Raw genomic sequence first — 144,179 nt, forward strand, 5'->3', positions numbered from 1 at the left:
AGGTGTTAACGCTATACCAGACTTTAAACTATACTACAGATCAACAGTAATGAAAACAGCATGGTATCAGTACCAAAATAGACTGGTAGACCAATGGTACCGAATAGAGGACACAGAGACTAACCCACAAAATCACAATTAAATTAGACATAGGTGCCAAAAACATGCACTGTAGAAATGATAGCATCTTCAACAAATGCTGCTGGGAAAGCTGGAAATCCATATGCAACAAAATGAAATTTAACCCCTAACTCTCACCATGCACAACACTTGACTCAAAATGGATAAAGGACCTAGGAATTAAACCAGAGACTATAGTCTAATAGAAGAAAAAGTAGGCCCTAATCTCCATCATGAGGGATTATGCCCCAACTTCCTTAATATGACTCCCATAGCACAAGAATTAAAATGAAGAATCAATAAATGGAATTGAATCAAACTAAAAAGTTTCTTCTCAGCCAAATAAACGATCTTTGAGGTAAATAGAGAGCCTCCATCCTGGGAGCAATTTTTTTTCTCCTCACATATCAGAGAGAGCACTAATCTCTATGGTATATAAAGAACTCAAAAAGCTAAACACCAAAAAAACAAATAACCCAATCAACAAATGGGCCAAGGACCTGAACAGACACTTCTCAGAAGCAAATATACAATCAATCAACAAATATATGAAAAAATGTTCATCATCTCTAGCAATCAGAGAAATGCAAATCAAGACTACTCTCTTAGAGTAGTTCATCTCACTCGAGTCAGAATGGCAGCTATTATGAAGACAAACAACAATAAGTGTTGGCAAGGATGTGGGGAAAAAGGCACACCTATACATTGCTGGTGGGATTGCAAATTGGTACAGCCAATATGGAAAGCAGGATGGAGACTCCTCAGAAAATTGGTAATGGAACCACCATTTGACCCAGTTATTCCACTCCTTGGTTTATACCCAAAGGACTTAAAAATCAGCATAATATCATGATGCAGCTATATCCATGTTTATAGCAGCTCAATTCACAATAGGTAGACTATGGAAACAACCTAGGTGACCCTCAATAGATGAATGGATAAAGAAAATGTTGTATATATACTCAATGGCATATTACTCAGTTTTAATGAAGAGTAAAATTATGGAATTTGCCAGTAAATGGTTGAATTTGGAGAATATCATGCTAAGCAAAATAATCCAATCCCACAAAACCAAAGGCCAAATGTTTTCTCTAATATGCAGATTCTAATTCACAATAGGTGGGGAGCACTAGGGAAGAATAGAAATACATAGATTAGGTAGAGGGAAGTGATGAAGTGGAGGGGAGAGGATGTGGGGATAGGAAAGATAGTAGAATGAAACAGACATTATTACTGTATGAATATAGGTGAGTGCATGACCAATATGATTCTGCAACATATACACTCAGAAAAATGAATAATTATATCCCATCTAAAAATGATATATCCAAGCACATAAACACATTCATTCTACTGTCATGTATAACTAATTAAAACAATTTTTTTTAAAAAAAGAGAAAAAAGGGAGCTGGAGATGTAGCTTAATAGTAAAGCATCACTGGATTCAGTCCCCATAGCAAATAAAAAAGAAAAAAATGGTGACATGTAGTTTGTGATGGCAAAGAGAATATCACATTCTGTCTCTTCAAATGACCAGATGTCTGTGTCTAGTGTTTTTAAATACAGTTTTGCCTTAATCCCAATGATTTTGATTTCTGCTTTGGTTTAGGTTATTCTTTCCTTCTTTTTTTGGCTCTGGGGATTGGATCAAGGGGCACTTTACCACAGAGCTACATCTCCAAACCTTTGTATTTATCTAATTTTATTTTGAGACATGGTCTTGCTAAGTGTCTTAGAGTCTCATTAAATTGCTTAAGCTGGCCTGTAACTTGATATCCTCCTGCCTCAGCCCAAAGTCACTGGGATTACAGGCATGTGTCACCATGCCATGCTAAATTTTATTATTTTCCCTTTACAAATACGTGTGTGAGTGTTTTACCAGGTATTGAAGCACAGGGATGCTCTTTTAGAGCTACATCCCAGCCTTTTTAATTTTGTATTTTGAGACAATGTCTAGTTAAATTGCCAAGGCTTGCCTTGAACTTGTGATCCTCCTGCCTCAGCCTCCCAGATAGCTGGAATTACAGGTGCAGGTCAACAAACCTGGAACTACACAATATTTTTCATAGGCTGGACTCTATTTTGATCTATTTCATTCCCTGGACTCCATTGCAAAGTGGGACGCTTTCACGTGTACAAGATACACATGACAATCGGGCCTTCTCTCAGAGTTAGCATTTTACATGTCTTACTTCCAAATGCTCTCAAATACTATATGTGGCTTTTAGCATTGCTTACATTTAACATAAGCATGGTGGCACCTGTCTATAATTCAGCTATTCAAGAGTTAAGACAGGAGGATCATGAGTTTGAGACTAGTCTGGACAACTTAGTGAGATCCTGTTTAAAAATAAAATATGGCTGAGTCATATGTGGTGGCAAGTGTCTATAATCCCAGTGGCTTGGGAGGCTAAGGCAGCAAAATTCTGAGTTCAAATGCAGCTTTAGCAAGTGAGCAAGGCCCCAAGCAGCTCAGTAAGACCCTTCCTCAATGAAAAATAAAAAGAGCCAGGATGTGGCTCAGTGCTTAAGCACCCCTGAGTTCAATGCACAGTACCAAGAGAGAAGATGATAAAGAAGGGCAAAAAAGTGGCACAAGGAGAATAAGGAGGAAGAGGATGACAAGAAAGGAAAGAAAAATAAACCAGCTATGGGCAAATGGACAACCCAGACCTAAGGCATAGTGCATCCATGAGCTGACCATTCCCTCTACTTGGCACCATGACATCTGACTCTAGAAACAAGCAGTAAAAAATTGCTTGCGCAAGAGGGGACACACTGGGCCAAGTCTGCCACCTAGTGGCTGATTTACAGGTGGCTCTGGCTTCAGATTTCTTTTTTCTGTGTTTGGTATTGACTCATCAAAGCAAACTTGAAAATTAATCAAAAACTAGATCTCCCCCACGCCAGAAAGTGATTTTCTGTTTGTTTCTTTCTGTTTTTGGACACAGTGGGGGGGAGCACTGTTGGTGCACCTGGGTAGTGTCCTGATGCTTGGAGAGCTTGAATTTTAATGCAAACCAATGTTGGCCTTCGAGTCTTCTGGGGCTCGAAGATCTGTCAGCTAGATATGAAGGTTCTCATCATACCCTGGAGCCTTGGTTTCTCCATCTTAGTAATGGGGCATCTTGGAGGTCGCTGAGGTGATGAAACTAGAAAACTGAATCCTGGTGGCTGGTGAATCTAGCTTTCCTGCTGGGTTTTGTTTCTTCCTGGACTAGAGCTCCTGTGACTCCTGCTGCATGTGGTCTCTGGGAACCCAGGGCCTCCACTCCCCATCTCCTTGCATGGCCAGTCTTGCTACCTTTGTCACTACAGAAATATGCCTGACCCAAGAGAAGCTTTACTTCTCTGTGTGCTGCAAAACATCAGCCTTGGGTTCAGTTGCCCAGGACCACCACAGAGTGCACCAAGCTGCCCATTGTAACTCAAGGGTAGGACAGTCTTTTCCATTTGGCAGCACTGAGTTTTCTGATAATGTCCCTGCTTCTTGTTAATTCCCTCAGGGAACTTGTTCTTCTCAACAGCTTTCTGAAAATGAAAACAACCCTCAGGCCATGTTGCAACACTACCAAAGCCTGCCAATTCCCTCTTGGCAAGTCCTGCCCTGGGGGAACCTCTCCAGCCTCACCTCCCTGCTCTCCTCTAGTTCACGGTGATGAGTTTCTGTTACCATAATTAAAACCAGAGGACTTTAGCAGGCAAAGAGTCCAGTCTCTATAATCCACTGAGGGTGGGAACTGTTTGCCCTTTGAGAAGTGGGGGAGAAATGGACATGGGCCAAATGCATGTGTCCCTGTCATGGTTTGTATCTGTTGTGTCCTTCAAAAGCTGCTGTGTTCATGCAAGTTGTGAAATGATCAAATCAAGAAAGCTATAATCTAATCAGTGGATTAATTTATCCAATGAATTAATTAGCCCTTTTCCAAGCACACTCAATTATTTTCTAAGTATTTTCTGATAACTAGCATTTCTCCCTCATATGTAACACTAAAAATAAAATAAGAACACAACTATGGTATTGTCAACCTCACATAAGAAAACTAACAAGAAGACATTGTTTCAAAGTAAATTCTAGAAAAATATATAATCTCTCTCTATAAGATAAACTATAGTTTTCTCTATGGTATGGATAGTGATAAACCCAGCCTGATTCTATCTTAAGATTGAGAGCCATCTTGTCACAAAGTCATGAAAAGTTAACTTTTGTTTTACTATAAATTACTGTAATTTCTAAACTTGTTTGGAATTCCTGCCTGTTCTTTGAACTCACCCATTCTGGGCTTTCCCCGACCAGATAACAACACTCTCTAAAATCTTAGTTGAGCCTCCTAAATCCTGGCTCTTCCCTAACCAGATAAGAAATCCTCTCTGAAACCTCAGTTGCACCTCATAAAGTCTAATGTTGGGATTTGAATTTACTCCCTACTTTGAAATGCCATGCCATGTAGATCATTAATCTACTATCTGTTTTTGTATTATGTTTGTCAAAATCCTGTTAGCAGTAAGTTCTAAGACACCCCCTTTGCAACGTTTCCTTGTTCCTGGAATTCTGGGGGCTGGTCTTTAGCATGTGTTGGGAGAGACAGCCGCTGATCAGTCTTATCATGTACACAAACACAAGCTTACTTTAATAAAATTTAAAATTGGAATTGGTGGTCTTTTTTTTTTGCCTAGGTGTTCAACAATAGATGCTCAGATATATTTGTAGAGGAACCCAATCATGCTTAATTGGCAAAAATATTTGTGGTTTACTTTATCAAATTTATAGAAATGCTTTTGTATGTATCTAACTTAAACTATACATTCATCCTGTCAATGTGCAGAGGCAGATGTGGTAAAGAACTGTGGCATCATACCACCAACAAGGGTTGGATAATGGGATTCACTTTGACCCCTTCTCTCATGAATGCTAGATTATTCACCTTGTGTGACAATTAAAAAATAAAAAAAATAAAATTTTCCACCTAAGTGGGCCGATCCCAGTAGCTCAGCCTATCTCCTTCCTAAAAATGCCAGAGATGCCTCTTAAAAAGCTGGTGAAATCCCTAAATTGAGGTTGTACAGAAATGGACCTCTTATTAGTCTGCCATTAGTTCCCAAGCCCAACTACTATGTGCTTCAGAGAAATGTGGCCCTGTACTACACTCCAGGACCCTTATGGCCCTTGGTAATTGTCTCAAAGCAAATTATGTAACCTTCCAAAGGCAGGTGGGGCCATGACACCAATGCAAGGGACAGACAGACCTAGGATTGCATCCAGTGCTATTTATTGGAGACTACAAGACAGAAGTATGTCTCAGGCACCATCAAGATGCTAGACTTCCACTGGGATAATACCAAGATGATCTCAAAATCTATAATGTGTCTGACACATCAGTGGATATTAAGAAACAGGTCAGGCCAGGCCTGGTGGAGGCATGCCAATAATCCCAGTGGCTGGAGAGCCTGAGGCAGGAGGATGGCGTGTTCAAGGCCAGCCTGGTAACTTAGAAAGAACCTCAGCAACTTAGCCAGATCCTTTATTAAAATAATAAATAAATAAATAAATAAATAAATAAATAAATAAAAATAATGGGGTGTGAAACATCCTTGGTTTCCATCCCCAGTACAAAAGAAATGGCAAAAAAAGGTAAAAGTTTGGGTATCAGTGATGGGCACAACATGTTTGTGTGACTGTCAACAACTTTGTTTGCCTCTAGGGCTCGGGATGTGTGTAGGAATCAAATGGTAGGTAAAATGGTAGTTATGGCACAGATGGCTGTGGTCACATCAATCTCTCTCCCTACACTATGGTTTGGTGCAGCTTATTCTTCAAAGCTTCATGTATTGGACAGATGGACCTCATTGTGGTGATTTTAGAAGGCAAACATACAGGGAGGTCATTGGGTGTGTGTTCTTAGAAAGGGATGGGGGCTGTGGATGTGGCTCAAGCCCTAGCACACTCATCTGGCATGCATGTGGCCTGGGTTCGATCCTCAGCACCACATATGAACAAAGGTGTTGTGTCCACTGAAAACTAAAAAAATAAATGTTAAAAAATTATCTCTCTCTCTCTCTCTCTCTCTCTCTCTCTCTCTCTCTCTCTCTTTTAAAAAAAAGAAAGGGATGGTTCTCCAGTGATGCTGAGTCAGTTCTCCTGAGAGCTGTTTAGAAACCTGAGCCTGAGCCTGATCCCCAGGTTTTTCTCTGGCTTCCTCCCACAGGCCCAACCAAGGGGGCTGCCTGATTTTGGCCTTGTATCTTTCAGAACAATGGGCTAAATAAATCTAATTTAAAAAAAAAAAAAAAACTCAGTCTGTCTCAGGTATTTCATTACAATAACAGAAAATGGACTGAATTACCAATCATTTGAAGGGGTTCAGGATTTCATTCTTTTGGAAGGAAGAGAAATTTTACCTCAGATAGGAATCTCTAAATTAGAAAAATCACTTAATATTTTAGAAACTGTTACAAAAGTTTGCACACTTTGAATTGTCTACTAGCAGTGCAATCTGAAAGAAATTTGGTCTCAGGAGTGCTCCAGAGGAGAAGTGTTCTCTTTTTTCTGCTTTTTATCAGGAAGGAACTTGTGCCCTAACTAATTGAATGTGATATTTCTGGTAAAAATCAAAAACTTTTAAAGAAGAAATGAGAGTCTTTTATCAGTGAGCACACCCTGCATCATTGACATATTCACTTGGTTTCTGGGAAGCTTAATCCAGAGGAATTTTGCAGTCTGAGGCTACTATTCATCTTATAGGTATGGTACTTGCCCCCTGGTGCAAATGAAATCTCTCAAGAGATTTAAATGCTCTATGGCCAGATGCCAAGGTGCACACCTATAATCCCAGCAACTTTGGAGGGTGAGGCAGGAGGATTGAATGTTCCAAGTAATCCTGGGTAACCTAGTGAGATGCTGTCTCAAGTAAAAGAATAAAAAGTGTTCAGAGTGTGATGAACCCAGCCTAATTTCATTTTAAGATTGAGAGCCATCTCGAAACAAAGTCATGAAAATTTAATTGCTGTTTTACTATAAATTACTGTGATTTCTAAACTTGCTTGGAATGCCTGCCTGTGCCTGGAACTCACCCTTGACTGGGTTTCCCTGACCAGATAACAACCCTCTCTGAAACATAATGATGCCTCATAAATTCTGATGTTGGGATCGAATTTACTCCCTAAGTGCAGAACCACTTAGACTATTAACTTACTACCTGCCTTTGTTTAATGCTTGTCAAAATCCTGTTATCTGTACGTTCTCAAGACACCCCCTTTTGCAACTTTTTGTGCTATAAAACTACACTCCTAGAGAGCTGGAGTACTGTCCTCTAACCCACGGATTTCAGGAGAGACAGCCCTGGCTGGTCAGAATTACAAGCTTGCTTTAATTAGATTTAAAATTGGAGTCGGTGGTCTTTTCTTTGCATCGTGATTTAACAGGTGCAGCTTAGTGGTAAAGTGCCGAAGGTTCAATCCCCAGTATTATACACAGACACACACACACACACACACACACACACACACACAGAGTCCAGCAGCCATATGCATACCAAATGATTGCCATCAAATTTAGACAACTCAAGGGAGCAAACTTTGATCATGTAATGGCTGAAGATATTCTATGACCATAGTGTCCCTGCTGATGATGCTACTATGAATGTCTACAGAATTAAAATAAATTTATTTGTACCAAAACCAGACAAAAGGGGAGGCCAGGGGACCATGGAGCAGAAGGACATTAAGCTTGATAGTTTAAACATTCAGGAGGACTCAGCCAAAACCACTACCTTACACAAGACAAATGCCTCCAAACCCCTGACTTTCCAAACAAGGTCATAGGATTTTTATCATTGGCTCTCAAAAGATTAATGAAACACAGAAGGGACCACTAAGTGCCAAGTAATGCCAGGAGAGCCTTTCTTCTGCACTCCAGACGAGACTATTATGGTTCATTCTCAAGCACATTTTGAAATTGGTGGGCAAATGATAACAAAACTAATTAAAAATTGTGATGGCTTTCATGTGAATGTTCCAGATAAACAACTGTCAAAGAGCTGCACTCTAAGAAGTGCATTTTAAGACACATGAAGTAATTCCAGCTTCCCAGGAGGCTGAGGCAAGAGGGTGGCAAGATTCAGAGGGGACTTGACAATTTATCAAGCCTGCTTCAAAATAAAACAAAAATTACTGTGCAGGTACTTAGTGGTAGAGTGCTCCTGGTTCAATGCTCAGTTGGGGGTAGGTAAACTTTTATACTTCAGGTTAATTTTATTTGCAAAAGGAGAGCATACTGGGGATTGAGCTCAGGGGTACTCGACCACAGAGCCCCATCCCCATCCCTATTTTGTATTTTATTTAGAGACAGGGTCTCACTGAGTTACTTATTGCCTCACTTTTGCTGAGGCTGACTTTTAATTCTCAGTCTTCCGGTCTCAGCCTCCCTAGCTTCAGGTTGGTTTTAACAAGGTCTCTGATTGCTTGAGAAAAGAAAATCTTAGTCATCTCTGATAAAAGTTGAAGTACTATTTCCTATGACATAACTTTCTGTATTAGCTTTCAAAATCTTTCATCACTCTGGCTAAAAGACTTATCTTTTATAATGATCAAATCGCCCCTACTTTCATTAAGTGCTTTAAAACTTTTGAGATTGTTGACTAACTTCTCTAGGATCAAATTCTATATTGTCCCTTGACTTTGAGCTAACATTGGGATGTTCCACAGGGCTCCAGAATTTCTCAAGGGATTTCTAGAAGGAAGACATTAAGACAATTAGCCTAATTTAATATAATGGGAAGCCTGTCAAATTTGACATAACTTTTTCAAGTTATATTGATTTGGATGTTTTATTAACATTGGATTCAAAATTGTACTACATTCATAAAAAATCTAGTATGTTTTCAGACATAATTCTGGGCACTATATTAAAATGTATGCCAATGAATTCACCTTGTTAATAGCTGGTAAGAGTAAATTCCAATCTGATTTTTAACCATAGATATCCTCAGTGTTTAGCAGCACATGTTACCATTTATTTTTTTTCCATAAAAGTAATTATAATCAGTTTTATGAAAAGAAAAGAATGAAAGGGAAGAAAAAATAAACACTAATTTGTGTACTTGAACCTAGGACACAGGTTTCTGATTTGTTTGTTTGTTTGTTTGTTTATTTATCAATATATCTGCTTATTTTTTGGTGCCAACTATCAAACCCAGGTCCTTCTACATGCTAGGCTAATGCTCAACCTTTTCAAAATTTTAATTCAAAACAGGGTGTGGTGGTGTACACTTGTAAGTCTATCTAGTTAGAAGGCTAAGACAGGAGGCTCTTAAAATTGAGGCCATTCTCAGCTATTTAGTGAGAACTTTTCTCTCTCTCTCTCTCTCTCTCTCTCTATATATATATATATATATATATATATATATATATATATATATAGATAGATATATATATAGATAGATAGATATAGATAGATAGATAGATAGATAGATATAGATAGATAGATATAGATAGATAGATAGATAGATATAGATAGATAGATAGACAGACAGACAGACAGACAGGCTCGGGATATAGCTCAGTATGTATAGTTCCCCTGGTTCAATCCTCGTGCCAAAAATACATAAATGAATAAATAAATTAATTAATTAAAGTGGAAAGGGCTGGGAATGTAGCTCATTTATAAAGATCCCCTAGGTTTAATCCTCAGTGCCAGAAAAAACATGAAAACTATATAAAGGCAACATATAAATATTTCTAAAACATAACATGTATACTCATAAAATTTCTGCAAAAGTCCAACTACTGAATGAACAGTGGATGCCCAGATCTTGGAGACAATGCTTTTGGAGGAGAAATGATTGGTTTATAGCCTTAACCTAGTCAATCTATTAATATTGATGGGATTAACTGAGTGATAACAGGGGGAAGGTGGGGTGTGGCTGGAGGAAACTTATCATTGGGGGTGTAAATATGGGTGTACATTTTGTATCTGGCAAGTGGCCATCCCCCCCCCCCCCTCTCTCTCTCTCTCTCTCTCTCTCTCTCTCTCTCTCTCAATGTGTGCACATTCCCTCTGCCATAATCTCCCACCATGATGTTCAGCCACACCTTGGAGGTTAGGCCACAAGCAATTGAGCCTGCAGTCTCCTGATTGAGACCTCTGAAACCATGAGTACCCAAATAAACTTTTCCTCCTCTGTAGTTGTTGGGGTTGGGTGTCTTAGTCAGAGCATGAAAAAACTGACTAACACAAAGACAGAACAAAAAAGCAAAAATGCAATTCTGTGACTGCCACCAATCAAACCATTCCTTGTACATCTTCCTTGTAAGTCCTCCCCTCACATGGCTCATCATCCAAGCACTCCCTCTCTTTCTGTCTCCCCTTCCTCAATTCCTGAATTATGTTTTACTCAGACTCTTAAAATTTTCCTCTGCCTATGTACTTCTCACAGCCTAAAGGGCCCTGGAAACTGCCTGGGGCCATGGTTGCCAGGGATATGTGCCCTGGGTAGGTCCCTGATTCTGAAGGAAGACTTTCCAGTTGGTGGCCTCCATGATTCCAGGAACACCTGCTGTCCAACGCTGTGTCTTTCTCTCCAATTCCCAAGTTTCAAACAGTTTCAACCCATGGTGGAATTAAGACTTTTCCAATCTGGTGGGGCATGGTGCCATATGCCTCTGATCCTAGTAACTCAGGAGACTGTGGCAGGAGGATGGCAAGTTTGAGGCCAGCCTCAGCAACTTAGTGGGGCCATAATCAATTTAGTAAGACCATTTCTGCAAATAGAAGAAAAAAAGGAGAAGGGCTGGGGATGGGGCTCAGTAGTAGAGCACCAATGGGTTTAATCCCCAGTACAGACAGACAAACAGTCTTGTCCCAAGACTAAAAGACTGATTCCACCCTTGGTGTCCATTCTTCCTCCTGAGTGGCCCAGATATACTGCAAGGTAACGTCATAACTATGTCACTGTTGTACACCTGTTTGTTTGTTTGTTTGTTTGTTTCATGGATGATACTAATATCCTCAAGAATCTGTTTTCACTATGGAATCTTTAAAAAATATTTTAAAAAATGTTTGGATATGGACAAGTTCCCTTTGAAATGGCATTTTTGGGGTTTTGTTTTTTTGGCTTTCTTGTTTTAGGGATTAAGGGCATTTTTGTCTTACAGGCGGGAACAGGAGGGTCACAAACGGGCAAAATTCAGTCCATGGCATGTAATGCGTGGACGGAGGCAACCCTGCACCTCACACTCTCCATGATTCTGTGATCACACATGAAAACCCGATTCAATCAATTAAGAAAATCTAATCAGGGTTACATGGGTGGAGATTTGGCATTGTCATCAGAAACTGCTTTCTGATTGGACGCTAATCAAAAGGCGCGGTGTGGGAGGTGAATAAAAGTTTCTCCAGAGCCAGAAGAGAAACACCAGAGTCCTGGAGCCCAAGGAGACCCAGCCTGACCTGCCAAGGCTCTGAGAACCCAGCAAACCCAGACAGATCCTGTAAGTCCCTCACCGCCCTGAGCACCAGCGCATTCTCTCCTCACCTGTGCAGTTTCAGGAAAAAAAAAATGGCTTCTGTTTTTTCTCATGAACCAATTTAGGACTTGGATTTTTGCCTCTCAGTGTGGTTTTAACTTTATCCTGAACATCAGGATTTCGACTTTGGTTTATGTCACTTTCAATTTTCTTTCTTCTTCTCTATTTTTATTTTTTTGTTCCAGGATAGAACTCAGGGGCTCCCAACTACTTAGCCGCATCCCCAGAGCTAGATTTCATTTTATTTGGAGACAGGGTTTTACTGAATTGCTTAGAGCCTGTTCTTGCTGAGGCTTGCTTTGAACCCCTGATCCTCCTGTTTCAGTCTCCAGAGCCCCTGAAATTACAGGCTTGCATACGCACTCCCTGCACTTTTTTTTTTTTAATTTTGCGTCTTAAAGTTTATATGGACAAAATACATGTATTTATTCATTAATTTATCTATTTATTTCTTTGGTGGTGCTGATGATTGAACCCAGGGCCTTTTGCATGGGAAGCAAGCACTCTTAACTACAGAGGTATATACCCAGCCCATAATTTATTTATTTTTATGTGCTGCTGAGGATCAAACTCAGTGCCCCACATGTCCAAGGCAAGGATTCTTCCACTAAGCGCCAGCCACAGCTACTTTAAAATTTCATAATCAAGGAGATTGATTGAATTCCTATTTTATTCTAATTTATTGGAATTCTATTTTCTGATAATAAAAATATTTATTTTGAGTTCCCTTAAAATTATACTATTTTGCTAGTCATATTTGTCCATGCTTATAATCCTACCAACTCCAGAGGTTGTGGAAGCAGGAGGATTAGAGTTCAAAGCCAGCCACAGCAACACAATGTGCTAAACGATTCAGTGAGACCCAGGCTCCAACTAAAATACAAAATAGGGCTGGGGAAGAGGTTCAGTAGTTGAATGTCCTGAATTTGTTTCTCAATCCCGCCCCTGCCAAAATTACATATTACAGACTGTGGTTTTGTAACTTTATAATTTGTTTAAAAAATTAAACAAAATGCATAAAACCATCTTATGCAACAATTTACAGACTTTATTCTGATCTGTTCACTTCAACTCCCCACTAAGGTGGCAGAATCCCACATGTGTAACAGATATCCATGAAAAATTCACTTTTAAAATCCAAATGTTTTATAACATGGGCACATGCTTTATAAATCCTCGTTTAATTTTTAAAATTAAAACTAATGTCACCCATGTGAGGACATGTCCAGTCCAAGCCATGGTAGTTGTTGAAGCTGAGGAGGCTACTGCATTAGGTCAAATAACACCCCAACTCCCCTTTTATAAGGACAAAATAATAATAAAAATATTTCTCCCATTAAGGCTGGGGTGTGCTTTTACACTCCCCAGTACCCCCTTCCCAGTAGGTGGAAATGAATGGGATAGTGACCTTTTCTCTGGACAATTTTCCAGGATCCTTCTTCATTCAGACTCCCCAGGATGAGCATCCAGTCCCCACCAGCGCTCCTGGAGCTGGAAGGGAACAGCCTGCTGAGTGACAAGTACACAGCCATCCCGGATATGGAGGACCTTCCCATAGAGCTCTTCCCACCACTCTTTGTGGAGGCCTTCAGCAGGGGACACACGGAGGTTCTGAAGAAAATGGTGCAGGCCTGGCCCTTCACCTGCCTGCCCCTGGGGGCCCTGATGAGGAAGCCACAGCTGGAGATGATCCGAGTGGCACTGCATGGGCTGGACATGCTGCTTGCCCAGCAGGATCACGCCAGGTGAGGGGGACCCAGAAGGACTGGAAGGGAGCACCCTTGGTGCCAGGGAAGGGGATGAGTATAGGAAGGGAGAATGGGTGCTGAAGTGTGCTCCACAGGCTTCCTGGGCTGCCAGTAAGGAGGGGTGGAGAGCCCCATCTGAGAAAGTCTTCCAGATGTGGAGGTGATTGTGGCAGCTTTGGTGACCCATGAAGGACACTGTACCTGCCACTGCCTCAGTCTGTACAAGTGGGGACACCAGGCTGGATTGGAGGGAAGTGGGTAGAGAAAAGTGAGACAGAAGGAAGAGGTGGAGCAGGGATCAGCAGCTGAGAGGAGAAAGAAGGGGCCTCAGGGCTGAGACTCTGCTGTGATCCACGCAGGAGGTGGAAACTGCAGGTGCTGGATTTGTGCAATATGACCCAGAACTTCTGAAGGATGTGGTCTGGAGCCATGGTTGATGCCTGCTCACCAGAGGCCATGAAGAAGAATCAAACATTGAAACTTTGTCCAACAATGGCAGCTAAGATGCCCTTGAAGGTAGTAATAGACTTTTGACCCACAGAAGGACCCCTGGATTAATTCCTTACCCACTTGTTCCTGTGGGTCACACAGAGAAGGGACAGGCTGAACCTGTGTTGCCTTAGGCTAAAGATCTTTGGTAAACTCACCAGCCATACCAGGAAGGTCCTGAGACTGCTGCAGCTGGACTCTGTCCAGAAGGTGGAAGTGCACTGCAACTGGGCGCCCTCCACCTTGGCTGCTTTTGCTCCTTTCTTGGGCCAGATGAGGAACCTGAGGAAGCTTGTCTCCTAGGTCCCTGTGCCTGCCTACACCTCCCCAGAGGACCAGGAGTGGCTGCTCACCCAGCTCACCTTGCAGTTCCTCAGGATGGACTGCCTGCAGAAGTTCTGTGTGGATGCTATCCTCCTCGAGGGCCACCTGGAGCAGGTGCTGTGGTGAGTAAGGGGGGTGTGCATCATATGCAGAGCAGTAACAAGAAATCTAAAGGGCACCTACTGTGTGCCAGCCACTGACACTCTCATTGTGAACAAGACATTGGATGGTAAATAGCACATCATCTGTTCCTACTGTATCCTGAACCTCGATCTCATAACCTATCTTGGAGCAGAGGGCTAAATAACCTGGAGTGCAGTGTCTGGGAAAACAGCTGAGGGGGACAGGAGCTAGTGAGGTGTGTTTGAGGTTCCTTCCATGGGAGACCTGTCTAGCGAAGGTGAAGGGAAGCAGGGTACAGAAGAGGGCTTGGAAGGAGGCAAGCCCCCACACTCACACCCCTCTACAGGGAAACTCTGTGCTCTCCAGCTGGAAGAAACCCACTTCTATGCCCAACTGTGGAAGGCTGTTCTGAGCCTCAGGTGGTGATTCTGCAGTTGAGCGTGAGGAGCAGGGATGGAGGCCTTGCTGATGGTACAGGGTATGAATCCTGCAGAAGGTTAACCCCCATGTGTTTTGTTACATCTTGCCTGGGTTTGTCCTTCATACATGACCCGCCCTGACCTCCTGTGGCCAGACCTGTGATTTTCTGCTTCACAGTAAGGAGGGGAGACAGAGATGTGGACCCATCTGGTCACAGAAGTGGTGTTGAAATGCTCACCCTGAAATGGGGTTATGTGAATGACCAGATTCTGCAAAAGGCAGCATCCTAAATGTGGATCATTGTCAGATCACCAGGGTGACTTTGGGTTTAGGCCAATTTGTCTTCTCCCACCTTGACATCGCTCCTCAGAACTAATTGTCTGGTTTCTACTTAGGCACCTGAAGACTCCCCTGAAGACCCTCTCAGTAACAAACTTCCCACTGTCAGATTCTGACTGGAATTATCTTTCCCTATGTCCAAACACCAGCCAGCTCAAACATCTGGAACTGAGGGACATCAGACAGACCTATTTCAGCCTGGAACCCCTCATAATTCTGCTGGACAGCACTACAACCACCCTGGAGAACCTGGACTTTGAAGCTTGCGGCATCACTGACTTCCAGCTCCAGGCCCTCCTGCCTGCCCTGAGACACTGATCCCAGCTTGTGATCTTGAGCTTCCATGGGAACCACATCTCTATATCATCTCTGAGGGACCTGATGGTTCAAATTGCCAGGCTGAGCCAGTTGAGCATAGAGCTATACCATGCCCCTCTGGAGAGCTATGATGCCGGGGTACCATTTACCCCTGGAGATGTTCCCTACTCTGTGCTGAGCTCACAGCAATAATGAAGGACTTTAGGCAGCCAGACGTCCTTATTTTCAGTAATGTCCCCTGTCTTTAATGTGGCTACAAATTCATCTACAACCAGGGCCTCATTCACTGCTGCTGTCCAATAGCTGCCTAGTTGGGTGTGTATAACAAGCATACTTCTAGGCGATTGGAAGTATAACCAGGATGTAGGGTCATGTTAGAGGGAACCCAGAGCCTACCATTTCAGACACTGCCTGAAGTGTGGATAGGGAAAGAAAGTGTAGGAGGGGGTTACATTGCAGGGAAGCCCCCTGAGGATAGGACCTTCAGGACATGTGTCTTTATAGAGACATACATAGGGACCTGGATTTCTAGAATGGGATTTAGGCTTTATGGGCACAGGAAGAAGATATCTTGTTTCATTTCTGGTTCATAAACAAATAGTCATAAATTAATGGAATCTCAAATTAATTCTCTAGTGTCCTCCATGATGCATTTCCGTTGTGTTCTGATTTAATCATTGGGATTCTCCAGGTGCTGATGAAGAAAGACAGCACTGGCTACTTGATGATCAATGAGGTTCAGCCCTAGGAAGTCAAGTATCAAACTGAAATCTGGTCATTATGTTTGGCTACTGTGTGGCTTAATGCATGCAGGTGCACACAGGTGGCCTGGAACATTCTATGTTCCATGAGCCATTGCAAGTAAATCTCTTCTCAGGGTACCTCAGTGCTACCCAGACATTCAATGTCATCCCTTCCTCGTGGGTCTCCATGTAGACCCAGAAATCTCAGGTCCCAGTCTCTGGGTGTGCTGGGCAAGGGCATCTGTGCATAGGACAGGCCCCATTGTCCTACTCCCAGTGCCTGCAGGAGATGTCCATGCTGTAAATTGATCAGATCCCCTGGGCCTCACCAAACCTTCTCTGTCATCTGCCTAGGTAGTCTCTCCTCAATTAAACTAGCAGTGCATACCATTGAAGGTATCCAAATTACCTTTCAGCAAAATAGTAGAATCCTATAGGTAGATAATGAGAAACTGATGTGACTCCATTTTTGAAAAAAAGCTTCTTCCTCAAGGCCTGTCCTAAGGAAGGGGGCATGACCCTTGTCCTTGGAAAAACCCACAGAGCACTCCTAGGCACATACCTATCCTGCTGAGTTGTTTGTCTGCAAATAACAGGAGAGATCTGTGGTGCCAGGTGTCCCTGACTCAGTTAGGCTAGGTGAGGACCCATAGCAACCCCCTAGCAACCACCAATCAGCATGAGCCTGGGAAAATACCTGGGTTGCCAGATGACCCCCCAGTAATTTATGGTGGTTGATAACATGTTGGGAAACCATGTAGTTTAACATATACACCCCTCATGGATTAAACTAATCAGTTCAAATGAATCCCCCTTTTGTACTAACCAAACACCCCTACCCAACTTGTTTCTGACAGTGAATGTGCTAATCAATGTTAAGAGTTATAGTTTGATTTTTCCTGTGGTGTGAAATGATTTGCTGTGTGATGTTGTGACTCATAGAATATCCCCCACCAAATATAAAATCTCATGGAACAAAGGACCAGAACCGTTGTGAGTCCAGGCTCGAGATTTCAATAAAGATTCTTGGTGATTGCCTCGGATTCTGCTCCTGGAGGTCTACTGGGGTCCCATGAATTTGGCATTACAATAACACTTGCAAATATTTCAAAATCAAACTGAATAAATTACAAGATCTGGTGGGGCAGGGCTACTCATAACTGAAAGATCTTCCTCTAACACTTCCCATCTCTCTCTCTACCACAGGACATAAGGTGGCCTCTTTTGAATTAGATGGCCAGAAGGTGAGTAACCATAGAATAACTCTGGGCAAATGGGTGACCCTGCCTGTGCTACCAGGTCCTAGACCAAGATGCCTACAGAATGGCTCCTGCTGAGGACTCAGGTTGGTGAGGTTGTGCGTCGAACTTGGCCTTAGCTTCCCACCCATGGAGGAGAACAAGGTCCACCCAATCTTCATTTGACTTTTCCTTAAGCAGCCTGTGTATGTGTTTTAATTTGGGCCTGAAGACTTCTCCACACACACTGAACTAGAACCCAGTTTGATGTGTAAGTGGACTCCAGCTCGCTCTTGGAACAGAGACCTAACAGAGTCCAGGTACTACACAACCAGCCCATCTGTCCCCCACACAATGATCTCTGTGGCTCACCCCTTTTTATGACACTTCCTTTCCTCTTGCTCTATGTCTAATGTGCCTGGGTGGTAGTGGGGAAGTTCTGAACAGCATTCATTCTGCTCTGCTGCTGGATTCTAAGACCAAATAAAGGCAAGGAAGATCTGCAGTACAAGATTTGCCATCATTTGTTCTTTTAAGGATCTTAATGACAAAAAAGGGTCTTAAAGATATTCGGGTGCCTCCAGACCCATTAAACAGTACAAGTTGTGTGTGTCCCCACACAGCCATGGGGATAAAGCACCCAGACTGCTCTTTGAGCTCCTCATCTTTTGACTCGAGGTTCAATTGTGCTGTGAGAGAGCACACAACTATAGGATGACATGACAAACAGGACTGGGTCTGTAAGGTTGGCCTGGTCAGAAGAGGACTCAGTTTTACTCCTTAGAGTGGCTACAAAAAGATACAGAATCCTTTGTGCAGCTGCATCAAGATTCTAGATTCCCTTCTGGAACACTGGCCAATTTCACCTGTAAAATCTAGAAACCCAGAACCCATGTTTTCTACAGAAATGAGTTAACTTCTTAAAAGATAACTGAGAGCCTGGGGACATAGCTCAGTGGTAGAGCACTTGCCTAGCATATGGAAGGGCTGGGTTCCATCCCCAGAACCACGAAAGTACATAAACAAATAAATGAATAAATAAATGAATATGGATGTGACTCCAGAGGGAAGTTTTAATTTGAATAAAGTTGTGTATTTGTGAGGATTACTTGAAAAGAAAGAACCAGAACACACATGAAAACAATGGAATGCATTCTTTAATTGATATGCATTCACAGGCATGTAAAATTGATGTCCTTAAATATTCTTTTCCATAAACAACTAAAAAAGCTGGGTTGGTGGTGCTCCTCTGTCATCCCAGCCACTCAGGAGGCTGAGGCAGGAAGATTGTGAGTTCAAAGCCAGCCTCAGCAATTTAGTGAGTCTGTAATCAAGGTAGCAAGACTCTGTCTCAAATCCCAACTGGGGATGTGATTCAGTGGTGAAACCCCCTTGGGTTCAATGCCTGGTACCCAAAACAAAAACAAATATGAAAAGCAGATACAGTGGCACATGCCTGTAATCCCAGCCTCTCCAGAAGCTTTATTATTTTATTCCTTTCCCCTATTTTACTAACTGGGGCATGACCCATCCTTATTATTTTAGTTCCTTGAGATGCAATGTTGGGCCATTTATTTGAAATCTGATTTCCTAATGTAGGTATTTCTTCCTGCAAATGTCCCACCTAGAATTGCTTTTGCTGTTTCCACATGTTTGAATATCTTGTGTGACCCTGTTCATTGGTCTGCAGGATTTTACACTTTCATTTTGATTTCTTCAATGACCCGTTGTTTGTTGGGGAGCACAGTGAAGAATTCCCATGCTTTGTAACTCCCCAGGTGTTCCTCCTGCTATGGACATCTCATGGTATACTGTTATGATCAGGGGAGAGACATGGAATAATTCCATTTCTCTTAAATTCATTGAGATTTATATTGAGAATAAATGGAGAATGTCTCACATGCTGTTATGAAGGATGTTTGCTCTGCAGTGGTTGGGTGGAATGGTGTGTAAATGTCTACTGTGTGCAGAGATGATCTGTCCAGTGCTGAACAGGGGTATTGAAGACTGACTGTTATTATTGTGTTGTAGTCAGCTTCTTCTTTTACATTCCAGTAGTATCTGTTTTGCACATGTGGGTGCTTGGGTTTCAGGTATATGTATGTGTACAATTGCTGTCTCATGTTGCTGAATTGACCACTTTATCATCATATGATCACCTTGTCTCCTTTTATTGTGTTTTAATCTGTAGTCTGTTTTATCTGACAGGTGTCTAGCCATTCCTGCTCTAGGTTGGTGTCCTTCATGTGGAATATCTTTTCCATCCCTCCACTGTCACTCTGTTTGTGTCCTGAGGTGAAGCTACTTTCTTGTAGACAGCAGGTAACTGAGTCCATTAAAAAAGAAAATCCATTCAGTCACTTTACCTCTTATAATTCGGGAGCTTAATCCATTTACATTCAAGGTTTATCTTGAGATGTGCAGGATTATTTATGACTGGTCTTATTTGGTTTTGTTTGTTTTTCTGATTGCTCTTTAGGTCTCTTTCTCTCTTTTCCTCTCTCACTCTCTCGTCTGTCTCTGTGGGTTGGTGTTTTCTTCTGGAATCAGCTTTGATTTCCTTCTTTGTCATTTGGGAACATGCTGTCATTTTTTTTTCTTTGTGGTTACTCTGAGCTTTAGAAATATTTTATAGTTTTTAAAGACAATTTTAAGCTGAACACAACCTAATTCTGTTCACACACAAGTGCTCTGTATTTTGGCCTTTTCCCTGCCATTTGTGTTTGGTTTCCTTGATTTCCTTCTTCTGTTTTTGTGCATTCTTCATCTTTTTACTTTGGCCCTGCTTAACACTCACCATTTTGCCTTTAATTATCCTATTAGTGATTTGAAATTCTAAATATCATTGTTATGTAAGCCAGGCAAAATGTTGTATGCATGTAATCCCTCAGGAGGCTAAGGCAGGAGGATCCTTAGTTCAACGACAGCCTCAGCAACAGTGGGGTGCTAAGAAACTCAGTGAGACCCTGTCTCAAAATAAAATACAAAATAGGGTGGGGATGTGGCTCTGTGGTTGAGTGCCCCTGAGTTCAACCCCTGATACCCCTCTAAAAATAACCATGGTTTCTGGGTGTAAATATGGAGGGCTCCATCTCCCTAGAGGTGAAACCCATAGGTGGAAAGTGTAATCCATAGCCTCAACACACCTGAAGGCGAGTTGTAAGACCTTTGCCACTGCAGCAATTTTCTCCTCCAAGGATAATCTTTACTCCTCTGTGTGGTGCAAAACACCTAAGAAACTGCTGACTACATTTCTGAAAAGAGCTTCTTTCTCAAAGCCTGCCCAAGGAAGGAGGTGTGACCCTTGTCCTTGGAAAAACCCACAGAGCACTCCTAGGCACATACCCACTCTGTTGAGTTGTTTGTCTGCAAATAACAGGAGAGATCTGTGGTGCCAGGTGTCCCTGACTCAGTCAGACTAGGTGGCGACCCATAGCAACCCCCTAGCAACCACCAATCAGCATGAGCCTGGGAAAATACCTGGGATGCCAGATGACCCCCCCAGTAATTTATGGTGGTTGATAACATGTTGGGAAACCATGTAGTTTAGCATGTACACCCCTCGTGGCCTAAACCAGTCATCTCAAAGGAATCCCCCTCTTGTACTAACCAATCACCCCTACCAACTTATTCCTGCCAGGGAATGTGCTAATCAATATTAAGAATTGTTTTTTGACTTTCCCGTGATATGGAATGACTTGCTGTGTGATGTTGTGATGCATAGAGTATTCCCTAAAAACCTATAAATCCTCACTGAAGTAAGGGCCAGGTCTCACTCTCTGGGACTGCTGCATCGGGAATGGTTACGAGTCCAGGCTGGAGCTTTCAATAAAGACTCTTGTTTGATTGCATCAGATTCAGCTCCTGGAGGTCTATTGGGGTCCCATGAATCTGGCATTACACATCAGCCTAGGGCTACCTCCTGGGTGTGCCAAAATGCCCAGTATCATTCAAGTGCAAGCCAGCCTTTTCCACTTCAGTGGTGTTTTTGTTAATTCCTTATAGTGAACATGGTCCTCTCAACAGCCTTCTGGAAATGGAAATAGGTCTCAGGCCATGTTCCAACCCTACCCAAGCCTGCAAATTGTTTCTTAGCAAGCCTTGCCAGGGGGTACCTCTCCAGCCCCACCTCCTTGCTCTCCCCTAGATCAAGGGGATGCGTTGTGTCCCACCTCCCTTCTGGGGAAATCTCCCAGCAGAAAATTCTGAACATCTCCCCACACCCCTTCCCACTCCAGTGGCTTGCTCATAAGATTATTTCAAGAGACCTGATAAAATGTTAGACTGAAAGACTGTAGGACAGAAAGGACAAGACTCTGAATTTGGAAAAGCCCTTGGAAAAAGAAGACCCTTGAGGAGGAAAGTTGAACTGCATCCTGGTTGGGATGGCACCTCCCTGGATTATGGAAACCCAGGTAAAACCAGTCACTTCAGAAGACCTTTGCAGCCAGAGAGGGCTTCTGAAACTGAATTTGGTCAATGGTTATCTAGAATTGAGGAAATGCTAATTATCAGAATATACTTGGAAAATACTTGAGTATGCTTGGAAAAGGGCTAATTAATCCATTGGATGGATTAATCCACTGATTAGATTACAGCTCTCATGATCTGATCATCTCACATCTTACTTTAATACAGGAGCTTTTGGGGGACACCTCATATCTAAATTATGACAGGGACACATACATTTGACCCATGTCTACTTCTCCCTAACTTCCCCAAGAGCTCATATCTCCCACCCTCAGTGGATTATGGAGACTGTTCTCTCTGGCTATTAAGGTCCTCTGACAAGAATGGTTTTAGGTGGATGGGAGGCAACTCATCACCTTGAACTAGGGGAGAGCAGGGAGGTGGTCTGGAGATGTGCCCCTGGCAAGGCTTGCTAAGAGACAATTGATATGCTTGGGAAGTGTTGGAACATGGCCTGAGGTCTGTTTCCATTTCCAGGAAGCTGTTGACAGGACCATGTTCCCCAGATGGTATCAACAAGAAGCTGGGACACCATCAGAGGACTTATTGCCACTGAGGTGGGAAAGACTGGCTTGCACTTGAATGACCTTGAGCAGCTTGGTACACCTGAGGTGGCCCTGGGCAACTTGACCCGAGGTTGCTTTTTTCCACCACACAGAGGAGTAAGGCTTCTCCTGGGCAGGAAAGAAACCTGCAGTGGCATGGGTAGTAAGACTGGCCTTGGGGGGAATTGGGGAGTTGAGGCCCTGTGTTCCCAGAGACCACATGCAGCCAGGCTCTGCCTGCACCAGGAGTCAAAGAAGCTCTACTCCAGGAAGAAACAACACCCAGCAAGAAAGCTAGAATCACCAACAACTGGGGTCCAGTTTTCTAGTTTAATCTTCCCAAGGCCCTCCAAGATGTCTCATTACTCTGATGGAAAAACCAAGGTCCAGAGGCATTGTGAGTGTGCCAGCACTTTCATATCTGGCTGAGACAGACCTCAAAGTGAGCCCCACATGCGTCAAGACTAACAATGGTTTGGCTTTAATTTCAAGCTCTCCAAGCATCAAGACACTGCCCAAGTGCACCACTAGCACCTACACACTGTCCAATAACAAAATCAAACAAAATCACTTTCGGGAGTTGGCGAGGTCTGGTTTTGAATTAACTTTCATGTCTGCTTTCCAGAGTCAGCAGCAGTCACAGAAACCAAATCTGAAGTCAGAGCCACCTGTAAATCAGTGTCAAATGAGCCACTAGGGAGCAGGCTTGTCTCAGGGTGTCCCCTCTCCCCCAAGCAATTTTCTTTCTTTCCTTTTTTTATTGGTTGTTCAAAACATTACGAAGCTCTTGACATATCATATTTCATACATTTGATACAAACGGATTTTGAACTCCCATTTTTACCACGTATACATATTGCAGATTCACATCGGTTACACATCCACTTTTTTACATATACTAGTGTATGTTGTATTCTGCTGCCTTTCCTATCTCCCCAAACAATTTTCTACCGTTGGGTTCTAGTCTAGAGCCAGGTGTCATTGTGCCCACTAAAGAGAATGGTCAGCTCATGAGTGGACTCTGCCTCAGGTCTGGTTGTCCCCTTTGCCCTTAGCTGTTTTCTTTCTCTCTTCTTCTTCTCCTCCTCATTCTCGTTCTGCCCCTCTATCTCCTCCCCCTCCTTCTTTTTTTTTATTTTTTTGGTACTGGGTATTGAACTCAGGGGTACTTAAACACTTAGCCACACCCTCAGTAAGATTTAATTTTTTATTTTGGGACAGGGTCTCCCTAATTGCTTGGGGCCTTACTAAATTATTAATGCTGGCCTTGAAATTGCAATCCTCATGCCTCAGCCTCCTGAGCCCTTGACTGCTGTCATGCCCACTCTGTTGTCTTTGAAAGTCAGACAATAGCAGTCACCATACACAGAGGATATATTATGCATAAAGTTTGGGCTCATTATTTTTATCTGAATTTGACATTACCACATTATCATTGTACCCATTTTATAAGAGGAAGAAACAGATTCAAAGATGGGCAGTGACTCCTTTGAGGCCACACAGTCTGGGAGGAGTGGGACTGAAATTCCCACATCTGTCAACACTCTTGGCTGTTACATTATACTGTCCCTGTCCTCAGCAATGCCTTGCTCATTTTATTGCTTTGTAAGAAAATTTTAGATTCAGGGCTTCCTGCTATAGCTGGAGGAAGACATCAAGGACATCAGGGTCAGTTCTAATGTTTACTATGTTTTCTTCCCTGCAGAACCTGTTACTCCAAAGAAATTATATAAATAGACAAATAGACTCGCTCAGTTTAGTAGAGCGGCTCCCAAAGCGAGGTCCAGCAGCAGCACCTCCTCTGGGAACTTAGAAAAAACGTTTCTCTGCCCACCTCAGACCTGCTGATCCACTCTGGTGGGCCAGTGACCTTGGGTTAACAGACCCCACAGGAGAGTCTGGTGCTTATGGAGGCTGAGTGAGGCAGGGCATAGGAAAAGCCACCTCCTGTGGGAGATGGAAAACCCTCCTTCCTGGTCAAATGGAGCTGCTGCTACTAGTTGTGCACCCAGATTTGTTGATCAGTTGCCATGTCGACTTTTGAACATTTGCTACTCCAGCTCAAGTACTTCTGGCTGCCTTGGTGTTCACGGTCCCTTGTAACATGTGCGTTGAGTGTAAGGCCAAGGAGAGCTGACCACATACAGACAGACATAGTCCATGGTCTCCACTCCTGGCCCTCCCACTGCCCATGACCATCCAGGCTGTCCAGAATGGACAGAGTGTAATGGAGACTAGCAGACCAACAATGTCAAGTGTAGAGAACCCCCATCTTGTCCCTCCTATGATGTCCACATCCTCATCCCTAGAACCTGTGAATATGAGCTTATGTTCAAAAGGGATTCTGCAGGTGTGAATCACTGAGGGATTGTGGGTGGGTGCGAAGATTTTCCTGGAGTGCCCAGTGGGCCCTGGAGGGTCCTTGTGAAGGGAGGCAAAGGGAGAGGAGAGACGCCCTTGCTGACCTCAGAGGTAGGTCAGCCATGAGCCATGGGAGGTAGGTGTCCCCTAGGGGCTGGGAAGGCAAAGGAAGAGCTCAGCCAAGACCCTCCAGAAGGCAGGAAGTCCACAGACCCCTTGCAGACTTTTGGATTCCAGAACCATATGAGAACAGACCAGTGCTTCTTTAAGGTGCTGGGACTGTGGCATTTTGTCACAGTAGCCATAGCAAACTAATACACACTCCTGCTGGGCTTCTCGCATCTCCCAAGTGACTCAGAGCCCAACACGTGCTATTTTAGGGACCTGAGACACCCTCTGGTCTCCTGCCTGTCCCTTCAGTCTTCAGGCCTTGGCCAGAAGTCAATTCCCAGGTAGGCACCTCCAGCCCTTCCTGGCTGGACCAGGCCTCCCCGCCTCCACTGTGGCTCTTTGCTCTGAAGAACAACTTGACCTGATCTCCCTCATTCCCTCCTTCACTGGCCCCAAGGTCTCTAGTCCCCTATGCCTGTCTCCAATGCCTCTGTCCTATATTTATTGACTGTTTCTCTCCTCCTGCTGGGCTGAGGCTTCATGAAATCAGGCCCAGCCTAATTAGCACCACAGCTGTGTATGGAGCCATTGGATGGGGTTGGCCAGGTGAGGAAGGCCAGGGCCACTCTATGCCCAGCTGTTTCCTGGAGCTCTTCTATCACAAGCTTCCTTCACACCCCACTTTTTCCTGTCATTCATTCAGTAAGTCAACAGACATTTATTGAACACCTAGTATGTACCCACCTCTTACTTCCAGTCCCAGGGGATGACAGTGTCCCAAACAGATGAGGACACTCAAAGGAATAAGGAAGGAAGTGGAGTAGGTGCTGAACTAACCTTAGAGCCTGAGGCCAGCAGGTGGCCTGTGAGTGGATGACACAAACCCTGGCTTCCCAGCTCTGAGTCATATTATTTTTCTTTAGTGCAAAATCATTGCTGAGACATGCTCATGCCCATGAGCCAAGCACTCAGGGGGCCAAGGGCTTCCACTGGCTTGTTTGCTGTGAGGCATGAGATACAAGATTGAATCATGCACACCAGTGACCACAGCTCCTGGATCCAAATCCTGGCCCTGGGCATCAGGAGCTGTGCAACCCCAGGCCACTCAATCTTTATGAGCTCATTTCCACATCTGGAGACAGAGGTGACCCAGTAATCTTGGTTCTACCTTAGATAATGGGATCCGATGAAGGATCAGCCTTTTTAGGCCCAGACCCTGGCTCCAATGTATGCTCAATCTGCAATAAATGCCAATCTTGGCTCCCCCCTCCTGCTTATACTTCTTCTTTTGTTGGTCATTTGGTAGAATGCAGTAGCAGGTTCCAAGAAGGTAGGAAAGCCATTCAGAAGAATAGTTCTCTCCATGATCTATTTGTTGTTTTGTTTTGGCAGCAGAACACATTGGCTGAGCTCATCATCAGGTCTGCTTCTCCATTTGGACCAGATGCTCCCTGAGTGTCTGGGACCTGACCAGGGATGTGTGGTGGTGGGTGCTAAGGATAGGAAGGTGGACAGCTGACTTCCTCTCTGACTCTCACAGGAGGAATCCATGGGAGGCACTTTGCTCTGAGTCTGGAGGGCAAGACCCCGAGCCCTGAGAAGTACAAGGATCTTCCAGAACCAGACTGGCTGGACCTAGACATGAAGGTCCACATGTAGTGGAGGCTTATGAGGCACAGTGAGACAGAGACTCAAGGGTATAGAGTGAGGGTCCAGAGAAGATCACTTAGAGAGACCATAGGCCTTTCACAGACACAGCTAATGATCCATGTTAGGTGGACTCCTGGCCTGGGAGAGAGCAGCACCTGAGTTCTTCTGTCAATAGATCTCCCTAATGCCCTGACCTCCTACCAGAAGGCTCCCCCTTCCCCAAATCCCTAAAAAGACTGGAGAGCACAGAGGCACAGGGAGCAATGGTACATGTCATCCCTTCCTGAGAGCCAGCGAGGCCCTCCATAGCCTGGGCAGTGGTTGAAGGATGAGTTAGACTCCAGCCTCACTGCGAGCTCTCAGGGTGGGCTGTCTTCCTCTTGGCCACATGAGCTGCTCCCAGGTCTTCATGGTGGGCTCATCATCATTTCTGCTTCTCTCACTGGACCAGGTGCTAGCTGAGGGTTGGAGCAAGCTGTGAGAGCCTAGAGGACTCCATCCCTCTCTGGACCTCAGGTTGCCCCTGTCCTTGTGAAATGAGAGGTAGAGCTTAAGGGCCCTCCTCACTTTTTCTGACAGCATAAGCCTGTTTCCTGCATGAACCCAGCCCTGCAACCACATCAAAGAGCTTTAGTTGTGGGATGGAGAAGACAGAATATGTGGGTGGGGGATATGCCTGATTCTAGGATCTTCTCCATGGCAAGCTCCAATACTCCATGCTGGCCAGTCCAGTGCTGCCCAGGCTCTCCAGGTGGCTCATGTGAGCTGCTGGTGGGTGGAAGTTCTCAGAAGTGTGGCTTCAGGTGAGGGGGAGGCACTGGGATGTCATGCTCCTGCCTGGACATAGCGCTCAAGGGTAGTCTGGGGTAGGAGGAAGTGTAGACACTCTCCCTCCAGCCAGCCTTGGGGAGCATCCACTGTTGCTTCAGCCACTCATAGAGTCTGTAGTTTGTGGGTGAAGCTGCAAGAGAAAGCAAGTCTGGGTGACACAGAGTTTGGAGGAATCTTTTACAGACTGACAATGTAGGGGACACTGTATGCTTACCCAGGCTGTTATACCATGGACAGAAGCTGGGAGGGCAACCAGAGGTCCATTTTCTTTTCACCCTTTCTGAAATTATCTTATCTACCTTATTGTCAGCTGTTTGGATCATTGATGGTGTATTATCTTTCTCCCCACTGGAACATCACCTCCCAAGGGGCAGAAATCCTCTGTGTTTGTCACCACTGTGTCCCCCGGTGCCACTACAAGATAATGCCAGAGGGGAAATAGTCCCTGCTTGCTGAGAGAATGACTGTGGGAAGGCTCCCTGCCACCTAGGCTCCAGGTAAATGCAGCCTGTGCTGCCCAGGTGAGTGTCATTAGGAGCATGTCCCCAGGTTAAAAAAAGAGTGAGCATGTGGAGGCCCTGAGTGGATGATAGGACTCCTCCTACTGCATTCTTTGAGTCAGAGGCCTCAGGTAATCCTCCTACACAATCCCTGTGCATCTGTGACCCTTTCCAGGCCAACATGGGTGGTGGATTTTGAAATTTGAAAGTTCCAAGAAGGGGGAAATCTACCTTCTCTGGAAGTCACGGCAACTTCTGTCTACTTCAGGTGCGGAGAGCGGGCAAGGCTGGATTGTAATTATGCCTGTTGTAATGGTTGTCATAAGAGTTGATCAGGTAGCAGTGGGAGGGCTCCTGTTGGTGGGTGATCAGGTGTTTGTACAGGATCCCCTGGAAGGACACACAGAGCAGGCACATTAGCCATCAGAGCAAGGTGTCCATCAGTCCAGAGATGGAGGTAGGAGCAGCCCTACATGAAAATGTGGCCTTGATGGAGAGGAGCCCCCCACCCCAGTTGGCAGTAAGTTGCAGAGGCCCCCAAAATGGGAAATACAAGTGTTTTTCCCCCTTTGATGCGGCCTTACTTCCAACACATGTCCCAGCTAGCCACAGGCAGCCTATGCCATGCCCATTCATCCCTGGAATGAGCGATGTTGGCAGATTAAAGTCAGGACCCTGGGTGAGTGGGAAGACTCAGATGCTTACTGTGCTCCCTTGTGATCCGAAATTACACCCTTTGATTTGTCTCAAGTTCACTCACCCAAGTGCCTATTTCCAAGGCCAGTGGCAGATGTTTTATGCCAGCCTGGCGCTGCACCTCACATTTCAATCAGTTATACCGTGGGAAGAACCTGAGGGTGTCCGCAAATCGCCTTCCCTTGCGAAGGATTTACAGCTCCCTCAGCTAGGAAGCAGGGGCACCGACTCTTTGGTGGGGAGTTATTTACGGGGAGAAAAAGGCCAAAATCATATGGAGATGGAAGGTTTGACTGAGTCAGTGGATTTCTTGAAAGAGTCCCCTCGGTCCGGAAGGGAACCCTGAGGAACTGGGATGATTTATGGGGGATGATAATGTGAATTTACATGTCTTTCCTATTGTTTGGAGCAGACAGGAAGGTCTGAGTCAGCCACTGTTGGCTACACCCAAGTGTTCAAGGGGTGACTCCATAAATAAGCCAAATCACAATACCAGAGGGGACAAATGACAGAGGGCACAGACACTAAGCAAGGTTCCCAAGATCTACACCATCAGGTGCCGGGGAGTATTTCCAGTGTGAGGACAGTGAGCCAAGGGTGTCCCTCCAACAGAGCGAATGCAGAGGAGGCCCAAGAGCAGGGAAAGGAGAGGCCACAGTGAGGGTTCTGGACACTTCATTTGGTTCTGATGTGGCCTGCTGGCTTCACTGTGGCTTGTTTTAATCAGGTATGTTAAGGAGGCAGAAATGGGAACAACCACCTATGTATGAAGAATCCATTGCTTTACATTCTCATGTGGAGGGGACAGGCCATAACCATGCAGGGCCACTGTGGGGCAGACTGGGCAAGGTGGCAGGTAGGTGTGGGGGACCCCAGCCACCTCTGGGGTTCCTGTGGGAAGGAGGCAGCTAGGCAGGGTAGAAACCTTCAAGCAAGTTTAGGATTGAATAGTTCAATTTCAAAGGGCTCTGGGACACAGGGGTGGTCTCTAGTTTTCCAGCCCAGGGTCCAATTACAGCAGAGGAAATATTGACCTGGTGTGAAAAAATTAGATAAGTAGGGGAGGTGGGGATGCAGGCTTGGGGTGGTTTGTTTTCACAGGAGAGGTGTACAAGAGGTGTACTCATAAGCAAGTTGCTTGTTAGGGTTCGGAATTAGCTAACCTGGGCCTCTCTCCAGGATTCAAAAGGCCCCTGAGATGTCAAACCAGCATCAAATACAGGAAATTTAAAATGTGACTAGTACACCTCCTGGGGTGTGGGCGGGGTCAGGAAGAGGGCCATCCCTGGGCAATGACTCCACAGTCTATGGTCATTTTGGATACCATAGAATTTGCCCAAAAAGGGAGAAAAGTAAGGTGAGGGTGGCAGAGGAGAAAGACGCTGTCCTAGGAGGAGGAGGGATCTAAATGAAGCTTGGAAATGAAGTAGCTGCTTGGGACAGTGTGTGGACACCCAGGACCCTGGCACACAGACAGGCAATCGTACACTTAGAAATGAGTGTACAATTTTTTTTTTCTATTAATGTGTGTTGGGTTCAGAGGGTTTTTAATTTTAACCAGACTTCCTTAAGCTCTTGAGTCTAGGTTTGTCTGGGTACAAAGATCTTTAGGAAAGGCTTCCCAGTGCTCTGTGTTGAGAGAAAATTGACCCACATGTGGGCAATGGGGACTGGGAGCCCCAGATGTTGGGTTCTGAGAGTGATCCGCTGAGGCAAGGGGCACTCATGCCTTTCATGTACACTAATGGTGACAGACAGAGGTGGCAGAGTGTTAGCATGGCTTGGAGATGCCAGCATCCTCAGCTAGAGATGCTGTGTGATTCAGGGGTGTCCACAGGGCCTAGGAGTGTCAGTGTGGCCCAGGGATGCCTGCAGAGAGCTGAAAAACTGGCACTATTTATCCTGACATGGGCCCCCAGGTGCAGAAGACACGTGGTTGCTTTTCCCAATTTACAGAGCAGACACTTGCTTGTATCCTAACCAACAAGACTCACCCTTTTGGTAGATACCACCTCTGTGTACTGAGCAAAACCATCTCTTTGTCCCTGTGAGCTCCAAAAGGCCCTGATTGTGACAGACATTTACCACCATGTTCCAGGCCTCCCTGCCCCATCCAGGATTAAGCAGGTCAAGGTTTGGGGAATGGGGACTAAGATAACCTCGGGGATTCTGAGCATGATATACCTGGTGGGTGAATGGGGCATGCCTGGCATTAATGCCCACAGCAGTTGATGGAGGAGGCTCCATGCTGATCCTGGAGAAGCCAGGTTCTCTGTGCCCCTGAGGTGTCTCTGATGCCCCCTGTGTTGGAATGTGTCCTGAGGTTGCTTCCTGCTCCCAGAGCACAATGATAGTCCCACGAGCTTTGGAGGGGGCACTCCTAAATGTGGGTTGTGTTCACTCTTACCTCATTTTTTCTCTTCCTATACCACTTGGAGATCCGATAAGGCTTGTGGCCCGGGAAGGGGACATAATCTTTTCTATGAAGGCTCTGGGGTGTCTTCTCAGTGGCTTTGATGAACTAGAAAATAAAAAAAAATATTCAAGAAAATATCTGAGATGTGGCTTCTTAACCTTCTGCTGAGTTCCCTCACATCCTAGGCCATCAGAAAATGGGCCAAGGAAGACAAAGTTCAAAGTCAGGACATTCCACGTGACACAGGAAAGACATGCTTGGGGACTGAGCACCCCCTCATCACCCCTGGAGAGCATCTGCTGCTCCCCAGCTGCCTCTTGGTCTCACTCTGTCCTCTCCTGCGACTCCTCTCTCCTCCTCCTCTCTTTCTCTTCTCCCCTCCTCCTCTCTTCCTCCTTTTTTTTTTCTTTGTTCCTCACTCTTCCCAACTCCACTGTTTCTCTTTTTGTTGTATCATGTTTTCTAATTAGTTTTCTTAAAATTTAGTGTGGCAAGATATTAAACATTTACAACTTTGGGCCATTTAAAGGCATTTCAATGGCATTATGTGTGTTCCCGTTGCTGTGTAATCATCACTGCCTCCAACTCAAGAACTTTCCATCCTAAACTGGGCCTCTGCCCCTGTCAAACACCCCCTTCCCATTCTCCTTTCCCAGCCATTCTACTTCCTGTCTCTATGAAATTGCCTGTTTTGGGCACCCCAATTTAGCAGAATCTTACAATATTATCCTTTGTGTCCAATTTATTCATTTAGATGTTATTAGATTGGTTGGCTGGTTGGTTGGTTGGTACCATGATTGAACCCAAGAGTGATCAACCACTGAGTCCCATCCCTAGTGCTTTTTATTTTTATTTATATTTTTATTTCGAGAGAGGGTCTCACTAAGTTGCTTAGATGCTCACCAAGTTGCTGAGGCTGGCCTCTAACCTGTGATCCTCCTATCTTACTCTCTGGAGTCGCTTGGATTATATACATGCTGTCTTCAAGATTCATTCATCTTGTTGCATATTTCATAGTTTTCTTCCTCTTAAAGGCTGACTAACGTTTTCTTGTGTAATATGCCATATATTGTTTTTCTGTGCACCCATTAATGAGTACCTGGACTGTGCCCACTTTTGGCTGCTATGAATAACATTGCTATGAACATGGAGTCCCTGCTCACCATCTTCTACAGATCCAGAGAATTCCCAGATCATATGGAAATCCTGTGCTTATTTTTTCTACAACTTTTCACAACCCACCAACAATGCACTAGAGTTTCCATGTATCTATGTCCTCTCACCAACACTTGTTCTTGTCCTTTCTTCCATCTTGTGTGTGTGTGTGTGTGTGTGTGTACACACATGCACCCATGCTGCTGGGGTGGGACCCAGGGCCTCACCCTTGCTCTACCACTGATCCACTCCTAGCCCCATTAATTTTCAATGAGTATAGAGTGGTAATTTCATTGTGGTTTTGATTGGTGTTATTCTAATGATACTGGTGTTCAACATTTTTCATATTCTTATTTCATAGTCATTTGTCTATCTTCTTTGAAGAAATGACTATTCAAGTCCAATGCCAATGTTTAACTTGGGTTGTTTGGATTTTTATTGTTGAATTATAGGTATTTCTATCTGTATCTTGGATGTGTAATTGGCAGATATATTCTCCATCCCATAGGCTGCCAATTGTCTCTGTTATTAGTGTTCTCTGATATTGTTTTTTTTTTTTTTTAAATTTTGATGACAGCAACTTAACTGTTTTTGGTTCTGTTGCCTGTGCTTTTGGTGTTATATACAACCATTGCCAAATCCTATCTCATGAAACTTTCCTCCTATATTTTCTTCCAGGAGTTTTATAGTTTGAGGTCTCTTCTGGGTCTTTGCTCTACTTTGAGTTAATTCTTACCTGGTGTTAGGTAAGGGTTCCACCCCACTGTGCTGCCTGTGGATGTACAGTTTTCCCAGGTTCCCATGGTGAAGAGTCCTTTCTCCAGTGAACAGAGTTGACAACCTCATTTGATCATAAATAAAACTGTTTATTTCCAGGCTCTGTCTTGTGTTCCATTGATCTGTGTACCCATCTTATTGCCAGTATCTCATTGTCTTGATCACTGTAGATTCATAGAAACCAGGAAATGTTAGTTCTCAAGTTTTGTTCCTCTTTTTCAAAATTGTTTGGGCTATTTGAGATTCCACGAGTTTTAGGATGGATTTTTTCCCCTATTTCTGCATCTACTGAGATTTTCATAGAGAATGCAATGAATCTATCTAGATATCTTTGTATAGTATTGGCAATTATTTTTTCAGTGCTGGGGATAAAACCCAGGGCCCCACACATGCCAAACAAGTGCTCTGCCACTGAGTCACGTCCCCAGCCCAATACTGGTGTCTTAAGTATTCTGTTTTTTTTCAGTGTTCCATTATATGGAATTGTTTTCTTGATTTCCTTTTCCAGTTTCTCATTGTTAATATATATAAATGCAACTTGACTTTTGTGTGTTGATTTTGTATATTGCAACTTTGCTCAATTAGTTGATTTTACTGTGTGTGTTTGTGCATGAGAGAGAGGGAGAGAGGGCAAGGAGATCTTTAGGATTTCTACATATAAAAATCATATCATCTGCAAAACAGATATCTCTACTGCTTATTTTCCAATTCAAACTCTTTTCTTTACATTTCCTAATTGCTCTTGTTAGAACTTCCAGGACTGTGTTGATTAGAAATCTTTGTCTTATTCCTGATCTTGCAGGAAAAGTTTTCAGTATTTCCCCACTGGTATCAGGCTAGCTTGCTTTCCACATAAAGTCTTTTTATGTTGAGTAATTTTCTTCTGTCCCTAGTCAGTTGAGTGAAAGTGACTTGAAATGTGCCAAATGATTTTTCTGCACCAACTGAGACGATCATGAACTTTTCTTCATTATAATTATTAATTTTCATGTGTTGAGCCCTGTTAGGGTCCAGAAAAAAGTCAAGATGGCGACTGGCACTTTGCCAAGAGGAGTGGTTTGAGAAGTAATGCCAGGGAGCCATTAAGATGATAGAGATTCCTTAATGACTGACTGCTGTGTCTAGATTATGTCAATTAAGTTAAGCTGTGTGTAATCATTAAGATGATGATTCCTTATTGTTTGACTGCTGTACCTAGTTTATATTAATTAAGAACAAGTTGTGTATTCAGTTATGTATATATACCCCTACTGTCCTACAATAAATGGCTCCCACTCTTGCTGTATCAACCTTCAAAAGTTGCTTGACACCCCGGTTAGTTTGCTGCAGCCAGACTGTGGCAGAGCCCTCCTTGAATTCCAGAAATTCCAGAAAATTTCCCACTTGATAATGAATAATGAACAATTCTTTCACTATTCGATTGATTTCAGCTTGGTTGTGTCTTTTTGAGGATTTTGCATGTTCTTAAGAAGGACTGTCTGTACTTTCTTTCCTTGTGATGTCTTTGGCTTAGCATCAGGGTAATTCTGGTCTCATAAAATGATTTAGGAAATGTGTTTTCCTCTTCAGTTTTTTGGAAAAGTTTGAGAAGCATTGGTATTAATTCTTTATTTAAATGTTTGATAAAATTCACCAGTGACATCATCTAGTTCTCAGTTTTTCTTTCACTTTTAAAAATTGGTTCTGTTTACTTATTTATGATAGAATATATTTTGTTATAATTGTACCCCCCTACACACACACACATACATTCTAAATGGTCTATAGTGTTGTTCATGTCCCCTGTTTGCATATTGGCTTTCTACCTGGTTGTTTCATCCAACATTGAAAATGGGGTCTGCGGTCTGGCATTGTATCTCAGTGGTAGAGTGCTTGCCTAGCACATGAGGGGCACTGGGTTCTATCCTCAGTATCACATAAAAATAAAATAAGGTAGAATGTCCAACTACAACTAAAACAAAATATTTTTTAAAAAATAAAGGTGTCTGGATATGGTGGCACATGCCTGTATGTTGTAATTGTATGTTATAATTTTATGGAGTATATCTTATTCTAGTTAGGACCCCATTCTTATGAATGTACATGATGGTGGGATTCACTATAGTGTATTCACATAAAAATATGTGATTATTAATTTAATCTCTTCACTAATTATAGATCTGATTATATTTTCTGTTTCTTCACAATTCAGTCTTGGTAGATTGTGTATTTCTAGTCTGTCCTTTTCATCTAGGTTACCCAATATTTTTGCACACAGGTGTTCATGGTACTCTCTTATAATCCTTTTATTTAGGAAAACTGATAATGATCCCCTGATTTAATTTCCAGTTTGAGTTATTGAGTCTTTTCTCTCCCTTTTTCTTCGTCAATATAGCTAACAGATTATCAATTTTGTTCAAAGAACCAGCTCTTGCTTTCACAGTAAATGTTCTTTTCTTATTCTCTATTCTATTTATCTCTTCTCCAATGTTTATTATTTCCTTCCTTGCTTTGAGACACTTCTTTTTAAAATGTATTTGCAGCTAAAATTTTTCCTCAACACTGTTTTCACTGTATCCCATAAGTTTTGGTATACAGTATTTTCACTATCATTTGTCTCAAGATTTTTTTTCTACTTTTCCTGTGATTTATCATATCATATATATATATTTATATATATTTATATATATATAAATATATATATATATATATATAAATATATAAATATATATATATAAATATATATAAATATATATATATATATATATTTATATATATATTTATATATTTATATATATATATAAATGTATATATATATTTTTAAATATATATATATATATAATTTTACATATATATATATATATATAATTTTACATATTTATTTATTATATAAATATATATATATATATAAATATATATATATATATATATATATATATATATATATATATATATTTATATATATAAAAAAGTGCTTTGGATGTTGCTCAGTGGTTAAGCACCCGTGGGTATAATCCCTGGTATTAAAATAAGTGGGGGTACTGGTCCATCTTACTGTTATTGTAAAGCCATCTCTTTTCATTACAATTCTGTCCTTTTTGCTTCATATAATCTGGAATTCTGATATTTGGTGCACATGTATTTATAACTAGTACACTTACTATTTGAAATAAATTAGAGTTAATTGTGAGTAGGCCCTCCTGTTAATATTTCATGTCCTTTTTTGTCTCATAGCAGTTTTTAACTTACTGTCTCTTTGGCTAACACCATTATAGCCACCTGTACCCTTTTGGCTACTGTTGGCATGGACTATATTTCCATCCTTACCCTTTCAACCCATGAATGTTCTTACACCTAAAGTCAGTCTCTTGTGGACAGTATAGAGTTGCATCCTGTTTTTAAAATCTTTTCCTTCATCCTGTGCCTTTTGATTACTGAGTAATTCATTTACTTTTAAAGTGAACTGATAGGGTTGGATTCACTCTTGCCATTTTGCTGTTTTTCTGTGTGTCTTGTAGATTTTTATTGCTTATTTCGTCCTCCTTGTTTATTTATTTATTTATTTAAATTGCTGGGGGTTTAACCCAGATCCTTGCACACCTTAGGCAGGTACTCAGAAACTGAGCTACTCCCCCCAGCTTTTAGTACCTTCTTTTGTGTTTAGTTGATTTTTTTTTTTTTTAGTGACATGTTTTTTTTTTTCCGTTTTTTGTACATTCCACAGATATTTTCCTTGTGACTATCATGGAGATTACTCATGACATCCCAAAATTATGACAATCTAATTTAAACTGACACCAGCTGAAATTGCAAACCAAAAGTCCAATTCTTCTTAGCTCTGACTCCCTTTATGCTATTGATGTCACAAATTGCATCGTTCTTTATTGCCCTATATTCATTTACATAAGTTTTATAAACTTTTACATGTTTGTCTTCTGAATTCTACAGAAGATAAAAGTTAGAATTACGAATCAAAATTATAATGACATCAGTTTTTATGCTCGTCCATGTATTTACCCTTAGTAGAGAATCTTTATATTTTTCTGTGGCTTCAAATTGCTAACATTCTTCTATTTTAACTTGAAATATTCCCATTAGCATTCCTTGTAAGGCAGGTCTATGGAAGATGAACTCCCTCAGCTTTAATTTATCTGGAGATATCTTAATTTTTGCTTCATTTTTGAAGGACCATTTTGTGGGGTATGGAATTCTCAATTGTTCGTTTTTCTTTTTTTCTGTCATCCCACTGCCTTCCAGTCTTCAAAGTGTCCCCTGAATAAACCACTGATCATCTTTATCTTTGTCAAGTTCCTTTTTTGGGGGGTTTCAATATTCCCTCTGTCTTTGGTTTCCAGTAGCTTGATTATAATGTGGGTCAATGTGGAACTCTTTAAATTTATCCTATTTGGAATTCACTGAGGTTCGTGGATTTTTAGAGCCATGTATTTACTCAAATTTGCAGTTTTCAGTCTTTAACTTTTCAAATAATCTCTTTACACTTTTGTTTTTCTTCTTCTTCTAGAATTTCCTTAAGGCATATATTTAACTACTTGATGGTGCCCCATAAATAAATCTCTTGGGCTCCATTCACTGTCTTCAAGTTTTCTGCATCTTTCTTCTGTCTTTTCTAGCCTGCTGTTGAAACATCTATTGATTTTTTTCAATTATTATTTTCGTGTTTTTCAGATCTCAAATTTATTTCATTCTTTTTATAATCTCAATCTCTTTTTCAATATTCTTATTTTGTTCAAATACTGTTTTTTTAATTTGCTTTTGTTTTGTTTTGTTTTAGTACTGGTGACTAAAAGCAGGGATGCTCTACCACTGAACATGTCTTCAGCCCTTATATCTTTTATTTGAGACACTGGCCTCAAACTTTTGATCCTTCTGCCTCAGACTCCCAAGTTAGCTGAGATTTACATCTTTTTTTCATATATGTATGTGCCATGATACCTGCTGTTGATAGTTAATTTTTTGTTTGTTTTGTTTTCTGTAATGGAGATTGAACCAGTAGTGCTTAACTACTGAGCCACATCTCCAGCCCTTTCTATTATTATTTTTTTTTTATTATTTTTAGATATGGTCTCACTAAGTTGCTGAGGCTGGCCTTGAATTTGCCATCCTTCTGCCTCAGCCTCTTGAGTTCCTGGGATTACAGGCATGTACCACAACACCCATTTTACTTTCATTCTTTGAATGTGCTTTCCTTTAGCTCTTTAAACATATTTAAAAGAGCCATTTTAAAGTCTTTGTCTAGTACTTTGATGCTTGTGTTTCTTAAGAATTTCTAATGCTGTATTTTGTTGCTTTAGCTGAGCCATGTTTTCCTGTTTGTTTGAATGTCTAGCAGTTTGTTGTTGTTTGATTATAATGTGACTCAATATGAAAAACTGGGCATTTGAAAAAACTGCAAACCCTCTCAATATTCATATCCTGGATCTGGGCAAGGGAAGACCTTTTTCAACTAGCAGGTCATGTTCTGAGACTGATGTCAGCCCTTCATGAAGGCTGAAATATCCTCAGACCTTCTCTTGGCATACAACTTGCAGGGGTCTGTACATGCTTTTCAGATCCCCCAAATATGTTTCTCCTTTTAGATGTTTTAATTTCCCCAAAAGTCTCACCCTTCCCTTCTTCTTCTTCTTGGGGCCTTGTGTGTTGTACTCTACTCATAATCTCTTCCCCCAGGCTTATCCAGGTATGTAGCCCCCTGGAAGTTTTCTAGCTATGCCTGCCACTACTTTCCCTGGCTTTTCCTAGTCTGGGCTGTGAACGAGGCTACTCTTCCCCATCTGGGCTCCAAGTTCAGTGAAACAGGCCAATCTCCCAGACAGGTTAGAACGCTGCTTTGCTCCTTCAGATATTAGGGCAGAAAGTGTAAACTGGGTTCTACACCCTCTAGATTACAGACTGCACCATGACATGCTGGGAAGGGGGTAGGTAAAACCTCAAGTAAAAACCTCACAGAAATTCTTTTAATTTGAATGTGGCTTTTTCTTGATTCAGTGTTCAGTTGTTGCTGTAGACCTTTGATTGTTTTCAAGAGCTCCTGTAACATTTTGACCAATTTTTAAAAAAAAAAATGTTCCCATGTGAAATGAGGCCCTGAGTCCTCCTAGTCCACCATCTTCCTGATATCACCCCAACTCCACTTTCTATTTAATATCCCCTAGGTGTGAAAGCAGACCACACTATCACTAAGTGCTGCATCCCCCACACATACCTAAATTTGTTGCTCAGTCTTTCCTTCTTGCCCTTGCATTTTTACACACTTGCTTTCCCAAGAAAGCCATGTGCCATTGAAATATGATGGCCACAGTCCTTGTGTCTGGCCAGAGGGATAGTGACTGCTAATGTTCTCCATGAAAACAGCCCTTTCTGGTACTCAGATGTCACTGTCAAACTTCCTTGAACCAAAACTGCCAATTCTGTCTTATCCTCTGTTATGATTTAGATAAAAGGTATCCTCTGAACAGTTGGGCCAGCAAAGTAAGTACCCAGGGCTTTGAGTATTCTTCGAGAAAAATTTCCTTTTTTCCCAAGCTTTGGCTCTCCTGACGTCAATGTGTGAGTTCAAATATTTGAGGCAAAGCTGTACTCTGATGATCCAATTACCTTTCTCCTTTAAAATTACAAATTTTTTGTAGAAAATGCTTATTTTTCCTGAACACCCCAAGTCTGTTGTCATTAATTGAATTAATTTAAATTGTCTTTGAAAAACACTTTTTGAAAGTTTTCAGTGAACAAAATCATCCTTTGATTGTTTTCAAGAGCTCCTGTAACATTTTGACCAAAATTCCTTTGAAAGTTTGAATACTTCTCATGAAAAAAATAACTTTTCTAAATTATTATAAACTGCTCTTATTACAGAGAAGTCAGTAATGTAATAAAAAATAATTTGATTTTTATTGCTGTTATCATTTTGTTGTTGTTGTGGTTTTTCCTTTCTTTTCTTTTTTTTTTTTTTCGGTTCTGTTTCTAGCAAAACAATGTAAGGCCTCTAACTAGACCCCAGATATGTATGGCTTGTTGTATAAGAAAATAATTTTTTTAAAAACTCAAACTAATATTTCATGTGAGTGTGTATACTCTTAAAATATATTTGTCAGATTTTTCAATTGAAAACAATTCAGAGTAATGACAACCAATATAAATGTATATGCCTCCCATAGAGCTTTAGTTTCCAAATGAGTAGTTTGTGAGAAGTAAATATGGAGAGTGAACTGAGACATCTTTTCTTAGAAAGAAATCAAGGAAGGGATGGAGAGCGAGAGATAAGAAGGAAGTAACCAATGAAATAAGGAAGAAATAAAGTAGAGAAGAGAGAAAGGAAGGAAGACATTTGACTAATGTTTTTTTTTTTTTTTTTCTCATTTGGGAATGAAGATAAGTTAAAGCACCTTCTTCCTGATTACCCAATTACCCCTTCTCATTGTTGTCCATCTTCTCATTCTCTCATTCTAATCATATTAAATATTTAGCAGATATACATTGTCATTATGAACCAATCTGAGCTTGAAGATGATTTCTTCAGCTACTGTACAGTTCAGCTTAGCCCTGACTAAGTAGTTTATGAACTGTGAAAAAATAAATAAACTGTAGATGCCAATCATGCAGGATTTTCTCTTTCACATTCTAGGAACCAAAATGAGAACCTCTTTTCTATTAACTTTGTCTGAACAATGTAAAAGAAGATGTCTTAATTTCCCAAAGAAGGTCCTGAGTAGCCCCGGTCATGTCCACCTCTACTAAATATTGTTGTTAGCATAATGGAACTTAATCTCGACAGATATGACTCACAGACCCTGCTACCTGTTTCTAATAGGTTAGTAACTCCCATAGCTCAGAAATGCAAGATCTACAAGGGAAGGGTTAAGTTATTTAAAAAATATGAAGAAAGAGTACGGAGCTCTCAGTATCACCAAATACCTAGTATTTATCTGATCAATAAGACTCTCTTTCTCAGTAATATCCCCCACAATTTATCTGCCTCTTAATGTGTATCAGCATATCTCTTTACTTGAACTATCTTCATTTATTTCAACCAGAGATTTGTTGGGTAAGAAGAAGAAAGTAATCTTATTTTATAGGTAGTATATTGGAAGTGAGGTGAACATAAAAAATCTCAGATAATTTTCTCATGAATATGAGTGTAGTAAAATAAGTTTAGAACATTTTTTCCTTAATATTCAAAGAATCAGTACCTATGGAGCAGAGTGATAAATAATCATTTTTATTGATGTATAAGCATCTTTTAAATGTAAGGTACTAGTTTATTCACTAAGGGCTTATGTTCACTGTTCTCTAAAAAGATAATGAAAATTGTAAAATTAGATTTTCTTGACATTTTTTTTTAGGAAAACACCAGCAACAGTTCACAGAAAAAATATACAATAGAAAGAAAGAAAGAAAGAAAGAAAGAAAGAAAGAAAGAAAGAAAGAAAGAAAGAAATGCAAAGAAATAAAAACAAGGTTGTTGGAAATTATTAATTCTCAGTACAAATTTTATTGCTGAGGACCAGTCCTAGGCCAGGTATGTTTGAGACTAGAAAAACCACCAAGTCTTCTTTGACTGTTTTAATTAACAGACTTTATTTTAAGAAGACTTGTACATTTACAGGAAAATAAAGCACTTAGTACCATATGCTTTCCATTATTCAGAGTTTTTAATATTTTTTTTCTTTGTGTATTACTGAAAAACATTTTACATAAGCACAAAATCAAAATGTTTTGCCAATAATGATGATATTAAATAATTATTAATAGCAATAAATAGTTTAATTATTTATTAAAACACTAATTTTACAGTTTTTTAATCAGTGACAAAGAGTAATGTCAATTTTCTCCATGATGGAATCTTACAGAGTGAATTCACCATGCCAGAAATCCCTGTTCTTCACCACTTTAACATCTTCTTCTCCCCCTGATTTTTTGGCAATGTTTAACATTTTTAATGTTTTGACTTTTCCAGAATGTCATAAATTTGGAATTTTACAAATATGACATTTCAGACAATATATCTTTTATAGAAGTATATATTTATGATGCCTCCATGTTTTTTAATGTTTGATAGCAAATTTTATTAAAAATGTAATAACCCTCCAGTGTATAGATGTATCACAGTGTTTACATTAATAACAGGTAAATAGCTACTGAATTCTCTCTTAGCTGCTTCCTGTTCTTGGCAATCATGAATGAGGAAGCTGTAGACATACAAAGTATGTGGGTTTTGTGTGAACATAACTTTCAATTCCATTGAATTAACACTGAGAAATATAATTAGTGGGCCCTATTAAGTGTACACCAAACTGTCTTCCAGAGTGGCTTTCCAATTTTGTTATCCCAACAGCAATGTATGAGAGTTTTTTGTTACCCATCTTTTTCAGCTCTTTATATTGTCATGTTTGAAATTTTGTAAATTTTTATAGGTGTGTTTAATTTGTAATTTCTTAATAACATTAATATTCAGCATCTTTTTCTATGCTTTCCAAATATATACATTGTTGTGTGAAGGAACATATTTATTTCTTTCATTCAAATTTAAGACAATTTTATTAGGGTAGTACTAAAATACAATAAACTATACATATGTAAGTCATAATTTTTCATGTTGGATATACCTTTTTACCAGTGTAACAATGACCACAATCAAGTTATTTACATTGTTAGGTTATGCAGATGGTTATTTGTGCCCTGTTGTAATTTCTATCTCTTGCTTTCTCCTCCCACCAGGGGTAAAAAAAAATCCAAACCAAACCAAAACAACAACAACACCGACTGACTTTGAATTGTGATACATAATACAGTAGATTATAAATCACACAAATTAATTTTCAGAGCCTTAGTCTGAATAGATGGTGACCTTGGAACAATCAATAATCCTTCAAACTTACTGTACTCATCTGTTAGATAAGAGATCTTCCAATCAGGACTCAAGATAGTGTAAAGATAAGGACAGAGTAAATAATGAATCAAGAATACTGCCTAACACAGAGAAGGCTCTTGATTTCTGATATCCAGTGTTACAATCCATGCTTTAGTTTGGTGATTCAGAGTACATGTGGGTGACTATAACTCTATAGTTTATTTGTTTTTATTTTATTTGGTTTTTCAGATATGCATGATGATAAATTATATTTTGTCATATTATAAATACATGGAGTATAACTCATTGTATTTAGGATTCTTTTTGTTGTTCTACATAATGCAGTTACTTGGGTCATGTGTTCAAATACAAAGATAAGAAAGTTTTGTCCAATTTTTTTTTTCTTATTGGTGTTATTGAAGTTGATTTCTCATGTCAAGCTTGGGGTATGCAAATAGGTGGGGAAAATTGACCTTTGGCTGAAAGACTATAATATAGAGATGATAATTATGAAATTTGATCTGAAGTTTGGAAGTGCATACATAAAAAGGTGTGGTGGAGGAAATTGAAAGAGTGTCAAGATCAGTAGATGGCAAATCATGGTAAGTCAAGAAGAACAGAGCAAGGTAAGAACCAGAAGGTGGTGGTTGATAATGAGGCAATTCAGGGACTATGTATTCTGGAACATGGGAGAAACAGAAGACAAGAAGAAGGGACCATGGAGCTAAAAGGCCACTATTAATGGGAAAGGGAAGTCACTAAAAATTATTTTGAGTGCTGGTGGGGAGGGTGATGGTGAATTAAGTAAATTCCATGAGGGAGTGGAGGGATCAGCAGGGGATTTTAATGAGCAGCAAGTTGGTGGTGGGTTTTAAAGGAACAGGAATGATCTTCTCCTGTGAGTATGGCTCACAGGCAGTACTGAGAGCAGGGGTTCTTCCCTGAAGGAGAAGGGAGAATGGGCTGGCACAGAGCAATGAGGAGGACATTGGACAGGGAGAAGGATGCAGTTTGTGTAGTCTAGGGAGAAACAGTAGACTTCACTCCTGGGGTAAAGAAGGGCTGAGTTCTCAAAGGAGAGCCATGTAGGTCTCAATCTTGGAGAAAGAAGCTCATGAGCTTTGATGAAAACAGTGGATGAGCAGCAGGGTTAGGCTGTGATGGAGACAGGGCCAAGGAAGAGGATGTGTGGAGACTTGTGGGCTGATAATCTGAGAAAGAAGGAATGAATTGGAACTCTAAGTCTTCTTAAAGATGGTAAGCAAGCTTAGTGTCAAAAATTGCCAGGCAGAGAGTGGTGGTAAAGCTGGGTGTCCTGAGGGCAGAAGAGGGTGGGAGTGTTTTCAAGAGCATAGGGATTTCCAGATTTTCCTTCCTGCATATGATGGTGTCTCTTTCTCCAGGAATTCCAAGGTATCTGCAAGATTCTTCTGACTCCTGGAATGTGAGTAGTGTCACATCTTAAATTATACAACATATTTTTACCTAGAAACTCATCTCCTTTCTTTATGTGAATGCTCAGCTATGGAACTGGGGATTTCCCCTCTTACCAGTGTGCTTTTGCTGCACCTTTATGTATCACACTGTGCAGACCATCTGAGCATCAATAATGTATCAGGCAGCACACTGGTGCTTTGAATGAGGGAGTAGAAGGGAGTGCATAAATGGATAGAATCCTTGTTTAAAGGATTTTATTGTCTAGAGGGGTAGGGAAACATACCAACAAATATCTATAAGGAAAATAGAAGCCTGTGATTGGTACTATGATTGCAATAAATGGCAGGACAGTGATGGGTATTAAGGCAGTAAGAATGATCTGTTCACAGACAGTACTGAGGACCTGGGGGTTTTGGGGATGGGGGTAAGGGAGAAGAGTAGAGAAGCTGTGGTTATTTTTCTGCCAACATGGTAGATAGAACATTCTATCAAGGGGACACATTTTGCACATTTTAGCCAACAGATTAACAGAATTTTACAGTCACCTGTGAAGAATTGGATTTCTGGGAAGTTATATGCCACTTAGCACACAGTTTATACATAATATATCCTAAAAAATTGATTAATAAATGGATGGATGAACAAATAATAAATTCTTCTATAAAATACTTATATCTTCAAGATTATTAACTGGATTGATTATATTGCAGACATTTTTATTCATGTTAAAATTTAAGTACAAAAAGGAACAATTGAACTTCACTACTTTTGATTCCAGAAGGAAGAACAGAGGAGAGGAGAACACTTTTTCTCCTATTAAACATAATAATGTGGAGACTCAAAAAATTTAGTTCTCTTTCTTCATTTTTTTCACAGTAGTGAAGAGGAGCTCCCCTTGGTCTACAGAGTGTCAGATCACATTCAAGTATTTGTTCTAAGTATTTTGGTTTATCTTTTCAATTCCCTGTATTCTACCTGTTGTTTTTAAAGTGTATGTGTGTGTGTGTGTATGTGTGTGTGTATGTGTGTGTGTGAGAGCAATGAGTCTATTCTTGATCTCTCAGGTTACATCAATGAATAGATTGATAATACCCAAACAATCTACACCTTCATTGAGTTTTATTCAATCTGGGTAGACAAGGGGAAACAGACAAAAATAAAATACAGGAGTGTGTTAGAGAAGGGTATATATAGGTACCTCTAGTGTTGGTTATAATCAGTATAATATTTTAAATTTTTCCTTGGGGTCCTTTTTTCCTTGCTCCTGTGCAGTGATTGGTAGCTGTTTGTGGAGGTCTGACCCCATCTTTTACTTTCAAATTTCTTCCATTTCCTTTGAGCATTTTCTCCTTGATATACTAAGATGTTTCAGGAAAGTTTTCCTTTTATAACTTTTTAGTCTTATGACTGTGCTATTCTGTGTTTCTGTGTTTACTATAGTAGATTGAGAATCACAGTAATGTTTCAAAAAAAATTCATCTTTAACATTTCTATAGTTACCAACAGAAGTGACAAATATCAGTTAGTGGTTAGGCAAGTGGGATGATACAATGAAAAGAGGATGAGTTTTAATGAGTTATTATTTTAATGTGTTGATGTTTGTCCAGTGCTTAGAACACATAGTTCTTTATATTAAAATGCAATATGTGTCTTTAATAGAGAATGAGTGGGCAAGATGCTTATACCTGGTTAGCCTCGGCTTTCTCACTGGTAATACAGGGTGGATAGCTAGTGTATGCAGTTGTCCAGAGGATTGGAGGTCCTGTGCATATTCATTCTTCATGGTGCCAGATCCAGAAATAGCAATGGTCTGACATTGCTTGAGGGCCGGTTCCGTCCCAGCCTCTGTGCCAGAGGCGTAAACCCAGCATCATCTGATCTGATCCTCACAAGGACCACTTGCTTGAAAACCCACAGGGAAATGAATCTCAGTTTGTTTTACAGTCATAAGCTAGCATGGGGTGTAGTGCTGAGAATGTGTTTGGTACTGAGTGCACATTTGTTTAATGAGTGGATTTAAATGCCCATTTTTCAGATGAAGAAATGCAGGCTTGGTGAGATATATAAATGACCCATGGGGATGTGTCCAATAAATGGTGGAGTAGAATTGAACCCAGGCAATCTGACCCTAAGGCTCTTAATCTCAACACTGGCAGGCTGCTATCTCTGTTGTGGGGGAGGTTCTAGATAGAGGGTCTCCTGCCTCCATTCCTCATTTTCACAGCTTTTTCTCTATACTTTTGTCTGACAGTGAAGGGACACTTAAATCTCATGTTGTTATTATTGTCCCTGGTTGGAAAAACATTGTAATGTCTTATCTTTCCCCACAACATCAGAAAAGGGAACACACAGCAACAAATAAAGCATACGTGTATGCTCCAGTTCATATCAAATGCACATTGACACGCATATACATACATACATGCTGCACACTGGGATCTTCAGAAGATGCATCTGATTTTTATCTTTCTTTGGATCATATTAAGCAGCAGTTTGAGGCTTAGTGAAATAATTCATGATCTGAGTTAAATATAGTTCTATTAGTTTATCTAACAATTGAGAGGAGAGCCAGTTAATCTCAGAACAAGTGTTCAAATCCCTCTAGGTTATGACAACATATTACACATAGGAGGTTATATTTTTTAATATTTCCTGATTGATAGAATATTTGTTATTGTAGGTTATGTATCTTTTTAGATGCTCTAAATTTTAAAAGAATAGAGTAAAACATTTTAGACCTTATTGTTTTTATTTACAAAGAAGTCAATAAGGTTTTTTTTTTATTAAAAAAAAAGACTCCTGGAAAATTTCATCTGATTAATATATTAGTGATATGATTTCACCTAGACTCTAACTCTTAAGCTTAATAATATCATGTCAATGGCTTTTGAATGGTGAAACCAGCCTTTGATGTATTTATTTGTTGGATAACAAGAAAATGAAGAAAAAGGATTTTGGTAATAACAATTACTTGATTCATCAACAGCAAAAACATGATAGCAAAAGAAAAGGGTTAGTGAACATGGAAATATGTTCTTATACTTCTTAGCTACATAATATCTGGGTTTAATTTGACTCCAATTTCCAGGTATTCTTAGGAAAATCTGTGACTAATGCAATTAAAATGGTCTCAAACTGATGTGGAACAATTTTTTTAGTATTTCTTATTATATTGAAATATGTCAAATGTTAATGCAAGTTTTATTTATTTGTTTTTTTGTGTGGTGCTGGGGGTTGAACCCAGAGCCTTGTGCCTGTGAAAAAAGCACTCTACCAACTGAGCTATATACCAACCCCCTCAGGCAATTTTAACAAAAATTTACAAACTGAAATTGCAGCAATATTTTGATACTGGGGATCAAACCCAGGGGTGCTTACCCTATATTCCCAGGCCTGGGATACCAATTACTTGATTTATCAACAGAAAAAAACATGATAGGAAAAGAAAAGGGTTAGTGGACATGGAAATATGTTCTTATAATTCTTAGCTACATACTATCTTGGTTTAATTTGACTCAGATTTCCAGGTATTCTTAGGAAAATCTGTGACTAATGAAATTAAAATGGTCTCAAACTGATGTGGAACAAAATTTTTTAATATTTTTTAATATATTGAAATATTAACATCACTAAGTTGCAGGCATTAAGCTGCTGAAATAATTGCTCCAGGAGCTTGTGGCAATGCTCTGAACATCTTGGCATGACCTTTACAGAAAAATGGATATCTGTGTTCATAAAGTACATTTTAGTTCTCCCATAAGTCACATCTCAAAACCATGAGGTCTTCAGTCCAGTGTGTACTAACCGAAGGGTGCTTCCATCCTTTTGTGTTCTAATGTTTGAGAGTACCTCTGTGGTCCTGTCCTCCTTACACCTGTTTGGGTTTGACCAGTCTTACTTAGGTTGCCATAGGAAATGTGGCCTATTTCTTGAGAAGTCTTGGCTGAAAAAATGTAAAGGTCACTTTTAACTTTTGAGTTTGAAGACAATTAAAATATGAGGTTGTTATGGGGGGGGGGCTGTAAATGAATCTGAACCCATTAATCAGATGAACCATAATTCTATATTAGTTTCATAATGACAATTCACTGGAGATTTAAAGAATACTTATAAACTTAATGCTACTAGTTGTGAACCAGATGTGGACTTTAATTTTGTGGCGTTTATATGCCCTACCAAAGTTTAAAAGACATGTTAAGGTCCAATCAAAATCAGTGAAATGTAAACATAATTGGGCAATGTTCAGATGTTCAACTGCCTGAATTTGTAATCTCACATGCATGCATACACTTTTAAAAAAGTATCAAAAAGCCTAATAACAAAAATGTTTCAGATTTCCACTTACTGGTACTTTAAGATTCATTAATAAATTTAAAAAAATAGTTTATAATGACCTTGAGGGGTATTGCATTTTCAATTCATTAAAATGTAATTCTCTTTATTTGCATTTTTAAATATCTGGGTTTTCTTACATGATTCTTGTAAAATAGATAATTATATGTAGCACAATATGTGTAGTTCTATGGTAATTCTGTGTTAGCCATAAAACTATACACCTTATATATCTGATACTATGGAATTAACATTGTATGTAAAACTCAAATTTCCATATTCTTTCCCTCTCATATATGTTCATGTATATACATATCTACACATATTTCAAATCAGTCACTTATTGATAAAAACTGTGAGGGGCTGGAGATGTGGTTCAAGCTGTAGCGTTCTAGCCTGGCATGCATGCAGCCTGGGTTCGATTCTCAGCACCACATACAAATAAAGATGTTGTGTCCACTGAAAACTAAAAAATAAATATAAAACACTCTCTCTCTCTCTCTCTCTCTCTCTCTCTCTCTCTCTCTCTCTCTCTCTCTTTAAGAAAAAAAAGAAACTGTGATCCACACCAATAAGAGTTTTTTTCACAGCCATGTAGCTGTTTGGCACTCAAGGAGAGACTGTAGTTTTATCTCCTAAGTTGGAAAATATGTGGCCCTAGGTCCACAATGTGTGTGGAGGAGAAATCAAAAATGCTAACATTTTTGAATGACTTAGTTTCTCTATAACTACCCAGATTACAAATTGAGCCCTTGTTCTATAAAGACTTTTTACAAAGTAGCCATAATGGTTCCATGGGGAGTCTATTTCATGTAGTGTTGGTGAAGAATTCAGTGCTAAAGGTGAGTGTGTGTGTGGGGGGGTGGACAAAGGGAACAGGAGAGGAGGCCTTGCTCCTTAAGGGTCTCAAGATGAGCAGTCACCAGCTTCCTTTTTTCATATTGTGAGTTGCTGCTTTCCAGATTTCCATATAACAGGAACCATTGTTAATCCCATTTCAGGGGAAAGATGTAATTATATGGGCTTGGGGCAAGTGGGTGTTTAAAAGATGCTGGTGAGAGAGTCTCCTGTGCACTCTTACTTGCAGATTTAATTTTGAAGATCATTGTGCCTGACAAAGGCACGTTCTGTTCTTTCTCCAACCTCTAATTGTGAATAAACAAACCAAGTTTCTTTCCTTGAAGATTGTGTGAGAGAATGAGTGTCCTATGAAGAGGAAATGGCATAGAAAGACCTAGTGTGAGGCACTGAAGAGGAACTTAATCTAGTCAAATTTTCTGTAGGAAAATGCTATTAGACCACAGCCAATAACACAATTTCAATACAGCTGCAGAGCAGCAGCAGCTGAATGCATGCTGGGGATCTGTGCAGAGTGTCTGCAGGGTCTGGGTCTCAGTCACATCTCCACCTGGATGAACATAGGTGGCCTGCAACATTTCCCCTCAGTTGTTTGTTACCTTTGCTGACCTGTGAGGCTCATGAGTTTTATTCTATTTTTTAATAGTTTTATATGGTGCTTCCCCATGATCCCATTCATTTTGTGCTCAAACTTTGGGTAGTAGAAATTATTCCATCCATTTTTCATTAATGGCATGACTAGGACTCAAACCAAAGACTTCTGATGAACTCCCCAGCCATTATTCTTTGCACTGCTCTATAGCTTTGTAGGTAGTATGTGCATGTGCACACACACAGGCACATGCATGCACTTTGAAAATGGAAATGATGCAGTGTGTGTGTGTGTGTGTGTGTGTGTGTGTGTCTGTTGATGAGCTTTGCAATGTACACTTCAAAACAACCCCAGCAATCTGATTCATACACTTGGAAGTTGCATTCCATTGGCAATTTGAGATATAAGCAAAGTGGCTTCTGTTATTCTATTTATATAGAGACATGTACACACACCCATATACATATGCAAACACATTTGCATACGTGAAATATTTATCATATATATCTATATCTCTTTATAGCTCGTCTATATATCTTTATATCTTTACCATCATCATTTATATATCAATCCCTATCTTCAGCTAGTGCCCTTAGTGTCCTACAGAAAATGGGCAGTGGCTATCCATCATATGTCCATAGAGCTAATTGTCTCAGAACTGCCAAAAGACCCAGCATCTGTTATTTGACTCAAGTACATAGAAATCTCCCCAAATCCACTAATTTCCAGACCTCACTTACATTTAAGTAGCAATGGCAACCCAACACAGTTACATTTGGCTTGTTGAAGTGACAACAAAGTTATTTTTATGTCCCCTGCTTCATGATGCAAGTGCTTGCTGGTTCTGCACATGCTGCCCATCTTTTCCACACAGCTGTCCTATGGTGTCATGTTCATGCTCCCTGCAGGGTGGCTGAGTCCTGGAGAGGCTGAGTGGCATAACCTAGCTCCTGGGAAGGAAGACTGAATGCCTCTAGGACAGTGTTCTGAGGTTTTCTCTTTGCATGCAAGGCTTGGATGTCTTGAGGAGTCCACTGACAGTATGTGAGCACCTGAGCTGAGCAGAGGGCTCATTCCTCAGTCCAGGCATACAGTTTACAACCTTTGCAGAGTGTGATTAGACATGTAATTGTGTACCTAAATTTAGTCTACCATTGCATATGTAATTAATTATAATATAGTTGGTTCTCTCAGGTCTCCCTTTCCTATAAATCAAATTACTCAGGGACTCTTATATGACATTAAAATCTTTTTTTTTTAAAGTACATGTGACATTTTGAAAGATGAAACAAAATGCAATTTATAGTATTTCAACTTCAAATGCATAGCTTTCTGCTGTGATCAGAAAGCAAGGGGGCCGTGATCTGTCAGGAAACAGCCTCAGAAAGCTTTTCAAAACATCAACTTCTCTTTTCAGTAGTGTTTCATGTTCAGTAGTGACCATCAAAACCAAAATACCCCAAAACATGTACTTCTTTGTTGGAACTTACAAAGAGTTATTCATTTATCTATTTCTTTATTTGTATTAAGTACCAAGCACTGTGTGCCAGGCCCTGTTTCAGGTAGTTCATAAGTAGTGGTAGATGTCGTTCTTGATGTTATGCATCAAGATATTGTTCCTTTAAAATTCACATGTTAAAGTCCACACCTAGATATAAATTTATCTGGGAAGTGGGTAGATGCAGATGTTATCAGTTGAGATGAGGACACACTAGAGTGGACTATTTATCCAATATGACTGTTTCCTTTTAGAAAAGGAAAATTTGGACACAGAGACTCCCACAAGATAAATACCATGTGAATACAGAGGCAGAAATAAGAATAGTGATTCCACAAGTCAAGAAATATCAAAGATTGGCAGCAAGCCACCAGAAGGTAGGAGAAGGTATAGATCAGACTCTGCCTCTAAAATAAATGTGTAATACAAAAAAGTACATGGTGAGGTCATAGATGATAGTGGTTAATCATGTGGAATTTTTGTTCACTAATAAAACAGAAACAACAACCCATAGAGTAGTAAGAGAATGTTAATTAGAACATGACAAAAGTTCATTTTAACAATAAGAAATATATACAATAAAAAGTTAAAAATTGGTATTAGATATCTTTCCAAAAAGAGATAAATAGACAGATATGATAAGTCATGCTTGTAGTACCAGGACTGGGGGCTGAGACAGGAGGATCTTAAATTGGAGGCCAGCCTAATCAACTTAAGAAAAAAAAAAAAAAAACCCTCTTTAACTATTAAAAAAATCAAAAGAACTAGGGATGTACTTCAGTGGTAAAAAAAAAAAAAAAACAAAAACAAAAACAAACAAACAAACAAACAAAAAACCCTGGGTTTCACCTGTGTTCCAAAACTACAAAACAGAGAGAGAGAGTGAGAGAAAGATAAAGAGTGAGTTAGGGACAGAGAAAGAGAGAAAGAGAGAGAGAAAGAGAGACAGAGAGAGAGAGAAGAAATGAGAGAGAGAGAGAGAGAGAGAGAGAGAGAGAGAGAGAGAGAGAGAGAGAGAGAGAGAGAACCAAGATTAAAAATGCACTTTTGTACATAGGTTTTGGCAAAACAGTGAAATACCTGCCATGCTTGTGCAAACCTTGGGTTTGATCTCAATCAGTGAACACACACACACACACACACACACATACATACACAGAATGCATATTTATTTACATAAGTATATTAAAAACTTGACAACTTTAAAATAATCATTGATGTATAGACATAGTTTTCTTTTATATTTACCAGGAATTATAAAGCAAAAAGGAAAAACAAAAAAAGCCACAGTATATTCACATAAATGTAAGTGGATCTCATAGTGAAAACTCAGTGATTTTTTTTGAAGAGTAAGCAGTGACATTTTTATTTTCCTATTTTACTAGCTGGGATTTTGGATGCTTTATTCATTGTTTAAATTACTTATCTATTCATTCCTGCAAAGCACATGTGAACTTAAAGTTAACTTTATAAATACTTTCAGGGTATAATTATTTATTATTTGAATATTCTAAATCCCCAAATTTAGTTCCAGAAACTATTTGAGGTGGAAAGAAATTAGTGCTCACTAGCATTTTTTCCTTTGTTTCTTTTTCACACAGCTTTTGGCAATGACTAATCTGTTTTTTGACTTCATGAATCTACTTGTTAAGAAAATTACATATAATATTAATTTTAAAACATATTATATTTTTTCTTCTTACTTTCACTTAGTTGATGGTTTGTAACTTTTAGTGCTCTCATAAAATTACTTTCTCAATATGGCTAGGATTATAACTCAGAGGTAGAGTGCTCTCCTAGCATGTGTGAGACACAAAGATAATATTGCTGAGTAATATTCTGTTTTAAAAAAGAGAGAGGAGAGAGAGAGAGAGAGAGAGAGAGAGAGAGAGAGAGAGAGAGAGAATTTTTGATATTTATTTTTTATTTTTTGGCAGACACAACATCTTTGTTTGTATGTGGTGCTGAGGATTGAACTCGGGCCTCATGCATGCCAGGCAAGTGCGCTACCTCTGGAGCCTCATCCCCAGCCTGCTGAGTAATATTCTACTTTTGGGATTTACAGGTTTTTATTTATCTACTTACCTTGCATTGATTTTACTTTTTGGTTCTTATGAATAGTTCAGCAATAAATATTCCTATATGAATTACAGTCTCAACATATTTCCAGGTACTTTACGTAAATTTTAGAGGTAAGTGACTGTTCATCTAGAAATTCTTTTTTTACCAAAAGAAAAAAAAAACCACAAAGGTAACTTTTCTTTGTATCAAAGAGGCATGAATTTTAAAATTTTATTCATATTTGATGTATTTTTTTATTTTCTGTGTTCATTCATTTTAGGGTATTTTTTGCAAATGTTAATAATTTTTGTTTACATAATATAAGAGAGATGCATTTGGATAGGCAAAAGGAACAAAAGAATACTGACAAAAATAAAGACATAATTGTTTATTCAAAGGCATAACAAAAACAATTTAGAACTGAGGCAGGAATTTTTAAATGTCAAGTACTATGAAATCATTTACATTTTAGGGCTTATCATTGACAGCTTGAAAAATTTGGGGGTCTCTTGGATGTATAACATATTTTAGTGGTTTAGTCCCTTTTGTAGAGTAATTATGAATGGTGCATTTTGGCACTGGAGTGTGAGAGCCAAACAAGAAAAATTGTTTGGGCTGTTGTCTCAATAAGCTTCTCAATAAGGAGAATTAACTGCCCTCTAGCCAAGGTGAAAACTGGGACAGATAGTTTTTTTAGGGGAAAAACTTTATAATTATGTCTTCACTTTCATGGTGAGGTTGTTTTTTGTACAGAAGTTTTTTCAAGTCCAATTTCTTTTTTCTTTTTTTTTGGAAGCATAACTAAAACTCCACAGCTAAATTTGATTTATAAATATGTAATTGAATTTTACTTAATTTATTATAGTTTTAACTCTTATATTCTAGTGTAAGGATACATTTCATGTTAAATATTGTACATAATCTCATGTAAAATCTAATAACATTACTTGAAATATAAATATGCATTTATATCAATCTTGCTTAAGGAAGAGACTACTTATTCTCTATTCATTTTTTTCTGAAAATATTGTCAAAATTAAATTTATCAGAGGTGTGGAGTTTACTTATAGACTTTCAATTTTTTCCATTGTTATGTTGTCTGATTTTATTTGTATATATACTATATAAATATTTAAATAATTATTATGCTTAGTGTGATAGGATTGTCAATTTCAGTAAGGTACACTATGTAGCAAGAGAAAAATTTTACTTAATTTTATGAGACATGAACAAGAACAACTAATGAGAAAAATTGAAGCACAAATTTTTAAGGAAAATAAGATAAAACAAAACGAAAAAGAAAAGAAAACAAAACAAAAACCCTTTCTTTCTTGTACCTGAGATTGAACCAAGGAGTCATTTTTTTTTTTTTTTGTATTGACACAAATTCCGTGTAGCTTCATGTTCTTATATAGAAAAGCCCAGATAACAATCTCATAAGAGAGTTCTAATGTATTCTTTGGTATCTTGTTTAAAAGTGGTTTGTACAGATGTGAGAGTACACTGTCTATTATGGGTTTTCGAGTTTTCATTTTTAGGACTTTGGGGATGCAGATGAAGTATTTTCTTTCTAACATTTTCATAGAATATTTTATCACCATGCCTCTGGAATGCATTGTAGTATTTTCATATTCTTACATGGCAAAAAATTAAAAATGTATTGTTGATTAAGTGTTTTCTAAATTGAGACATCCGCCATTATTCAAAATTATCCCAAGTCCTTTCTAAAAGCTTCAGAAGTACACTCTTGAGTATTATATTTCCACTGGTGATATACACAATATGGACACAGATCCTGCTTTTTTGGTATGATTTTATTCAAAACCTCAGAGAGTAAGAAAATTTGCATGTAATATGTGGTCTAGTGGAAATATTTGGAATTTGGAATCATGTATAATTGATTCTGAATTCTACCTTGTCTGGTTAATAGCTGTGGATATTTGAACATATTTTGTTTTTTCAAACCATTATTTATGTTTCTTGTATAAAATAAGATAGAATGATATAGAGTGAATGATATCATCAATTCTTCCTTCTTTTCTGTATTTATAAACAAGAAATTTTATTTTTTTATCTTTACCTATTAAAATGCAGAATCAGTTTCCAAGTCCTTATATCTAATATTTCTTTCTTTTCTTCTTTGGGGCATTCGAGTACCAGGGATTGAAGTCAGTAGCACTTGGCTACTGAGCCACATCCCCAGCCCTATTTTGTCTTTCATTACAGATAAGGTCTCACAGAGTTTCTTAATTCCTCAACATTGGTGAGGCTCATATTTAACAATCCTTCTGCCTAAGAGTCCTGAGCCACTTGGATTACAGTCATGCACCACTGTGCCTGGCATTTTTTAAAAATTTATTGTGGCTCATATGAACCTGTAAAAATAAAAGTGAATACTATGGTACCTACAATCAAAAAAGGTCTTGATTTATTTTGATTTTGCTTTTCAAACCCTTCTATGTCCAAAATAACAAGCCCACATTAGAGAACGAGTCATCAAAGCAGAGAATCAAGGTGCCCCTGGTGAGGATGATAGCTAACCCTCTAAAGTTCAGCAGTCATCAGCTAAAACTTGTTATAGCAGAAAAACCCAGATATGCCCAGCATGAATTACTAAACCTGCCCAATCATGATCTAATAAGATGTAGAATGACTCATCCACCAATTATAACTGGAAATCAGGATTCTGTCACATATTTTTATAAAATTCTGTTGAAAACAGCAGTTGCCTTATTGGTACTGTTTTTCTTTTCTTTTTTCCCCTAAGTTAAATATGGACATTTATTGAGATGCTATTAACTTATGGAGACATGTATATATTAGATTAACTAAAACTCTCACAGTACCTCATATCAAGTGAGGAAACACTATCATAGCCAAGGCATTAGGTCAAAGGCTAAGTTTCAAAATAATATGTTTGTCTTTCATATATTTAAGTTTTAGAATCAAGGCTATGAAAAGATATACTGAAATGAGATCTCAAACTTTTGAGATTCTTTCTTCCCTTTTCTGCTGTCTTACATCTGAAATTGGTATAAATCTCTTTCTAGCACCTAATATTAAAAAAAATCATTATGTTTTGGACCCTGTCTTGTTTGATCTTCCTTCTCTTTCTCAGGGAATTGCCACTCTTGCTGTTTGGTTTTGTTGAAAAGCATTGATTAAATAGTGTATTGCACACCTCTTATATGGGATGCAGGTGTCCAGGCTCATTGACTCCCAAAGGCCAGAGGAGCCATAGCTCTCAAAATGAAATGTGACCACTATTAACTAAGATGTACTGGTGGCTTAAAATAGAAGGAGTTGTGAGGATGTACTTCTAAATACTTATATATTCTTCATCAGAAATTTTATATTTATCACATAATAATAGTACTTTTGATATATTCAGTTTTGTGATTATAATAAATTTCAACTATATCTTTTATTTTTTATTGTATATACTGAAATAGTTAAAACTACCCCTGTGGCTAACATATTATTTTTATTGGACATTAAGGGAATGCTTCCTAGTTGAGCACTCAAACTGCCTTTTCAGAAAATAGATCATAAAAGTTAAATGAAAAACAAAAAAAAATGCCCATTGTATGGTTTCCAATAATGAACAATATGTATGCATGTAATTCATACAGTGATATTATCCTATATAAAAGGCTAAATTTAAAGATCCTACTGCCAGGATACACTCCAACACTTTAGGAAAAACTTGCCTTTTAAAAAAGCTGCTTCTGTACTCAATTGTCATCACCTAAAAAAATGTAGAGTAAGTGCACCCAAGAACCTGCCTATCTTTACTAATTATGGCCTCATTCATTCCTGAAGTTGATACCATCTACTATCATTTGGATAGAAGGCTAAGTGGATACAGACTATGAGGGCAGCAGTTTCCAATCAGGTGCTCGTGGGTGATAATTGTTCAGTATAACCTATGATCAGTATAAAAGGTATGGCTTAAACTATCTGATCGAGTTTTTGTTTCTGGAGCTTGCTGTTCTTTCAGATATATTTCTAGGCTTCCTTATCAATGCTCAGTTAACTCAGGTTCTGCTTTCACCCAGATGATGAAAAATCTATAGGGAGAATGCAAAGCACCCTGAAAGGCAAGACAAGAGTGACTGTGCATGGTTTTGAGACTGTATCTGTACACTGGAAAGGAAGACCATTTGAAAAAAATTTCAAACAGCAATTGCTATGGCTGGGAGTGGTTTTGGTAGATGTGAACAGCTGAGCAAAGTCTCCAGTACATGCAAAAATAAATCCTCCTATGAAAAAGTTCATTCTCAAGTCTCCTATGGCCAATTTAGTGGGAAATACAGCAGCAGCTGTAAATCCAGACATTCTGTCCTATCCAATCCTGGCTTCTTCAGGTATGGCCTGAAGCATATGTGTACAGCTTTGATCTGGAAGCCTGACATCTCAGACTTTGTGGTACTAATTGGCATGATCATCAGGAGAAAATTCAAAATCCAGATGTAATTTTTTTTCTCTGCATTAAAGTGTTGCTGGCATATAGGTGACTGAGTGTCTTTTTTCTCCTGAGCTTTCTATATTTCTGGGAAGCAGGACCTTAAATTCAGAATGCTGGACATTTCTTTAGTGATATCTTTTGAAGGTCTTACAATGTAATCCTCTATTTTTATTTTTCTGTTCACATTTCCAATGACAACTTTATTACGGCAAAACATAATAAACTGTTTCTCATATTTCAAATAGACTCATTATTTCATAACTATTATTTTGTAACACTAGATGGCACTGTTTATATAATATTCATTTTAATTTTTAGATATAGGTGGACACAATATCTCTATTTTACTTTTATGTGGTGCTGAAGATCAAACCCTGTGCCTCACATACACTAGGTGAACACGCTACCTCTGAACCATAACCCAAGTATTAGGTGGCACGGTATATGTGATTTTTATCATCTGATTTGTGAGAATTTAATATGAGAAGAGGAGAGAGAGAGAGAGAGAGAGAGAGAGAGAGAGAGAGAGAGAGAGAGAGAGAATGACTTGATACTTTGTTATAATATGCTCATTCTTGTTCTCTCTTTTTCTTCCATAGAAACAGATCCCTTACTGGAATATATTTAAGCAGGGATTCCCAATTGGAAACCTCACAGGATGTTAGGTCCTCATGTCACATACTTTCTCTTGGGTCAGTGGTTTCTGAGGTATCCACAGCTATCATGTCTATATAGTTTTGGAGTGTATAGCCCATTTGAATCTCTGTGTCCTCTCTTCTCAAGAGGAAGCAGTCAAAAATATATTATAAAGATTATCTGGGGAGTAGTTGGATGCCCTGAACTGAAAGAAATCTCCTGAGACACCCTGAATTTAAGTCATTATTTTTTCTTTCACTATTGGCAATACTGCTACATGATAATGGGAATGCTGTCATTTCTTTGACTTACTCATGTTAACTCCTTGAATATATACCCAGAATAAATTTAACCATGTTATATGTTAGTTCTGTTTCAAATAGTTCAAGGAGTTTACATTAATTTCACAGATGACTTTCCTAAACTTACATTTTTCACTAACAGTGTGCAAGGGATTCCTTTTTCTCATACCCATGATTTCTTGACTCTAATAAGTTGTTAGCATTTATTAGATTATTGACAAAACTATCATCTCTCTTTTGGGGGGTAGGCACTGGGGATTTAACTCAGGGGCACTCAACCATTGAGCCACATCCCCAGTGCTATGTTGTATTTTATTTAGATACAAGGTCTCACAGAGTTGCTTAATGCCTCACTTTTTCTAAGGCTCAAAGTTCTCAAGGTTCTCCTGCCCCAATTTTCCAAGCTGCTGGGATTATAGGCATATTGCAACCATGCCTGGTGACAAAAGCCACTGTAACACCTGTGCTTAGTATACAAGTGTCCACTGTTTGACTTGTGCATAAAATCTGTCATGGAAGTTTAAAGAGTCAATTCTGTTAAGTAGCCACAGAGAGAATGTGTGGAAATCATTTTTGGGAATTAAAAAATATATGTTCTTTCTAACCTTTTCTATGAACTACTTCTTGGAATTTCACCAGCCCATTGAGATGCTTGCAAACTAATGGAAAACCAATAGTTTGTGATCTGGGGGAGATTTTTCTAAGATCAGAAATCTTTATTCCCAGAACTTCAGCATTTGTAATGACTTTCTTTTTGGAGTGCTTCTGCCTAAGCCTCCTATCTTTCTTTCGAAGAGTGTTTTTTTTTTTTTTTTCATTTCTTTTTTAAATATATTTGAGGTAATTAGTTTCTTCCATTGAATGGAAGATGTTAAGTGATTAAAGCAGTAAATGAAGAAAAATTTTCCTGCTGGGACAAAATTGGCTGTCATGGAATTTTTAGAAAGGCAAGCAGGAGACTGGAGCTCTTTGTGTGATGAACACCCATAAATGCATAAACCAAATTATTTGTGATTTAACTTCTCTTTCCTTATCCCAGGGTTTTTAAGACCAAGGATGACCTTGCAGGCTCATGGTTAACTATCAATTTTTTTGTATTGTTAGGACTTATGAATGTGAAAATCCTTTTTCAACATGAGTAAATTTAAGATCTAAAGCAGAGAAAACTATTTAAAGGTAGGGTAATGTATATATATATATATATATATATATATATATATATATATATATATATATATACATTATATATATATATATATATATATATATATATATATATATATATCAATCTTCCCCTTCTCAGGGTGACACTGGCCACTGGCTGTTGGTAATTATTTTCCAATTACATAGCACATTGCCTAAGGCTGGACTGAGACCCAAGTCTACCATAGCTTTTTAAAATCATCAAGTGTCAGATATTTTCACAGCTTTGCAGTTTATATAAATCTCTCAAATATTTTTTTTTTTTTTTTACTTTTGAGGAACTTAAAACAATATTCGCATTTAATGTATCCATGAATGGAGAGTCAGAAACTCTTATTCATTTATGTTCCAAACATTGACCTCACTTAAGATATGCGTTCTATAGTTGGGCTGAAATTTTAACTCAGTGCTTTGCAGGTTGTATACACAAAGTATTCCAGTGAATTCTGTCCCCTAGTTGATCATTCTTTAGATTTGACCAGGTCAACCATTCACATGTGATGTTTTTATTGAGGTGTTTAAATTTATTTTGGCCTTTCAATTTCTATTAAATATACATAAAGTTTTACATACTTATACATTAATCTATGGACTTTGGTTTGTATTATGATTCCTTGGGTTTTATTATTGTAAAAGAAGTTTTTCTTTTAATTTAAAATTTTGGGGCTGATTTCATGTATAACATTCCAGATGAATTTTAAAATTTTTGCTCTGGCCAATTCTTCCATTAAAAGTAAAATATATTACCCTTTAAATGAGGTGATATTGTAGATTTAGAGGAAATTTTACATCTTGTTAATGATGACTGCTATCATCTAAACAATGATGTGTATGGTCAAGTCTTTTAGGTTCTTTTTTCTATTTTTATTTTATCAAACTACCTATTTTTAAATATGCATGCACGCAAAATATCACATGTATGTTACATCTACATAAAATTATGTGATGACTTACGTATTTGTCAAACTGAATGTATTATGATAAAAATGCACCTGGAAATTATTTTTCTCACCCTAATCTTTTTGTCTTTCTCAACCTATCCTCCTTATATCTTTCTCAATGTAATTTGCCTTTTCTGCATGTCCTGAATTTTATCTGTTTGAACAAATACTGCCATATCCTTATATGTTATTAAGTTTCAGATATGCAGTAATTTTTATAAGCATATGCTTCTGCTGGGAAATGAAGGTGTGTTTTCAACAGCCAGTTTCTTTATAGAATTAACAACTTTTACTCTCTGTTTTGTTCTTGAGAATTTATTTGCTTCATGTGTTTACTGAAACTTTTTAATTCTGTCTCACAGATATAATTTTATTTGCTATTTTCCAATTTCTAAAGCTATTGAGATATTTTATAATTATTGAATACTTATGTTTCCCTTTAAAAGGTGGCTATTGAAGTCTTTTCCCTTTTATTGGTATGCAGAATAAAATCAGAGGCATTTAACCACTGAACAACATACTACATCTTCTTTTTTTAACATTTTCTTTTGATACATGGTTTTACTTAATTGCTTAGGGACTCACTAAATTTCTGTGACTGTATAAGAACTCACAATTCTCCTTCCTGAATATCCTTAGCTGCTTGGAATATAAGATTGTGCCACCATGAATAGCCCTTACCTTCTTTTTCTTAGGAGTTTCTGTTTTTGACATTCTTTTTATTTTTTTCTACTTTTTTGGTGACCATTTTTAAAATCAGGGTTGCTTAACTACTCTGCAACATTCCCTGCTCTTTATATTTTATTTTTTTTGAGACAGGGTCTCTAATTTTCTTATGGTCTGGATGAGTTTCTAAGACTAGCTTTAAACTTGGAATCTTCTTGCCTTAGCTTCTTTTCCTCCTTTTTCATATGTGAGGCATACAATTTGTCATATGTGAGGAAATTATTTTTTTTCCCAAATTTTTACTTATGTTTGTACTCCTTAATGGTATGATATCATAAATATAAATTGCATTTAAGTTTTTTTTTCCATTTTTATAAAGGTGTCATTTAAATTTGAAAATAAAGAACTATACTTATGTCTTTTAATATTATTATTATTATTTTATTATTTTAGATGATTAAAGAAAGGTGTGCCATACTACTCAGGCACATTTAGAGTCCTTTCTAAAATTTGTATTGAGTAAGCAGCACACACATTCATAAACACAGGGACATGAACACATGCACATACCACCATACACACTCTTGAACTTATGCACAACCCATGCACACAGTCATGAACATGAACACTCACAAACACACTCATGAACACAGATATATGAACATTTGAACACAATCATATAAATTCACACACACACATGGACACATGCATATGAAATATGCACAGTCACACAAACAAACTAATAAGAACATGCACTTGAATACATGAACACACAGTCAGAAAGAAACTCACTGAGAAATACAAAACCCTGGTCATGATATTTTCATCTAAACCTTTTCACTAAGAGGGGCCACAAATCTTATCTTGCCAAGCTTTGAAGCTGTCCTTAGGTTGATGCCAACAGCACCCCATCTACCCACTTCCACATCTCCGTAAACCCAACCAAGCTCATCTAACATAGCTTTGATGCTGTATCCTTGGGGTGACCCCAGAAGGCACTACATCCACACTTTCTTTTATTGTCTACCTGAGGAAAATTAAGGGCTGACAGAGAACCAACCATGCCCTAACCAACCCCTGTCCATGAGCCTCTGTCCTCCCTTTTTAAGACCATATTAAGTGGACTTAGACTGGAATATGTGTGCTTCAGGAAGTCCTTGCTCAGAGCTGAGAGTAACTCCTCTCAAACACAACCATACAGAAGAAAAAAAAAACATCAGGCAGAGCCATAGACACAACTACCAGCACCACTGGTCTGGACACACCCACACCAATGATCATTTTATCTTTTTGCACATCACTGACTTCCAAAGTCATATGCTTGATCTCCCTCATTCTCCCTTTGAAAAATCCCAAATCACCTCTTCACAGGTGAAAAGAAAGCTCACCTCCTTCTTCTACCATAAATAGTTACTGAATAAAATCTCTTCCCACTCCATAATCTTTTGTCTGGCTATTTATCTTTGACATCACTGAAAGTGGAAACTCAGAAAAAAGAAAAGAAAGTAAATTAAAGACAGGAGAAAATTTGAGTTTGGGGTCCTTCTTAAGATGCTAATACTTGAGCAGGCCAAGCACTGCTGTGGCCTGGGGATGGACAACAGCAAAGTCATAAAATACCAGGTCCTGGGTGGCCATTTACACCTGCACAGAGAACTTGACTGGTCATACATGTTTCCTTTGCCCAAAAGGCCAAAACAGAAGCCAGCAAAAAGCCTCCTGTAAATATTATCTTTAAGGTAGAGTGACAGACAGGGAATGGTCTCAAGACCATGGGTTTTAAGAAAAGATAAATACCAGCACATGAAAAACAGTTGAGGTGAAGAAAACATTTTACACTGCACTGTACTCACCTGTGTTTCCTCTTCTATAGAAATGCCATATTTGCATCTGAGTCATGTAAGAGTTTACTACATACAGTTCTCAATACTGTTTAAGTATATTAACACTTAGAAAATAAGCAACTGAAGCATGAATAAACGCAAGTGATAAGGTGGCATTAGACCTCCCCCTAATGACCCAGTGTGGCTCAGGGCCTGGGAACCCTGGGGCATTCTCTGTACCATTCAGAGAGTGTGTCTCAGAGTTTCCCCTTTCTATTTCCTGGATTTCTCTCTGGAAACACACAATCAACAAGAACAAAATACTGTGATAATGAACCTTAGGGATTCAATAATAAGCCCTGCAAAAATATAACCTAAGGCAGTCAAAAACACTGCCAGCTTCCTTCTCTGCCCACAGGCAGATTACACAGCTGTTTCCTCCATCTTTCTTCCTTTGTTTCAGGCTGACCTCAGTTCTGAGCTACAGCAGCTTCTACAGAGACAGGGGCCCAGGAAAAGTTCTGCTCCTCTCCAAGGACCTTATGGGTAAAGTTAACACTCAGTGGTTTAGTGGTGTATAGGATCATCTACCCCAAACCTTCTCCAAACATACACCTTAGCCCAAGCCCTAATTCTAACACTGCCACTGTCCACACATAGAGCTTAACCCTCTCTGGCACCAACAGTAACTCAAACTCTAATAATCTGATGTTAATTCTCTAGTCCTAGACAAACCCCACAATCCTTACCCTTAAGCATACCCAAACCTAACCCTCATATTCCCTTTAAGTCTTTTGTGATGGGGTGGTTTCCCTTTAATGCCAGACTCCCTGAAAAGGCTCTGTGGCCACCACAAGATCTAGAGAGAGGGCTTCAGACCCTGGGATCTAATGTCTTCAGTCCTCCCAACCCAGGCAGTGTTCCCATCCTGGATGACTGGAGCCTTCCCTTCCTAAGGGTTAGTGGGGTCATGCCGTGCCTACAGCTCTCTGAAAGGCCCAGGGCTGCAAGCCACCCAAGAGCCAGCTCAATTTAAATAAAATACAGCTCTTTTTCTGCTTTCTCTGCCTCATTCTTTCCATTAACTGGCTTTGTTATACTCCAACATGCCCAGTTTTGACAGGGCAGTGAAATGGGTCCAGGGTGTGCACCTGAGGGCTAGCACACTGGGACTTCTCAGGATTCCAGTTTTAGACCTTTTAACTTAACTGTCATTGACTATTCCACCTACTTGGTCTAATAGGAGATAATAGAGGAGAAAACTCACTTCTTTGCATATCATTTCTATCATTCTGTGCTATTTAGAAATAATTCAGGATGAATATATAAAGACTAAACCCTGTAGCCACATTCTATGGTGCTGGAAGAAACCCACCCCTTGTGGCAGAGGGAAGATAATCTTGTGGAGTTGGAGTAAAGAGCACCAGTGGTGGACTGGTTGAAGTTGTCTGGTAACAGGCACAGAGCCTGGCACTGCCAAGCTCAACAACATGATGAGGCCCAGGTGAAACATGAAAATACTGAGCAGCAGACACTCATCTTACCATGCTTTACACAAGAGCAGAAGCCAACAGCTACAGATTTTTCTGCAACTCTTCACTATAGTGTACTGGTCACAAAGTGTCCCACTACAAACTATGTGTCTTAATGTCCCAAAAGCTTGAAGCTCAGTGTGCAGACTCTGCCCATCCAAGAAGCTCACCCGAAGAAGCTCAGAGCTGTGTGTGGATGATTGTGCAATATTTTGAAATTTCAAAATATTATCTACTTATCTTTCAACATTATATCAAACATCAATTTATCAATATTTTATTTATATTAAGTTTCTAGAAAAATTGGAAAACACAACTGGTTTTCTTTGAAGCTATGTTATATCACATAAGTGATGACAATATACACCTACTTCTAATGTATTTTACTACATTAATTCTGCTGCTACTGTTGTAAAGTTTAAAATGGGCAGCTCCAGACTTGATCATGTGTGGTGAAGGTGACAGAGTAAATTTGAACTTAACAGCTGGTCCCAGGAAATATAAGCACACATTGTGTGTATGAAGAGACTCCTGAGTTTCTTTCTTTCTTTCTTCCTTTCTTCCTTCCTTTCTTTCTTTCTTTTTTCTTTTTAAATTAGAAGTCCTTAGTTGCTTCATTAAAATGGCACAAATTGGTCTGATAATCTGAGAACTTGTATCTGTAGGTGGACAGCTCTTGAACCTTATTCTTCAGCTGCTCAAGTAACCCTTCTTGAAAAACATAGATTTTTTCTGACATCCTGATTTTTGCTTTTGTTGCTTGTAGGATCACATCAGTTTAATTAGAAACAGGTCTAATTTATTTTATTCAAGAAAAAATTCATCTTTCTGGGCTTGAGACACTAAACAATCATCTGCTGGCCTGGCTGAAGAAATCATCTTGCAAAAAACCCAATGTAAAACCTTACTGGGATCCTGTGACTCCAGAAAATTTTTCACATGAGAGCAAGCCCTACACTGATGACAGTGTGGGCCTGGGAACCCTGGAGCATTCTCTGTACCATTCTGAGAGTGTATCTCAGAGTTTCCTCTTTCTATTTCCTGGATTCCTCCCTGGAAACACCCAATAAACAACAACAATATGCTATGATAATGAGCCATAGGTCCGCAATTTTCTGGGACACCAGTTTTCTGGGGCCTGTCACCATGATGGTATATACCTTCAGAGTTATCTAATGACTCCTGAAAACCCTCAGTGTACAGTGGACTGCTGACCTTGCTCTTCTCCCTTGTATTAACCAGGAGGAATGGTTGACTAATTTCTTCTACTCCTGCAGGTCTGGGGGGCAGGCCAAGCTCATTCAAGCTGTGGCTTGAATATATATATAAGCATTTAATGCTTCATTTTTAAAAAAAAGATTTCTTTCTTCTTCTGTGTTTTTGTTTTTTCTATTTCAGGCAATTTAAATGCAAAAGAGTCTTAGAAATATATTTCCATGCTTATGACTTATCGCTAAGTCTTCAGACAAAAATGTCCTTGCTGCTGACATGAGGACACTATCACCATCAGTGATAGACAGCTCTCAGCTGGATCTCTTTTGTTGATCTTGGTCTTATGAATGTTATGTGCAATATGTGACAGTGCTGTGAGCTAAAGAGGTGTGGAGGTGAGAGCACACACTAACATCGCTGATGAGAACAAATTGTAACAAAACATGTTGATGTGCTGATCTTTCACCAAAATTCTACATCCCTGAGCCTTGATGCTACCAGAGGAAACTGCAGAGGTGTAAACAGATCTTTTGTAGGATGCTTGGGGACAAATAATCAGAAAGTGCTATATCACATGTATGATGTGCTCCTAACACAGAAGATCACACAGGTCTGTAACAATAATCTGTGGAAGTGGCTCCTATGTGAGCTGCTACTCAGATCTGCATTGTTGGTGTGTTCTGCAGATGTCTTGGAAACACTGGCCTCACAGACATCATTAGCATTGTGGGGATCAGAGCCCCAACTTGGGAATATGGTCTAGTGATATTTGTAGAGATTTTTTTTCAAGGATTTGGTGCCATGTTTAGAATGCATATACTTTAAAGAAATGTGACACAAGAGTGATTGAACACACACCTGGGATAAGAAGCTGGTTTATTTTCAGGAGCATGAGAAGATGCTCTGTGCAGAGAGAAAGAAAATAGTAGAAATTCACCCTTTAATGTTACTTTTTATACGCTGTGATCATGACAGTGCATTAAGAGCGGATGTAGTTATGATTGACATAGCAAGCATCCCTTGATTTTGTGGAAATAAATTTTTTTATTAGGAAATAAACAGTCAGTTTTCCTATATCTCAAAAGGGGGAATGAAGTTATTGACACATCATTTATCATCTCAAAGAGAGAACGGATAAACCAGCATTTCTCCATCTCAAACGCTGGTAACTCATCTCCTGTCTCTCAGTGAGAGAAAAGAGAAAGACAAATTACCAGACAAGTAGGTTTAATCTTGAGCTTGTTTCTTTTTCGTGAGAATAAAAATAATATTTATAAAGTATGTGTGGTGGAAAGAAAGTTGTAATTATGCCAACAATTGTCATCTATCTTTTCTGAACCACTTTTTTAAAAACTTAGGATATTTCTGTAATATATTGCTCTTACTATTGCTGAAAGTATATTATTCTTGATTTGATTTTAACACACTGTTTACAAAAAAAACATTGTACCTTATTTCTAAATTGAACAAGATTTTAAGTCTCTGGATATTGCTCAATAAAAATATTTTTAAATAGAAAAGTCAGTTTATAATAATCTAGAACACTGAAAATTTAGTGCACTAATTGGATAATCTTATTATATATAATTAATACTAAATCTGATTTAAGAATGAATATTTTTAAGAGCTGCCTTTGTACTCTCCAATTATTTTCTTTTATTCTTCATCTTCTTATAAGTTATTTCAATTGCATTGTAAGTTTATATGCCTAATAAAAATAAATTTTACATGCTGTAAATAATTCTTAAAAAAAGAAACTAGAAACTACCAATGATGTATAAAACAATATTAGCTAAAATGCACAGAATCTATTTTATAAGTTATAAATAGAGGCTGAAGTATAGCTCTGTGGTAGCCCTTGGTCCAATTCCCTGCATGAAAACATGGCAAATGATAAATTGTGCAGTGCTACTAGCATGGCCTTTGGCATCAAACTTGCTGAAGTCAGTAACAAGAACTTGAAATCTAGAGGCTACTATGAACATTATTTTATTGGTTTACCAGTTCAAGTTCATATTTTTTTTCAGAAATTGTAAAAACTACTGGTGAGATCTTTATCTTCATAGAATTTGGATTTTTATTTTCATAAGATTTGAATGAGGTTATATTTCTCTTTCCAATTAAGTTTTGCTCATTTTAAAAAAGAAAAACTTTAAAAACTACATTATGCTTACAAACACTTCATTAAGCAGGCTTTATTTTAAATTTCTTTAGAGGTCTCAAGCACATAAATAGATTATAAACATCAAAGATATGCCACTGACAAATAATTATGTTTAGTAATAAATATTTTTGTTAAGACTTCAGAATCACTGTTAAAAGAAAGTTAAAGTTAAACAGAGGAGTTCAAATAGTTAAAAAAATTCACAATCTGGGAGTACCAGAGTAAAGGTGCAGGATCACACCACACTTTCAGTATTTTATTTTTTTTTCTTAACTACAGCGATCTATGTGGTGTGACTTGTGAAAGTATTCTCTCTATCCTTCTTACAACTTCTCATTACTTATTTTTTTTGTAAAATATTTTGTTATTAAATAAATTTGAATACATTTTATTATTTTCAGTGTTCCATAGTGTAGGACTTATTCTGACAAATTTCTTAATCAAAGATGTTCTTTTTATTTTTGAATATTTGCAGATTTCTTTATGTCTTCTCTATTATAATTAATTGAAAACAGAAAATTTGTTGGTTCACATTTCTTTCATTTATTTTCCTTAGTAGGTGTATTTGTGTTTGTTTGATAGTCTTTTTTTTTTCTTTTCCCTGAATTCAAGGTTTGTGAGATTTGCACCAATGTTTTCGATATGGTGAAAACAACATACTTACAAAGTAACTTCTTTAGGTCTCTTGCTTTCTTAATTTTGTCCTTTCCCCAAATGCAAAATAATGGAGCTTGAAAAGTAGATATTTTCAAGGTTACCAAAATTGAAATGACTAAAAATAGGAAAAAATAGATAAAATGAAATAGCCAACAAAACATACACACTTGGGCTTCTGATTAATGTGTACAATGTGGTGAATTTCTGACTGAATGTTCTCTAAGGTGTGTTGTCATCATGTAGATAGAAAATAGAGTCAAGACTTAAAATCAGTCTATCCACATAAAACTGTTTTTTTTCATCTTTAACACATTTTAGAGTTGTCACCAGAGTTGTTAAGTGATCTCTATACTTTTTATTGTGTAGTTTTTAGTGACTTTGAAACCATACTTGAATTCAATTTCCTTAAACTTTAAAAAGCTTAGAGAAAAGTACTCTGTAAAACATAAAAGAATCAGTATAAAAATAATATATGTTTTGTTTATATGGTATCTCAGCCTATAAATAATGACATTGGAATTTTATACTTTAGACTATGTGGCATGTAACAATGAAAATTTACCAAAAACAACATATCTACTAATATTGTAGCAAAAATGTCATTAACAATATATCATAATTTATCTGTATTATCTAGTAAATTCTGTACATCTTATATAATTATCAAAATTTTACCACACTTCAAAATTCTGTAATATAGATTTTTTTTTTGTAGCATTGATTGAACCTAGGGACATATAAGCACTAAACCACATCATGAGCTCCCCAGCCATTTTTTATATTTTTATTAGATGCAGAGTTTTTCTGAATGGCTTAGATCTTTGCTAAGTAACAGAGGCAGTATTTGGACTTGTAATCCTTCTGCCTCAACCTCTAAAGACACTAAACTTATAGGTGTGTACCACCATGGCTGGCACATGTTAGCAATCTTATGATCAATACTTTTTCTTCTTTGTTGTATAATAATCTATAATTGTTTTGTACAAAAACCATGCAGTGCATTTTATTATGTATAATTTCTAGATAAATATTTGTAGTAGTTGCAAAAAGCATACAATAAAAAAAAACAGTCTTTGTTAAGGTTTTTATTTTGTATTTAGTAAACTCATATAATATTAACTCTAATTAAATTGAAATGATAAGATGGGAATTATAATTCTCATAGCATCCAGTAAAAAAAATACAGTTTCATTGAAACACTAGGAAAGAAGCTGAGTGGAATAGCTTTTTGTTAAAGAATAGTGATGAACCCAGTAGTCCTAATGATTCAAATTAAGAAATGACTCAAAAGTTCTTGAATGTTGATATAAACAATTTTTAGTGCATCCATAAAATACAAAAACAGTCATCAATACAAAAGAACACATTACTGAAGTACACATGCTTACTGACTCTCACAGATACTGTATAGTTAATCAGCTGTATTTAAAATTATATTGCATGATGACAAGCAAAATAAAATTATGGTTAAATACCAATTACACTAACATCTTTCTGGAAATAAAATTTGCATGTAAGAGAATATAGTTTTATTGGGATGATGTAAATATTCTGTGTTTTAAAAACAGTGAAGATTTTTATCATTATATTTTTCAAAACCACATAATTAATATCTGTGACATTCAAGACAAGTAGACATGACCTCACCAAAAAGTAAATATACAAGAAGGGGTATGGTCTACTTGGAGAATTAGTAAAAGCACAGAAAAAAATAAAAATAAGCATAAAATACCTGTAGTAAGCAGGTATCAAATCTGGGTAACTGGTATAATCTCATTTATATACATTGTACATTCTTGTAACAAAACATTTCTATGCTAATTATTTTAAAAATCTCTTTTCTTTGAAGAAAATGCTATAAAAGTCAAAGGTATGTTCAGGAAAGAACTGCCTTCTCCTTAGGCCTATATTGGGTTCATCTGGGAATTTATTTCAAAGATTTTTTTTTTATCTTGATAAGGTAAATGACAAATTGTCAGATCAATTAATTCTATGCCATTTCAGTATTCTGTAGTCCATCTTTGATCAATATGGTATACCACATGATTGCTCAATATGATTCATATAAAAAGTGATAGTATACAAACTTGCATCAGAAATAAACATACACTAAATTGCATAAGATTATGAGAAATACAGATTGCTCATTTTTACTCTAAACTTTATAATAACTTCAGCTGTTACTGCTGTAGAGTCCCTTTGGTCCCACAGCATAAGAGAGAAACATTGGCAGTTTCCTCAAGTGCTGGGGGACTAATTAAATATTTGTATTTATTTCATCATTAGCTCTTAGACAAAATATGTCCCCAATCTTTGAAACAGAAACAGGCTTTTTGTAGACATAGGGGACAGAAAGAAGCACCCAGTCTCTGTACATTATTTAACATCAAACTACTGTTTCAACACAATACTGAGGAAGACAATGTTTCCAAGGCAAATATTAACCAGCAGACATATTCCATGTATATAGGCAGCTCAGTTCCAATCATTTAGTCCTTTTTCCTCAACTAATTTAATTCCCACATATAAATTTAAAGTTCTCCCTACCTCAGCCTTTTGTAAAATACTTATCGTTTCAAGTTTAATTTTTTTGCAACCCAATTCCCAGTATTCTATTTCCTCATTCATCTCAAATTATCTGTTTAACTTGTTTTACTTATTGTTGTATCCCCACCCAAAGTCTTTACCTCAGGATAAGGTACAATTTAAAAAGACTACCCCATACATTGGAGTTTAACCACAGATGCCCACAATACCATTTTCCTTGCTTAGGTTTAGGAAGGATATATTTTAACTAAAATTTCATTATCATAAATTCCTTCCCTACATTTCTCCTATTCCTCCTTCTGTTTTACACACAATAACAATGTAGCAAACTCTCTCTATATATATATATATTCATACAAAGTCTTCCTAAAAATATATAACTGTAAGTATGCCACAAATACCATTTAAAATTCCAATGTTAGGGATACAGTATAAAAAATACACTGAAGTTTTCTTATAAGTTGTGTTTGTTGTTTGTTTTCAGGGGTAAAAAGGGCATAGAGGATTGAGGGCCTTCATATACGAACCAATTGCTTCACCTGAAACTACAAACTGTATTGCAGCAGAATTCCAATGAAGACTAAAACTTTTTATTTCTGTAAAAAAAAAAAGTTGAAATTGCACAAATAAAAAAGAAAGTCTCTGTACCTTGCCCACCAGGATACAAAATATTAAATAACTTATTTTCCCACTTGAGAAACAGGCTTCATGTACCAAACTAGAGCACTATGAAGTATGTATTAATGAATAATGAAAAAAGTCATCTCCACTTTCTACCTTTTAAAGACTTAATACCACGGTAAAATGCTTTTAGAGAATGCCCATTAATTTGGTTATCAATTCAGAATACAACCTAAGGGATAATTTTCAAGTGCCATCTAGGATCCAGGTAGCCTCATCAACAAAAATAAAACTTGTTGAGATCATCCAAATTTAAAATTCACATATATTTTTACATCTGGATTGAATTAATCTTTTCTTGGTACTGGCTTCCATGTAAAAAAAATAATTGTTTGCAGGTTTTATTAAAAAAAAACAAATATTTTAAAATTAAAATGTGCAATGTTCAAGTTGAAAACCATAAAAAGAATTTCTTTATCAAAAAAGTGAGTTGTGAGACAGGATTCATTTGCATTAAACTCTAAAACTGACAAATCAGTCAAAAACAATTCTGATTGAAACTCTCATTCCAAGTATATGCCACAAAAGGGTACACAGTCTATTGTGTCCAAATTTGTGAAATCCAAAAGCTTTGTAAACATAGTTAAAGGTGGAAACACGATCCAGAATCTATAAAAGGCTCTAATTCACCTGTAATTCAGCTAGCCAAGTTTAATGATAGATTCTAAGAAACTTGGAGCTAAAATCTGTTACCTGGCACCCTGGATTTTTTTTTCAAAAGCAGTGTCTGTATCTTAGCCATTGTTGTTTTCAGGTATTTTCCTGTATAACTAGTGGTATCTTAAATTTGCAAGTTCAAATTGTGTATTTACTCCTGATACCCACCAAAAGGAGAAAGTGGATATAGAGAAAGATTTACTGTCCCCTAAAATGTTTTGAGCATTGCAAGAATTGCTGATTACTGTGTCCTATCAATATCAAATCTCAGGGATCATTATAAGCAATTCAAAGGGGGATATGGCAGGGTGGGTTAGTTCATATTATAGCCAGTCTGCATTCTGAAGAAGATATGCTGCAGATAACCTGATATGAGATATACCCTCAAGGAACATTTAAATCTAATAATCCTATCAAAAGTCCATTTTAATATGAAATGTGAATCCAATATGTTTCAAAACATACTCAAAAGGCATTCAAATGTCAGTTGTCTCATATTGTGAAGTATTTCCTTTTAAATATAAACCTTTTATTTCCCCAAAGTAAATCCCCAAAAATGATAAGTGCTACAAGTTTTATACTACAAAGGACAAAAGCAAAGGTATCCTGCCCTTTTCTGGTCTTCTCTCCTCCCCCATTCTACATCCTGCACACCATTTGTAGGTCTTGATTGTTAAAATTTATTTCTACAGTAGTCTTATAATGCTCTGAATGCTGAAAAACTTCTTATCCTTTAACATGGCTTGGCTTAAATTTATGCACTACTCTTAGGAACGAAACCCAAAAGTCTTTTTAATGACAGATGCATTACAGAAAATTTTCCCCACAAAGTTCTGCTGCTGTAAAATATCAACTCCCTGAAATCACAGAAAGGAAATGGCTTACATTCTTGGAAAATGAAGTCACTAGCAGCTTTCTCCAACAGCATTTTCTAATCCTCAAACTACACCTGTGGCAACTGGGAGTATTTCATACAAAAACTACATTTAAATAGATGCTTATAAAACCAATAAATAAATATCACTGGGTCCTTGAGAATAAGGGAAGGAATTACACATGGAAAATACAGCAAGAAATGATTTTCCTCTACATTTAGAAGTGCAAGAGAACAGACTTTAAGTCAAAAGCAACCTGATAATTTTAAGTTTGTCTTACCTGCTGTGAGTAATGCACAGCTCCTGAGGAAAATGTTGGCAAAACATATACTTTGCTAAAATAAAATAAAAACTAAAACTAAAAGGGTAGAAGGGAGTCAATGACCTAATATTTCTTTATGCACTAGGTACACAACTGTACAGTCCCAAAATTTTGCAAACTTCATTTCAATTTTAAAATATACAAGTTTTGGCAATTTTCCATCTCTTCATATCTTTTAGAAAATGCCCCACCCTTAGGCCCTGCCATCCCGGGACTGAAGGTGTTGTTTTCATCCTTTTGATCTCCCACGGGTAGCCCCAGGTGTCCCTACCTGACAGTGTCTGGCTGGCCAGCCCAGGGGGTAAACTGGGGGGTCTTCTTTGCTGTCGCCTGGCCTACAGGCCACAAACTCCTCCGGAGATGAACATTCTGCAGGCCGCCCCCAACTCATATGGCCCTGAGATCCCTCCAGGCGCCCAGGAGCTCCACATTGGAGTCGGGTTTCCCCAATGAGGCACTTTCATGGAGTAGATGCTGCACTCCAGTCCTATCTGGAAGCTGGGCTGCCTGGCCTCCAGGGCACACAGAAGGGGGCACACACATCCCCCAGGAATGTGGGTTCAGAAGATAGTCTGTTCACAGTGATGGAGAGAGACAGACAAGAGCCCTAGAAAAGAGCATTGGAGACCACCACCCAGCCCTGCAACCTCCGGAGCCCAGAGATCCGGGGAAAAGGCCCGGCGCACAGAACCCAGGAGTGCAGCCTGCAGTCGCCACCAGCCTCCCGCCCTCGCCACAGAGGTGGCCTGGGAGCTTGGGCCTCCATTGCTGCCAGACTCTTCTGCCCTGGGGCCCGGTCCTCCCGCCCTGGCGTGGGTGAGCTCCAACTCCCGAGGCCACCTGCTCGCCTGGTCCCCGACCCTAGACCCCAGCATGGTAGAAGAAGAAGAAAGACTGAGATGGGGACAGTGCCCTCACTGGGACTAGTGACCTCCTAAAACCTGTCCCGTCTTGGTGGCCACAGTCCAGCTGACAGTGGGACCCAGCTGGTCGCCGGGCACGGTGCCCAGACGAGGGGGTGGACTAGGAGGCCCCAGGTGCTGTGTTCCTGCTCTTACCTCTAGAAAGTCCCCAGCGCCAGGCGTTGGAGCCTCTTCAGCTGTCAACTTCTTCCTGCTTGCGGGGAGTCTGCCTGCTTCTTCCCTGAGTCTCTCTTAATGATAAGTCTTCTCTGGATTCTGTGACTTTTTGCACCACTGAAACTTGGGGAGCAAGACAGAACACTTAGCCTGTTTTTTTTTTTCTATTTATAAGTTGTGGATGAACACAATACTTTACTTATTTATGTAATGTGATGCTGAGGATCGAAACCAGGACCTCACACATGCTAGGTAAGTGCTCTACCACTGAGCCAGGATCCCAGCCCCACTTAGCTCTGTTTTGATACAGATCAACTCTGTTTGCATAAGAAAAAGCAGGCTGGGGTGAGCAGTCATGATGCTGTTATTTATTTATTTATTCACCTTGAAAAGCACAGAGTGTTAAGCTACTATTTAGAATTAACACCTGGTAGTGGCTTTGCAGGTTTTGTAAGAAGACAGGTGAGTGCCCAATGCCTGGGATCCACATGACTTACCTGGAAACCAGGCAAGCACCAAGGTTGATCTTTCTTTGTGAAAGGCTGCCATCATGAGGCCACTGCAGATATTTCTGACCAATCAACTACTGAGCCCGAGTGCCCAGCTGGGATTCACATAATTCTGAGCTGACTCAACTCTTCTGTAATGATTGTTGTTTTCTGCCTCCAGGCAGAAAGACATCTCAAGATATTGATTAATTTCAGATGGAGGAAAATAAGGCTATATTGCTGCCATCCAGGTCCACATCTTCTCCAGGGCACCTGTTAGGCCTTGCTGTGAGCCTCCATCAAAAGAATCAGGAATTCATTGCAAATTTCAAAGCAGCTGAATGGTCATCACTGTTTGTATAATTTTGGATTGATTAATATTAGCATAAATAACACAAACCTGACAAAGGTGGAAGGTATGAAGCAAACCTCTCATTGGCAACCTTTTCTTTATTCAGTATTCAGCAGTAGAGTCAAGCAGTGGTTTACCTAGCATGGCTTATTTTGGGGGCAGAAAATGGCTTAAGTAAGGATCTGGGTTACATAAGCTTCTTTCACCATGTCACTTTTCTTTCAGAAGCTTACAACATTCTTATCATGGGCACTCATATCATCCACAACTCCAAATACAATATGTCAATTATTTTTCTGAAATCTACATTCTATTTTTTGATGTTTCATAGTCCTACCAGTCATTATATTTTCCACCTTGGTCTCCTTTTTCCTCTATGATATATATATATATATATATATATATATATATATATATATATATATATATATATATATATATATATATATATATCAACAAATAACAAAGAAAAAAATTCTTCTGCATGCCTATACAGCTAACATTCCTTTTTGTTCTGAAAACATAGGACTTGGTGGTACTTTACATCTCTCTAGACCAGCCTGTTTCTCTAATTAATAAACCTTGATTAAACTTCCAACATATTCAATGTCAACCTATATTTTGTATGTAAAGGGGTGTTGAGATAAATTCTAGATGGTGCTTGTCCTTGATGTAAACTGTGAAGGGTATAGAAAATATGTCCAAGCACATTACTCTAAATCTTTTGTCATTTTAAATTATAGACCTCAGCCAGAGCAAAAGAAGACACACAAAACTTCTTGCACCTGCCTGGTTTCAGAGTCCCCACCCTAATGAAGCAGCTGACCCAACAATAATAAACCCAGGAAATACTCTATTCACATTTCTGTTCCATGCTAATGACTCAGCAGGGATCAATGCAGAGAAGTAGCCAAATATCAAAGTTGCCAGTTTATCTCAAGACATTTCCAGCATATTTTCTCAACTGCTATTGCTGGCAGTATTGTATTGTGTGTGTAATAGTGTAAAATAAAGTAAATCACCAATACCCTGAGTGAGATTTTAGACCTTCCAGAGCCCTGTCTCAACTCTGCTGACCACAGTAATAACTCCACAACTACCAATTGCTCATAAAAGAAATTTGTTTTTGTACTGAGTGTTTCAACTTTAACAAATTTTGTTTGAGTTTCAAGTTTTAGGTGCAAAGGTGACTGGGCATGTGCAAGTATCTGTAAATGGCAAACAAATAAATTTGCATTCTTTTTCTAGGACTATTATGGACTATGGTTTCCAACAGTCATTCACAGAATGACTGTTTATTCCCAAGATATCTTTACACAACACTCTTACACTGGCTTCTTCACATAAACTTGCCTCAGGGATTTAATTCATAAATCAAATGAATTTACTGCAGCCTGTACAGAGCTGTTGGAATTGCTATTATAATAATATAAAATTGTCATTTGTGGTGCCATATGCCTGAAATCCTAGAAGTTCAGGAAAGTGAAACAGGAGAATTGTTAGTTTGAAGACAACCTCATTCACTTAACAAGGCTCCAAGAAACTTAGTGAGAGCCTGTCTCAAAATTTAACATAAAAAGGACAGTGGATGTGGCTCAGTGGAAAGCACCCCTGGGTTCAATACTCAGCACCAAACCAAAAATTTAAAAAAAGGTAAAAATAAGGATTCCAGGGTACAAAAGCATGTAAGAATGTTGGCAACAGCATAAATTTAATAAATATATTTTTGATAAAAGTGTTCAGGTTCTTTAAAAGCCCAAAATAAAAATGCTACATAATCCACTAATAATAATTTGGGGTAGTAGCACAAGATTGTACATGCCTGTACTCCCAGTGCTTACAAGGATGAGACAGGAGGAACTCAAGTTAGAGATCAGACTCAAAACCTTGGCAAGGTCCTAAGCATATCAGTAAACCCTGTCTCAAAAACAAATAAATAAATGAAAGGTGTGGAGACTCGGTATGTAGCACATTGGTAAAGTGCCCATGGGTTAATCCCTAGGTTCAATCCTCGGTACTACAAATAAGTAAATAAATAAAATAAGAGAGAGAGAGAGAGAGAGAGAGAGAGAGAGAGAGAGAGAGAGAGAGAGATTGAACTTGCATGAAATTTAAATTCTAAATAAATAAAAAATTATAGGTGTAAATGTAAAGCAATTGAAATCCTTTTGTTGAAGATATTGCTGCCCTTCCATTTTTATTGTATTTTTATTCACAGTATCTAATAAAAGGAAACAAATGAAGTGTCTTTTAGATAAAAGGTATTATCACAAAATGCCTTCCAGCTGCAGATTATTCAACTATTCCCTTTAGAAATTACACAATTAAAATTAAAACTGGTCCGTAGAAGGCAAGACTCAGATACTAAGTACTCCAAGAGATTTGGTATCTGTGGGCACCTTTTGTCAGACTTTCCTGAAACTCAGAATGAGGTACATAGAGGAGGTCAGAATGAGACCACAACACACAGTAAGTTATTCAGTGGGTAATTTTAACTCAGACACTCTGATAGATGAAACCAGTGTTGGAGATTAAACTAGATTCTCTGTTTCACTGATTTCTGGGTTATGGATTCAATCCAAACATATATTAGAGAAGACTTAAGGCTACTGGTTAAAATCTATTTAAAAGAGGTATTAAAAATATACCAAGGTCTGGGTGTGTTGGTGCAGGCCTATAATCTCAGTTGCAGTAGAGGCTGAGGCAGAAGGATCAAAAGTTTAAAGCCAGCTTTAGCAAAAGTGAAGTGCTAAATGACTCAGTGAAACCTCATCTCTAAATGAAGTAAAAAATAACCCTGAGACTGAGTCTCAGTAGTTGAGTGTTACTGAGTTCAATCTCCAGTATCCACCATAAAAAAATGTACCTGGGGCTTGGGCTCAGTGGTAGCTTATTTGTCTGGCACTGCGTTCAATTCTCAGCACTACATATAAGTAAATAAAATAAAGGTCTATCAACAAAAAAGAAAATAGTTTTTTACATAATGTACCTATTTGTTGAAATAGCCTTTGACCTAATTTGCAGTGAACTTTAGTTTTTGAGATTGAAGTTGGACATGTATTATAGTTAAAGCTTCATCCCAGGGTTTCATAAACTGACTTCCGGACCACTCAGGTATAATCGAATCAAGCCTTTATTGAAGCACACCAGTGGTGGCTGACCAGAACATAAAGCTGTTCCCCTGATTGAAAGAATTCCCCACGCAAAGACACTTCGCCAGGAGAATTCCAATTTTATTGCAAAAAGCAGTGTGCTTATATAGAACTAAGGGGGAGATGGTAGGGCTTAGATAAATGGCAGGCAACCCGTTTATTGGCAAGTTCTTTCAGATATCAGCTCCGGAGCCCAGGAATTAGTTCTCATTGGGGCTAATCCCTGCCAGCGAGATTTGAAATTGGTGCCAGCAGGAGAGTTCACACGGGCAGGAACTTTTCATGCCACTGCAGAAAAGAAGGTAGGAAGAAGAGGTGCTTAGGCACCATGTTGGGGTTTTTTCTCTGGGGTATGGCTGCCATTTATACTTTTCCCAACATTCCTCCCTTTTTGTTTTCTTAGGAAGTGGGGCGTCATTGGTCAGATCCGGCTGCTTCCTGCTGTGTGGGGTCGCTGTGGGGCCTAGAAAGGGAAGTGGAGGAATGCTCTGGGGGGAGGGGGGAAGGTCTGGGGATATCATGGCAGCCAGAAATAAAACCCAGTGGCTATAGACAGCTACTTCCGTAGGGGTGAAGTCTGTGAAAGTTCCCTGAAGCCACAAGTTGTTGATGGCATGGAACCAGTCCTGGATGGAGGAGATTGTTGGTATCAGCCACTGGTCCTGTAACAGAGACTCTAGGAAATACTGGAAGCGTTGCCTGGACATGGCGTTACCAGCACCTAAAGAAGATCAGAGCGAATAAAAACAGAATGAAGATAAAAATTAAAGCAAAGGTCAATTTTTGGCAGAAGTTCCATGTTGGGGGACTAACAGAGAAGAGGCCAAGGGCCATGAGGAAGCTTAGAAGGACATAAAGACTCATGAATCCAGGATGGCAGATTAAGAGGTTCTCCGAGCTCATTGTCTCCTGCTGTCTAATGTCTGTTGCATTCCATCGTGCCTGGTAGTGAGCTTCAGCACTGAGTGAACTGTTCTCTTGGAGATGTTGGGGGTTCATCGGTCATCAGAGGCTGGTAGTGCCTAAGCAGAAGCTGGTTGAAAGTTTGATTAGAAATTTTCTGCAATTGGGTTTGAAGGAACTTCATTATGCAGGGCAAGAGAGCACAAAAAAGGAGCATCCCAATAAGGGGCCCCAAGATAGGTAGTAAGTACGTGGCAAGAGAGGATTGGAAGAACCCCGTTATGGGATTAGAGGAGGTGGGTTTCAGCAGTTGGGTCGATAATTCCTGCAATTTAACACTTTTTTCTATTAGCCCAGACTCATTAACATAGTAGCAACATTCCTCTCTGAGTAACAGGCATGTACCCCCTTTTTCTGCAGTGAGAAGATCAATCGCCCTTCGGTTTTGTAAAGCCACTTGTGCCAATTAAGTAACCTGCCCCTGCAAGGAGCCCAGAGACTCAGCAGTGGTATCGAGTGCTTCCTTCAGTTTTTGTTGCAGGTCATTGGATGCCCATAGAGCATGACCTATAGCTCCACCAGAGAGTCCGAGACTCGCCACTGAGGTTGTTAAAGTGAGGCCTACCAGAACCGGCAGAAAGACTGCCCTTCGGGTGCGGGAAGGTAGGGCCAGCTGCTGGAATTCGGTGGGAGTATACAAAGACAGCTGAGGAACTACAGTAACCAAGAAACAGGTGCCAGAGACATTGATCGTTGAGGTACTTAAAGACCCGTTACTCCAGAGGAAATGTCCAGGTTGCATAAATGCAGGGATTGATGGGGTGCTATAGCTCAAGGAACAAATGGGTAAAGGATTCATTGTTGGCAGGTGGAAAGAGATGAAAGGAAATGAAGTATTGGTGGAATAACTTTCCCACAGTGGGATACGTGTCACATGTAGGGGTTGTCCTTTCATAGAGAAATTGTAGGTTTTTGCTGAAATATTTCCTGCCGCTAATGGGACCGCTGCTAGAAGTGGAAGACTAAGTGAAGCACAGAGAAAGCACTGAGAAGTAGGCACAGAAAGAGGGGTGGAGTTTAATAATCGAAGAGTTTCGTGTAGCAAATTGAGCCATGTGGGAGGGGGGCCTAAGGGGGTTGAGGGCTCTGAATCCTCTTTGGATGGGCTATGGATAAGATCTCGAAGTTTTGATTCTGACTCCTTGATGTGTTCGAATAACTGGATGGTTGCCTTAGGTGGCGTAATCAGGGTGCGGCCAACAGTCATCCACCCTGTGGGTCTGGCTGAGGTTGTCCGAGCATAGACAGCAAACTCAACATAGTCCCAACGTTTGGCCTTGGGGTCAGGTATATCTAAAGTATACCATCCATTGTTATCGGATGAAGAGCCTTTATGCCACTTTAGGTAACTAGAAGTCCACCCTTCAGGGTAACCAAGTGAGTGGTAAGAATAGCTACCACGTTCATCATGGAACCTGCATGACCAATAGGGGCACCCATTATATATCTCAGGCCACCAATGACAATAGTCTTTGGTTTGATCAAAAAAGAAGCAAATGAAAGGCCAATTCCAGCTACCAGGGACGAAGGTCCTTGAAGGTGACAATTTTAGGGAAATAGAGGTGCAGTTGTGGATGAAGCAAGTAGTTGCATCCACTGTGCAGACCTTCTGCATGCCATGTTCTGAGTATCGTTCCCGAAGAGTGAATAAATACATGGTAGGAGAAGAGGGTAAAGACCAGTCCCAACAGAGCACAGAAAATAAGCAGAGCACAAAAAACAAGCAGAGAGAGAAGACTAGGGTGTTGGGAGAGCTCATTGTGCCTTCTTTAAGAGGAATTGGGCTGCGGGGAACACCATGTGAGCCGCAACTTAAAGGGGTGAGATGGGTGTGGAGAGCAGGAGTAAAGGGGAGGTTCAGGAGGTGATTCTTGGAGTTCCTCTGGGGTGGTCCTGTCGTCAGCAGGTGGGGCCTCCTGGTGATATGGCTTCAACCTAGAAATGTGAATCCAGGGAGTGAGACGGTTGTCTGGTAAGGAGAGTTTGGTGGCGGTGGGGGTACAGAGAATGACAGGATAGGGACCTTCCCATTTTGGGGCAAGAGGCCCTTTCTCCTCTGGGGTATTATAATAGACTAGACTCCCAGGTGTTAAGGGAGGAGTGTTTGGAGAGGAGACTGGGTCCGGAAGAAGCCAGTCCTGATATTTCCAGAGTTCCGAGCGGAGATGAAACAAGAGAGGCAAAGACAAATCTCGAGTGAGAGGTCCTTGTGAAACGACCAACCCAGGGAGTATAAGAGGTCTTCCATATTATCTCAAAGGGAGACAGTAAAGATGGTTTCTTAGGGAGAGCTCTGATTTGAAGCAAAGCCAAGGAAAGGAGTTTGACCCAGTCTAAGTTTAATTCCATTGTCAATTTGGTAAGGACTTCCTTTAGAGTACGATTTACCCTATCCACTTTCCCTGAAGCCTGGGGGCAATATGGACAGTGGAAATGCCACTTGAAGGAGAGGGCTTGAGAGACCTTTTGTGTGATCCTAGAAATAAACTCAGGTCCATTGTCAGATTGTAAGGAAGTGGGCATACCAAACCTGGGGATAATGTCTGTCAGTAAGATTGAAGCTGCAGTGGAAGCCTTTTTATTGGAAGTGGGAAATGCCTCAACCCAACCAGAGAAAGTGCCCACAAAGACAAGAGGTATTTAGTGTGCCGTACTGTGGGCATGTTGGTGAAGTCTACCTGCCAGTCAGCAGCAGGAATGTGTCCCTGGGCTTGGTGGGAAGGGAAAGGTTTGGGCCTTAAAGGAGTATGAGTGTTGGTCCACTGACAGATCTGACAATTAGAGGCTATATTTTGTAGCATGGCTTTGTCAGAGGGGGTGAGGGAGAAGAAGCTTTGTAAAATGAGGGTTAAAGACTGAGAATTGGAATGGAATAGAGTATGAAGGAACTTGAAAAGATCCTTGTTCTTACTGGAAGAAGTAGGGGCTTCAGATGAGCTGTCTAAAGTGGCCATTATATGTCCCCCAGGGGGGCCATAATTGGAAGTGGTAGCAGCCATTCATGCTACCTGGTCAGCTTTGGCATTGCTCTCAGTGATAAGAGGGCCGTCCTTCTGATGGGACCTACAATGGACAACTCCCAACTGGGTGGGTAAGTGGGAGGCCTCTATCAGATTGGTTATAAGAGCCAAATTAGTGATCACATTACCTTTGGTGGTAAGTAGGCCTTGCTCCTTCCATATTGCAGCATGGGATAATAAGATATGGAAGACATATTTTGAGTCAGTATAAAGGGTGAGGGATTTGCCTTGTGCTAGAAGGCAGGCACGAGTGGCTGCTATAAGTTCAGCCTGCTGGTTGGTAGTTCCTGAAGGCAGAGCTTTGGCCTCTATAATCTCAGTGGTTGAAACTACAGCATATCCAGAGTAATGAGTGCCATTCTGCCTAAAGGAACTGCCGTCAGTGAACCAGATAAGGTCAGGCTTGGTGAGTGGTCCCTCAGAAATGGAAGAATGACAGGGGAGGAAATCATCTAAGGTTTCCAAGCAATTATGAGTTGGTGTGTTAGACATGGGAGTCACTGGGAGCAGTGAGGCAGGGCTCAGTGCAGAGCAGGGGAGGAAAGTAATATTAGGGTTTTCCAGAAAGGAAGTGAGGAGTGACAGAACTCTGGATGGAGGAAGGGTTTGAAGGCCCTTATAAGCTAAAAGATCCTTCAAGTGATGTGGGGAGTGGATAGTTAAAGGGGCCCCAAAAGTCAGCTTAGAGGCTTCTTTGTGTAAAATTTGTCCAGAAGCCAGAGCTCTTAAGCAAGGGGCCCACCCATGGATGGTAGGGTCTAGTTGCTTGGACAAATATGCCACAGGTGCAAATGTAGGCCCATAGTTTTGACCTAAGACCCCAAGTGCTTGTCCCCCTTTTTCATGGACATATAGATGAAATGGTCTTGAAAGATCAGGAAGGTGAAGGGCGGGTGCCTTTAGGAGGAGTTGCTGAAGCCTGCGGAAGTGGTAGTTGGGGGAGGAGGCAAGAGATTCACTAGGGGGTCACTTTGCTAGGTCATACAGGGGTTTGGCTAGAAGAGAATAATTTGGGATCCAGGCCCTAAAATAACCTGCTAGTCCTAGGAATGATAGTATTTCGGCTTTCGTATGGGGCACTGGAAGATCAGAGAGGAGTTGCCTCCTTCCTTTTTTCTGGGTGTAAGACGAAAACCAAGATAGGTGACAGAAGACTGGGAAACCTGGGCCTTGTGGGGAGACACCCTATATCCCTTATCTGCTAGGAAATTGAGGAGCTGGGCAGTGTGGGATTGAGAGTGTTCCCAAGAGGGACTACTAGAAGAAGGTCATCAACATATTGAAGGAGAGTAGAGTCAGGACAGGTGGGGTGAAAGGATGTGACGTCCTGGGCAAAAACTTGGCCAAAGAGATGGGGGCTATCCCTAAATTCCTGTGGGAGGACAGTCCAGGTAAGCTGACAAGAATGGTGGGTGTGAGGGTCAGTTCACGTGAAAGCAAAGATATCCTGAGATTCTGAGGACAAGGGAATAGAAAAGAATGCATCTTTTAAATCTAGGACTGAGAAGTGGGTAGTAGTAGCAGGGATCTGAGAGAGGAGGGTGTAAAGGTTGGGCACTAGTGGGTGGATGGGGACCACAGAGAAGTTGACAAGGCGAAGGTCTTGAACCAGCCTGTAGGACACGTTAGGTTTCTTAACTGCCATAATGGGGGTGTTGAAAGGAGAGTGTGTAGGCCTAAGATACCCCTTTCATAATAAATCCTGGATGATGGGTTCTAATCCAAGGAGGGCTGTGGTTGTGAGTGGATATTGTGGTTGACTAATATATCTTGAAGGGTCCTGTAAGACAATATGAATAGGACTGCATTTAGCCATAGAGGGTGTAGTTGTGTCCCAAACCTCAGGGTTAACTTGTTTAGATAGTTGTGGAAGAGTGCGTGAAGGAGGTGTATCTGCCCCTAGGAACATCATGAGGAAATGAGAGGTAGGAGAGGTGTGGGGTGATATGTGAATGGTGACTTTCAATAGTGAGAGTATGTCCCTTCCCAGAAGGGGAATGGGGCAATGGCTCATAACGAGAAAGGAGTGTGTGAAGGACAAAAGGGATCCCTGCATATAACATGATAAGGGGGGGGGTTCGAGGGAAAATCTGTTTACCTCCTACCCCTACAATAGGAGTTTTTGAGGGTGTGGTAGGACCCCAATACTCCCTCAAGACTGAAAAAGCAGCACCAGTATCCAAGAGGAAGGTAATGAAGCGTCCATCCACCAGGAAGGTGACCCTAGGCTCTTGCTTCTTGATGGTAATAGTCGGGAGGGAAGGCCCATGTCTCCATCAATCCTCCTCTGCCAAGCCCAGGAGAGGCTGGGGTTGCCAGGTGGCTGACCAACCTCCCTTCCAGGTTGTTGGGCAGTCTGCCCCCCAGTGTCCCCTTTGATGGCATTTTGGGCAGGGGTTGGAGGGTGTCCTCGGCAAAGGACAATCCCTGGCCCAATGTCCCTCCTTACCACATTTGAAGCAAGCTCCAGGGGGTGTCTTATTAGGACGGCATGGTGATGACCTTCTCTGAATGACCTGGGCCAACATTTGGAATTTGGCATTTTCAGCCCTCTGCCTATGGCGTTCACTTTCATCCTCTCTACCATGAAAGACCTTGAAAGTGACAGTGAGGATTTTGGTCTGAGGAGTAGCAGGGCCCTGTTCAAGCTTTTTAAGCTTGGCTTTAATGTCAGGGTAGCTTTGGGCCAGAAAATATGTCATTAAGACATGACGGCCATCAGGGGTTTCTGGGTCGAGGTTTGTGTACTGTTGAAGGGCCTTGGTTAGTCTATCCAGGAATTCTGAAGGTGTTTCCTCCTTCCTTTGAATGACCTCCTGCACCTTTTGAAAGTTAACAGCCTTGCGGGTGGCCTTTTTCAGGCCCGCCAAGAGGCAGGATGTAAAAAGGTCATGAGACTGTAAGCCTTCAGGGGTGTTGTAATCCCATAGGGGATCCTGCTCTGGGACAGCATGAGGGCCCGTGGGGTGGTTGGGATTGGTCCTATGATTTTCATCAGCATGGGATTGGGCTAGCTCCCAGACCCGTCACCTTTCCTCGGGGAGAAGTGTATTGGCCAAGAGCATGTAGATGTCATGATGAGTGAGGCTATATGCTTGTAGGACCCATTGAAACTCCCGAATGTAAGTGGTGGGGTCAGTGGTGAATGAGCCTAACTTCCTCTCTAGCTGAGTAATGTCAGACATGGAGAAGGGCACGTGGACTCTGATGACACCCTCGGGACCAGCTACCTCACAAAGGGGTGTGATTGTCTTGGGGGTGGGAAGGAGTCCCTTAGACCTGGTAACAGGAGGACTGAAAGAGGCAGGCGGTGGACAGGAAGGAGAGGGAGGGGAAGGGAGTGTCTCTGTGGAGGAGGAGGAGGTGGAGCAGGCAGAATAGGGCGGAGAGGAGGGGGATGAAACGGAAGGCTGAGGATCTGTGGAATCAGGCAGAGGAAGAGGAGGATGTAGCGGGAGAGAAGGGGCAGATGGGGCTGGGGGATAAGGTGGGGGTTCATCTGCTGGGTTGAATGAGGAAGAATATGGGAAGTCAGGAGTAGAAGTATGGGAAGAGAGGGGTTTGCAAGCAAGGAGGACCTGAGAGGGAGGGCAGGAGGAGCAGAGAACAGGGTGCTGTGCGAGAAGGCTAAAACCTTCAACGCAGGGAATCTCCCTCAACTTTTTCAGACGCTGGCAATAGTTAAAAAGGTCCCGGAGGAGGTTTGGATCTAAGGAGCCTTCTGGAGGAAAATGATTGCCATTATCTAGTGGATATGTAGGCCAATCTTGGGTACAGAATTTGATTAGGAGTTTGGGCTTGATGTCTGGTGTGAGGGAGAGTGTGGCCAGATTTTTTATTAAACATTTGAGAGGTGAGGCTTCAAGTATAGACGAAGAGGTGCCCATAGTCACAGGAAGAGATGGAAGAGAGAGAGACAGAGAGAGAGAGAGAGAGAGAGAGAGAGAGAGAGAGAGAGAGAGAGAGAGAGAAAATAAGAGTAAGCAAGAGAGACAAAGAGAAAACCTGGGCTGGAATGGCTTCCAGGTAGCTCAGGGCTAACGGGGGTCAGGTGGGCGTCCCCAAAATGACCAGCCGTCACGAGGAAATATAGAGGGCACTACCCGGTCGTCACCAGTGAAGTGCGATCTGTGAGACCCAAATGGGGTCAGAGCCATGGGCAACCTGACGTCAGGAAAGTTTTCGACAGCAGCAGAAGAAGTCAGTAATGAAAACAGAACTCCGGCTCCGGCAGAACGTAGTTCCAGGCCGGGAGTTCAGTTTTCCCCGAGCAGAGAGGCAGCTTCAGCCAGACACAGCAGCCCCGCAGGAAACAGCAACTCTAGCCAGCAGTGGCAGCGGAGGAGGAAAAACCACAAAGCCTCTCGTGTAAACTCAGAAGCCTCACGCCCCAAAGGGAAACGGATCACCAGAGGGTCCACTGTGACCAGTAAAGGTCTTAGTGGGAGGAATCCTCCCCCACTGGGCATCTGGAGTGTGCCGGATGATCACGGTCACAAACCCAGCAGTAGCCCGAAGGGAGTTGGCGAGCCGGGGTCAGGGGAGGCTTACCTATGCCAGATCAGTGGTGAGTGCAGGAAGCCGGTGTCTGAAAAGAGCGGACCAGGGCAGAGTGTCTCGCTGGAGAGGGGGACGCGGCTCTTGTTGGAAAGAGCTCACCCGTATCCTCACAAGGGGCACCAGAATGAAAGAATTCCCCACGCAAAGACACTTTGCCGGGAGAATTCCAATTTTATTGCAAAAAGCAGTGTGCTTATATAGAACTAAGGGGGAGATGATAGGGCTTAGATAAATGGCAGGCAATCCGTTTATTGGCCAGTTCTTTCAGATATCAGCTCCGGAGCCCAGAAATTAGTTCTCATTGGGGCTAAGGTTCCCTGCCAGCTAGATTTGAAATTGGCGCTGGCGGGAGAGTTCACATGGGTGGGAACTTTTCGCGCCACTGCAGAAAAAAGAAGGTAGAAAGAAGAGGTGTTTAGGCGCCATGTTGGGTTTTTTTCTCTGGGGTATGGCTGCCGTTTATACTTTTCCCAACACTGATCAGCCCCGAACAATTGCAAGGGCACTCCTTATAAGCCTGAAAATCACAAAAGGGATGTTCAGGGGGTCTAGCCAATGCAAGCAAGCCAGGTTACAGAAGCGGTACAGTGAAGTCAAGCAGAGGGAAGCCTAACGAATCAAAGTTAGCTCAGTCACTCCAGTTACAGAAACAGAGCCCCGTTACACTAGTTACAGAAACAATACCCCATTAGGTAGTTCCGTGTTCTTAAAGGTTTCTATAGCCAAAGGAAAAGAACATCTTGACCCAGTCATGACTCTTCTACTTGGCATGGTTGTTTTACAGGATGAAGTCATAAAACAAAATGGAGTCACATTTGCTCCTACTATCACACATGCATGGTGGTGCATGCCTGTAATCTCAGCTACTTCAGAGGCTGATATAGGAGGTTCCTGAGTTTGAAGTCAGTCTCAGCAATGGTGAGAAGATAAGCAACTCAGTGAAAACCTTTCTCTAAGTAAAAATAAAAAAATAAGGGTAGGGACATGGCTCAGTGGTGGAGTTCCTATGACTCTAATCCCTGGTTTTGCCTTCCAAAAATGGGACTGGGGATATAGCTCAGCTGGTAGAGTGCTTGCCTTGAGGCTATGGGTTTAATTCCCAGTACCAAAAAAACAAACAAACAAACAAACAAAAGGAAAGAAAGAGAGAGATTGATCTTTCATGTAGTTTAAGTTCAAGTTAGTCCCTTTTATTTTCATGCCACACCAGAGAAAGGTGTTTACTGAAATGTTTGAAATGTTTTTATGGGTCAGGGCCATTTTAATAAAATAGTCTTACATATGAAACAAAATGAAATGAGGACCAATTACAGTTTTGAAAAATCCTTTATTGGGACACATAAACTATACTACCTCATTTAGGACAGATTAATTCTTTTTAATGTCACCTAATTTTATTCATATGTGAAAAGCTCAGATTGTTGTTAAAGATGGTGCCTGGAGCATTTCTCTTCCAGGAGCTCAGGTCCACGACACACAGAATGGTGTGAACTTGGAATGGTGCACTTCCAAATCCTGGAAGTGGTGTGAACTCTCAGCCAATAAATAAGTAACAGCCCACTCTCATCCCCCATTGAGACCATAAATATCAACACCCTCTCCCTCTCCTCTCCTCCTTCCTCCCCCCATCCTCCTTCCCCTCCCTTCCCCACTTCCTCTGCCTCCTTCCCTTTTCCACCCTTCCCCCTTCTCTTCTGTGACAGGCCGCTACAGTCCTGCTAATAAAATCTCAGCTTGTTGAGTTTATGGAGCTTTTCCACCATTCCTACACAGATGATAAATCAAATCTTTTAAAAATGCTCTCAGTTCTTGATGAAAAATGAAATGAAATATGGGAAAAAATCATTGATAATGTTGAAAGTAGAGTTTTGAGATGAAACATAGTTTCTCACTTTGCCAATTGCATCAGGGTGCTTGTCTCACAAATTTTGAAGAATAAAATCTATTTATTTAAGCAAGAAGAAATAGAACTCCCACCGTGTGGGATAGGGAATAATACCAGATAAACACATTTTTTTTTTGTGTGCCATCTTAGAAGTTTACAGATGTTTTTCAGCAGACATGGAAAAAAATTATTTAAAATAGGCTTTGGAAAAGGAATCCTGACTACCATATGGGTTCATTTTCATCTTTTCTGTGACCCATCTTTCCTCTCTCAACTTCACCACAGGACAAAGGACTTTGTTGAAGGTCTTCCCAAAAGTGGGATTTAAGATGTTTTACATTTGAAATAGGCCTTAATGGTGCTCATTAACATATCTTCCAGTTAGCCTCCAGGTGTGGTAGGATGAGGTAAATTATTCTGATTACACTGTCATTTTACTATTTATTCTATTTCATACTTATTCACTATGAACAGAGAATCCTAGATTTGAATATGTGAACAGAGAGCTAGAAAACTAGGGGTTTATTCTCAGACACAGGAAGAGCTAAGTTGAAGTTCTGGAATTTATATTGTTGTTCTGAATTTGTGATACTGCTTCCCCTACATTTAAAAATCTCAGGAGTCATGAGGAGCATGAATTAAAATCCAGCATCACCAACTTAATGAGGCCCTAAGAAACTCAAAGGGATCCTGTCTGCATATAAAAATATTAAAAAAGGGATGGGGATGTGATTCAGTGTCTGAATGCCCCTGGGTTGAATTCCTGGTACCAAAAAGAAAACAAAACACAAAACAAAGCAAAACAGAAAACCTCATGAGTAAATAGCCCTAAAATTACAGCTTCTCTTGTGCAGGAATACAACAAATGGACTTGGGGTTCTTTCCAGATAATTATCCCAGTCTTCACCACACAATCTGGAGACATGCCGGACTCATGGCACATGGATGCCCACAAAGGGCTTTAGAGAGAGGCTGAAAACACCATAAAATTATGGAACAAAATGCCCAGGTTTTAACTGCTTATCTAAGCTTCACTAGACTAGTAAGTGGGGGGTTTGAAGGTTAAGCTGCAACAGAGATCCTCAGAGGAGTCCTGTGAAGGTGTCCTTAGGCCTGAACCTACACAACTCTATTTTAAAAACTCCAGTTTCAAACCTACAGTCTCACCCCAGGCACACACACAGAGCCTTCCAGTATGGCCTCACACAAGTCACTTCCCTTTACCCTGATAAATTTATTGAAGCTTCTGGCAGGCTCTTCTAGCCTGATAAGGGAGAAAGGCAAAAACATCAGGGTGGGGACCACCAGACCAGATTTTTCTGACCCTAGGGTGAATAATGTCATGGAGAAATATGGTGGTAGCTGAAGATGATTGCAAGGAGGGTCAAAAAGCCCAAAATTTATTATAAATAATAGAGATAATTAACAGGGATTCAGCCAGCCAAAACAAGGATGCACTGGAACTGGAGAGCCTGATGAGTACCTGATATCCCATCACTTGTCTTCATTTCCTGATCCTCTGCATCATCCTCACCACTCTCAAACTCTACCCCCTTATATAGACCCTGGTGAGAGCTGCAATTTCTCCCTATAATCACCTCCTCAACCAGTCATTCACTCCACACCAGGAAAGGCCTGCCTTTGTTTTTGACCAGATCACCATGGTCTGAGTGAGTGTGCATATGCTGGACATAAAGCCTAAGGCTTGAAGCTTTTGAACTTAGCATGCAGAGGGAATGTCTGTAATTAGCCTGTCATGATTAAGTGTGTTTTTCAGTGCTTAGAATTAATTTATAATTGTTTCTGTGAATAAATTATGTCTATCGCAGTACCTAGCATTAAGAATTGTTGTTTTCTTGATTAAGAACCTAAAGAGTGAAGTTGTATTGAGTAATTGAGTGTATAAACCACTGAAAGGGGCAGAAGTGGATGATTTTTTTTATTTCTCTCCTGTACTGCATATGTCACAATTGCCCCCTCCCAAAAAGTCCCTAACCACAATTTCCAGTTTCCACCATTCACTCTTGCCAGCTTAAAACAACCTACTTATCCATTCTCAAGATAACAAGGCACACTTACCATTTCCTTGCTTTTAGGGTTTTCAGCATTCTCCCTGTGATTTGTTTTCAGCTTCTTCTTAGCACAGAAACTTGGGTTCCTGATTCAGGAAATAAAGCCTAAAAATGGTTAAAAGAATGGTAGCTGCAGACAAAAAGGGAACAGAAGATTGTAGAAGCCCTCCTCGTCATCACTGGCTAGTGAGGATTGGACAGTTCTCACCTAAGAGACTGATTGGACAAGTCTTCAGGCACTGCCTCCAACCAAAGCCAAGTGGGCCCAGAATCAAGTCCAAAAGGTAGGCTGTTCCATTTTCATTGTTAAAAGACTAAGGATCAGGTCTGGGGATATAGCTTAGTCAGTAGAGTGCTTGTTTTGCTTATATAAATAAGGCCATGGATTCAGTCTCCTGCACACAACACACACACACACATACACACACTCAAAATGATTAATTAAAGGACTGTGGGGACTGAGGTTATGGGTCAGTGGTAGAGCACATTCTTAGCATGTGTGACATACTGGGTTAAACACCTAGAAACACATTAAAAAACCAACCAACCAAAACACTAATAATGGTATTTTGTCCATCCACAACAAAAAGTGTACAAAAAAAGACTGTGCATTTACTTGTTCACCCTCACTACAGAAACCCATAAACACTTTTCACATATATATATATATATATATATATATATATATATATATATATATATATAAATATATATATTTTATATCTTTAGACAGGTTATAAAATTCTCCTATGATGGCTTTTCAAGTAACTTATATTATTACACATATGCTTCACAACCCTGGAATTGCCCTCACCCCGCTTATTATTATTATTTAAGGGGTTGTAAATTGCCTTAAGTGCTTCAGGATGGGGTTATTTTTAAGGCAAAAATTTCTTCCAATAGTACGAACTAACCCAGATAGAAGTGCTTTGACATTTATCACTGTATATAAGGTTAAAGCAATATGTGAATAAATATGTATATATTTATATTTATGGAAACAATATCACAATTATTTTAAAATTTTATTTAACTTTTCTGTTCTCTGGTCTCATAATAAACAAAGCTTGAACTTTAAACTTATTAGCAATTCTTTGAGGCAGCTATATTACCATATTCTTTCCCCTCAAAAAAGTGAGTCACAAATATAATTTTAAAGTTTCTACTATTCACATTAAAAATGGAAAAAAAAATGTTGGGTGAAGTGGCACACACGTGTAATTCCAGTGGCTCAGTAGGTTGAGGCAGGAGGATTGTGAGTCTAAAGTTACCCTCAGTAAAAAGTGAGGCAATAAGAAATTCAGTGAGATCCTGTCTTTAAATGAAAAAGAAGAAGGAGGAGGAGGAAGAAGAGAATAAAATAACAGCTCAAACAATTGTAACAACTAAAAGCCTATATTCAAAATATTATCATGGCTTGACATTATGAATTTACTAAAACATACATGTACTTTTGAAAATCCATCTTAATATTCACTATTTTTTTGAAGTCTCAGGAACATCTCAGTTTACTGCATCCAAATTTCATGTTTGAAAGCTAAAATTCCTTTAACTCAGTGAGGTAACATGCCTGAGCCACTCATTTTATGTCCTATGTGATGTAATACACTTCTTGGACATATTCTCAACAGGGCAATAGAACAGGAAAGACAGTGAATTGTGAGACAACTGACAGCTCCAACCCAGAAGTGTATAAATGTAGGCATTGTTTCTCACTACATTCTGGGCAAAAGATCCATTCTAATTTCAGATATCACATGGTAAACACAAAGAATTGGTGTCCCAGGAGGTGGATGGTGTCAGACCTTTAGATTTGTAAGTAGCCCAGACTCTAGAGTATAAACACATAAAAGGGAAACTTATTTGCAATTTTACCTTGAGACTAGAGGCAGAGTTGAAATATCTAGTTCCCCCACTTTTGGCATGAGGTATTGGTAGAATATTAACACAATTAAAGGCATATATGTAAACAGATATTTTTCTATAGTTCAATATTGTCCATTAAGAGAGACAACATTTTAATAATGAAAAATATAGATCACTATCTATAAAATGACTGCCATTTTCCATACAACTTCTGTACATCATGTGATTGAATCCTGGCATCCAGCCTTTAGTGGGTAGATTAATTAATTATCTGTCACTAGATAACAACTCACTCTAAAACTTATTAGTTCATGTTTGGGCTGGTTATCAATTTAGGCTGGGTTCATTTGAGATCTTTGCCACATGTGATTATCTGATGGTTTGTAAGTTTATTGAACTTTATAGTGTGATCTGGCTGTAAAAAAATCACCCCTACTCTCTTCCCTGGAATAACTAATGATAAAAAAAAAAAAAATATTGTGGGCTTGTTCTCATGGAGGTGACAGTGTTCTGAAAACAAATGTAAAATCATTCAATATGTTTTCTTACTAGGTACCTGAGTAATACTTTTTCATAGCCACAGCATTACATAATCCATACAATAATAAGAGACCAAATTCTACATTTAGCTAGAGTAGAAGAAAAACACATCCTCAATTTTATGTATATAAATAAAGCTGAAGAATTGCTGACTTTTGGCACTCATTATAATTCTGCCTCTTTTTAATGGATGAGGTTTACATAGGTGTTCATTGTGAAAGAACATTTGCTAAGTCTCACAACTACTAAGTAACTTTACTGGAACTCAGAATAAACTCTACCTTATCCCAAAGCCAAAACTCAATTCCTCTAGGCTACATGAGTTTTCAATGTTCTAATATTCTCTTGGATGTTAGATAGTAACACTTAGTCAAAGTACAGATTTTTTTTTTCTTTTGTACCAGAGATTGTACCCAGGAGCACTTAAGCACAACGTTACACATCTGAATCCATTTTGTTGTTTTATTTTATTTTATTTTTGGTACCAGGGATTGAAGGCAAGAATACTTGACCACTGGGCCACATCCCCAGCCCTATTTTGTATTTTACATAGAGACAGAGTCTCATTGAGTTGCCTAGGGTCTCACTTTGGCTGAGGTTGACTTTCAATTTACCATCTTCCTGCCTTATTATCCCATCTTTCTGTAATTACACTTGTGTGCCATCTTGCCCAACACAGTCATATTTTGTTTTTAGACAGTGTCTCACTATATTGCTTTGGAACTTAGTTTCTGAAGCTGGTCTTGAAATCTCCTTGACTCAACCTCCCAAGTCTCTGAAATTACAGAAACACATCACCATATAGGTTCTTTTCAGGTTTGCACACAGGTAGAATTGGTATGTCAAACAAAGAAAGAGCTGAGATAATCACCCCTTTTTTAATGGTGTCTTATTTCCTAAGGCAAGTAGATGGATGATCTGCAGCTGGAAGGAAGCTTTTCATCAATACCTTGCATCTAAAAGGCACTTCATTTGATTCTTTTTATTAGATATTGTGAATAAACCTTAGTTCGTGATAAGGTCCACATATTTTATTTGAAATCCATTATACATGTGTGGTATTTAACAGATGTAACTTCAATATAATACTTATGTGGTATTTTGTACTCTAATGAAACCAAAAATCTTTCTGGGCTCCAGAAACCATTTTTTCTCAAACTTTATTAATTTTATTTTTCTGAATCACCTCCTCTTTCCTCCTAGGCCCCAGATTTCTACTGTATTGTCAAGTATAGCTCTAGTCTTATGCTATCACATACTTGTACACTGTCATGGTACACACATACTATAATTTCTATGGGTCTAAGCTGCTTGGTGAGGAGTATTTCATATATATATATATATATATATATATATATATATATATATATATATATATATATATATAGTTTTCATGATGAAATAACAGCAATTTCTACTCCATCTTTAGTTCATGAAAATTTGTTTTGTGTCCTCATCAATACTTTGTATTCTTTTGTTGTTGATGCTTCTTACTGGAAATTTAAATCAGGGGCACACAGAGACTGGGTCACATATAGTTGCTTAGGGCCTTGCTAAGTTTCTGAGGCTGGCTTTAACTCAGGATTATCTTGCCTTATCCTCACAATCCAATGGGATTAGAGTAGAATAGCTTGAATGAGTAGAGAGATTTAGATACACTGGATATTAGTCTGGTCTTAAGAAATGTACCACATTTGGGACAAAATACCATCATCACCTCTAGTGAACAGAAATGTGAGCTAGGGGCTGAGGATGTAGCTCAGTTTTTAGAGTGCTTTCCTTGTATGCACAAGGCCCTGGTTTCAATCTCAGGCACCACAAAAAAAAAAGAAAGAAAGAAAGAAAGAAAGAAAGAAAGAAAGAAAGAAAGAAAAGAAAAAAGGAAATATGAAAGAATTGATACAAAAAAATGGTGATATCTAGGAGCCATAAAATCCTTCACAAGTGTTTCATCAGCTGTGACCAAGACAAAAAAATACCCAAATATCAAAGCTGTCAGTTTATCTCAAAAAACATCTGCCAGCATATTTTCCCAACTGCTGTGGCTGACAGATGAAGTTCACTCTAGCTTGTATTATAGGTGAAATAGGGGGGAATCCAGTAAACTACTCTTAGCTTGAGTGAGATTTTATCACATCCTGAATCTTGCCCCAACCCTGATACACTAGTAATAAGGCCAGAACTACCAATTCCTCCTAGAAAAAGTATCTTTTTTTTGTATGTGGGTGTGTGTATGTGTGTATTGAATGTTTTGAATTTAATATATTTTGTTTATGTTACTATGTCCCTGATACACTAGTAATAATGCCAAAACTACCAATTGCTCCTAGGAAGGTTTTTTTTTTTTTGGATGTGTGTGTGGATGTGTGTACTGAATATCTCAACTTTAACATATTTTATTTATGTTACTATGTCCTGAAGTTCCAAACTCTAGAACAAAAGGTGACTGAGCTTATGTAAATCTCTGTAGATTTCAAGCAAATGAATTTACATTCTTTTCCCAGCACTTTTATGAACTATGATACCAAACAGTAGTTCAGAAAGGAGGTTAAAAAACAATGATCCCTGTTTATTCCAACAAATCTTTACAGAATAGTCCTACATTGGCTACTTCATATAAACTTTCCACAGGGATAAAAATGCATCAGTCAAAGAGATTTTCTGTATCCTGGGCAGTGTTGTTGAAAAGGTTATTATAATAATCTGAAAGAGCTAGGTGTGGTGGCAAATATACTAGATGCTGGAGAGGCAAGTCAGGACTATTGTGATTTGAAAGACAGCCTTAACAACATAGCAAGGCTATAAGCAACTTAGTGAGATATTATTATTATTATTATTATTATTATTATTATTATTATGCTATGTATTAGTTACAAAACTTTATCTGTTCATATTATTATAAGGTATATACTCTTTTCTATAACTTCATAGCATACACATTGTTTATCAAAATGACCTTTGGGGTTGGGAAGTGAGGGGAGGGATCATGGGTTAGAAATGATGGTGGAATATGATGTATATTGTTATATAAAGTATATGTATAAAGAAGTGAATTAGTGGAAATATAATTTGTATAAAACCAGAGAAATGAAAAATTGTGTAATAACAATTGTAATGCATTCTGTTGTCATATATAATTAAAAATATTTAAAGATTAAAGATAAATGATGGCATTATGTTCTAACTGAAAATAAATGCTACTCCTTTTAAAAATTGAAAAAAAAAGGTCTGTTGGTCAGTTGTAAACTTTCTAAAGTATAAAATGTATCCTGAACATTTGGTAATACATAAACATAGATGTAAGTATTTATAGTGTTGTCAGCAAAATTAAAAAAAAAATACTGTAGAGTTCATTTTTTGCAATGTATACTCATAATTATATGAGATGAATTTTGTACATATATATGTATACTACCATTATATATAATTAATACAGATAATAATCTGTTCTTGCAAATTTCCTGTCTTGAAGGCTGAATTTAAAACCCAAGTAATGGCTGACATTTTTTTTTCACCTGAACTGAAACAAACCTCTGGTAACACAAGACAAGATAACAAGATGCACAGTTCCCTCTCATGGATATCCAGGAGTCAAATACTAAGCAATGTTGTTCTTCAGCATGGAAATCACCAATAATAATACACTATTTATTCCCTATACCCACAAATAGTGCACAGAATTCTCTGGAACTTTAAACAATGTTGAAAGTTAAAAAGTGAATATATATGCTATTTAGAATATCTTTGTCAGACACATTGAAATAAATTATAAAATTGATTTTTTCCTGTATATGTCCCACTTTATTCAGGTCCTCATAAACTAACAAGCCCTTTAAAAACATTTACAGGCACTCAGACACTCAGGGGGAAAGACTGCCAGGAAAGCAGAGCCTTGGTATTTGTACCTCTGTTTCCCTAGCTATTATGCAAATATCCTCCTTCCTCTGGTAATCCATTTCCCAGTCACCCATCTGCAAAACTCAGTGGCAGTCTCAAACTTGAAATCTACATCCCTTGAATATGCAGATTCCTGACACAAGGTTAAACTAAATTGAGTCTCAATCATTGGCCTGTCTGAATACCTTTCCAACTACTCAACTGAAGCTTTGTAATAACTTTCCCTGCCAATCACTCCTGTGCCCAGCACTATATGTACATTTTAAGGACATCAGCAATTTGGAAAGAAAGTGAAGGTGAATGAAAACCTGTTTTGTGCCACATGTCCATGTATTCTAACAATTTCCACTGTCTGTTTCACTAGTATCTAATCCATTCTTGCATCACAGAGATGAAAACAGGCAAAAAAAAACAAGCTATTAGGACTTCCTCTAAATTTTGTATTAATATGACTTTATAGATAGCTTTTAATATTCTGTGTCCTTCATTCCTGTTTTTTGCTCATCAAACTAATCATAAACCCTAAGATTTTGGTCTCTTTATTAAATCGCTTATTCCTACCCAACCCAGTGTTGTTACTCTTGGTGAATATTTTTATAGCCCTTTCCTTCACTAGTTAAATTTTGATCCTCTACCACTGTGTTCACTTAAAAATTCTAGTCCTGTCCTCTTTAGTTGGGTTCCTATAGTCAATTCTTAATCTATTATTTTTTAAAAAATCACCTTAAAAATTATAACCAGAAAATGTACTGAGCTCAGAATTAAGAAACTGCCCACTCAAAAAGAAAAACCTGCCAGCATGGCTTCTTCAGAACTAAAGAGAAAACATTAATCAGATAGACTGAATAGACATCTATGGACTATTTAATCCATCAACAATAAATTCATTTGCTTCTCCATGAAACAATGACCATTCTTTGAAATATTCATATTGCCAGGCATGGTGGAGCACACCTGTAATCCCAGCAGCTCAAGAATCTAAGACAGAAGGATTGCAAGTTCAAAGCCAGCCTCAGAATACTAAAGGTGCTAAGCAATTCAGTGAGATCCTGTATCTAAATAAGGCTGGGGATGTGCCTCAATTGTCAAGTGCCTCTGAGTTCAATCCCTTGAACCAAAAAAATCATATTTTTGAGTACAAGGTAAATACAAGAAATAGAGATATTTTCTTGCACCCTATCAGATCATAAATGAAAGAAATAAGAAGTTAATGACAAGAAACAAACATTTTAATTCCTGGAGGTTAAAATATACAAGTCTGGATTAGGATTGGATCACAGATAAAATCATGGGAGAAAAAATTTCAGAAATACATCAAAATTCATTGGGTAATTAACACCCATAAATAATTTAAGTACCCATAAATAATTTAAGTACCTATAATTATAAATAATTTAAGTACCCATAAATAATTTAAGTACCTATATATCAATGGCAAATGAACTGAAAGATAAATTAGGAAAAATATCCCTTTCACAATAGCCTCAGAAAACAATAGAATACTTTGGAATATATATATATATATATATATATATATATATATATATATATATATATATATATATATATATATATATATATGAAATAGTTCTACAATGAAAACTACAGAATACTGAAGAAAGAATTTAAAGACCTTTGAAGATGGACAGATCTCCCATGTCCTTGATAGGCAGAATTAATATTGTCAAATTAACCATACTACCCAAAATGCTATACAGATTTAATGCAATTCCTATAAAAATACCAATGAGTTCCTTTGTAGAAATAGAAAAATCACCCATAAAAATCATTTGGAAATATTAGAGAATCAGAATAGGCAAAGCAGACATTAGCAAGAAAAGTGATGGAGGAGGCATCACTATCAGTACCAGAACCATGGAAAAGAAGAGAAGACACAGTGAAATACCCACATAAGTACAGTTATCTCATATTATAAAACAGCACCCCAAACAAACACTGGAGAAAAGATAGCATCTTCAACAAATGGTGCTGGGAAAACTTGAAATACACATGTAGCAAAATGAAATTAAACCCCTACTTCTCACCCTACACAAAACTCAAAGTGGATCAAAGACCTAGGCATTAGAACATAAAGACCCTGCAACTAACTGAAGAAAAAGTAGGAATGTAAGCTTAGGAACTTACTTTCTTAACAACACCCGTAAAGCACAAGAAGTAAAGTCAAGAATCAATAAATAGGATGGAATCAACAAAGCAGCCTTTAATCTTCTTCTCAGCACAAGAAACAATAATATGAAGAGAAAGCCTACTGAACAGGAGAAAATCTTTACCACCTGCACCTCAGTTACAACATTAATCTCCAGGATATATGAAGAATTCAAAAAGTTTATACTACTACTACTAATAATAATAAAAAAATAACAACAACAATAACAACCACCCAATCAATAAATGGACTAAGGATCTGAACAGACATTGCACAGAAAAAAAAATACAATCAGCAAATATATGAAAAAATGTTCATCTCTAGTAATTATAAAAATGCAAGTCAAATCTACATTGAGATTTCATCTCACTTCAGTCAGAATGGCAATTATCAAGAATTCAAGCAACAATAAATGTTGGGAGGATGTAGGAAAAAAGGTTCACTCATACCTTGCTGTTGGGAAGGCAAATTTTCAATTTATCATTATGGAAAGCAGCATGGAGATTCCTCAGAAAACTTGGAATTGACCCAGTTATCCCACTTCTCAGTTCATACCCAAAGGATTTAAAGTCAGAATACTAGAGTGATGCAGCCACATCAATGTTATAGCTAAACTATGAAACCTATCTAAGTGCTTCTCAACAGATGAATGTATAAAGAAAATGTGGTATACATACAGAAGCAGATATTGCTCAGCCTTAAATAAGAATGAAATTATGGAATTTGGTGGTAAATGAATGGAGCTGGAGAATACCATGCTTAACAAAATTAACTAATCCCAAAGAACCGAAGGCTGAATGTTTTCACTGAATTTCAGATGCTAATTGACAATAAGGGTTGGTGTCCGAGGGAAGAAACAGAGGTACTGTGGATAAGGCAGAGGGGAGTGAAGGGAGGGGAAGAAAAATGGATGTAGGAAGAATAGCAGAATGGATCTGACATAATTACCCTATGTGCATACGAAATGACCAGTGTGAGTCTACATCATGTACAACCAGAAGAATGAGAAGTTATACTCCATTTATGTATGATGTGTCAAAGTGCATTCCACTGCCATGTACAACTAAATAGAATGAATAAAAAATGCTTTTAGGTTCTCAGATAAAAAAAAAAAGCACATATCAAATAACTGTAAAAGATTAAAAGGTGTATCAAAGATGAAAGCAGCATTAGAAATCACCTGATCCAATCCACCTATTTCATTAATGAAAAACCTTATTACAATACTAACATATCCCCAACCAGAAAAAAATGAGAAAGTCAAATAATTATCAAAATTATACTATATTCAGAATTATAGTTCACATGTGAAAAGTACTGTGATACAGACAAGAAAAATAAAATTTTATAAGATGAAGGAAATCCTCATACTGCAGACATTTTCTGGCTTAAAATTGGCACCCATGCTTCTCAAGGAAAAAAAAAGATGATGGACATGGAGTCAAACTAATGGAGTTCCATCCACAGCCATCTGTTTCCTTCTCTGGCTTAGTATCCTTCATCCTTACAGCAAGTTATACTATTCCACCACAAGGATGAAAGGTCACCCACAAGGATTATGGCAGGCACACAGAAGGGACACCAAAATTGGAGGCAAACGAGAAAGGAGGGCTGTGCTATTACTATCATGAATATGATGGACTAACACTAGCTTCCCTGTGTGCCTAATGCTGGGAATTCAAATAAGTGAGATAATATGAAACTTTATTCAGCCATAAAATAAATGAAATTATGTCATCTGCAGGAAAATGCATGGAGACCATAATATTAAACAAAATAAGTCAACCTTAGAAGATCAAGGATCATATGCTTTCTCTGATATGTGCAAACTAGAATGAAAAAAAAAATAGAAAGGGGTGGGGGTATGATCTCAGGAAAATCAAAGGGAGATAATTAAAGAAACAGACCAAGGGTTGAGAGGTAGGCAGGGAGGGAAGAAATGCTGGGAAGCAATATTGGCCAAATTATATTGTTAAATTTTGTGCCTGTATAAATATATTACACAAGTCCTTGTTATGTACAATTATAATGCAAAAAATTAAAAAATGTTGAAAAAATAATAATAGCAAGTGGGAACTGATTATGTTTCAGTTTAAAAATCTGCAAATATCTATAATCATTTTATCATGCTCTGTCTCTTGGAAGCCCTAATCCATACATACACACGTATGTATAAGTATTTCTGCATATATATATATATATATATATATATATATATATATATATATATATTACTGTACAAAACATAGGCATAGATAGATAGATAGATAGATAGATAGATACATTGATTATGACACTCAAGACTCACAAAGAGCTAAAAGCATGCAATGGAGGGAGGATAGCATCTTCAACAAATGGTGCTGGGAAAACTGGAAATCCATATGCAACAAAATGAAACTGAATCCCCTCCTCTCGCCATGCACAAAAGTTAACTCAAAGTGGATCAAGGAGCTGGATATCAAATCAGAGACTCTGCGTCTGATAGAAGAAAAAGTTGGCTACGATCTACATATTGTAGGGTTGGGCTCTAAATTCCTTAATAGGACACCCATAGCACAAAATTTGATAACAAAATTCAACAAATGGGACTACTTAAACTGAAATGTTTTCTCTCATCAAGAGAAACAATAAAAGAGGTAAATAGGGAGCCTACATCATGGGAACAAATTTTTACTCCTCACACTTCAGATAGAGCCCTAATATCCAGAGTATACAAAGAACTCAAAAAAATTAGACAATAAGATAACAAATAACCCAATCAACAAATGGGCCAAAGACCTGAACAGACACTTCTCAGAGGTGGACATACAATCAATCAACAAGTACATGAAAAAATGCTCACCATCTCTAGCAGTCAGAGAAATGCAAATCAAAACCACCCTAAGATACCATCTCACTCCAGTAAGATTGGCAGCCATTATGAAGTCAAACAACAACAAGTGCTGGAGAGGATGTGGGGAAAAGGGTAGTCTTTTACATTGCTGGTGGGACTGCAAACTGGTGCGGCCAATGTGGAAAGCAGTATGGAGATTCCTGGGAAAGCTGGGAATGGAACCACCATTTGACCCAGCTATTGCCCTTCTTGGACTTTTCCCTGAAGACCTTAAAAGAGCGTACTACAGGGATACTGCTACATCCATGTTCATAGCAACACAATTCACAATTGCTAGACTGTGGAACCAACCCAGATGCCCTTCAATAGATGAATGGATAAAAAAAATGTGGCATTTATACACCATGGAGTATTACGCAGCACTAAAAAATGACAAAATCATAGAATTTGCAGGGAAATGGATGGCACTAGAGCAGATTATGCTTAGTGAAGCTAGCCAATCCCTAAAAAACAAATACCAAATGTCTTCTTTGATATAATGAGAGCAACTAAGTACAGAGCAGGGAGGAAGAGCAGGAAGAAAAGATTAACATTAAACAGATACATGAGGTGGGATGGAAAGGGAGAGAAAAGGGAAATTGCATGGTAATGGAGGGAGACCCTCATTGTTATACAAAATTACATATAAGAGGTTGTGAGGGGAATGGGAAAATAAACAAGGAGAGATATGAATTACAGTGGATGGGGTAGAGAGAGAAGATGGGAGGGGAGGGAGGGGGGATGGTAGAGGATAGGAAAGGTAGCAGAATACAACAGTTACTAATAGGGCATTATGTAAAAATGTGGATGTGTAACCGATGTGATTCTGCAATCTGTATTTGGGGTAAAATTGGGAGTTCATAACCAACTTGAATCTAATGTATGAAATATGATATGTCAAGAGCTTTATAATGTTTTGAACAACCAATAAAAAAAAAGAACTCAACCTATTCATAAGCAGGGTGAGCCCCTGACCTTCTAAATGTGGACCCACTTAACTAAAGACAGCATGATATATGCCCTTTATATAATGGCTTGTGGTTTTCTAACTTAAGTGCTTTTTGTTTGGGTTCTTTACTTAATTTAACCCCATTTTGATATCACTAAAGATATATTCATGTTCTAAAACAGAAAGGGATAGACAAATTTTCCAATATTAAAAGTAAAAAAAAAAAAAAAAAACAATATTAAATACCAAATAAAAATGCTTTTCTTTTTTTATTTTTTTTTTATTTTTTATTGTTGGTTGTTCAAAACATTACATAGTTCTTGATATATCATATTTCACACTTTGATTCAAGTGGGTTATGAACTCCCATTTTTACCCCGTATACAGACTGCAGAATCATATCTGTTACACATCCATTGATTTACATGTTACCATACTAGTGTCTGTTGTATTCTGCTGCCTTTCCTATCCTCTACTATCCCCCCTCCCCTCCCCTCCCCTCCCCTCTTCTCTCTCTACCCACTTTACTGTCATTCATTTCTCCCCCTTGTATTATTTTTTCCCTTTCCCCTCACTACCTCTTGTATGTAATTTTGTATAACCCTGAGGGTCTCCTTCCATTTACATGCAATTTCCCTTCTCTCTCCCTTTCCCTCCCACCTCTCATCCCTGTTTAATGTTAATCTTCTTCTCATGCTCTTCATCCCTACTCTGTTCTTAGTTACTCTCTTATATCAAAGAAGACATTTGGCATTTGTTTTTTAGGGATTGGCTAGCTTCACTTAGCATAATCTGCTCTAATGCCATCCATTTCCCTGCAAATTCTATGATTTTGTCATTTTTTAATGCAGAGTAATACTCCATTGTGTATAAATGCCACATTTTTTTATCCATTCGTCTATTGAAGGGCATCCAGGTTGGTTCCACAGTATTGTTATTGTGAATTGTGCTGCTATGAACATCGATGTAGCAGTGTCCCTGTAGCATGCTCTTTTTAGGTCTTTAGGGAATAGACCGAGAAGGGGAAAAGCTGGGTCAAATGGTGGTTCCATTCCCAGCTTTCCAAGAAATCTCCATACTGCTTTCCAAATTGGCCGCACCAATTTGCAGTCCCACCAGCAATGTACAAGTGTACCCTTTTCCCCACATCCTCTCCAGCACTTGTTGCTATTTGGCTTCATAATGGCTGCCAATCTTACTGGAGTGAGATGGTATCTGGTTTTGATTTGCATTTCTCTGACTGCTAGAGATGGTGAGCATTTTTTCATGTACTTGTTGATTGATTGTATGTCCTCCTCTGAGAAGTTTCTGTTCAGGTCCTTGGCCCATTTGTTGATTGGGTTATTTGTTATCTTATTGTCTAATTTTTTGAGTTCTTTGTATACTCTGGATATTAGGGCTCTATCTGACGTGTGAGGAGTAAAGATTTGTTCCCAGGGTGTAGGCTCCCTATTTACCTCTCTTATTGTTTCTTTTGCTGAGAAAAAACTTTTTAGTTTGAGTAAGTCCCATTTGTTGATTCTAGTTATTAACTTTTGTGCTATGGGTGTCCTATTGAGGAAATTGGAGCCTGACCCCACAGTATGTAGATCATAGCCAACTTTTTCTTCTACCAGACGCTGTGTCTCTGATTTGATATCAAGCTCCTTGATCCATTTTGAATTAACTTTTGTGCATGGCGAGAGGAGGGGATTCAGTTTCATTTTGTTGCATACGGATTTCCAGTTTTCCCAGCACCATTTGTTGAAGATGCTATTCTTCCTCCATTGCATGCTTTTAGCCCCTTTATCAAATATAAGATAGTTGTAGTTTTGTGGATTGGTTTCTGTGTCCTCTATTCTGTACCATTGGTCCACCCGCCTGTTTTGGTACCAGTACCATGCTGTTTTTGTTACTATTGCTCTGTAGTATAGTTTGAAGTCTGGTATTGCTATACCGCCTGATTCACACTTCCTGCTTAGCATTGTTTTTGCTATTCTGGGTCTTTTATTTTTCCATATGAATTTCATGATTGCTTTCTCTATTTCTACAAGAAATGTCGTTGGGATTTTGATTGGCATTGCATTAAACCTATAGAGAACTTTTGGTAATATCGCCATTTTGATGATGTTAGTTCTGCGTATCCATGAACAGGGTATATTTTTCCATCTTCTAAGATCTTCTTCTATTTCTCTCTTTAGGGTTCTGTAGTTTTCATTGTATAAGTCTTTCACCTCTTTTGTTAGGTTGATTCCCAAGTATTTTATTTTTTTTTTTGAGGATATTGTGAATGGAGTGGTTGTCCTCATTTCCATTTCAGAGGATTTGTCGCTGATATACAGGAATGCCTTTGATTTATGCATGTTGATTTTACATACTGCCACTTTGCTGAATTCATTTATTAGCTCTAATAGTATTTTCCAGCATCCAAAATAGTGCTACATGCAAAAATAGGTTCCAAGGAAAAACTTTCTGAATAACAAAGGAAAAAGAATCAAAAACTAGAAAACCATAAAAGTAACCTTACCCATATGCCTTATAAAGGCAACATAAAATGACTTACTTACATATCATAATATAGAAGTTATGGTAGCTTATATTTATAGGTATCTAATTATATGAGCATTTACTCCATGCTGAAGAGCATTTATGGTTCAAGGACAGATCCTCTGTTTCTACATTAATATCAATCATTCTTTCAACCATAGGAAAGTTCACTACTGAATTCTCATTCTGTTTCCTATGGTCAAGTATTAATGAGGGACAAGGGAATGCCATTCAACTGTAATTGAGATGCTCATATAGTTTTAAGAGTTTCATTAAATTTATGTCACTCTACTACAATCATTTTTAAAAGAATGGTTTATAAGTATGAAGAAGGAGTGATTCCAAATCTTATTTTATTACATCTACAATAGAAACATACCTCGATGTTTTTGATTCAGATACATGTTCAAATGTTTATATTTTTTATTGGGTAGAGCTATTTAATATCCCATACTAATCCACAAAACATTTACTTACTGTACCCTGTCAGAAAATAGATTTAGAGGTAAAAATATCTGTTATTTAAAAACTGTGTAGTGACTAAGGCTCTCAAAATATCAGTCGAAAACATACTTATGATTTGTCTTGAGAAAAATATCACTTAATATTAAAACAACAGTTGCAAGATAATAATTGGAACAGCTCAGTAAAATTTCCCAGAGGTGGTTAACAGTCACAATATATAAACATCAAGATAGCTGAGAAGGATATGAGTTGGTTACAAAATGCATTTATAACTTGAAGCTTTTAATTTAAATTTTCCTTCTCTTCAAATCAAGTATCCCAGCCTGAAGAACTCTCCAAATCATTTGAGATAAGCTTATGCATATTAAATAAGAATATTTCCTGGAGGATCTAATGGATCAAATTTATAGTCTCAATGAATTTTTTCCAATTTGACTTTGAAGAGAAACTCAACATTGAAGAAAAACTGGTATAAATGAAAATGTAAATATTAATATATAAAATTGAGATACATTAATTTCCACTTCAAAATAGCCTTAAAACCTGGAAAAGAATAAACTGAAATAAAACAAAAGCTCAAAATTTTGATTAGAAAGTATCTCCTTCCCTGTTAATAATTATCTATTAATATAAATAATGTACCATAAAACAATTTTAAGAAGAAAAGTTTATTTTTGCTTACATTTTCAAAAATTTAAGTACATGGTTGGCAATCACCACTGCTTTGGGCTCAAGGTCAAATAGAAAATCTTGGCAAAGGTGGAGAATAACATAGAGATTCAGGCTAATGACATTAATTTTTTGATGAAATAACACTAAAAAAAATTCAAACATTAAAAATAAGATAGACATATACATACACTATACATAGAGAATCCCAATGAAAAAATATGAAGATAAAAAGCAGCTCTGCAAGACATATTATAATCAAAGGACCTAACAATGGAAATAAAGAAAAATAGTAAAAGATACACAAGAAAAACATTAGGTCACATTTATATAAAATTATATTCGTTTGTATAAATTTAATTATATTTACATTTATAAGCTTCACTTCAAACTTCTCACATCACACTCTATAATCAAGGGGGTTTGGAATAAAGTATTCCAAGCTTTGAAAGTATATACTTACCAACCAAGACTGCTATGTCCAGCAAAGTTATGAATGGAACAAGGAATGACATGATCAGTGACATAATCAGACACAGAATGCAAAGGGTTGAATGTTTTCTATTTTATGAAAAAGCTAGAGAGAAAAATGAAGAACAAACAGGGATCACATAAAAATAGAAAGAAGATCACACAGTGATGAGCCACCTGACTGGTTAAAAAGATGTAAGAGTGTAAAGCAGTAGCTACAGGATGAAATGTACTTTGGAATATATAAAAATGCCCTGAAGTTTCTGAGAATCCTCTCTCAATAAGGAATAAATTAAAACAATATTTATGCCCTAAAAAAGTCAGATGATTTAAGTGCCAGAGGAAAGAAACATTGCAAATGTATCAACTGAGGCTATGGAGAGAGTTCATTCATAATTTGCCAGAAGGCAGTACAGACTGCAGTGAGTGAGTGAAGGGCTACTGGCACTCTCTCAGAAGAATCCCAGAACTCCTCACTTTTTTCACTTCAGTCATGGTTTTCACATCTGTTGGTAGATTGCTGGGTTTTGATATGTCTATCCCAAGTACAATATCAATATCCATTTTGCCATCTTTGTTTATGCTCCAATTCTGCTGTATGTCACAGCTTTCTTCCTCAAATATCCTCAAGTCCATGTACAAAGTCTGGTTCTCCAATACAGATGCAAGTACACAGTCTGCTCTGATCAGCTACTGATGCACCAGGACCAACAACATCATGTCTTGACTAGCAAACAGTGCTGCAAGAACTTCCACATCTCCAAACAGAGCTACCAAAGAGGCACGCATTGATAATGGACCATGAGCAGAATGCTTATGTCACCAGTAGCAGAGTTGATGTCACAATATGCCATACTCACACACAGAGTGGTCACCTACCAGCATCATCATATTAAGGCCTGTTCCTGAAAAACAAAGACAAATCACCAGACAATTCTACTTTTTCAAAAATATGAAGACCCCATCCATTCTCAGCTTCTACTTCCTTGGTCAGAAAAACTTCCTGTTCTCTCAACCCCAAACCTAAATATATGTATAAGTCAGACTAGCACTAAGCATCTGTTTCTTCCTTTAAAAAATATTTTTTACTTGTAGTTACACACAATACCTTTATTTCACTTATTTATTTTTATGTGGTGCTGAGAATGGAACCCAGGGTCTCACATGTGCAAGGAGAGTGCTCTACTGCTAAGCCACAACCCCAGCCCCTATGCATCTTTTTCTTAACAACACTGATTTTAGATATTAGCCTTTCCTTTTTCTCTTTCTACTTGTGATTTTGAGAAGGTCCACTACAAACTGCTGATCAACCTCACTTGATTCAGGCACACACCTGAGGTCCCAGAGAAGCAACCTGTGAAATTTGAGGGAGGGGCCTACACTGCAGGGTCTCTTAGAAGATCCAGACTCTATTCTAACTCCTGCGATATCTTGCTTCTCAATTGCTGGGCCTCCCTGATCCAAGCCAGCTGCCAGCATTGAGGGTTCCTTCTTCCCTTCAACCACAAAAAGGGAAGAGGCTTTGCTCCTGGAGTTGAAGGTCTCACCAAGATAGGATCTTCCATCTTGGCATGCTGTGGTTGTCGGGGGTTGAGGGTACAAAGCGCAACACACTGGCATTTACACCAGGACACCTGGATATTCAGCTTTTCAGTGGCAAGGTAGTTTTTAAGATGGGTGAGATTAAAACATTGAATGGGACAGGCAGCAAAGTTACGGAGTACTCAGCTTGCACAACTTGATGACAAATGTCAGTGGAAAGACACTGTTTATTGGCAAAGGTAAAATAAAATTCAAAGTACCAGAAGCGATACAAAAAGAGCTTTGGGCAAGGTAAGCTTGTTTTAAATTATAGGAGTCACTGGTATACAAAACAATGAAACCCTACCAAACAGCTATGAACTATTGATTATGGTGAAAAAGACACAAGTTTGCAGGAGACTCCTCACTGAGGAAAAAGAAAGTGCTAAATGATTTTCAGAACCTGGATTTCATTTTTGCTATTTCAATATGCTTAATAACAAAAGGAAGTTTCTCTCTAACCAATGCCCACAATCAGTCACCATAAAATAATTCCTCCTCCATGAAATAACCCTACCTCACTCCCAGGTACAGGCCCTACATCCTTGAGGACACACATCCCTAGTGGTGTGTGTCCACAGGCTTGGCATTCTCTAACATCTTCAAAGATCAATCAGCCAATGTCCAGACTCAAACTGCTACTCCTCAGCCAGTAGCCCCTGCACTGCCTCCCACTGCTTCCCCTCCCAGCACTCCCAGCCTAATCCCCACAAGAACCCTGTGTTGACAGGGCCCTGCATTCTACCAATTCCCCTTTCTGGAAGTTCCCACTGCCTCCCACTTTCCTGCTGCTCACTAATACCTAGACACACATCCCAGGGCTTCCAGGCAGCCAAAGCCCTGTGGTTCATGTAAAAGGCAGGTGGTCCTCCCAGTAGCAATATTCAGGAGCACACTTCCCCATAATGTAGGCCACAACTAACCCTCAATTTGTGTCATTCCCCTGGAGTCAAGCAGAATCCAGATAGGGGGGCTCTCTTCCAACCTTAAGCACTGCTGATGGTGTCTGCCAAGTGGATGTAGAATCAGAGCCCACACTGCCTTGCTGCTCAACTGCAAACCAGTGTCTCCTAGCTTGCTGCAGGGTCTCCAATCCACTGATTCATGGTCAGCCTCAGATTCTCTCTCCAGCACCTGCAAGATCACACTTGGTTTGAGTGTGAGAACTGATGTTTCTAGGAGTCATTCCCTTAGCATTGGAGCACCATTCTTCCCATTATACTTGGTGTCCCATCCCATCAACACAACCTTCATACACAGAAATGGAATTTAGAGTGCAACCCTATCAGGAAATACTCTTCACAAAAAACCAGTTCACTGACTCGAGGCTCATAAATCTTCTCCTACTCAGCAAGCAAGCCCTGAAAACTACCAGGGCAAGGATCAGAGGCAATGGTGCTGCTATTTCCATACACTTCTAATACCAACCACAATGTGTTACTAAGCATTCAGACAGCATGGATACATTTATCAAAACTGAGCATAATAGCTTTGCGCAGTGGCAGTATCGTTGCCAATGAGGTTTATCCGAGGCGCGATTATTGCTAATTGAAAACTGAGCATAAACAGAATGAGCTAAAATAACCATGTTAATATTTAACTACCACGAATATGTACAACTCTGGTACATCTAAGTTTCTACTGGTCAAAATATTAACATCATTTATAAAAGAAGGAGAGAGAAAATAAGAACTTCACTCACATTTGACTTTTTTTTTTAAATTTACATACAGAAGGAAACTGGAAGCAAGAAAGATAAGGAAAGGAAAGGCAATGTCTGTCCTCACCGTTATTACAGTACTAGCAGATCAAGGCTAAACTAAAACAATTCTAGATTCTTCTACCTAGAAAAGTTATATACAAATCTCAATGTATAGCTACTTTTTTTCTTAACATATAATGATTTTTCTGTTCAGGGATATCTTGAAGGATCATACTGCAGTATCCTTTTCTTTCCTACTTGATATTGTCATGGTCCCCCTCAGGCTCAAAATACTTTTGAGTACTTAATTGCACATGTGTGAATTCTATTTGTACTCAAAGTCAGCTCATCACACACTTCAAAAAGGATCTACAGTGGTCTAAATGTCTGTATAGACACTGGAGACCCTGTTAATAAACAACATTAGAAAGCTACTCTGCTTATTGGGAAAGGCCAAATAAAAGTCAAAAAAGAAGCACACAAAATGTTTCTGGCACCATTAAGTTGTGCATGTATGTGGAAATCTTTAGCATTCAAAAGAGTGTACCACTACTATTCAGTTGAACTGGGATGAAGGAGCACTGGAGAAGAAAATAACCACTCCCGAGACTAATCATGTGAAGTACAGATCTGTACTGAAAACCTGTAAGTTCTTCTTCAGAGGAAACACAACCACTGGCAGCTCAAGTTCTGAACCTTGACTTCAAATGACACCACTTCAGCACACTTATTAATGTAAGAAATCTCTCCTTTATTCCAGTCCAATTGTGCTTCCCACACCCTGAAGCCCTCCTAGTTCTCAAGCTTGGCTTGCTATCACCTCTGAAAAGCTGCTGCCCCCAACAAACACCCAAACTCCACTTCCTCTGCTCTGCACAGAACCCCTGAAGAGGCTTCAATGGTCTTCCCTCCCACATCTCCTTCTCACCCCAACCTTCCTCAGCAACACTATGATGGTCCCCTGGAACTTTTTTTGACAAAGAATGAAACACATCCCTCTCCCCCTGGTCACACTAGAGCCTTCCCTACGTGCTGCTGGGTGCCCTTCCAGGATGGGTTTGGCTGGCAGGTGATGTCATCCAGGATGGTACAGAAGACTCCAGGTACCACAGTCCAGCCTCTTGGGAATGTAACCCTGATTACATGAAGCAGAAAGTTATTAATTCTTACTGAATTGAGATTAAATGTCATTTGTTTACCTTGGCTCCCCATCCAGAACCTGCTAAAAGTTCACCTCTGGTTTTTCCATGAGCTCTTCTTGTCATTTACATCATTCCTCTTCTATCCATAATAAAGTACATGAGAAAAAATATGTTCATTTTCATAAAAATTCAAAAGCTTGTACATTTATTTAAATTAAAAGTTTTTTAAATCTATACTGCATATTTCATCTTATGCTGGCCTGGTCAAGAATTATCCTTCCATATTTAGCACTTTAGAACTAAGTTTTTAAACAGTGTGATAACAGAAAAGGGTGGGATGGTATTCCATGTACTTATAGTTTTGTGAGTGTTTAAACATTTTAATAACAATATATTAAAAATAAAAACAAGGACTGCTTCTGTGTAACAGTTGCCACCCTTATCCAGGTGCAGTGGTGTATACTTGTCACCTCATCTCTTTAGTAGGCTGAGGGAGAATATCTGAACTTTGAGGCAAGTTTCAACAACCTACTGAGAGACTGGAACAAAAATGTTTTTAAAATTAAAAATATATAAGTTCAGTTGTATGGTAAAGTGCCTCTGGATTCATTAATAAAAATCAATGAAAAAGGTGGGGAGGACATCACCACTGGGAGCTGTCCTCAGTAGTTACTTCAGCTTCCCTCCACACAGATTTACACCCTCTCTTCCACCCAGGTTTCTAAATTTTGGAGAGAAGCTGTGGCTAACTGATTAAGATGTGAACTGCTATATAATGTTCCTTTAGATTTACAAAACCCAGAACATCTGGTGATTCTCAGACAAAATCAGAGTGTGTCATGCCTCTTTTTAGCCTTTAGTTATATACCAACACAAAACAAGCAAATTTCTGTGACATTTAGCATGCAGAAAAAAATATGTCCATTCAAAGAAAGTATAGGTACTAGCCCCAGAAAGTCAAGCTCCATTGTGATGATCCATTCAGAAAGAAAGAAAAGGAAACACACCCTCAATGACAAAAGTTCTGCTTAGAGAAACCTCTCCCACTTCCTCCCAATCCCATCTTTCTCTCCCTATAAAAATCCTTTGTGTTCCTGAGATTCCCAAGAGGACACTATGAGGATAACAGCCCCCTCCCTCTACCAGTGTGCTGGATCTTCAGTAAACCTGATTTCTTTCCCACTAATTCATGTCTCCAGACTACTGGTTTTCCAGTAATGAGGAGCCTGGACTTGGATCTGGTAACACCTGGAGTCTGCCAGTCTTCTCTATCACTGATGTTGACTCCAAATTCTTTTTTAAAAACTCCATTTTACATCATGTCTATAGGTTCATGTTTCAACAAATTATTCTTTTCTATTTTCAAAGTAGCCCTTTTATACAGATAATGGTTTGTGAAGAAACACTGATTATGGATTGCTTACACCCTGTAGCAACTCTGCAGGGTGCTAGTGATCAAAAGGTACAGCAAGGCATTGTATTTACTTCCATAAGTGCTCAACAAGCTCACAAAATGCTCACACACCATTTACAGAGTGTAAAGATTCATGAGCCCACATACCTCTTGATGCACCACCTATAGGGTGAAGCAGACTATCTTTATCTTCTCCCTGAAGCAACAGATCATTTTACCAACTAATCTGGAACCTCACACTTCAAAATGAACTTCCAACATTCTTATTACTCCTAGGAGGGTACTACTTGCCAGCTGTTGGACAAAGGTCAGGTGCCTCCCAGGATACTAGTTTTGTCTTCATCAAGTGCTCTGAATGAAGGATGTTGAACCATTCAGATAGTGGAGTTTTAACCATCTCCTAACCTCTTATCTTTTTATATAAAAGGCACTGCATGCACCACAAACTTTTGACGAACTACACACTGATTGATCTCTAATAAATTTAGTGATCATTTGGAAAGTTAATCAGTGGAGAAATTCACAGTGAGAGGGGCCCTGCCTAGTTATAAACCTGTTGCTCTGAAGCACAATAAAATAATTCCCAGATATAAGGTACAGAAGAGAAGACCCTTTTTACTTACTCTTCCATATGCTTGTGGTCTTACGATTTCTCTTCTCTTATCTGTTCCTGTGTCTTTTTTATCCATTTTCTTCTTTTTTTTTTCTTCTGATGTTAAAATGGAAAAAAAAAGGGGAATAAAGCAGGCAAAACAAAAGGCAGTTTGTATTAATTCATATATATATATATATATATATATATATATATATATATATATATCAATTGAAATGAGAATACAGGCTTACTTCTGAGTTCTTTGAGATCTTTCACTGATTGTTCGAACATCCTTCAGCTACATCTGTCAACTTTTGAATGAGGCAATTTTTTTTATATTACAAGCAGAGACTCTCTCCCTACCTTACCCACCCCAAACATCTGTTTTCAGAAAATCAATGATGAATGCTAAACACTATTTTAAATTGTCAACATCTAATATTGGCAGAGAGGACATAATGCTAAACCATCATATTATCTGGGCTGGTGAGTTTTCATAAGAATGTCTTATTATCTCTATTCAATCAAACTGAATTCATTAGATTTTTGGGCCTATTACTACAGCTTGGTTCAGGGAAAACACAAATAACAGTGCAGAACTAGGTTTCTATCTCTACTCTATGACTTACTGAAACTGGGATTTGGCTAAAGGGCCTACATTTTATGAACCTACCTTCATGATTTTAAATAGGATTATCACTCCCTTTATCTCTTGAAGGTATTATGACTCTTTAAATGAGCATGACATACATGTAATTTATATTTTGCTTTCCATGTATCATTCATTATTGAATTGCTTCAAGAGGGACATGAGTTGCCCACTTACAAATCTTCTTTACAGCAAAAAAATCAATCAAGCATGTGAAGAGAACCTACAATGGGAGAAAAATTGTTGCTTCCTGCACATCAGGTTCAGCATTCATCTCGAGGATATATAAAGAAATCATAAAACTTAACACTGTAAAAATAAGCATTCCAATCACCAAATGGGCAAAGGAACTGAACAGGCACATCACAGGAGAAATTCAAATGACCAACAAATATATGAAATAAATGTTCAACATCACGACAAATTAGAAAAATGCAAATTACAACTACACGGACATTCTGTCTCACTCCAGTTGGAATGACAATTATCAAGAATACAAGTAATAATAAATGTTGGCGAGGATGTGGGAAAAAGGTTCACTCATACGTTGCTGGTTAGTCTGCAAATTGGTGCAACCAATACTTGAAAGCAGTATGGAAATTCCTCAGAAAACTTGTAATGGAGCCACATTTGACCAAGTTATCCCACATCTCAGTAAAAACCTAAAGGACATAAAATCAGCATAATAGACCCTATCAACCAAAGGCCAAATAATTTTAATGATATGTGGATACTAACAAATAATCAGGGGAGAGAAGGAAGGATACAAATTGATTGGATTAGACAGATGGGAATAAAAAAAGGTAGGGGAAATGGGAATAGAAAAGACAGAATGAATCAGACCTAACTTTCCTATGTTTGTCTAGGAATACACACGCAGTTAAGCCCCATATCATGTTACAACCATAAGCATGGGATCCTAATTAGAATAAGTTATATGCTATACTCTGTGTATATAATATTTCAGAATTCACTCTACTCTCATTTGTATATCTAAATAGTGAAGAAAAATATATATGTTTTTAAATTCCATACTATAAACCCACATAGGATGTTTAATGAAATTCTAGTAATCGAAATTTAGAAGAGTAATATTGTAACTTTTGGGACAATTGATGAGTAAATTTGAGCATTGTTATTTTATACATCAATTCCTGCTCTAAGATTCTCAAAGAGGCAGCTACTAAAAGATTTGAAGTCCTTTGTAGTACTCTGGGACTATTTCTGGGAAGCAGTCTCATGTCTACACAGTTGCAGAGGTGTATTATTCCTTCTCTCCCCTGATTATTTGTTAGTATCCACATAACATAAAGATTATTTGGCCTTTGGTTCTTTCAATGGACAGGTGGACCCATGCTACAGCTTCACTGTGACTACAACCTTGTGTGTTCCATGTGCTTCTGGCTGGAGCACAACTTTACTGAGCTTCATATCCTAAGTTTATTCAGTGTGCGTGATGCCTTTGTGTACCTCACAGTGCTGCCATGGGAAATACAGGGAATAGGGAACAATAAGTGCTCAGTACATGCTCTGTGTTGAATAGTCATGTCCTTCCTAGCATATCAGCTTATTACCTCATCTGGAAATGAGGTTTTTGCACATAAAAATGTTGTATGAGGCCATAGTCAATTAGAGTGGGCTATAATCTAATGACTCATGACCTTAGAAGAGGAAATTTGGACAAGCATACCTGTGCAGAGAGAACAACATGTGATAATTAAGACAGAAAAAGGAGAGATGAATCTACACGTCAAGGTATGCCAAGGATTTCCTACAACTACTGAAAGCTAGAGGAGACAAAGAAAAATCCTCCCCTAGAACTTTCAGAGCAGATACCTTATAATTATTCAGTTTGGACTCCTAGACTCCACAACTGTGGTACAATAAATTTATTTTTTTAGGACATCCAGTAAGTATTATTTTTCAGAGTAGACCTAGGAACCCAAAAGGGCCCATATGTTTGGTTCCTCCATAACACTCAGTAGAAAAGTTAGTCCCAGACTGGTAGCTTCCTCTCATAAAAGGGAAAAAGAGGAATTTCATTGTCATCAGCAACATCCTGTGTCCACAAAGTCCTGGATAAAATATCATGAAAATGCAGTGTGGAATTCTAAGAGTAAACAATATTCTAAAATTCACATGGAAGTCAACAATCCAAAAGATGAGATTCTAAAAACTGATATGTAGACAGTGGTTGAAACACAGAGATAGGGCTTGCAGTCTTCAGGGAAAAAGTCTGAAACTGTGGAAGGCTCATGATACTGGAGGATCCCAAGTGCCCCATTTTATCATGGACTTATGCAGGTGTGATCTAAGCAGGAGCTACATTAGGTTTCTCTGTAGGGCACTGGGAAAAGAGGTAGGCAAAGAAGGTGAAGACTGGACCCAAGGAGGACCTTATGTCACATTCACTGCCCCTGAAATTTCTAGACCAGGGCCATCAGTTGGAAGTATTTAGACCAGGAACTTTAGCAAACCATGGGGGCTTGTAAGAAATAAAGAAGAGCCACCCCTGGGCCCTGAGTTAGACACTCTGAGTTGAGGCCCAGAAGTCTGAGTTTGAGTGAGCTCTCCAAGTGACTGTCATGTACCCTACTTGAGATGTACTTTTGTAGTCTTGAACAGATGGCCTGGGGTGAAAGTTTCAATTTTATTCTCCATAAGGACACCTGGGAATTGCAGAATCTTACCAATAGCTTTTCTCTTCCAAGCTTCTGACCCTTCATCCTAGTCTCTCTTAAAATCAAATATCCAAAAGAATATATGGTTATATATATATATATACACAATAGAACATTACATAGCCTTAAAGAAAAATCAAATTAAGGCATTTGGCAGTACATTGATGGAACCAGGGACTATCAAGCTAAGTGAAATATGTCAGTCCCAAAAACCAAAGGCCAAATATTTTCTTTTATATGTGGATGCTAATACACAATAAGGGACAGGGAGGAAATAACCGAAGTTCATTGGAGTAGACAAAGATGAATGAAGGTAAGGGAGCAGCATGAGAATAGGAAAGACATGAGAATGAACTGGACATAACTTTCCTATGTTTATATATGAATTCATGACCAGTGAAATTCCACACCATGTACAACCATGTGAATGGGATCCTAACTAGAATAAGGTATATCTCATCCATATATAATATCTCCAAATGTACTATACTGTCACATATGTCTAAAAAGAAGAAATAAAGAAGGAGTAAAAAGACCAGTGGGAGGGAAGGGAAAAAAAAAAACAGGGAAACACTGGGGTATAATACTGCTTATTTTTATATTAGATTCATATGTGAATATGTAGCAATAAATCCATCATTCTGTAAAACCATAATGTATTTACAAAAATATGAAAAAAAAATTAAAAAGTGGATAGTACCACATGAACTTAATTGGAAAATCATGCCTTGGTTCAATTCCCAATTCCAAAAAAATATTTATGTACATATATGTGTACATATATACATATGTGCACGTGCATGCATGCAGACACACCCACATATACAAAATTAACTGTATAAACAAATTTAAGTACAAAAATATCATGATATAATCAGTAGATTCAGAAAATCCTGTTCACAACACTCAGCACCCATTCAGGTTTAAAACACCAGAGGGACTAGTAATAGAAGGAGAAACCAAATGCCAACATCAAACTGAATTAAAAAAAATTGAAACATTTTTTCTAAAACCAGAAACAAAACAAGGAAGGAAACTTTCACCACTCCTTGAATCCCCAGAAAGAGCAAACAGGCAAGAGAAGAAACTAATTTCATACACATAGGGAAAAGAAGTCCTGTTGCCTTTGTTTACTGATGACATGAACATTTTACTTAGATGATTTAAAATGCTCCATCAGAAAATTTATAGTGCTGATAACAAATCTACTAAAAGAGATGATACAAGAAAATAATACATAAATCAAATGCAGTCCTATAATGCAATAGCAAACCCTCTTCAAAACAATTGAGAAAAATGTCTCATTCAAAATACCCTAAAGAAAATACTTGGGAAAATATCTAACCTAGGAGATGAAAAACCTCAATGATGAAAATTATAAAATGGTTAATTCTCTCACTTGTTTTTTTTCCCCTTTCCCCTCACAAACTCTTATATGTAATTTTGTGTTACAATGAGGGTCTCCTTCCATTTCCATACAGTTTCCCTTCTCTCTCCCTTTCTCTCCCCCCACTCGTCTCTGTTTAATGTTAATCTTTTCCTCATGCTCTTCTTCCCTGTTCTGTTCTTAGTTGCTCTCTTTATATCAAAGAATACATTTGGCATTTGTTTTTTAAGGATTGGCTAGCTTCACTTAGCATAATCTGCTCTAATGCCATCCATTTCCCTGCAAAATCCATGATTTTGTCATTTTTTAGTGCTGCGTAATACTCCATTGTGTATAAATGCCACATTTTTTTATCCATTCATCTATTGAAGGGCATCTAGGTTGATTCCAGAGTCTAGCTATTGTGAATTGTGCCGCTATGATCATTGATGTGGCAGTATCCCTATAGTATGGTCTTTTAAGGTCCTCAGGGAATAGTCTGAGAAGGGCGATAGCTGGGTCAAATGGTGGTTCCATTCCCAGCTTTCCCAGGAATCTCCATACTGCTTTCCATATTGGCTGCACCAATTTGCAGTCCCACCAGCAATGTACAAGTGTACCCTTTTCCCCACATCATCGCCAGCACTTATTGTTGTTTGACTTCATAATCACTGCCAATCTTACTGGAGTGAGATGGTATCTTAGGGTGGTTTTGATTTGCATTTCTCTGACTGCTAGAGATGGTGAGCATTTTTTCATGTACTTATTGATTGATTGTATGTCCTCCTCTGAGAAGTGTCTGTTCAGGTCCTTGGCCCATTTGTTGATAGAGTTATTTGTTATCTTATTGTTTACTTTTTTGAGATGAGAGGGAAGGGGAGGGGGGATAGTAGGGGATAGGAAAGGTAGCAGAATACAGCAGTCATTAATATGGTATTATGTAAAAATATGGATGTGTAACCGATGTGATTCTGCAACTTGTATTTGGGGCAAAAATGGGAGTTCATAACCCACTTGAATCAAATGTATGAAAGATGATATGTCATGAGCTTTGTAATGTTTTGAACAAGCAATAAAAAAAGAATTGTAATGCAAAAAATAACAACAAAGTACATGTATAAAGGCATAAATTGGCGTGAATATACTTTATATACAGAGATATGAAAAATTGTGTCTAAATGTGTTATAAGAATTATAAGGCTTTCCACTGCTGTTGTGTAGTTTAAAAATAAAAAATAATAAAATAAGATTAAAATAATAATAAATTTAATTGACCCTAAAAAAATGGTGAAGAAAAACAAATTGAAGACAATCTTAAGAAGTGGAAATACTTTCAATATTCTTGATAAATCAAAATTAATATTATCTCAATGGTCATAATACCTTAACCAGTGAACAGACTCAGTACAATCCCAGTCAAAATATCAATGACATCCTTCAAAACAGAGACATTCTTCATAACACACAGACAAAACACATTTCTCAAATTCATTTTGACACTGAAGTGACATAGAACATCCAAATGTATCCTGATTCAGAAGAGTGATGCTGAGAGCTTCACAGTACCAGATATCCAATTATATCCCAGAGCTTTACTAAAAAAAAAAAAAAAAAAAAAAAAAAAAAAAAAAAAACACCATTATATTGGCACCAAAACAGACCTGAAGATGAACGGAAGAGAAAAAACAGACAAACCCACATAGGTAAAGTGACCTGATAGGCGACAAAGGGTCCAAAAATATATGTTGAGGAAAACAGAAACACTTTAACATGTGGTGCTATGAATACGGGATATTCATATGTTAAAAACAAAAAACTTGATCCCTATCACCCTGCATAAAAGCCCACTCCAAGTGTATCAAAGACCTAGGAATTAAACCAGAAACTCTACAGTTGCTTAAAGAAAATGTGACCCCACACTCCAACATATTGACAAAATCATCAACTTAACAAGACTTCTAAAGCACAAGAAATAAAACTAACAGTCAATAAATGAGATGAAATCAAATTTCAAAACTTCTGCACATCAAGGGAAACAAAAATGTGAATAAAGACCTTACTAATGTGAGAAAATATTTTTCATCTGATCCTCAGGAAATTAATATACAGATTACTAAAAATCCTTAAAAAATTAAACCTTAACTACTGAATGAAACAGGCACAAAATCTAAAAAAGACATTGCTTAAAAGAAAAAATACAAGTGGTGTGTGTGTGTGTATAAATAAATAAATAAATAAATATATATATATATATATTTATACACATATATAATATATATATTATACACATATATAATATATATTATACACACATATATATATATATATATATATATATATATTTATACACATATATATATATATATTATACACATATAATATATATATATATATATATATATATATATATTTATACACACACACATACATACAACATCTTTAGGAATCAGGGAAATGACAATCAAAACTACAAGGAAGAGAATGACTGTTATAATGTCCTTGCTCTTTTGAAGAGAAAGGAAGAATAAAGTTTATTGTATTAGACATTGAAAAGTGAAGGGAAAAGAGAGGATGGGAATAGGAAAAATAGTAGAATGAAACAGACATACCTTTCCTATGTACTTATATGAATTACACAACCTGTGTAACTCCACAGTATATATAGCACAAGAATGGAAAGTTATAGTCCATGTATGTATAATATGTCAAAGTACCCTTTACTGTGCATACACCAGAAAATAAATTTTAAAAAGAAAAAAAAAAGAATAATTCATGCGGAAAGGTACAGTAATGCAGTGTTGGTAGGACTTAAATTAGTACAGCCATTCTTGAAAACTGTATAAATAGCCCTTTCAAAATTGGAATAGAACTACCATCTGACCCAGTTGTCTCATTCCTTGGTATATATCCAAATATCTGAAATCAGCATACTATAGAAACACAGGCACGTAAGTGCTTATAGCAACAGAATTCATAATAACCTAATTACAGAACCAGCCATCAAACCCATCAACAGACTAATGGATAAAGAATACAAGGTGTATATACACAATGAAGTTTTACGTAGTCATTAAGAAGAATTAAATGATGGCACTAGTTGGAAAATTGATGAAATGAGAACACAATTCTAAGTGAAACAAGACATACGCAGGAAGCCAAAGGTCGAATATTTCCCCTCATATGTGAATACTTGACAACGTAATGGAAAAGAGTGCTTTCAACAAAAATAGCAGAGATTTCTGTGGAAGGGGTTACAGGGAAGGCATGGAGGACGAACAGTGGGATGAACAGTAGAATGAAACAAACTAAACTCCCTCTGTACATCTATGAATAAAGCATGGTGAATTTCAATGTTGTGTATGTCTATAATTCAGTAATTTAAAAATCTATAAATAAATAATGTTAAACCAACAGAAGCCAGACTCATTGTTCTCTCTTTCACTCTTCTTCTAATTTTTCTTTTACTTTTATTTCTTCTCTTCCCCTCATAAATAATGCACAATATGTTGTCTATGGATCAGCCCTATTTTGAAATCGCAAATTTTGTCTCCCTGATATATTCTTCTTTACTCTTAATTACCTCTATTTTTAACTTTTCTTACCACTGGTTAGTTTGTATAATGTCAGACCCCACAACTAATGCAATAGAAAAAGTTAAAATACTGGAAGTCATAGGTAATAAATTGTTTGATTTTTTTAATGGACATAATTCATGATTAACTACTATCTTTACTGATAGAAATTGCTGACCATACAATTTCTGTTTATTGTGGCAATCAACATTGTACATGTCATAATAGGAACTAAGTACTTAATTTAATCTTACGTGCTATATGCATAGGTTTTTGCAGTTATTTGACTTCCCTTAATCTCTGAGGCACTGGAAAATTACAGGATAACTAAGAGCTGGTAGAGTAGAAACCCCACTGTTTCAGATCCATTTGAATAGATGATACAGAAAAAAATATGAAAAAAAAAAAAAAAAACAAGAGAAGAAAACATCCAAAACAAAACAGAATGATTCAACAATAGACTCTACTGATACTGCAGTGCAGGAAATGTCAAGGAATAAATTTAGAAAGTTCAAAGATAAGAAGACATAAGAGGTAAAAAATGAGGTAAGGATTGGAATCAGAGAGAAAATATTAGAAGTGAAAGATCATGTCAAGAAGGAGGTATAGATTTTGAAGAAGGATAATTTGGAAACACTTGAAATTGAAGAATCAATAAACCAAATTAAAAATTTAATGGAAAGCATTACCAACAGACTACATCATTTGAAAAATAGATATTGACATAACAAAGGCAATATACATAATCTTGGCAAAGAAACTTGATCATGGAGAAAAGATGTTAAGAGAATAGGAGCAGAATTTCATGAAATATGGGATAGTATTAAAAGGTAAAATATAGGATGCATAGGGGCTCTGAGGAACAAATTAAAGGAATGCAAAATATTTTCAATAAAACAATAAGAGAAAAATATCAAATATTAAAAATTAAATGGAAAATTCAGATTTGGTTTATAATCTAACACCTTAAAATATAAAAATCTTAAGTGTGCTCATAAGATTCCCTTATTTCAGTGCTCAGAAAAAATACTATTTGACTCAACTTTTTAAAGAAAATTGAATTATAAATTTGGAGATTGCATATGACTTTAATTGGATACATTCACCTATTCAGCATTGAAAAATAATTTAAATGATACATATTTTACAAGAATATTGCAACTTGAAAACCCAAAAGGTTTAGGATATTTAAACAATACCACAAATATCATAAATGTTATTATTTGTAGTTACTCAATGGGTCATAAGATAAAAAGTGGCTGAAGTGTATTTAAGCTTTCCTGTAAAATGAATGTTATGCTACAATGTAGCTCACATTTAAGAAATTATACTTGGATGAAAGTCACATTATACTATGAATAGCCTAGTATTGACTTTTTATTAAAATAAAATGTTTTCCTTGAGTGATGTCTGGAATTTTTCAGAATATAAAGCCCCAGACCTCACTTCCTCACAAATATTGACACAAAAAGATTATGGTCCCATGACCCCGTAAGAACATTGCATAAGCCAGTTATGAAATTGGGGTATTCTAGGAATACATAGTTTTATTTAAAGAGGTAAAAAAGCCATTTCTATTCACTTGCTATCAACCCCATTTCCAACCCAGCAAGACAAACATAATTCATGACTACTTTCTTAGGAGAAAAGGTGGATATGCTTCCAATATTCTAGGTGTTGTTTAGGGAGAGACAGATGTCTGAGGAAATGATTTGTCTCACTTGTCTCAAGGCTCATATGAGGAAATTACTGACTTTCAATACCTGAGTTGGGCTGAGAACAAGAGAGAGCTCAAAAGGATTGTCTAAGCATCACACTCTACCTTACAGCAATGAGACACCAGGGGGTGGAAGAGAGTACAAGACTTTCTTAAAGAAACCAGCAAACCTAATTCAGAAATCATTTTTCAAGTCCAGAAAAAAAAATCACTCCCAAAAAAGATCCAAGGGGCTTCCAAAATTTCTGACTAATTTGTGAAACTTGTCCCCCAAACAAAACTGATTCACAAAGTCTGGAAGAGGTAGCTGTTTCTTCAAATGCAAAAACAAAACAAAAAATTATAACAGAAATAACAAGACACATTAAGAAACACAGAAACACAAATAAATCAAATAAATGAAATGACTCTACAAAGTCCAATCCTAAGACTTTGAAGGTCTATGAATAATTTCATGAAATGAAAAATAGTCCTTGTAAAAATACCTACATATGTTATGGGAGAACAGCAGAAAACTACACAAAAGGGCTGGGATTGTGGATCATTGGTAGAGCACTCACCTAGCACACACAAAGTCCTGGGTTCAATCTTCAGCACCACATAAAAACAAATAAAATAAAATAAAGATACTGTGTCCACCTACAACTAAAAAAATAAATATTAAAAATGACACAAAATCAGGAAAATGCATGTAAAATGCCAACATGACAGTATTTAAATAAAACAATAACTGAAATAAAATATTCACTAGAAGTGTTCAGTAACAGACTTGATCAAGCACAAGAGTGACTCATTGAACTCAAATACAAGCTTTTTGAAATTATTGATTGAAACAAAAAGAAAATTAATAATATAAAATTTTAAATGTGAAAAAACTCTAAGGGACTTATGAGACAACATCACAAGGACAAATATGTGTTTTTCATGTATCTCTAAAGAAGAGAAAGAAAAGGGGGAGTAGAACTCATTTGATAAAATAAAAGACATTTTTTTTCAATTCTGAGCAAGAAAATGGATACCCAAATTTAAGAAGCTCAAAGAAAAATAATTAAGATGAATCCACAAAGGACCCAAAGTGAGGAAAATTGTAACTATGAAAATTTAAAAATAAAGATTTTTGAGGAGTTGGGGGTGTGGCTCTGCAGAAGCACAATTGCCTTGCAAGTTTGAGGCACTGGGTTTGATTCCCATCACCTCATATGAATAAATAAACGAAAGTCTTTTCAATTCTAAGTACCATAAATAAATAAATAGAGTCTATCAGCAGCTAGAAAATAAATAAATAAATAAATAAATGAAAATAAAAAAAAATTGAACACAAGAAGTCAAGAGTGATTTATCTCATAAGATGGAACTTTCAGAAAAACAGCAGATATTTTGGAAGAAAACTTTAGGTCAGATATGATGTATTAATTTTTCAAAGAAAAAGGATGCACACACACAAACTAAAAACAAGTTGACAACTGAGAAGAGAGCACCAGCAATAATTTCCTTTAAAAATTAAGAAAAAATAACAACTTTCTTGACAAAAAAAAAATAAATAAAAGCTGAGTGAGTTAATTACCACTAGACTTCCTTTTTGGAATTGCTACAGGGAGTCTTTCAATTGGAAACAAAAGAATGGTATAATAAATGAGCAAATGATCATATAAACATTCTGGGAAAGGAAAACATGCAAATACTGATTCTTTTTATTTATCAGAAAACATTATTATATTTCTCATCACTGATAGCATAAAATATGTTAATTTGAATACAAAACCTATATAAATTATTTCTCCTTTTTAATTTTTTTTACATACACATAACCCTAGGATGTATTTTAACATATCTAACTTAAGAATGTTCAAATGGTATTACAAAATGGGATACTTAATAGAGCTTGGGACTGTAAAATAAAATACACAATAAGCCTGTCAGTCTTGTAAATTGTTTATTTTAAATTATAATTTGAACAAAATTAATCTGTCAGTCTATAATAATGGCTAAAATGGTAAAATCCATTATGTTTTTTATTACTTGCAGTAAACATGAGGGAATTAATGTTGCCCCTTAACCAATATGCTTGAAGGACTTATATATAAGATAATGGGATGGGACCTGTGAGAACAGAAGAAGATTGGAGTGAGGCAGCTGCAAGCTGACAAAAATTGAAGAGGATTAAAGGTTATCACCAAATCTAGGAAGAGGAACGGATGGATTTTATCCAGAGTCTCAGAGGACCACAGCCTTGCTCACACCTTGATTTCAGATTTTGACAGCTAGAATTTTGAGAGAATAATTGTCTGTTGTTAGCTACACAGTTTATGGTATTTTGTTATGTAACTTCCAGGAAACTTACATAACCCCATTCAGGGCTGCTCTGTCACATCACACTTAACCACACATGGGCAGAAATAATAAATAAACCATAAAGAGATTACATATTGAAAAAATAATTTTGTTTTTTAAATAAATAACATTTACCTACTATTACTACTACTACTAAAAACACTTTTAGTTATTGCCAGGAGTTACATGTAATCTGGATAGAATAAGTATATAATTAGATATTGTGAAAATTTTGGCTACTATGGTGTGGATTTAGGTATTTTCATTGTTATTTTGGACTCCTGCAAAAATGAAAAGAGCTCAAATATTTGAAAATATATACAGATATGAATTTGAATTCTAATTTTCGTACCTTGCTATTTTTTAAAAAAAAATATTTATTTTATTAGGTGTAGATGGACACAACATAATGCCTTTATTTTTATGTGGTGCTGAGGATCAAACCCGGGTCCTGCACATGCAAGGCAAGTGCTCTACCGCTGAGCCACAATCCCAGCCCCAACCTTGCCATTTTGTAACACAACAGGTAGTTGTTAAATTAATTTAGAAATCATAGTTTTTCTTATTTCTATTAGTTTATGCTGTATTGAGAGAAATACATCCATTTTAGCTTGCTGGTTTAGAATTTAGTGTAAGGAAATCTGAAAGAACTCCCTAGATACTCTGTTCTAGAACATCAAAACATTGCTTTATGTTGTATGTGTGTGTGTGTGTATATATATATATATATATATATATATATATATATATATATACTAAAATATTTACATATATGATCAAATGTATTTAATGTGTACAAAATTCACGGTGTTTTTTGAAAATTGCATATTATACATTGTAACTAACCAAAAAGTATTTTTTATTACTTTTCACAAAAATCCACTTTTTCTTATACATGCACATCTGAAAATAAAATGGAAGTAGGTATAAATATGCAATTTTCTTTTAAAATGCCATTTTTAGAAAAAAAATATAAACTAGACTGATCTCTTATTAATATTGAATTAGCATAATATTTATAAAAATGTTTTAAAGATTAAACAAAGTTTATTAAAATTTTCACTGCAATGAGACAGGAATAATATTTCTGCAAAATAGTTGAAATTCTAATGTTATATTTATTTAGGAAAATTATATATTAATTACATTTCTAATGATGGCAGATGAAAAACTACATAAACATTACTGTCATCCTTAATTAAATGTGCATTCATTCTGAACTGTATTGAGATGCTTATGCAGTTCTATTAAAGAAACAGGTGATAATGTCATGGAGAAGAATTTACCTACAGCTTGTTCTTCTGCTGCAAGGTGCTTAATATTATGCCTGTAAGAACTTGAACACCAATGTGTTCTACTGTTTAACTTACAATGCATGTACTCATCCATAAGATATCACACTTTTTTTTCTGTAACTTCTGGCAAGATTTCTAGAAATGAAGTTAATAGTATAAAAATTTCAGTTCTACAATTAATTTATTAGATTCATTTTCAAAAAATTAGAAATTTTCTAGTTATCCATTTTTATTCTCATATAATAGACATGCTACCTTGTGTCCACACTATAATGCTTTACTATAGTATCATGATACAGTTAAATATTTTGTAGAACTACTCATTTTTATTTTCCAGGTATCTCTATTAGGATTAGCTATACTTGATGCACACTTATGCATCCTATACGAATGTTTTTGTTAAATTTAAACTATTTAAGTATTATCCTTTATAGCTTAACTTTATAAATTAGTTTTTAATTCAAAATATCCTGTTTATTTTTTTCTCAAAAACAAAAACAGTGCTATTTATTTCAGTGAAGTATGGTAACTTTTTTTTCAAATACCTTAGATCACTTTTTCAAATTATTCTCAGAAATACTGATGCAGATATTTTTTAAAAAAAATATTTTTACCTTATATCTGACTGCTGATACTGAGGATTTTTAGTATACTATTCCCTTAACAAAGATGTGCAACATGAATTTCTTTTATTTTTAATATTTATTTAAAAGCATGTTAAGTTCTAAGTTGCAAGGAGGAGAAAATCACTGACAGATTCTTCATTAAGTCTCAATAACAAAGAGAAGATGATGCTGCTAAAACATGATTCATCTTACTTCTGCCAGTCTCTTCAGCAGTTAAAATTGGGAAAACAGTCACCCATATTGCAGAATGACTGGAAGGACTAAATTAGAGAACTTCTAAAATATGTTTAGCCTATCAACTAACAAAAGAATTCATTTTCATTATATTTATGTTAGTTTCTTTTTTGTTTGTATTTTTATCCTTAAGGTACATCTGAAGTAATATGACAAGATTGAATATCTTTAGAAAGAAATTTCTGATGTAAGTGAAAATAATAGGAAAACCTACAGAAGATAAGTGTCATGAAGACAATTTTTTTTTTGGGGGGGCTCTTAGTAATAACATTTCAAATAGCTGCTGTGGAATGTATTCCAATAATATCACCCAACAGTGTATGAACAATGCATAAAATTTTTTAAACATCTGTGTGTAAAAGGAACATTTCATCACCAACTGATTTATGACCAACCAAACCCAGAAAAATTAGCTATCACTATTTAGATCACAGAGAATTAATGATACTGTCAGGGATTAAATCTCTCTGATACTTCAGCACTGTTGTGATATGAAGACAAAGGACCACAAGATAGATGACAGTGGCAAGAGTCGCTGCTATTTTTGTTGGGCACTGTCTATATGGCAGCTTGTCTCCACATCATTTATTTAAAACTAATGGAAACTATAAACAAGCTGCTATATTTATTTCTACCTTTTAGATAGAGAAATAGGAACAGAAAAAAAGTAAATTGGCTCAGTTCCCAAACAGCAAATGGTTCAAATCTTGATGACTTGTCATGACAGAACACCCATCTTGGAGCCCTTTGTAGAGGGCAAGGTGACTGTTTCATCTCTTGTCATATAAAAAGAAATAATATCAAATTGCCTTTTCAATCTCCAATCAAACATGTTAATAAATAAATGGATAAACATATAGATAGACTCTTATATCAATCAGAGAAAGAGAGAGAAAAATAAACGTTTTCCAAAGTCCTTGTTATTATTTTCATAGTTCATTATTTCCAATCACACCCCAGCTTCAGTAAGCCTCCAGATTAGAATTCTTAAGCCATATTTATGATTAAATGTTTTATATCTTCAAAGAATGGTGGCCAAACCATACCCACGATACACTAGATATAACTAGCTGAGAACTAGTTATTAACACAAAGAAATATAATAACTAAAGTAATATACCAATTTTTCAGTAATTTAAAATTATCAAAATAAATCCCATAAGTCATAAATATTATGATTAGGACACAATAACCTTATTTTTTGTTTGTTCTACCTAAATAAAAAACAACCTTTAGTGTGTTATCTTATAAAATACACATTCATTTCATGAAATTGTTATCAACTAATTGGTTCTTTTTTTCATTTATTTTATTCATTTATTTAACACTGGAGATTGAACACAGGGGTGCACTACCACTGAGCTAGATCCCCAACATTTTATTTCAGTGAAGCAGATGAAACCATTTTTGAGAAAGTGTCTCAAAGAGTTGCTGAGGCTGCCCTTGAACTTGCAATATGCCTGTTTAATAGTCATTATGTCCTATCTTTTCAAATTAATGTTATTCTCTGGTATGTATATAACTCTGTATTACAACAATACTGTGATTAAGACCTTTAAAAATTACAACATTTAAATATAGAGATATTACCTCCCATTACATGTATTCTAATAAAATGAAAAAAAAATCACAACAATGTAAATAACATACAGAGAGTTGAAAACATTTGTCTCAAACTTTAAAGATCATGTAACATACTGGAGAATACATTATAAATTTTCTAAACAATTCATTTTGGTAGCCATAGTATATGAGAAAGGAGGTGGTGATAGTTTATATTTGCAAAGAGTGAAAAGATAACTAAGATAAAACTAATAAAAGAAAAACAAAATGGAAACATAGTTGTTATTTTGGACTTCTCAAATGCATTTAATATTGATGATCCTCCCAAATAATTAGTCTCACTCTGTACTGATATTATCTGATCAATATCTGATATTAAAAGATCAATTACAAAATAAATAATGTACCAGCAGAAAATACTTTTTCAATTTTCATTTTTTGTTTATTATCAGATATTTCATTTTTCTGTTTATAAACTATTTAATATCAGATACTTCATTTTTAAGTTCAAATTTTATAGCAAAATTATACCAGAGTTCCCATACAAATAGATTTACGTAACATAAAAAGTCTTTCTGTCCTTCTCTCTCCTCTCTCTTTCTCTACACACACACACACACACACACACACACACACAAACACACGCACACACACACAAAGTCATACACGTTTATGCACACAAACATACACACACAGAGAAATATTCAGAAAATTCTGCTTTAGCTGAAAAACATTATTAATAAGAATTAAAGGGTTTTTGTATAAGATGTATTGAATAATATAATTTGTGTTAGGAAATAAAGGGAAAATGCCAAGATATGATAATTTAAAATTTTGATGCTCAATGGTGAACATAGATTATTATACGTTTAATGGAATTGTTTTACTTCTCTTCATTTTGTTATCACCTTTGTAGAATAGTTTTGTTTATGTGGTTCATAAATACATAACTTAAGAAAACGTGTTGATGAAATAAAAATAGATTATGCATGTCAAAATATTTTTACATATTAAATGTAAATCTTGAGGAGTCTATGATGCAAGTTAAGCAGAATACCTCAATAAATTAATACATTAAGTCTACTAGAAATCCTTACAATGCCACCAAAAAAAGAAAAGCTTAACAAAAAGAATTTTATTTAAAGAATGCAGCAATAGTAATGTGTGACTTTTCTTAACTTTAGCACTAAATAAAAGCCAAATATTTTTAGAGCTTATATGGATATATATACTGCCTACATAATAATGCATGTGCTCATTTTCTTGCTGACTAGGTTGATTATTTGTCTTAAGTGCTAGAAAAATAGACATTTTAATCATTAGCAATATCTTAACTTATATCATCAATATTGATATTATGTTTGAATGATCTCAAATTATTCTTTATTCATGACTCATGTGGCCATTTTATTTATTCTTGCATCTCAATACATAAATTCAATGGTATATATGAAATTCTCCATTTTTATAATATAGTCTGTGGCTCGGGTATAAATAGCTCAGTTGGTAGGGTGCTTTCCTCACATGCACAAGGCCCTAGATTCAATCCCCTTGGGATATAAAGGTAAAATTGAGGTACTATTAACAAATATGGTAAAGTAAAAATGACAAATCAATTTTGTAATAACACAGTAGACACTTAAAATTAAGTATACTGGGATGAACTATGTAAATTATTGAGAAAGTCAAAGCTATTGTTGCATAAAAATCTAGTAAAGTTCCAGACAGAAACTGTCATTGTGTGTTTCAGAAACAGTTGTAAAAACTTTTTATTTACATGACAGTATTGAGGACAGTGAGATAACAGTTTGGCTAGGTAGATATTTTCATACTTGGAAAGCCATAATATTAGGGAAATATTGGGATACATGTGGTAGGCAAGACACAGAAAACATTTTTGAAGAGTGTGATGGTTGGAATGTAGTTAGTTCAGTTATTATAGAAGAAAGTATGGAGAGTCCTCCAAAAACTAAAAATAGAGCTACCACATAATCTTGAAATTCCACTATTGAGGGTATACAAAAAGGAATGAAATGAGCACGGCAAAGAAACACCTGCAGAACCCTACTGATTGCAGCACTGTTCATAATAGCCATTAAATGAAAACAACAGATGCAGATGTGCCCATAAACTGACAAATGGATAAAGAAAATGTGATATATACAAAGAAATATTACGTGACCATAAATTAAAGAAGTCCTGTCATATGCAACAACAGAGATGAACATGGAGGACATTAAGTTAAATAAAATAATCCAGGCACAGAAAAACAAATATTACCTGATTCCACCTGTATGTGAATTCTACAAAAGTCAATCTCATAGATGTTGAGAGAATAGTTGTTACCAGAATCTGGGGAGAGTGTAGAGGGTGGGAGGATGGAGAGAGTTTGGTCAACCAGAACACCATTACAGTTAGGATGAATAAGTTCTTGTGTTCTATGGCAGAGGTGGGTGAATATAGGATTGAATAACTGAAACTAGATAGAAGTGAGGATATTTAAATTACATTTACAATAAAAAATGATAAAAGTTGAGATAGATATTACCCAGAAATCAAAGTAATTTACATTGTACATACTAATAAGTACTTATGAGGTGTTAAACAAAATAAATCTTTGAGAGAATAAATGTTGTCCGGGAGATCAGAATAAATAATAAGAAAAGCCAGGCACTGTGGTGCACACCTGTAATGTCCATGAGTTTAGAGACTGAGATAGGAGGATGCCCTCTAGGGAAGAATACATGTGATTTGGATAAGGCAGAGGGGAGTGAAGGGAGTGGAGGAGAGTAAGAGGGTAGGAAGAACAGTGGAATAAATTAGACATTATTACCCTATATACATATATTATTACATGACCAGTGTGAATCTACATCATGTACAACTAAAAGAATGAGAAGTTATACTCCATTTATGTATGATATGTCAAAATACATTTTATTGTCAATTATAACTCATATGAACAAATAAAACAATCAAGTATGCATCCCTTTTCTCCATTTATACCATCATCATTCTAAACCGAACCACTAGCCGGGGCTTGGAGGCCCTGGGATACGTCACAGAACTGCTGTGGGAAACCAAAATTTACACATTTAGTTTCTTCATGAGAGCCCTCATTTGCATTTTGAGGTATTCTAAACAGCAAAAACTATGAAATGAACTTATACAAATATAATCAACACTCAGAAAGGTATTCTACATAATTGAAAATCAAAAGTGACAGGATTTCAGAGCATACACACACACACACACACACACACACACACACACATGTTTAGGTGTGGCCACAACCTCAGCCCAGGAATTCAGGGATTAATATTTCCATTAAAATATGTAAGCTTGGTTGCATCTAGGCATATTTAGTAAGCTTCTACACTTAAAAATATTTCTAAGAAATGATACTCCTCATATAGTTCTCAATCCCACCTTGAAATCCCAAAAGTAAAAAAGAATTAATTATACTAGTGCTGATTAATGTTAATATTCTTACTTGCCTACTTTGATGCTAACTTGTAAAATCCCTAAGTAAAACCTCATTATGACATATGACCTTGTGGTAAAAATAAAAATTAACCCTAACTTTGCTATGAGCTTCTTTTATCAGAATGGTGATCATAATAAATTCCCAAATATAGAACATAAATAGAGGCTAAAAAATATTGAATGATGAAGTGAAAAAATAGAAAACCTTTTTTTTGACTAAAAATGATTGTATGAACAAAAAAAAATTGACGTGAAATATGTGTTACTATAAAGACATGTACTTACAAAATGCATGTCTCAACAGAGCAAAATGTCACCAGAAACAAATGCCTTAAAAACCTGACCATTTCAACTACAGTTTATCTCCCATTTTAAGACAAAACAACTGATAAGTAAATTTCCACGAGGCTTGAGTAAGACACACTGGACAAAATATACATCAAAGTATTTCAGAATGAATACACCCTTTGCACAGCAAAAAGGGAAATGCCTATGGATGAGTAATTGTACTTACTGAGAAATAGTGAACTAAAAAGCAAAGTAAATGTGGACTTAGAAAAAGGTTTCCATAAAAATTTTTGATTTAAAATATGAAAGTCATTGATATATAAACAATGAATCATTACAAATCAGATAATTGTAATAAAATATAAGGTACAAGAAAAACACATAAATTAGATGTAAAGAATGTAGAGAATAGACTTACAATTAAAACTTGCAATTTACACTTTTGGGGAAAAAACAAAAGAAAACACTGGCAGATAAATTTCAGAACACAGCTTTTAAAATGAAACAACATGCACAGCTTTAAAAATGATACATGTGTACTCCCATTTAAACCAGGTGTTCTGCTTTCTCCCTTCAACATCCCCCATTCAGGCCAGCCCCCAACCAAAGTTTCCCTTCGCACTTACTCCCCCAAGAAGGTCCCACTACTGAAGCCAGGGACTGGCCCTAAAACCTCCACCACACAAACTCAGCTGCCTCCAGGAGCACCCAGGAACAGCACCCAAGTGCCTCTGCCCCACTACCCTGCAACCTCTGCCACACCCACTCAGCTCCTGCCAAGAGCACCCAGGAACAGCACACTAACTCCTATGCTCCAATTCCCCACCTCAACAGGCCTTAGCACTAGTGCCCCCTCCAGGCACTCCCTCACAGCAGGTACCCATTAACCCACCTAGCTGCCAATCCCCCTGCACCTCTCCAGCCAGGGTTGCGCCCCCAGAGGCCTCACGACATATGTCTGCTTCAGTCATCACCTTGCAGCATCAGGCATGGAGTGCCCCCTCCCCACACATTACCCCACCTAGCCTCTGGTCCCAGGACACCTTTCCTGCAAGGGTCCAACCCCCACAGGCCTCATAAAGAGGCCCCTCTCAAGGAGCCACCTCAGAGGGGCAGGCACAGCATGCCCCCTCCACACACACTACCCCACCCAGCGCCTAACTCATCCAGCTCCAGTCCCCCATGCCTCTCCAGCCAGGGCTGCACCCTGCCAGGCTTCATCATGAGCGCCCCCTCAAGTAACTGCCTCGCAGAGACAGGCACAGTGTGCCCCATCACCACACATTACCCACCGAACTCCTTCAACACCTAGCTCCGGTCCTCTAAAACCTCTCCACCCAGGGCTGTATGCCACATACCACTGGGGACACTTGAGTTCTCCCTACCTGAGACTGTCCTCATAAGTCCACAAAGACCAACAGGAGGTGGTGGTGAGGGCCATGCTGCCCCTGTGGGAGGCCCAACATCCTCACCAGGAACCCTGAAAGAGAAAGGACGGCAAGGACACCTTCCCAGAGGGTGACGTAGTCTGGGGGCAAGACTGGAGCAGCCCAGCCATCAGTAGAAAGGATCTCTGTGTCCATGCATGAATCAGTGAATGTGTGCAAACTGCATGCACATGTGTGTCGAGGGCAGGGCTATGTGCAGGGATGTTCCCAGGCCCTACCTCACAGTTATAGAAACAGTTCAGCCCTCCCAAGGTACTACCTCACCCAGATCTGGTCCCCTAAGACCAATCCAGCCAGGGTTGTGCCCCTACAAGCCTCAGGATGAGAGCCCCCTCCAGGTATCCCTTAGCAAGAACAGGCACAGTGCACCTCTCCCCACAAAGGCTCCTACCACACCAAGCTCCACCCCATTCAGCTCTGCTCTCCCAATAGCTCTCCAGCCAGGACTGCACCCCCACAGGCCTCAGCACAAGCACCCACTGTAGCATTGCCTTGCAGTGACACGCACAGCAAGTACCCTCCCCATGTACTACCCCATCCAGTTCCTGGTGCCCTAACACCTCTCCAGTGAGGGCCTTGCACCCACAGACCTCTGCAAGTGTGCCCCCTCCCCACCAACTACCTCACCCAGCTCCGTTCCCATGAAGCCTCTTCAGCCAGGGCAGTGCCCCCAAAGACCTCAGCATGAGCATCCTATCCAAGCACCACTTTACAGCAACAGTGTGCCCCCTCCTCACACACTACCACACCTAGCACCTACCCAATCCAGTCTGGTCCCCCAACACCTCTCTAGCAAGGGCCATACACCACACATTGCTGAGGACACTGGAGGTATCCCTACCTTGGCTCTGCTCCTGGGTTCAGCAGGAAGGATCTCAGGTACTTGAGGAACATGCTTCTCCAGTGTTTACTGGCCACTTCTGGATGCCTGGAAACTCAGAGCAAAGAAACAGTTTGCAATATGCCCGCCCAAGCTTGTGTGCCTCATGTACTCGCTTGTGTGTTGAGGGTGGGGCTTTGCCCAGGAATGTTACAAGGTAATGCCAGCAGCATCAGGCACAGTGCGCCTCTTCCCCAGGCACTACCCCACCCAGCCCAGGTCCCAGGACTGGAGTTCTGGCCAATGTGGTGCTCAGCACTAAACAACTCTGGCCAAACATGGAAACCTATCAGTGCCAATCCAGGGACCTGGTAGTGGTAATGCAATTGCTTGGCTGCACAAGACTGCTGAGGTCTCATGTCAGATATAGATATATATATCTTACACACACATACATATCTGAACCAGTAAGCACAGCTAGCACTCACAGGCACATATATACACCTGATACACCTGATCACATGGATTTATGTAAAATTGGCTAATATGTAGTGGTAAGGTTAGGGTTAATATGAAATTTTTGTTTGAGTTAGTGTTAGGGTTAAATATTAACATGTATGTGAAAATATGAACAGTCCTAAGAATTTACATAAAAATGTACCAAAATACATACATATATATATATATATATATATATATATATATATATATATATATATATATATATATATATATAAATATACATGTTGTGACACAGAGAAGACTGCAATATAAGTCATGTGATTACACATGTTGCATATAAGTGGAGGTGAGGATATAACCTATAAATGACATATATTAGTATAGATGCAGATTTATCATTAAATAATTAAGATAGAAGTCAAAATACAATTTCAAATTTATTGAACTACATGGATTCAAGTCAAACTGGATTTATGTAAAAAGGTAAAGATAATATAAAATTTTGGTTTTAGTTAGGATTAGGGTTAAAGAATGGATGTGTATACTGGGAAATATCTGTATTCATAAGATAAATGTGTGAAAATATGTTAAAAACACATAAAAACATGCATGGTATGACATAAGGGAGACTGTTACATGAATCATATGATGAAATATTTTGTAAATAGAGAGTTGGAAAGATATACCCTATAAATTATATACAGTGATATGTATGTGAATTTAATACTGATCATTGAAAATAAAAGTCAAAATACACTTTAAAATTCTTATTGGTGTACAAGGATTGAAGTAAAATTTGCCTTTCTTATAGAAGTAATATAAAGGCCAATATAAAATTTTGGATTGTGTTAGGGTTTTAGTGTAAGAATGAATATTTGAATTGGGAAATATCAATATTTATAAGAATATACTGTGAAATTATGTGTGAAAGCATATATAAAACCACATGTTGATACAGGCATAAGTAAAATGTGAGTCATGTGATTTCAAATTTGGTAAACATGGGGATGAAGAATATATCCTATAAACAATATATACCAGTATATATGCAAATTTAATATTGATAATTGAACATATAAGTCAAAATACACATAAAATTTTATCATAGTGTACATGCTTTTAATAAAATTTGGTTCAGTAATTGAGATAAGATAAGAGTTTACATAAAAGTTTGGTTGGAGTTTGGGTTAGAATTAGCAAGTGTTTGTGTAAATATAAATATTCCTAAGAATATACCTATGAAATTGTGTACAAAAACATACACAAACATACATGTAGTGATAAAGGGAAGAATATAAGGTGAGCCATCTAATTACTAATATTGGGAATGCAAAGATATGTATCCCATAAAATATGTAGCATAATATATAAATGCAAATTTTGCATTGGTAATTGAAAATAGAAGTCAGAATACACTTTAAAATTCATATTGTTGCCAGGTGTGGTGGTGAGCACTTGTAATCTCTGTTGCTCTGGAGGATGAAGCAGGAGGGTTTTGAGTTGCAAGACAGCCTCAGGAGCAGAGAGGCACTAAGAAAATCAGTGAGACCCTGTCTTTAAGTAAAATACAGAATAGGTCTGGAGATGTAGCTCTGTGTTCAAGTGCCCATGAGTTCAAATACTGGTTTAAAAAAAGTCATATTTTTGTACATGGATTTAAGTAAAAATTGGCTTAGATATGAGGTACATTAAGGGTTTATATGATTCTGGTTTGTGTTAGGTTTAGAGTTGAAGACTGAATCTGTATATAAGGAAGTATTCATAAGACTGAAAATATGAATGAAAACATACAGACACATGTTCTGACAAAGTGAAGAGTAAAATGTGAGTCATGTAATTACAGGTTTTGTAAAGATGTGTAGGCAAGTGTATATCCTGTAAAGTATATAGTGAAATATATATGCAAATTTAACATTTATAATTGAAATTAGGAGTCAAAATGCATGTGAAAATTTATATTGGGTTGCATGGAGATATGTAAAATTTGGATTAGCTTTAGAGGTAAGGATTAAAATAACATTTTATTTAGGGTTACAGTTGGGGATAAGAATGAATATGTATACAAGAAAATATCAATATTTATATGATTGTATGTATGGAAATGTTTACAAAAACACATACTCAAACAGGTTCTGACACAGAGGAGAGTAAATTGTGTGTCATGATATTATACATTTTTTAAATATGGGGTTGAAAAGACAAACTATAAATGATACATAGTAATATATTTGCATATTTAAAAATGATCATTGAAACAGTAGACAAAATATACTTTAAAACCTCTTTTGTGTACATACATTTAAGTAAAATTTGGTTTAGATATAGAGGAAATGCAAAGGATAATATTATAATTTAGTTTCTGCTAGGGTTAGGATTAAAAGTGAATATGTGTATCAGAAAATATGCATGATCATAAGAATGTATGTGTGAATATATATATATATATATATATATATATATATATATATATATATATATATATATATATATACATCATTGTACATATTCTGACATAGGAAAACATAAAATATGATTCAGGTGGTTACAAATTTTGTAAATATGTGGTTGCCCATATATATCCATTGTATGATATGCATATATACATATAGACAAATTTAATGTATTTGAGTATATGTCCTGATACACATAAAAATTCATAATAGATTACATGATTTTAAGTAACATTTGTTTAAGGTATTGAGGTTAGTTAAGGGCTTATATAAAATTTTGAATTGAGTTAGAGTAATGATTAAAATTTTTAAAATGTATATGGGGAAACATGAATATACATAAGAATGTATGATTGAAAATATGTATAGATATACATATTCAAAAAAGGGAACAGGAAAATATGAGTCATGGGATTACATATTTTGTAAATATGGGGATGCAAACACATATTTTATAAATGGTTTAATGTAATGTATAGGCAAATTTAACATTGATAATTGAAAATATAAGCTAAAATAAGCTTTAAAATTTATATCATTGTACATGGATTTAAGAGAAATTTGGTTTAGTTATAAAGGTAAGGTAATGATTAATATTTTATTCTACTTAGGATTCTGCTCTGCGTTAAAGAATGAATATGTACCTTGGGAAATATGAATATTCAAAGTAATATATGTGAAGATATTTAAATACATATTTTCTAACTCAGAGGAGAGTACATTTTGAGTCATGTAATCATTTTATTGTGGCCAGTTTTATTGATACATATTATGATTACATATGTGAAATACACATAAAATTTCATATTGGCATACAAGATTTTAAATAAAATTTTGTTTAAGTACTGAGGTAACATAAGTTTTTTTTTTAATTTTTTATTGTGGGTTGTTCAAAACATTACATATTTCTTGACATATCATATTCCACACTTTGATTCAAGTGGGTTATGAACTCCCACCTTCACCCCATACACAGATTGCAGAATCACATCAGTTACACATCCATTGATTTACAAATTGCCATACTAGTGTCTGTTGTGCTCCGCTGCCTTTCCCATCCTCCACACACCCCCCTCCCCACCTCTCCCCTCCCCTCCCCTCCTCTCTCTCTACCCCCTCCACTGTATAACCCTGAGGGTCTCCTTCCATTACCGTGCAATTTCCCTTCTCTCTCCCTTTCCCTCCCACCTCTCATCCCTGTTAAATGTTAATCTTCTTCTCATGCTCTTCGTCCCTACTCTGTTCTTAGTTACTTTCCTTATATCAAAGAAGACATTTGGCATTTGTTTTTTAGGGATTGGCTAGCTTCACTTAGCATAATCTGCTCTAATGCCATCCATTTCCCTGTAAATTCTATGACTTTGTCATTTTTTTAATGCAGAGTAATACTCCATTGTGTATAAATGCCACATTTTTTTATCCATTCATCTATTGAAGGGCATCTAGGTTGGTTCCACAGTCTTGCTACTGTGAACTGTGCTGCTATGAACATCAATGTAGCAGTGTCCCTGTAGCATGCTCTTTTTAGGTCTTTAGGGAATAGACCAAGAAGGGGAATAGCTGGGTCAAATGGTGGCTCCATTCCCAGCTTTCCAAGAAATCTCCATACTGCTTTCCAAATTGGCCGCACCAATTTGCAGTCCCACCAACAATGTACAAGTGTACCCTTTTCCCCACATCCTCTCCAGCACTTGTTGCTATTTGGCTTCATAATGGCTGCCAATCTTACTGGAGTGAGATGGTATCTGGTTTTGATTTGCATTTCTCTGACTGCTAGAGATGGTGAGCATTTTTTCATGTACTTGTTGATTGATTGTATGTCCTCCTCTGAGAAGTTTCTGTTCAGGTCCTTGGCCCATTTGTTGATTGGGTTATTTGTTATCTTATTGTCTAATTTTTTGAGTTCTTTGTATACTCTGGATATTAGGGCTCTATCTGACGTGTGAGGAGTAAAGATTTGTTCCCAGGGTGTAGGCTCCCTATTTACCTCTCTTATTGTTTCTTTTGCTGAGAAAAAACTTTTTAGTTTGAGTAAGTCCCATTTGTTGATTCTAGTTATTAACTTTTGTGCTATGGGTGTCCTATTGAGGAAATTGGAGCCTGACCCCACAGTATGTAGATCATAGCCAACTTTTTCTTCTACCAGACGCTGTGTCTCTGATTTGATATCAAGCTCCTTGATCCATTTTGAATTAACTTTTGTGCATGGCGAGAGGAGGGGATTCAGTTTCATTTTGTTGCATATGGATTTCCAGTTTTCCCAGCACCATTTGTTGAAGATGCTATTCTTCCTCCATTGCATGCTTTTAGCCCCTTTATCAAATATAAGATAGTTGTAGTTTTGTGGATTGGTTTCTGTGTCCTCTATTCTGTACCATTGGTCCACCCGCCTGTTTTGGTACCAGTACCATGCTGTTTTTGTTACTATTGCTCTGTAGTATAGTTTGAAGTCTGGTATTGCTATACCGCCTGATTCACACTTCTTGCTTAGCATTGTTTTTGCTATTCTGGGTCTTTTATTTTTCCATATGAATTTCATGATTGCTTTCTCTATTTCTACAAGAAATGTCGTTGGGATTTTGATTGGCATTGCATTAAACCTATAGAGAACTTTTGGTAATATCGCCATTTTGATGATGTTAGTTCTGCCTATCCATGAACAGGGTATATTTTTCCATCTTCTAAGATCTTCTTCTATTTCTCTCTTTAGGGTTCTGTAGTTTTCATTGTATAAGTCTTTCACCTCTTTTGTTAGGTTGATTCCCAAGTATTTTATTTTTTTTTGAAGATATTTTGAATGGAGTGGTTGTCCTCATTTCCATTTCAGAGGATTTGTCGCTGATATACAGGAATGCCTTTGATTTATGCATGTTGATTTTACATCCTGCCACTTTGCTGAATTCACTTATTAGCTCTAATAGTTTCTTTGTAAAGCCTTTTGGGTCTTCTAGGTATAGAATCATATCATCTGCAAATAGTGATAATTTAAGTTCTTCTTTTCCTATTTTTATGCCTTTAATTTCTTTCGTCTGTCTAATTGCTCTGGCCAGTGTTTCGAGAACTATGTTGAAGAGAAGTGGAGAGAGAGGGCATCCCTGTCTTGTTCCAGATTTTAGAGGGAATGCCTTCAGTTTTTCTCCATTCAGAATGATGCTAGCCTGAGGCTTAGCATAAATTGCTTTTACAATATTGAGGTATTTTCCTGTTATCCTTAGTTTTTCTAGAGTTTTGAACATAAAGGGATGCTGTACTTTGTTGAATACTTTTTCCGCATCTATTGAGATGATCATATGGTTCTTATTTTTAAGTCTATTGATGTGGTGAATAACATTTATTGATTTCCGTATATTGAACCAGCCTTGCATCCCAGGGATGAATCCTACTTGATCATGGTGTACAATTTTTTTGATATGTTTTTGTATCCGATTCGCCAGAATTTTATTGAGGATTTTTGCATCTAGGTTCATTAGAGATATTGGTCTGTAGTTTTCTTTCTTTGAAGTGTCTTTGTCTGGTTTAGGTATCAGGGTGATGTTGGCCTCATAGAATGAATTTGGAAGTTCTCCCTCTTTTTCTATTTCCTGAAGTAGCTTGAAAAGTATTGGTATTAGTTCTTCTTTAAAGGTTTTGTAAAATTCTGCTGTATACCCATCCGGACCTGGGCTTTTCTTAGTTGGTAGTCTTTTTATGGTTTCTTCTATTTCCTCAATTGATATTGGTCTGTTTAGGTTTTCTATATCCTCCTGACTCAATCTGGGCAGATCATATGACTTAAGAAATTTATCTGTGCCTTCACTATCTTCTAATTTATTGGAGTATAAGGATTCAAAATAGTTTTTGATTATCTTCTGTATTTCTGAAGTGTCTGTTGTGATATTGCCTTTTTCATCCCATATGCTAGTAATTTGAGTTCTCTCTCTTCTTCTCTTCGCTAGCATCGCTAAGGGTCTGTCGATTTTGTTTATTTTTTCAAAGAACCAACTTTCAGTTTTGTCCATTTTTTCAATTGTTTCTTTTGTTTCAATTTCATTAATTTCAGCTCTGATTTTAATTATTTCTTGCCTTCTACTTCTTTTGCTGTTGTTTTGCTCTTCTTTTTCAAGGATTTTGAGATGAAGTATGAGATCATTTATTTGTTGGTTTTTTCTTTTTTTAAGGAATGAACTCCAAGCAATGAATTTTCCTCTTAGAACTGCTTTCAATGTGTCCCATAGATTCCGATATGTTGTGTCTGTGTTTTCATTTATCTCTAAGAATTTTTTAATTTCCTCCTTGATGTCTTCTATAACCCATTGATCATTCAGTAACCTATTGTTCATTCTCCAAGTGATGTATGCTTTTTCCTTCCTTCTTTTATCGTTGATTTTCAGTTTCATTCCATTATGATCAGATAAGATGCATGGTATTATCTCTACTCCTTTATATTGTCTAAGAGTTGCCCTGTGACATAATATATGATCTATTTTTGAGAAGGATCCATGTGCTGCTGAGAAAAAAGTGTAACTGCTTGATGTTGGGTGGTATACTCTATATATGTCAATTAGGTCTAGGTTATTAAT

General features: G+C 38.0%; 1 pseudogene; it reads left to right on the forward strand.

Moving 5' to 3' along the window:
* Positions 1-111,266: 111,266 nt before the first annotated feature.
* Positions 111,267-111,394, forward strand: LOC124095118 (U4 spliceosomal RNA; annotated as a pseudogene).
* Positions 111,395-144,179: the final 32,785 nt, after the last annotated feature.

This window comes from Marmota monax, unplaced genomic scaffold (genome assembly GCF_021218885.2).
Source record: "Marmota monax isolate L192 unplaced genomic scaffold, Marmota_monax_Labrador192_F-V1.1 WCK01_AAM20220418_F8-fsc00435, whole genome shotgun sequence".
NCBI classification, from domain to species: domain Eukaryota; kingdom Metazoa; phylum Chordata; class Mammalia; order Rodentia; family Sciuridae; genus Marmota; species Marmota monax.